At 35.3% G+C, this 116,160-nt stretch overlaps 3 protein-coding genes and 1 long non-coding RNA gene across 10 annotated transcripts; 2 read left to right on the forward strand and 2 right to left on the reverse strand.

Annotated features, from left to right (window-relative positions):
• The first annotated feature begins 10,889 nt into the window (after positions 1-10,889).
• LOC124353497 (protein prune homolog 2) lies at positions 10,890-24,761 on the forward strand. Of its 5 annotated transcripts, none has more exons than XM_046803356.1 (3): positions 10,890-11,023; positions 15,901-16,047; positions 21,938-24,761. In XM_046803356.1, exons 2-3 carry the CDS (start codon positions 15,910-15,912, stop codon positions 23,105-23,107), a joined length of 1,308 nt encoding a protein of 435 aa, XP_046659312.1. In that variant the 5' UTR covers positions 10,890-11,023; positions 15,901-15,909; the 3' UTR covers positions 23,108-24,761. The 5 variants fall into 5 exon arrangements, with proteins under 5 accessions (XP_046659312.1, XP_046659311.1, XP_046659314.1 ...); XM_046803355.1 differs by lacking the exon at positions 10,890-11,023 and adding an exon at positions 11,146-11,261; XM_046803358.1 differs by lacking the exons at positions 10,890-11,023; positions 15,901-16,047 and adding an exon at positions 16,193-16,291.
• Positions 24,762-40,633: 15,872 nt separating this feature from the next.
• LOC124356191 lies at positions 40,634-46,767 on the reverse strand. Its single transcript, XM_046807376.1, has 2 exons — positions 46,482-46,767; positions 40,634-40,935 (listed from the first exon to the last, which is right to left on the reverse strand). Exons 1-2 carry the CDS (start codon positions 46,638-46,640, stop codon positions 40,726-40,728), a joined length of 369 nt encoding a protein of 122 aa, XP_046663332.1. The 5' UTR covers positions 46,641-46,767; the 3' UTR covers positions 40,634-40,725.
• Positions 46,768-52,363: 5,596 nt separating this feature from the next.
• On the forward strand, positions 52,364-95,511 carry LOC124353498. 3 transcript variants are annotated; one of them, XM_046803361.1, is made up of 6 exons: positions 52,364-52,575; positions 82,903-82,996; positions 85,320-85,536; positions 89,502-89,592; positions 90,490-90,656; positions 92,902-95,511. In XM_046803361.1, exons 2-6 carry the CDS (start codon positions 82,909-82,911, stop codon positions 93,104-93,106), a joined length of 768 nt encoding a protein of 255 aa, XP_046659317.1. In that variant the 5' UTR covers positions 52,364-52,575; positions 82,903-82,908; the 3' UTR covers positions 93,107-95,511. The 3 variants fall into 3 exon arrangements, with proteins under 3 accessions (XP_046659317.1, XP_046659316.1, XP_046659318.1); XM_046803360.1 differs by lacking the exons at positions 52,364-52,575; positions 82,903-82,996 and adding an exon at positions 83,023-83,129; XM_046803362.1 differs by lacking the exons at positions 52,364-52,575; positions 82,903-82,996 and adding an exon at positions 83,080-83,206.
• Positions 80,444-95,581, reverse strand: LOC124353499. Its single transcript, XR_006921603.1, has 3 exons — positions 95,569-95,581; positions 92,217-92,220; positions 80,444-81,503 (listed from the first exon to the last, which is right to left on the reverse strand). It is a non-coding gene; the product is annotated as an uncharacterized LOC124353499 (long non-coding RNA).
• Between the last annotated feature and the right edge of the window lie 20,579 nt (positions 95,582-116,160).

Genomic DNA, 116,160 nt, shown 5'->3' on the forward strand with positions numbered 1-116,160 from the left:
GTAAAAGATACTGGGCCAACCCCATGGACCTGCAGTCAGATACCCGGCTACGAACAGCGTGACCACGGTACCAAACTGGGTGCCTACACAGAAAACAGTTTAAAAGTTACATTTAGTATTGACAATGTCTCCAGTAGACAGAATTGTATAGCCTGTAAACATTATGATTAATTTCATAGTATATGTACTTTCATAAAATAAGTTCTATAGTTATCCACCAAATATTGGAGGATCAAGAATACTTCATTAGGAAGCTAGAAAATGACAATTCACCAGTATGCTATTCAACTTTAATTGTATCCAAAACTCAAAAGTCACAGCTAGTTTAAAAACTTTCTTTCAGGGTGTCACATTTTAAAGAAACTACACACTCTACACTCAATTATACACAGTAGAGAGATATATAGAAGGATATGACTAATAACATTTACAAACACATATAAAATTACATAAAAATACAACATGCAAATAACCAACAAACCAAGGGGAACCAGTATCACAACATACAGCATAAGCCAAAGAGCAAGCCAAAGTTGAAAAAAGTTCTTTTTTGAAAATATTCCATCAAAATATCCAGAATTTACCAACTAGAATTGAAGCATTAGAAGTGACACTCCAAGAAATTAACCCTGATATAGTTGTCCTTTGAGAACACAAAATGACAAGTATTGAATTAGAACGGCTCAATATTTCTAGATACTATTTAAGATAATTTTTTTCACAAAAGGATTATAGTAGTAGTGGAGTTATCATATTATCAAAGTACAATGTAACGGTTGAAGGATTAAATACACTTTCAATTAATAGTCTTAATACTGAAAAAGAATTTGAATGTTGTCTGGCTGAATGTAAATTGGACTCTTTCCAGTTTGTACTTGCTGGTGTCTACCGTTCACCTTATTCCAATGCAAATAATTTTCGGACAAAATTAAATGCTGTCTTATTAAATGTGTAGTATATTTAGTTCTTTTAGATTAGCATTTGACATATGATATCATTCTTTGTATTGATGTACAATCTATAAATAAAGATTATTTTGAATTTTAATACCATCTTAACTAGAGTGTGGCTAGACTACAGATAATTTTATATATGCATATCGTCAGCTGGAATCAATGTTTCTTATGGGAGTCACTCTTTACGCAAGTTATTTTTTTTGGTGTTAAAGATTTTTAGCTTTTTAAATCATGAAAATATACCTAAATATACCAATGATTCTTTTTGGTTGCTATAAAACTCATCTGTTAAAATAATTGTTCAAATATGCCAGAGTTTTAGGAAAAGCAAACAACACACTTTTTTTATCCTGTTTTTTGCTAAAAACTAATGACCAAGTTGTATGTATTTTTTTATCTGTAATAAATTTGTCTTTATTCTGTAATTTTATTTGAGTGAGTTTAGTAAAGGCTATACTAAATGTAAAAGATATTAACAAAAAATTAAAACCGTTAACTTTTCAACAGGCAACAATTAGTAATTGTAATTATTATTTCCTTATTCTGTAGCATTTGCTGAAAAATATGTATATTATAATGCACTTTACTTATAATAAAGTGTATAATAATATATAATATATTAATTTTTATTTACTTTCAATACATGCTAGTAAAACTCCTAAAAAGCTTGTAGCACTGCAGTTGAATATAATCAGCACTTACTGGGATAAATAATCCATTTGGTAACAAAACACTCTTGATTTATTTTTATTTACTTTCAATACATGCTTGTAAAACTCCTAAAAAGCTTGTAGCACTGCAGTTGAATATAATCAGCACTTACTGAGATAAATAATCCATTTAGTAACAAAACACTCTTGATTTATTTTTATTTACTTTCAATACATGCTTGTAAAACTCCTAAAAAGCTTGTAGCACTGCAGTTGAATATAATCAGCACTTACTGAGATAAATAATCCATTTAGTAACAAAACACTCTTGATTTATTTTTATTTACTTTCAATACATGCTTGTAAAACTCCTAAAAAGCTTGTAGCACTGCAGTTGAATATAATCAGCACTTACTGAGATAAATAATCCATTTAGTAACAAAACACTCTTGATTTATTTTTATTTACTTTCAATACATGCTTGTAAAACTCCTAAAAAGCTTGTAGCACTGCAGTTGAATATAATCAGCACTAACTGAGATAAATAATCCATTTAGTAACAAAACACACTTGATTTATTTTTATTTACTTTCAATACGAGAACGCCCGTCCAACGGTGCATTTAATTAAGACGATAGGACCTCTGACGGCCGACACCACCTTTTTGACGTTGGTATATTAAAGTTCAGCTTACAGAGCACCTGTGTACAAATTTTCATTGCGGGCACTTGTTTGGTTAAGTTTTAGGAGTGACTTTTATATGAGAACGCCCGTCCAACGGTGCATTTAATTTAGAAGATAGGACCTCTGACGGCCGACACCACCACCTTTTTGACGTTGGAATATTAAAGGTCAGCATACAGGGCACCTGTGTACAAATTTTCATTGCGAGCACTTGTTTGGTTTAGTCTCAGGAAACACTTTTATACCAGAACGCCCGTCCAACGGTGCATTTAATTTAGACGATAGGACCTCTGACGGCCGACACCACCTTTTTGACGTTTGTATATTAAAGTACACCATAAAGGGCACCTGTGTACAAATTTTCATTGCGGGCACTTGTTTGGTTTAGTCTCAGGAGTGACTTTTATACGAGAACGCCCGTCCAACGGTGCATTTAATTTAGACGATAGGACCTCTGACGGCCGACACCACCTTTTTGACGTTGGTATATTAAAGTTCAGCATACAGAGCACCTGTGTACAAATTTTCTTTACGGGCACTTGTTTGGTTTAGTCTCAGGAGTGGCTTTTATACGAGAACGCCCGTCCAACGGTGCATTTAATTTAGACGATAGGACCTCTGACGGCCGACACCACCTTTTTGACGTTGGTATATTAAAGTTCAGCATACAGGGCACCTGTGTACAAATTTTCATTGCGGGCACTTGTTTGGTTTAGTCTCAGGAGTAACTGTTATACGAGAACGCCCGTCCAACGGTGCATTTAATTTAGACGATAGGACCTCTGACGGCCGACACCACCTTTTTGACGTTGGTATATTAAAGTTCAGAATACAGGGCACCTGTGTACAAATTTTCATTACGGGCACTTGTTTGGTTAAGTTTTAGGAGTGACTTTTATATGAGAACGCCCGTCCAACGATGCATTTAATTTAGACGATAGGACCTCTGACGGCCGACACACCACCTTTTTGACGTTGGTATATTAAAGTTCAGCATACAGGGCACCTGTGTACAAATTTTCATTGCGAGCACTTGTTTGGTTTAGTCTCAGGAAACACTTTTATACCAGAACGCCCGTCCAACGGTGCATTTAATTTAGACGATAGGACCTCTGACGGCCGACACCACCTTTTTGACGTTGGTATATTAAAGTTCAGCATACAGGGCACCTGTGTACAAATTTTCATTGCGGGCACTTGTTTGGTTAAGTCTCAGGAGTGACTTTTATACGAGAACGCCCGTCCAACGGTGCATTTAATTTAGACGATAGGACCTCTGACGGCCAACACCACCTTTTTGACGTTGGTATATTAAAGTTCAGCTTACAGAGCACCTGTGTACAAATTTTCGTTACGGGCACTTGTTTGGTTTAGTCTCAGGAGTGGCTTTTATACGAGAACGCCCGTCCAACGGTGCATTTAATTTAGACGATAGGACCTCTGACGGCCGACACCACCTTTTTGACCTTGGTATATTAAAGTTCAGCATACAGGGCACCTGTGTACAAATTTTCATTGCGGGCACTTGTTTGGTTTAGTCTCAGGAGTAACTTTTATACGAGAACGCCCGTCCAACGGTGCATTTAATTTAGACGATAGGACCTCTGACGGCCGACACCACCTTTTTGACGTTGGTATATTAAAGTTCAGCATACAGGGCACCTGTGTACAAATTTTCATTACGGGCACTTGTTTGGTTAAGTTTTAGGAGTGACTTTTATATGAGAACGCCCGTCCAACGGTGCATTTAATTTAGACGATAGGACCTCTGACGGCCGACACCACCTTTTTGACGTTGGTATATTAAAGTTCAGCATACAGGGCACCTGTGTACAAATTTTCATTGCGAGCACTTGTTTGGTTTAGTCTCAGGAAACACTTTTATACCAGAACGCCCGTCCAACGGTGCATTTAATTTAGACGATAGGACCTCTGACGGCCGACACCACCTTTTTGACGTTTGTATATTAAAGTTCACCATACAGGGCACCTGTGTACAAATTTTCATTGCGGGCACTTGTTTGGTTTAGTCTCAGGAGTGACTTTTATACGAGAACGCCCGTCCAACGGTGCATTTAATTTAGACGATAGGACCTCTGACGGCCGACACCACCTTTTTGACGTTGGTATATTAAAGTTCAGCATACAGGGCACCTGTGTACAAATTTTCTTTACGGGCACTTGTTTGGTTTAGTCTCAGGAGTGGCTTTTATACGAGAACGCCCGTCCAACGGTGCATTTAATTTAGACGATAGGACCTCTGACGGCCGACACCACCTTTTTGACGTTGGTATATTAAAGTTCAGCATACAGGGCACCTGTGTACAAATTTTCATTGCGGGCACTTGTTTGGTTTAGTCTCAGGAGTAACTGTTATACGAGAACGCCCGTCCAACGGTGCATTTAATTTAGACGATAGGACCTCTGACGGCCGACACCACCTTTTTGACGTTGGTATATTAAAGTTCAGAATACAGGGCACCTGTGTACAAATTTTCATTACGGGCACTTGTTTGGTTAAGTTTTAGTGGTGACTTTTATATGAGAACGCCCGTCCAACGATGCATTTAATTTAGACGATAGGACCTCTGACGGCCGACACCACCTTTTTGACGTTGGTATATTAAAGTTCAGCATACAGGGCACCTGTGTACAAATTTTCATTGCGAGCACTTGTTTGGTTTAGTCTCAGGAAACACTTTTATACCAGAACGCCCGTCCAACGGTGCATTTAATTTAGACGATAGGACCTCTGACGGCCGACACCACCTTTTTGACGTTGGTATATTAAAGTTCAGCATACAGGGCACCTGTGTACAAATTTTCATTGCGGCACTTGTTTGGTTTAGTTTTAAGTCTCAGGAGTGACTTTTATACGAGAACGCCCGTCCAACGGTGCATTTAATTTAGACGATAGGACCTCTGACGGCCGACACCACCTTTTTGACGTTGGTATATTAAAGTTCAGCATACAGGGCACCTGTGTACAAATTTTCATTGCGGGCACTTGTTTGGTTTAGTCTCAGGAGTGACTTTTATACGAGAACGCCCGTCCAACGGTGCATTTAATTTAGACGATAGGACCTCTGACGGCCGACACCACCTTTTTGACGTTGGTATATTAAAGTTCAGCATACAGGGCACCTGTGTACAAATTTTCATTGCGGGCACTTGTTTGGTTTAGTCTCAGGAGTGACTTTTATACGAGAACGCCCGTCCAACGGTGCATTTAATTTAGACGATAGGACCTCTGACGGCCGACACCACCTTTTTGACGTTGGTATATTAAAGTTCAGCATACAGGGCACCTGTGTACAAATTTTCATTGCGGGCACTTGTTTGGTTTAGTCTCAGGAGTGACTTTTATACGAGAACGCCCGTCCAACGGTGCATTTAATTTAGACGATAGGACCTCTGACGGCCGACACCACCTTTTTGACGTTGGTATATTAAAGTTCAGCATACAGGGCACCTGTGTACAAATTTTCATTGCGGGCACTTGTTTGGTTTTAGTCTCAGGAGTGACACTTTTATACGAGAACGCCCGTCCAACGGTGCATTTAATTTAGACGATAGGACCTCTGACGGCCGACACCACCTTTTTGACGTTGGTATATTAAAGTTCAGCATACAGGGCACCTGTGTACAAATTTTCATTGCGGGCACTTGTTTGGTTTAGTCTCAGGAGTGACTTTTATACGAGAACGCCCGTCCAACGGTGCATTTAATTTAGACGATAGGACCTCTGACGGCCGACACCACCTTTTTGACGTTGGTATATTAAAGTTCAGCATACAGGGCACCTGTGTACAAATTTTCATTGCGGGCACTTGTTTGGTTTAGTCTCAGGAGTGGACTTTTATACGAGAACGCCCGTCCAACGGTGCATTTAATTTAGACGATAGGACCTCTGACGGCCGACACCACCTTTTTGACGTTGGTATATTAAAGTTCAGCATACAGGGCACCTGTGTACAAATTTTCATTGCGGGCACTTGTTTGGTTTAGTCTCAGGAGTAACTTTTATACGAGAACGCCCGTCCAACGGTGCATTTAATTTAGACGATAGGACCTCTGACGGCCGACACCACCTTTTTGACGTTGGTATATTAAAGTTCAGAATACAGGGCACCTGTGTACAAATTTTCATTACGGGCACTTGTTTGGTTAAGTTTTAGGAGTGACTTTTATATGAGAACGCCCGTCCAACGGTGCATTTAATTTAGACGATAGGACCTCTGACGGCCGACACCACCTTTTTGACGTTGGTATATTAAAGTTCAGCATACAGGGCACCTGTGTACAAATTTTCATTGCGAGCACTTGTTTGGTTTAGTCTCAGGAAACACTTTTATACCAGAACGCCCGTCCAACGGTGCATTTAATTTAGACGATAGGACCTCTGACGGCCGACACCACCTTTTTGACGTTGGTATATTAAAGTTCAGCATACAGGGCACCTGTGTACAAATTTTCATTGCGGGCACTTGTTTGGTTTAGTCTCAGGAGTGACTTTTATACGAGAACGCCCGTCCAACGGTGCATTTAATTTAGACGATAGGACCTCTGACGGCCGACACCACCTTTTTGACGTTGGTATATTAAAGTTCAGCATACAGGGCACCTGTGTACAAATTTTCATTGCGGGCACTTGTTTGGTTTAGTCTCAGGAGTGACTTTTATACGAGAACGCCCGTCCAACGGTGCATTTAATTTAGACGATAGGACCTCTGACGGCCGACACCACCTTTTTGACGTTGGTATATTAAAGTTCAGCATACAGGGCACCTGTGTACAAATTTTCATTGCGGGCACTTGTTTGGTTTAGTCTCAGGAGTGACTTTTATACGAGAACGCCCGTCCAACGGTGCATTTAATTTAGACGATAGGACCTCTGACGGCCGACACCACCTTTTTGACGTTGGTATATTAAAGTTCAGCATACAGGGCACCTGTGTACAAATTTTCATTGCGGGCACTTGTTTGGTTTAGTCTCAGGAGTGACTTTTATACGAGAACGCCCGTCCAACGGTGCATTTAATTTAGACGATAGGACCTCTGACGGCCGACACCACCTTTTTGACGTTGGTATATTAAAGTTCAGCATACAGGGCACCTGTGTACAAATTTTCATTGCGGGCACTTGTTTGGTTTAGTCTCAGGAGTAACTGTTATACGAGAACGCCCGTCCAACGGTGCATTTAATTTAGACGATAGGACCTCTGACGGCCGACACCACCTTTTTGACGTTGGTATATTAAAGTTCAGCATACAGGGCACCTGTGTACAAATTTTCATTGCGAGCACTTGTTTGGTTTAGTCTCAGGAAACACTTTTATACCAGAACGCCCGTCCAACGGTGCATTTAATTTAGACGATAGGACCTCTGACGGCCGACACCACCTTTTTGACGTTTGTATATTAAAGTACACCATAAAGGGCACCTGTGTACAAATTTTCATTGCGGGCACTTGTTTGGTTTAGTCTCAGGAGTGACTTTTATACGAGAACGCCCGTCCAACGGTGCATTTAATTTAGACGATAGGACCTCTGACGGCCGACACCACCTTTTTGACCTTGGTATATTAAAGTTCAGCATACAGGGCACCTGTGTACAAATTTTCATTGCGGGCACTTGTTTGGTTAAGTCTCAGGAGTGACTTTTATACGAGAACGCCCGTCCAACGGTGCATTTAATTTAGACGATAGGACCTCTGACGGCCGACACCACCTTTTTGACCTTGGTATATTAAAGTTCAGCATACAGGGCACCTGTGTACAAATTTTCATTGCGGGCACTTGTTTGGTTTAGTCTCAGGAGTGACTTTTATACGAGAACGCCCGTCCAACGGTGCATTTAATTTAGACGATAGGACATCTGACGGCCGACACCACCTTTTTGACGGTGGTATATTAAATTTCAGCATACAGAGCACCTGTTTACAAATTTTCATTACGGGCACTTGTTTGGTTTAGTCTCAGGAGTGGCTTTTATACGAGAACGACCGTCCAACGGTGCATTTAATTTAGACGATAGGACCTCTGACGGCCGACACCACCTTTTTGACGTTGGTATATTAAAGTTCAGAATACAGGGCACCTGTGTACAAATTTTCATTACGGGCACTTGTTTGGTTAAGTTTTAGGAGTGACTTTTATATGAGAACGCCCGTCCAACGGTGCATTTAATTTAGACGATAGGACCTCTGACGGCCGACACCACCTTTTTGACGTTGGTATATTAAAGTTCAGCATACAGGGCACCGGTGTACAAATTTTCATTGCGAGCACTTGTTTGGTTTAGTCTCAGGAGTGACTTTTATACGAGAACGCCCGTCCAACGGTGCATTTAATTTAGACGATAGGACCTCTGACGGCCGACACCACCTTTTTGACCTTGGTATATTAAAGGACACCATAAAGGGCACCTGTGTACAAATTTTCATTGCGGGCACTTGTTTGGTTTAGTCTCAGGAGTGACTTTTATACGAGAACGCCCGTCCAACGGTGCATTTAATTTAGACGATAGGACGTCTGACGGCCGATACCACCTTTTTGACCTTGGTATATTAAAGTTCAGCATACAGGGCACCTGTGTACAAATTTTCATTGCGGGCACTTCTTTGGTTTAGTCTCAGGAGTGACTTTTATACGAGAACGCCCGTCCAACGGTGCATTTAATTTAGACGATAGGACCTCTGACGGCCGACACCACCTTTTTGACGTTGGTATATTAAAGTTCAGAATACAGGGCACCTGTGTACAAATTTTCATTACGGGCACTTGTTTGGTTAAGTGTTAGGAGTGACTTTTATATGAGAACGCCCGTCCAACGGTGCATTTAATTTAGACGATAGGACCTCTGACGGCCGACACCACCTTTTTGACGTTGGTATATTAAAGTTCAGAATACAGGGCACCTGTGTACAAGTTTTCATTACGGGCACTTGTTTGGTTAAGTTTTAGGAGTGACTTTTATATGAGAACGCCCGTCCAACGGTGCATTTAATTTAGACGATAGGACCTCTGACGGCCGACACCACCTTTTTGACGTTGGTATATTAAAGTTCAGCATACAGGGCACCTGTGTACAAATTTTCATTGCGAGCACTTGTTTGGTTTAGTCTCAGGAAACACTTTTATACCAGAACGCCCGTCCAACGGTGCATTTAATTTAGACGATAGGACCTCTGACGGCCGACACCACCTTTTTGACGTTTGTATATTAAAGTACACCATAAAGGGCACCTGTGTACAAATTTTCATTGCGGGCACTTGTTTGGTTTAGTCTCAGGAGTGACTTTTATACGAGAACGCCCGTCCAACGGTGCATTTAATTTAGACGATAGGACCTCTGACGGCCGACACCACCTTTTTGACGTTGGTATATTAAAGTTCAGCATACAGGGCACCTGTGTACAAATTTTCATTACGGGCACTTGTTTGGTTAAGTCTCAGGAGTGACTTTTATACGAGAACGCCCGTCCAACGGTGCATTTAATTTAGACGATAGGACCTCTGACGGCCGATACCACCTTTTTGACCTTGGTATATTAAAGTTCAGCATACAGGGCACCTGTGTACAAATTTTCATTGCGGGCACTTCTTTGGTTTAGTCTCAGGAGTGACTTTTATACGAGAACGCCCGTCCAACGGTGCATTTAATTTAGACGATAGGACCTCTGACGGCCGACACCACCTTTTTGACGTTGGTGTATTAAATTTTCAGCATACAGGGCACCTGTGTACAAATTTTCATTGCGGGCACTTGTTTGGTTAAGTCTCAGGAGTGACTTTTATACGAGAACGCCCGTCCAACGGTGCATTTAATTTAGACGATAGGACCTCTGGCGGCCGACACCACCTTTTTGACGTTGGTATATTAAAGTTCAGCTTACAGAGCACCTGTGTACAAAGTTTCATTACGGGCACTTGTTTGGTTTAGTCTCAGGAGTGGCTTTTATACGAGAACGCCCGTCCAACGGTGCATTTAATTTAGACGATAGGACCTCTGACGGCCGACACCATCTTTTTGACGTTGGTATATTTAATTTCAGCTTACAGAGCATCTTTGTACAAAGTTTCATTGCGGGCACTTGTTTGGTTTAGTCTCAGGAGTGGTTTTTAAGTTGAGAACGCCCTTTTAAGGATACATTTTTACATTTTAGTTATTATATTTGGGTTTTTATTTATTATAAATTTATCGGGAATTCTTTGTGGTAAATAATAAATACGAAAAACTGTGTAGATTTTGTGAAAAGTCGTATTTTACTAATTCGTTTTACACTATTATTTTAGATTTTGAATGTTTGTTAGCGCCTTCAGATTGTTGACTGCAACATTGTTGCACGGAATACAAACGGACGATAAAGTGACGCTAACTTCACGGTGGTATAAAATATTATGTATATTATACGCCTAGGTCATAAGCAAAGAAAAATCAAGGAGCTTAAGTGATTTAATGATGAGTAGGTTTACATGTATGCTTGAGTAAGACTATAACTCATATATATTTTAAAATCATTTTCAATCTATTAAGTCCTTACTCTATGGTTGATTTTACTTTTTTTTATATATACATCAGCTGCTGCGACAATAGCTTTTTGCGTTCCGCCTTATAAAGGCTTGTTCGTTTTGTTGTTGACTAAGGAGTATAAACGTCATTTTGATAGTTTAGTTTCTGTTATGTATTGTTTTCTCGCCGATTTACATCATTACAATTTTATGTCATAGGTGTGTATATTTTTAAATTATCTCTGTATTTTGCTAACCATTATGCATAGTACTATAAATTGGGTGTTGCCTGCATATTCTTTAAAATGATTGGTGGATTGTTTTACTGCAGTGAATTTGTTAGGTCAGGTCCAGGTAGGCTAAACCAAACTGTTCTTGTAATTAAAATTTGTCATTTCATAAAAGTTATGTACTGTCATAGGAGTGTTTACTAAATCAACTAAAAATGCTTGAAAAGGTTAAGTCTATTATTAATCATACTAAATTAGTTAGCCTAAACATCTAGGGTTATTTACTTTGTTATGAATGTTATGAACAAGAAACATACTAGTATGAAATGTTATTTGTTTACAAATCCAACTGCTTCTCATTTCTGTTGGTTTTGAAAATGGAAATTCTTTTAAAATAAAATAGGCTAAGTAAACTAATTTAAAATTCTGAAATAGCCCAATGTTCCAAAGTTAACTTAATAGTTTTAGAAAATGTAGTTTTGTATTGGTTATGTGATAAATAATTTAGTTTTAGTGAATAAACCGGAAGTAGTACATAAAATCAGTTTTAATAACCACAGTTTCACAAAATTAAAAAACACTAATACAATTCATCAGACTATTCAAAATAGTTATTTGACATTGTTAATCGCCTATAATAGATTTTTGATAAGTATTTCACTTAATAAGCGGCCTACACTCGTTAAGTGATTATTATTATCGAACAATTCTATATATCATCCAAATTTAATATTTATATATACCGGTTATGTATATCGTTTGTAATAAGAATTATAATACATTAACAACAACAACAATAATACATTACAATTTTTAATAAAATAAATGTAATATTAACATTAAAAAATTACAAAACCAACTTTTGCCTAGACCTACATATCATAGAAACTTTACAGTATTTATAGCTTGCCCGAATAGCAGTGTGTAAACGCTTTTCTGAACTGGAGGTGATTCTCCCCAGACAGCCGCTCTACCCTGCAGTACATCAAATCTCACACAATATTTATTGTAATGTACAAATTCTCTAAAAATTTATTACTATATATTTATTATTTCTTGTTTATATTAAACACTACTATAATTGATAGCCTAAGTTGAAATCATGTGTTAAGTTAAATAAATTGTAATATCAAGCTTTTTATTTGATAAAAAACAATTGAAACATTCAATAAAACAATTCAATAATGAGTGTAGGCCACTTATTAAAGTCTACCCAATGTACTAATATTAGGCCTAACCTATACCTACATAGTTGACTAGCTTATAAAAACTAATGTAAATATTGATCAAAACTAGCCTATGTTATTCCACAAAACATTGCTTAGTAATCACTACTCATTTCAACACACAATAACCACTATTTCAAACAATTATCTATCTTAAAAGTACAAGACCTTCGAGACTATCACTCACTTATTCTGTTGCACGCTCTTTTAAATACAAATTGTCCCAGTTATCTTTCAAACTGGGACAACTTTCGATTTATGTCTGAAATAAGTGAACGAAGTACAAGGAGGGGTACATCCGTATTATCTATCCCAATTCATTGAACAACTACCTTTAGTAAGTCGTTTACAGTTTCTGCCTGTCGATTGTGGAATGCTTTACCTGTGAACATCAGAGCCATCGATAAGCACGCTCGCTTCGGGACGGAGGTCAGGGCCTTGATGCTGGGGGCTCAGGGGGCATAACGATTAGTGGCTTTGTAGTGCGGTACTTAGGACTATTGCATGCAAGTTGAATGAATGCGAATGTGTGTCTTGCGATAGTATTGTAAATTTGTATAAAGTTACATTAATTATTGATGCTTGTTTTTATGTTAAGGTTCGTTTAATATGTAATGTAAATAAATAGACTTATTTTTAGTTATAAATGTATACATATACAAGGTGTTTGAAAAGTATGGGTACAGCTTAATATTTTACAAACCATACCAGATAAAATCTATAAACTTTGCACAGTGTCATATGGCTATGTAAACTATTTTTCCTTGCTATTACCATAACATGCCAACCATAGGGGGACGGCCCACAGAGGAAAACATGGAAATCTTAAATGAAAGCATGAGATAAAATAGAGCTTAAGTCAGTATTTGCGTTAAATCAATCCTTCCCACTATAGCTGTCACTTTTCATTACTATGTTTGGCCTTCCTTACTAGTAATTGACAAATTACTATACAGGAAAATGTTCAATTTCTTAAGTAGAGTCTATTAAATTAAGTTAATGTCTGGGTATCTGGGTGGTTCAGCAACGTAGTTTCTGGGCGTACTCTTGGTGTGATCAAGAATATGTAACATACTACTTATTTTTGAGTAATGGTTTAGTTACAATTCTTCTACACTTAATTGGTTTGGAATGCTATCGCACAATACATGTAACTATCAGAGGTTCCATACTTCTTACATCTCAATCCGTGGTTTCTAGATAGTGCCATAGATAGTGCAATTTGTGCTCTGCTATGTGTGTTCATTCAATAGTATTAATTATTGTCCAACCTAGAAAATATATGCACCTAGTTGATTTCAGATTGAACATGAACGATCTAGTCAGGTACTTATACTACACTAAAAAAAAAACTAATGAATGAAGATATAGTGTTTAGATACCTTACAGAAAGTAACAGATGTTTTTGAATGGTGCAGCAGTGGGCGGGCGGGGCTACAGCCACAATCGTGGTGGCACTACATTTAGTACGCATCGAGCTGTAGTCACACGTGGCCTGTATCTAGAATGGTATAACTTTACACATAGAAAGACGGGTAGCGAAAGAGAGCTTTCTGAACCCTCGTATTTCGGCAAAGAACAGATTATCATGTCCACAAACAACCATAGAGGGATGCTTAATGTCACAATCCCTAAGTCTAGTTATAACCCCATGAGACAAGCCCAATGTTTCCTATCATTCCATTACACTTTTATCATTAATCCTTTTCTTCTGTATTATAGTTTATGTTGATGTCAATATAGATGACCGCAGATCTCAATCTCAAATCTCATACTGACTGAAGTTTAAGTGATAACCTTAATAGTACAATAGTGTTGTCAGATTTTTCTCATTTGTATTTATATAGACCAAGAATGATACAAAGATATATAACTACTCTAGGGAAGTTATAGCATGACCGGTGGGATGCGCGTGAGGAGTGGAGCGCGTGGGGGCACAATCTAAAGTAGGGGAGGGAATACGGTGCTACTAACCCTACTGAGAGTTTTCGGCTCCCGCCTCATAGTGGTGGCGGGAGCCGAATTTTTTAGTGTTTGCCAACATTTCTAGACCCTTATGTTCTTACCACGGTGGTCTTTTATGATGAGCAATTTAGTATAGGAGACCTTGAGAATATTTGAACATTTCTAGACTCTTTTGAAGTTACGGCAACGGACTTTTATGATGGAAAATTCAATACAGGAAATCTTGGAAATATTGGGACCGGATGTACGTGATCTTAACAATGACTATGTTCTGCCGAAATTGTGTTCATAGCTCACCCTTCTTAAAGAGTTCGCAGTAGAGATACCTGGTGGTAAGAAAGGGTTCTCATAAATTGGGAAAGGGTAGGAATTTATATTATTCTTGATCTGCAACGACAACAACAGTTCAGAATTGTAATTGTTACGCTTTGTTAGCCATTAAAATTCAATTTATCATATACTAACCGTGTAAGCTTCAGGATTTACGATAGTAGATACAATTATACACTACAAAATTTTCAACTGACATAGCCTAGCTGCTAAATTAAAAATTAAGATAAAACTGGTTAAACTAATTTGTCAATATACACAGTAGATTAAGAAAAAACTCAGTTTTATCTACCAACTTGTATCAAGTTAATTTAATGATGTATACTTAAAATAACAATAACGCCAACGATCCACACGCAATAGTTAACATAACAAAACCCCGTTGTCGATGAAAATTATTTATTGTTCTTCGAACTACACCCAAATCAAAATTGTCCAGATTACTTTTAGTATGTTTGCGTTTTCTTACTTTGTTGGGCGTACTAAAAGAATTGCCAATTGGACTTATTTTTTTTCCTCCTTCAAAATTCGTCTCAGCGTACTTTCAGAAATTCCAGTTGCCTCTACGACACGCTGTTGAACTTTCTTCAAATTTATAAGTGTGTTGGTTTCCGCTTCCCGTTTCATAAAATGGGAAGCACTTCTCTTGCTTGGCCGTGTATAACCTTTCTACCTCCAATTTTACTTTTTACATTATGATCCATCTCAAACTCTTTACTTAAAACGTAATGAGCACAACGCAATTAATTCACAAATTGTATTACAACTCGTGAATTGGCACAAGCGAATGTTTTTTGGGCGGCATGTATAGAAGACTGGAGACCGAAGTTCACAAGACTAAATACGGCAACACACTGAGCCGCTCCACCCCCCACCACTTTAGTGCCGTCGTTGCCTACGGCGCATCTCGAAGTCACCGGTCATGCTATAAATTCTCTACTATACCTGGTCAACAACTACCCTCAGAAACGTCTCAAATATCCAAGTAGCTAGATTGCTTTATGAAATTGTACATATAGCATAATGAATCATTGCTGTCAGTGTATCTAAATGATATATTTACTCTTATGTTACGCTGTTGCCTTCAGCATCATTCCCACTTTTTCACCTATGTAATTGTGATAGCCTCTCTCTTGAAATGTATCTCATCCATTCTCACTTAATTATAACATGTGTTTTCGAAATAAAAATATATGTTTTTAAATATGTTGCGTTTAAATTATAAATAAATTATTAAAAAATACCTGTTAACAAAGTTCAAGCCTACACTAAATCTAATTTATTACGTTTTTCAAACTGTAACATTAATTTATAGTATTATAATATTAGAATGGGGATTTTACAGGCTGTACAAATGAACACCTCAAGTGATCTTTCAAAACACGAAAGTTCACCGGAATGTGACAGAATGGACATCAGTGAGACCTCAGAGATGTCTACACCCAGCGAGCACGGACATGTTCTACTGGACAACCAAATCTCACTAGCCCAGGTGATTAGTGAAAAATAGTTTACAATAGAATATAAGTAATGGACATCAGTGAGACCTCGGAGATGTCTACACCCAGCGAGCACAGACATGTTCTACTGGACAACCAAATCTCACTAGCCCAGGTGATTAGTGAAAAATAGTTTACAATAGAATGTAAGTAATGGACATCAGTGAGACCTCGGAGATGTCAACCCCCAGCGAGCACGGACATGTTCTACTGGACAACCAAATCTCACTAGCCCAGGTGATTAGTGAAAATAGTTTACAATAGAATATAAGTAATGGACATCAGTGAGACCTCGGAGATGTCTACACCCAGCGAGCACGGACATGTTCTACTGGACAACCAAATCTCACTAGCCCAGGTGATTAGTGAAAATAGTTTACAATAGAATGTAAATAATGGACATCAGTGAGACCTCGGAGATGTCAACCCCCAGCGAGCACGGACATGTTCTACTGGACAACCAAATCTTACTAGCCCAGGTGATTGGTGAAAATAGTTTACAATAGAATGTAAGTACTGTAATGGACATCAGTGAGACCTCGGAGATGTCAACCCCCATTGAGCACGGACATGTTCTACTGGACAACCAAATCTTACTAGCCCAGGTGATTAGTGAAAATAGTTTACAATAGAATATAAGTAATGGACATCAGTGAGACCTCGGAGATGTCTACACCCAGCGAGCACGGACATGTTCTCCTGGACAACCAAATCTTACTAGCCCAGGTGATTAGTGAAAATAGTTTACAATAGAATATAAGTAATGGACATCAGTGAGACCTCGGAGATGTCAACCCCATGCGAGCACGGACATGTTCTACTGGACAACCAAATTTTACTAGCCCAGGTGATTAGTGAAAATAGTTTACAATAGAATATAAGTAATGGACATCAGTGAGACCTCGGAGATGTCAACCCCCATGCGAGCACGGACATGTTCTCCTGGACAACCAAATCTTACTAGCCCAGGTGATTAGTGAAAATAGTTTACAATAGAATATAAGTAATGGACATCAGTGAGACCTCGGAGATGTCAACCCCATGCGAGCACGGACATGTTCTCCTGGACAACCAAATTTTACTAGCCCAGGTGATTAGTGAAAATAGTTTACAATAGAATATAAGTAATGGACATCAGTGAGACCTCTGAGATGTCAACCCCATGCGAGCACGGACATGTTCTCCTGGACAACCAAATTTTACTAGCCCAGGTGATTAGTGAAAATAGTTTACAATAGAATATAAGTAATGGACATCAGTGAGACCTCGGAGATGTCAACCCCATGCGAGCACGGACATGTTCTCCTGGACAACCAAATCTTACTAGCCCAGGTGATTAGTGAAAATAGTTTACAATAGAATATAAGTAATGGACATCAGTGAGACCTCGGAGATGTCAACCCCATGCGAGCACGGACATGTTCTACTGGACAACCAAATTTTACTAGCCCAGGTGATTAGTGAAAATAGTTTACAATACGTAATGGACATCAGTGAGACCTCGGAGATGTCAACCCCCAGCGAGCACGGACATGTTCTACTGGACAACCAAATCTCAATAGCTAAGGTGATTAGTGAAAATAGTTTACAATAGAATATAAGTAATGGACATCAGTGAGACCTCGGAGATGTCAACCCCCAGCGAGCACGGACATGTTCTACTGGACAACCAAATCTCAATAGCCCAGGTGATTAGTGAAAATAGTTTACAATACGTAATGGACATCAGTGAGACCTCGGAGATGTCTACTCTCAAAGAACCCTTATAATTTTAGTCAGGAAATGCTTTACTTCCATGATATAGGCACATTTAGGTATTGTCAATATTTAGCAAAAGACAACAGGTTCTCTTAGTAATCAACTTGTGCTTTTTTTAACTATGCATAGGTTTAACATTAATTTCAACTCAACCAAAAATAGGGGTGTGTTTTTGTTGCCTTAGAAATACAGGATTATATAGAAAAATAATAAATTATCTTGTATTGTGGGAAATTCTCTGAGTTCAAAATAACAACTTTAGAATTTAACTATGTAGAATGTCTCTAAAATTCAGTTTTCACAGTATGGTGTGTATTTCTTATTATATTTATTTAAAAAAAATATGTAACAAAATTAATGTATCAAGAATTAAAAACGGCAAAGTTAGCCTTTTGGCACCAATCTGTTTTCAACATCTTTTCAACTCCAAGCTTGATATTGTGTTATTTCCAAACTCACAGACTGGTATTTCATACATTGCAGAAATCTAAAACTATATTTTTATTTTAGTACAGAAAATCATTTTGTCCATTCATATGTTGTATGTTTATTTGGAGATTCATAAATAAATCAATACAATAACAATATATAAAAGGAACATTTCCCACGGAAAACTTGCATTAAAAACTGTAACATGTTTTCCCTGCAGTCCATTTATTTATTTTTATTTATTTATTTTCCACGGCAAAACTTAATTGCTTTTAACCAAATACTCTTTTAATCTTAATATGTGTGTCTTAATAGTTGCATACACTGTGATCATATTAAAATTGATGGGTGAACAACAACTTTGACTATTGAATATGTGATGCACAATATTTAAATTAAAAATTGGGTTTAAAATAGTTTGTTCAATTATCTTCTTCTATTGAGTACGTGACCCACTCTCTCTAAGGTCAACCACCTCTAACTGCTGATCGATGACAGCGACACAGTGCTTAGGTTGCTATTAGTAAAGTGACCTGGATATCTGAATTTTTATTGAAAGCAGGGCATTTCAAGAATAAGCTTGTAGGGTCAAGGTTTAGAGAAGGCAGTTGATTTTTGTATTTTATTGGCTGTCCAGGCTTAAATATTGCATAGAAAATAATTTATGAAATGTAAGTGTATAAATTATTGTTTACATTGAATTATACAAAAATGAGTAAAACTACACAAACCAATAAGCCTCTACCGGTGTGAAACTGCCAACGGATTCCACCAAGGAGTTTCCCCTCCCTACCCCCACCCTACTTCATAACCAGTTCCCACCAATTATCGAAGCGAGAGATGAAAATGGTGGTTTACTGTCATTGAAATAAACTTACTCTATAAACTTACACATTAAATCTGTTTGCTAAATAAAAAATCTATGTTATGGAGCTTTACACAACTAAGTATAAATTTATCGTTATAATTAAACTGTCAGCAGCTGGAAAAAAATAAACCATAAAAGTCCCAACATCATAACTGGCTATTATTGACAGCAAATCATAACAAAGATTTACAGACGGTCCGAACTTAAATTTTTCCACAGAAGTACAAAACGGCTCCAGGATGATACATATATCACGTGAAAGTACACAATATACACTACATTATGATATGTAACAGACATGAAATTATCGTAAATTGACACTACATATTTCTCAAAGACATTGTAATAAAGAATTTCTGATTTCTAATACATCTGATTTCATGTGCTGAAACATTTTTTATTGGGTGAGTAATAAGTTTATATTTTTAGATTTGCATGTAGACAGAAGTTTTCCACAAAAATACAAAATGGCTTCAGGATGACACATATTCCACGTGAAAGTAAACAATATACACCGCTTATTGATACAAAATACATGTGGTTTTATGAGCAGAGAAATGTTTTATTAGCCTACCAATGAGTTTGAATTCTTAGTTTTTGCAGAAAGGTGCTAAAAACTGTATTTTGTTCTCAAACATGCAAAATGGCTTCAGGATGACACATACACCACGAGAAAGAACACTATATACACTACATTATGACATATAATACATCTGGTTTTATACTCTGAGAAACTTTTACTGTGCTGGTTAAAAAAAAAAAAAAACTCACTTGGTATGTGTAACATCTTGGAGCTGTTTTTATTTCAAGAGTGTGTTGCAAATGTAAGATCAGTGCAAAAACCAGATGTATTGTATCATTATGTAGTGTTTATTGTGTACTTTCTCGTGGAATATGTGTCATCTTAGAGCTGTTTTTATTTCAAGAGTGTGTTGCAAATCTAAGATCAGTGCAAAAACCAGATGTATTGTATCATTATGTAGTGTTTATTGTGTACTTTCTCGTGGAATATGTGTCATCTTGGAGCTGTTTTTATTTCAAGAGTGTGTTGCAAATCTAAGATCAGTGCAAAAACCAGATGTATTGTATCATTATGTAGTGTTTATTGTGTACTTTCTCGTGGAATATGTGTCATCTTGGAGCTGTTTTGTATTTTTGTGGGAAATTTATCGCCTATGTGTTAATCTAAAAATAAGAACTTATTAGTAGCCCAATAAAAAATTTCTCAGTGCATGAAACCAGATGTATTACGTTACATATCATAATGTAGTGTATATTGCGTTCATCACGTGGTACATATGATATCCTAGAGCCTTTTTGTATTTTTGTGGAAAACTTGGTCTACTTAAAAATCTAAGAATATTAACTCATTGGTAGCTCAATAACATCTTTCTCAGCTCACAAAACTACATGTATTTTATCTAATTTTGTAGTGTATTTACGTACTTTCATGTGATATATGTATCTTGTTGCAGCCATTTTGTATTTTTGAGGGAAAAGCAATGTTCGGACCATCTACATGCAAATCTTTGAATCTTTGTTATATATTGCAAATCTGCAGCAGGAAATAGCCCGCTATGTTGTTGGGACTTTTATGGTTTATTTTTGTTTCAGCTGCTGCTATTTTAATTATAAACAATAAATTTATATTTAGTATGTAATGTTCCATGCTTTATATTGTTTTATTTAGTGAACAGATTTCATTTGTAAGTTTATATATTAGGTATCAAAGACTGTCATCCACCATCTCTTGTTTCTATAAGAAGTGGAAACTGGCTATGAACTATGGTGAGGGGAAACTCCTTGGTGGAATCTATTGGCAGTTTCATAGCGGTTAAGCCCATTTATAACAGTATATTGACTAGTAATTTTTCTCTTCCGAACACTGAGCAAATTTGTTTTTAGAGGATTTTGAAGTGACTTGGTAAAATGCCATCAATTTCATTTTTTTTTTCAATACATTATTGAAAGTTTAAGAAAGTATATACAGATTACATTCATAAGCAAGTTTCAAGTATCTTATAAAGTAACCAATGGTTAATTATTAATTAATATTTGAATAATCCTAGTTAACATTCTTTATTATTTTCTATTATTATTTTTACTGATTATTTTGTTTACTGTAAGTTACTGACCTTGTAACTTTTGTACTATTATTTGTGTAAATATTTATGAAAATAATATCTCTTACAGCAAATTTACTCAAAATTAGATGGTTCACATCATTAATGCTTATCAATAGGCCGGTTTATCCATGACCAATTATTTTCTTATTTTTATCTAAACAATAAGAATAGCGAACTATTACATTAAAATATAGCTCGAATATAGCTTACAGAGAAAAGATTACATAGGCTTTTTACTACCATTTTTTTATGTTTTATTACAGAGTTATGGTCAGCCAAATAAAATCTATGTAATTGGGTAAAACCTATCTGTAACAATGTACGTAATTTGTTGGTCTCTAGATTATTATAGAATTTTCTTTTTATTATATACAGAGAGTGTAAAATGTCTGGAAATGCCTTAATATTTTTTAAACTTTAGCAGATAAAATCTAATGTTTAACAAATGGTAAGTGTAGAAAAATGTTCAAGGATCTCATTTCTACACAAAACAAGTACTGATTGCGTATAAAATTATCAAAATCAGTATATTGGTAATTATTTGCAGGTCCGATATAGATCCACTTATACAGAATTACCAATATTGTAAAACTAGTTTGATACATATCTCTAGAAATATGTAATTCATCCAGACTTGGCTGGTTGCCAACTTTTACCTTAATAATGTCATAGAGAAGATGCTCATATTGTTGCTGGTTGCAGGAGAACACCCCGGTACCAGCCAAACGACTCAGCCTTACAGCTTCTAAAGTGCAGAACGGCATCACCAGAGTCTGTCAGCCGGTGGATAGCCATCCTCTGGACAATCTGGACAACGCCTTGGTCAAGGATATTTCTGTCAGCCTAGAAAGTCTCAATCTGGACCTTCCAACATTAGAGAATTACATTGACGAACCTATAGACTTCCCAAGCAGCCCTAAGGCACTGAGGCAGACTTTGGAAGCGTCAGGAATAAGCTTACCTCAAGAGCTGGATTCTGGAGCAACCGGATTCAGTGATGAAGAGGAAGAAGACCATTCCATCTTCCAAGCAGTTCTGTCACCAGATTGCCAAGACGTCCGGTTGAAGCGAGAACCACCGTCAAGGTTAAGTGTGAAAAAGAGAAGAATACCACTTCCCAAGGAGATTCTAAACGGTTTGGATGACGATCAGATTTCCAGCGTCATCTCGGATGAGGACATCGACGAGTTGTTAAGTCCGGGAATGGACTCACCAGACGAGTTGGAAGATTCTATTCTGGAGCAGCTCGATAACTCTCCGACAGTGGAACCAATTCCAGAGCTCACAGCCGAGGAGGAACGGGTCGAATCGCGGAACTGGCAAAGATGTAATGTCGCCGGGGTTGAACGTAGAATAGACATGAAAGTCATCGAACCATATAAATGTGTTTTGTCTCACGGAGGCTACCTGAATGCAGGATCGCACAATGCCATAATCGTCTTTAGTGCTTGTTTTCTTCCACACCACGGTCGAGTCGATTACAGCTACGTAATGGACAATCTGTTCCTCTATGTTCTGTCAACTCTCGACCAGCTCATCACGGAAGACTACGTCCTGGTCTATTTGCATGGTGGGACGGCCAAGGACTGCATGCCGACTTTCTCCTGGCTGAAACGCTGCTACCAGATGATCGATCGGAGACTCCGCAAGAACCTGAAGCGGCTTTATCTCGTCCACCCGACGTTCTGGCTGAAGACTATTGTTCTAATGACCAAACCTTTCATCAGCACAAAGTTCAGCAAGAAACTGCACTTCATCAACAGCCTGGCAGAACTGCTGGAACTGTTACCTCTGGAGCAGGCGAGCATCCCGGACCGCGTCAAGAAGTACGACCAGATAAAACAGTCGTTGGTGGAACCTGTCGCACAATGAAGTCAACGGAGTTGAATTTGTCGTACCTGCCTTTGTCGCCGTGATAGCGCTGCGCTGAATGACTTTGAACATTCCGGAACCAAAGTAATCTCATTAATGAAAATAATAATAGTCTAGTAATAAGCCAAAACATTCCACTCATTTTGTTGGTCTTTCAAAACCGCTGAATCTCAAACTATTTAGTCTGTTGTGTTTCGTCCAAACAGAAACAGTACTGTAGGAACTGCTCACTGGAGGTCTGATAACACGTAATTGCTGAATCAAACCGAACTAGTCATTCAATATTTTTGTATATAAATCAGAGATTCAAATAATGTAGGAGTGGGGCTGTAGGTTTATTGTTACCATAGGATTTGTGACCATTAGGCAATTTTTTAATCACAGCTTTTTCAATGAATTTATATTTTTAATGGTAAAAATATTACGGTTCTGCAATAAAGTTTTAGTTTAGGATTTAGTACTTATTGTCGTTTGTATTTTGGTTTGATGTAATAATTTGTCTATTTAAGTTAGTTATCTTGATCTCACTTGGTGATTATTTATTTGTACATGTTTTAGTCGTTTAATTTCTGTTGAATCTCATTTTACAACATTTGTGTATGTGAAGATTGTGTGTTTTTTAACTTATTTTAAGTCATACTTCTTTGCATCATAGAGGAAATCATCAGTTTATATTTACAGCTATTATATTTTGAATTGTGAGGTATTTTTTCAAATGTTCAGCAATTAAGATCAATATTAAACATAATTTCTCCACCTAATTTGAATCAGTTACATGAATGTATATATCCTGAACACCAATACAGTTGTTCCAATAATTTCAGCTACCTGTCTCATTAGGTATTTTCAAAAATTCATGTTCCTAATTTGTATTGTGAAAGAGTAAGATATCTTAATCATATATGTTTATGGATATTTAACAGTATTTTCATATTTATATTTTCAACATTTCACTTTTGTGTTGAGGGTTTCTCTAGTTTTTATACATGTTTTATTATCATTTTGTTTTTATTCATTTTCAATTGTCACTGCTGGTAATTGAAATACAGTTTAATGTTTTAAAAGTAAAACTTCCATATTTATTTATTTCTTGTGTTTTAATATTTTGTTTAAAAACAAACACTTTGCTGCACAAAATCATATAAGCTTGCTTTCTAATAATTTAATTATTCTGAAATGAAAGTTGGTTTAAGGCAATATTATAAGGTGCATAAAATATCTGAAGTAACATCCAATACTTTACATTTTGGAGGATTTTCAGTCGTGTAAAAACAAAAATTGTTTGTTCTCGGTTAATCCCCAAATGAATTCGACTTGTTATTTTCATCTTATACCAAACTGTTCTAGAGTATGTTTTTAAATGGCACACACGCTTATGTAGATAATATTAGCCATAGGCAATGAGCTGCAACCACTTAGTTATGTGCCATTAGTCAACCCATTGCCTTGCCGTGCAAACTACTTTGTCTCAAAATGTATAGTCAGTTACATGTCATAATAGACTATATTTTTACTGTCTTGTATTTTATTACAGTATTTTTTCTCATGAGAGTGTAATATAATACATAGAGCAATATTTATTTATGGTTGTTAAAACCTGTCTGGTAATGAAGGGTTTGTAAACTTATAGATTAATAAAATAATATCAATCTTGCACTGGTTCTTGTTTATCCTTTATTTAGTTGTTCGATTCTTATTTGTTAAAAATGAAATAGGTATTTAATGACAAGGTGGTAACGAGGTATTATATTGAAAGTTACGCCTTTAGCTAGCAATTTCAAATTTTTGTCTTTGTTGGAAATACTTTTTTCTATCTTTTCCCCCTTGAGATTAAACCAAAGAGATCATAAAACAAACCTTATATTAATTCTTGAATTCCCTTTACTCTTTAACCCTTTTGATCCCAGCGTCCGATTTTACGGACGTTTTGTAAGATCGTGTTCGATCCCAACGTCCGAATTTTCGGACGTTTTAAAAAATCACGTTCGATCCCAACGTCCGATTTTCCGGACGTTCACAAAGATGTTTTTTTTAATACAATATAATCGGTTGAATACTTTTTATGTTATATTAAACCATTTGTAATGAACACCTTTACAAAGTTATAGTATGTAAAGGAACTTTTAGTTCAATTTGGCAACGATGTTTTCGTTCAAACTAGAAGGCTGTGGCTGCTCGGTGCCATGTGCTGTCTGCTCTCATCGTCGTCAGTCGTGAGTGTATCGTCTGTTTGTTATGAGCTGTAGTTAACCTTATTGTTTGGAAGTTTATTGGTTACGTTATTTACAATGAGTTTATGATTCTTTATAGTTATTTACAATGAAACGGGCAAATTCACCTCTTAGTGACAATACGATTAGTCGAGTGATAAATGATGAAGAAAACTTTTCTAGTGATGAGAGTTTCTTGAATAATTTTGGCAGTGAAGTTGACAGTAGTTTCTCTGAAGTGGATGACACGGATAATGATCCCACATATGATCCAGATCAACCAGGACCATCATCAAACATTCTTCCAATTGTAAGTAGGCCTAGGATTTTATCGGAAAGTGAATCCGAGAGTAGTATTGATGGTGAAAATGTAAGGAGTAGGCTTACTACTATACATCAGCAACCTAGACAACCTTCTAGGCCTAGGCCTAGACATACTAATGGTAATTCAACTGATGATTCCAGTGGAGAAAATAATGAAGGATGGATTGATGTTACTGCAGAAAATGATCCAGGTTATAGTCATTCATTTTCATTTTTAGAATTGCCCGGCTTGAAACATTGTCCTCCCATGAATACACCATCAATTGCTTACTTTAGGCTGTTTTTCACAGTTACATTGATGGAAATGTTTGTAAAATATACAAATATGTACGCTGAAGAAGTTGTGAGAAAGTACAATTCTAATTTGGGACCGAATAATAGTTTGAGAACATGGGTCAAAGTTACAACTGCAGAAATTCAGGCTTTTATTTGTATCCTAATAAATATGGGTCTAAATCACAAACCTACCTATGCAAGTTACTGGTGGAAATCTAACAGTCAGAATTGTAGTTGGTTCGGGAGAATGATGAGTAGGAATAGATTTCAAGAAATTTTGGCATATTTCCATATGGTTGATACACGGAACCTTCCTAAACCTAAGGAGCCAAATTATGACCCTTGTGCCCGTGTGCAACCCCTAATAGATCATATGAATAGGATATCTAAGCACCATTATAGTCCCAATATGTGCCTTTCTATTGATGAAAGTATTATACCGACTAAATGCCAAAACCCCTTGATGCAGTATCTCCCTAAAAAGCACCATAGATTTGGAATCAAGTTGTGGGTACTGTGTGATGCAGTAACCCACTACTGTGTGCATTTTTTTGTCTATAAAGGAGCAAAAAATACCGATAGACAACATGTAAGGGAAACAGGCCTGGCCTACAATGTAGTTATGAAACTTCTTGATGTAGCTGGATGTTTATACAAAGGTTTTCATATATTTGTTGATAATTTTTTTACTTCTGTTAGATTGGCCAAAGCTTTGTACACTAAGTGTACCCATTTGACTGGAACAATTAGAATGAACAGGAAGGGTGTGCCTCAAGAAATAAAAACAAATTACACAATTGGGGAAAGAAAATACAAAAGGAAAAATTCAATGCTGTTACTTGGTTTTAGACAAAGGAAAACACAAAAAAAACCTGTAATGTTGTTATCAACTGTGTATAAAGCTGGAGAACAACAAAAATCAAAAAAACGAGGAAATAAAATATACATTACTACTAAACCTAAAATAATAAGAGAGTACAATAACTTTATGGGCGGTGTGGATGGCCATGACCAAATGTTACACCAATACATGGGTGATCGCAGGTCGGCCAAATTTTGGAAAAAATTAACTTTCAATTTGTTATCCAGGATGATTTTGAATTCATATATTTTGTATAAACAAAATACCACCAATCCTATGACTAGACTAAAATTTTTAGTGACTCTAGTTGACAGTTTATCTGCTGAATGGTTTGATTTCAAAGAACAGAGACACCCGATTCCAGACACCGATGTCAGTGATGATGAAAATCAAGGTGGAGGCGATGCTGGAATACTACCCCGTTTTTTTGAAAAACTTCCTAATAAAAAGGAAAGAAATTGCTGTGTTTGCAGTGCAGCCAGCACCAGACTGGGTGGCAAGAGGAAGAAATCGAGCTACATTTGTAAAAAATGTAAAAAAGGACTACACACAAAGTGTTTTCCACTGCACAAGTGTTAGTGAACACACCAGAAAAACATTTTTTGTAACAATAAGATCATCATAAAAGCAATTGATGAAAGCTAAAATATAACTATTCATGTTCTTTTGTTATAATTTGTAACTTAGCAAGTGACAATACTTAATTTTATCTGTACATACATTTTTCATGTGTTTTTCGTAATGTTGTGCCTGTGGAACTAAATGTGCATTATTTAGTTGTAAACCTGTATCTCAGTTATTTGTGAATATAACTAAGTCAAAATTTAGAATACAACTCATGTTTATATGTACAAGGACATAATGCTTTCATTTTTGAGCAGAAATTTCATTTTATGCCTTCTATATCAAATGGAAACAGAAAATTTAGAAAAAACATTTTTTGGTAAGTATCATTTTTTTTCAAAAAATTGTGTGTGCATTTTTATTATAATTCTAGGTGGGCTTATGTTGTAGTAGAGTCTTAGAGAAGTATATTAAAAAAAGAATCAATAAAATCCATTGATTAATAAAAAGTTTGTGTAACTTTTGCCGAAGCACTACATTTTCAATAAATCTTGGCCGGGACTGGGGCAGATACCCGAGCGCCAGACGCCGGGACGTGGGCAGACGCCCATGCGAAAACTCCCGGGATCAAAAGGGTTAAAATGTTTGTTAGCAAACTGAAATCCCTACATACAATAGAATGTGTTGTGGTATATCAAAATCATCTCCTAAAAGTATATTTAAAAGCATTTAGATAGCAATTGAAAACGTATTTCATAGATAAGCCACACATGTTTAGTAGAACTGAATAAGATCTATGGCTAAGCTTATCTCTCTACAGACTGAAAACATTGAAATTTTTCATGAGGTTCATTTCTATATAGGCAACATTAAGTTCGATGAGGGTGTATGTCACTCTATGAGATTTGGCTGAGCATTAGTGAACACATGTATATTGTTTTTTGGGTAACCGTGATGGCAGTGAGAAAGTCAGAGAATAAGTAAATTTATAAACAGAGTACAGTCGTATGACATAGTAACGCACGTAGTGATAGAGTCAGCAAAGCCTGTTATCTGACATGTGTATTTACCTTGTATTATTTTTATCACATAGTAGCAGGTCACAACCATGCTGGAGTGTGGCCTAGAAGGAATTTCATTCCAAGGAGTATATTCGTGAGGGAAGCTAAAACAACAAAATCATTAAGGTTACACTTTTGATTAATAAAGGTAATAATGTAAAGTTGTGTTGGTTTTTTTTATTACTCAATGCATCATTTAAGCTATCAGTTTGCAATTTGCTATTCCTGTTGAGAATATATGACGTGAGGGCATTTAAAAGATACAATGTTTTTTATGATCTTCTTAAGACAACAACAAACACATTCACAATTAACGCATTAATATGGTATAATTAAGTACAAAGAATATGGATTAGTCATGCCAAACTGTGTGGTCTAGCATCATAAGTGTATATAAGGAGGCTCAAGCCTCTCCCCCCAAAAATTTGGAAAAACAAAGATTAAAATTGTGTACAGTAATTTATAACACTGTGCTCTTAAAGCTCAATAATTTCCCGGTGGTATATTCTTGAGCCCCTATTTTTTGGGATATTATACTTGCTAAACCTCTCAGTGTGTCAGCCCCCACCCCCAAAATAATTTTCTATATACGCCACAGTCTAGCATTACACTCCTAGAATATCTGTGTGTGGAATTAGCTTGGTGTAGACAAGAACATCTATGGTGACAGGTTGTCTCATCGCTGCATTTGATAATAGACTTGTGGGAGATTGCTAATCACAGTAAAAAGCAACTTAAATTTGTCTTCAAAATCTTGACAAATTCCCAGCAGTAAATTCTAAGTTTCTTAAATTTTAGATATTTAATTGTGGTATGTAAACTCGGCCGATTAGTGACAACAGAATGAAGTTTTTTACACTATTTTATTTTGTAAGTTGAAATGAAGTTTAAATTTTTTCAATTTAATAACCTTTGATGTGCCACAATGATCTTTTAGGCACAGGGCAGAAGATTTTTAATTTAACATTTTTGGGAAAAATGATCATACGACTCGGGACACTGCCTCGACATCTGTTTACAAATATCTGTGGGACAAATATATACATATCTCCATAAACCAAAACTTACTTTTTTGACAAAGCTTTTTCCAAATTCCCAACTAAAGTGTGCAATGCAGTTATTGTGGATATTTATATTATGTATTCATGCTGATGGTCATGTAAAGGTGACTCTCCAAATATCTCATCCTTCACATACCTACTGAAAACTTTCTCCATTGTTTAATAATGGAGATAAACTCATCGGTCCAGGGGATTTTTACAAATAGGTGCTCTATTTCCATTTTTCAAAGAACACAACTAAGACTCTTCTTTCCAAAACTTTGCGATATATCCTAAATAGAAACTTAGACAGTTGAAATTAAAAGAGTAAGCACTATATCTGCCCATCTTTGTAGCTGTGCAGTTAAAATTGCATCTGTTCAAGGAAATGAAATTGTTTTTAGAGACTTAATGGCTCACTCCACTTTTTTTGTCAAAAAAATCCCTGCTTCCCTTTTGGTGTAAACTATTAAATTGGTCAGTACGCCTCCTCAAGAATTGCCACACAAGGAAGATGGATCTCCAATAGAAGGTAATTTATGTTACATAATATATTTCTGTGCCATCATCTCAATGATCCTATTAGGTTTAATATGTACTCTATGAATTTGTTGTACTATTGAATGATTTGTGTAACATTCTTCAATTATTGGCAGCTCTTAACTTACTGGAGTCTTCTTAGAATCTTACTGGATTTTTAAAAAGCTTTCTTATACGCTTCCAAGTTATTATGCCTTAACTTTGTCTAGGCTTGCTATAGTCCTAAGTTACCAGAATCTCCTATACCTTTTAACCGTAATAGGGCGGGTTTTTTCAACGACCCCTATGATATCTTTCTCCAGTTTCTGAATCTACAAGTTCTATCTCACAACCTACAGCCATATAGTATATGTACAGTGGCAATAATAGATGCCCTTCATTGAGTGAACTCCTAAGATTTCCTACCTCCCGCAGCATCTGTTGCCTGGAAATGTTCAAACCACCTAACTATGATTATATCTACAACTTACCTCCATTGACTATATTTTAACTCAAATTTAGGAAGTCTCTTACCTTTCACATTGGTGTTGGTGATCAATCAGGCAGTATGGCGTTTGACACTCTGACAGGTCCACACTCCCTTTTAGGATTTTGTATGATCAGGTGGAAATTACCTCCTGATTTCCCTTAAGACTAATGTCTTTGATTATTCTAATTAGTCATAAAACTAATAGGATGGTAATACTTATATCTACAAGCTCCTACTTTATTAATCCTGTAATAGAAAATTCAAAGAAGAAACCAATAGATATAGTTAAGGGTTAAAGTGTGAACAATCATAAATCGTTACCCCATCTTCGTTAACATGCATTTTATGATTCTCTCCAAACTGAGGGCTTCTTGATCCTGTTTATGCTAACAGCCTTATATAACAAACCTCCAGCGCAGTGTATTTGAAACTCCCGTTATATATTGATATTCAGATATAGTCCTATCTAAATTTTCTTTTTTATCACTCCTGAATATGAATCTTTGCTGATTCACGAATTCCCTTGATGCATCATCCACTTTATTTTTACCTCCATTGATTTATTGGTGTATTGTCGTTGTGAGAGGTCTCTTGATCCTGGGTTTTATCGTGTGTTACTTCCATGAGATTTCCACAAGAAGCTAGAGGAATGGTTTTCCACACCAGGCAGAGCTCTGGTTGCCTACGTAGGGGTAAATGATCCAGGAGGTTACCCGGAGACTTCATTCATGATACCCTATGCCTGGAGCTACCAATCCTCTTGGTTTAATCGTCTCACATTTTAGTTGGGCTGTGACAGGGAAGTGAAAGCAGTGTTAGAACTATTTTGTCTAAGAGCAGTATTATTTCTTATTTCCTGACCGACAAAATTAACAACACTAATGTAATAAGTAAGTTAGGTGTGTTGGCTGTTGTCGACTTTAATATAAAGTCAGGATCAGAGAAGATGAATGGGGCACTTTCTATCTTGATCAGGTATCAAATGCTAATTTGAAACCAAGTAGTGCTTGTAAAAACTGTGTTCTTTCCAGTAAACCTACCTTCATTGCTGTTTGGTGCTTGGAAAAGTTGAGTCCAATGGGTCACTCAGGTAATGCTTTGACTCCACATTATGCTGATTTGATGTTAAGAAGGCTGCTAAGCTTGTAGTATAAGTCATATCCAGTTGTTAACAGCTATTTGACGTTCGATGTTGGGAAGAAGTTTGTTTCAACTCAAAATTCCCTTACTCACATAATGGAAAACAGCTATTTACTATAAGAATTGATAAGAGAAGTTATGGTCAGAAATCAACTATCTCTTTCTCTTGATCACAGGACAGGATTATACGTGTATTATCACAGCAGATTTAGGTATATTATGTGGATGTCCAAATGCCATCTTCACTTTGTTCTAACCATTTTTATAGACTGGTAGTTGATTTAGAATGTGGACGAACTGATATTTACATTCTTTGAATGGCAATATAATTGTAAAAATCTTCTCCATGTAATACAACAAAACTGTCATAGATATCAGCAATTAATTGTGGATGAATTCAATAAGTATTTTTATTAACGGTCCTACTGATTTGGCTACCTTGCTTGAGCAACCTTATAAAAACCAAAGACTTGATCACACGAGGTTGATCAGGACCTGCTCGCCTCCTCATTCCATTTTTGGATTCCTTTGGCTGAAAATGTAGTCAAATTAATATTAACTTGTTTGGAAATAAGGCACATGGGGCTGATTCTATGTCTAGTTTCATAGTAAAAATATCTCATCATATACAGTAACAGTTTTAACACATATTTTTAATAAGAGTTTAACTAAGGGAGTGTTTCCTACAAAAATAAAAATTACAAAATAGCGCCTGTATTTTAAAAAAAGGCAAGGTACACTCGTGGAAAATTACAGGCCAATATCATACTTTAAATTTCCTAAAAATTTTATTAAAACCTATACTTATGGAATTTTTAGATCATTATACCTTTATAGTTCCAACAAAATTTTGCATTAGAGAAGGAGCGAACACAGAAAAGTCTCTTCAGAATTTTATACTACAAGTTCAATCAAATTTTAATAATCCAAAAAGTTCAAAAACATCAGTTTCTTTTGGATATCAGGAAGGCCTTTGACACAGTCACAGGACGGGGTATGTGGTTCAGATCATCTCTCATTGAATGTAAACATTTTATATTGATAGTTTTGAAAGCTCGATTAGCACAATTTTGTGTAGTGTGTTACAGAATCAGTTTTGGGTCCCATTAAATTGTATTAATGATCTGTATATAGGTCCTTTTAATGGTAAACTAACTGGGTTCACTGATGCTTTATCATATAGCACCCCAACTTATGTGAAATCATATAAAACAAATTATTTACAAGTATATTCTGTACTATCTACGATAGCGGTTTAGTAACAATGAACTTGTGTTAAATGCTCAAAAATCACTATATATAAATGTTTCATTGATTCAAACACTGTTATGGAGCTTTCAAGTATCATAGTTTGAGTTGTCAAGAGAATCAATGTGATTGATCACTCTCACATAAAAACAATAAGTACTTCTTAGAAAACTTTATTTTTCTCAGACAACCTTGTCATGACGATGTATTAATTATTTTACAGCTTAACATAAATCATGTTGCGCTATATATTTCCATCTCATTATTAGATGTTTTCATTAACATACATGCGTACATTTGACACTGTACTTTATAGTGAAGAAAACAGGATTTTTTCGGACATTTGCCATCGTTCAGTGAAACAAGAAACCGTAACACTACGTTTCGAGATCTGCAATCTGATCTCTTCTTCAGGTAAAGAACTAACCTAATACATAATTACAAACTAGGTTAAAATAAACAAATCTTACTAAAGCGTTGTGGCACGCCTAAGTCAGGAATCACAACCTACATGTTGTTTGTCAACTTCACTAACTCTATAGACATGCACTTAATACAAAACTATACAAAACACTAATCATTAAAACTAAACTACGGAATACAGGTCACAATACGTCTTCACTCGTCTACTAACCACCTACGACTGACCAGAGGGACTAGCCAATGGTAATCGTGACGGCTGGCTAAAACAAGATGGCGGAAATACAAGGGAAGGGGGACAGGAATGGGCCCTTTCGTTATTATTGGTTCATGCGAGATGAACTTCTTAAAACCATATTGTGACTCCGCATTGGTTTATTACAAATATCCGATCCGTTTGATACTTTTGGTTTTCTCTTTAGTTCATTTTTTAGAATTGGCAACCAAAGCGGCCTAATCTCGACTGATGGTTGACTGATTGGTTGGTCTGCCAATTTAATGTATGTTGCCTCAATTAATTTCCTTTTGAAGAAATGTGGTTCCCGATGTATTATGTGGGCTTCATCCCAATTCATATGATGGTCTTCGGACCAACAATGGTGTGCAATTTTTGACTTTTCTGTGAGACCCTTTCTCGTGTTTTCTTTGTGTGTGTTTCTTTTTTTTTTACGAAACGTAGTGTTACTGTTTTCTTGTTTCACTGAACGATGGCAAATGTCCGAAAAAATCCTGTTTCCTTCACAATCCTTCCATGTACTTTATAGTTATAACATTCAGGACATCTTCCAGGCAGACGTGTTATGGTACATGTTTACCATCAACCAATTGAAAAGGCATAACAAATTTTGTAAAATTCAATCATTCCATCACAGATAGGCCAAGAACATTGGGATTTTCCTTAGAGCCCATATCCCTTGGTGTTTCCCATGTTTAAATGAACTTCGTGAAAGTATTAACTTTGGAAGAAAGAACAGTAGTTTAAAACTTTATTGGAAAATGTATTGGATTTAAGTGTACAAACACACAAAATGATAGGAAAACCAGAAATGAGTGATAGAAGAATTGCTTATTTCTTTAGCCTACATTAAGTGAAATTAAACTAATTAACCGTTTTCTGAACGAAGGCCGACCTATATTATCTTTGTATGTAGACACAAAGCACATTCATTCCACCCATCTTAACACCCAATCGTGGTCTGAAGACTCAAATATAGGAGCCCGTGTTCCCATATCAAGGCTATCATCATGGAGGGGGAATAGGTTTGTTCCTAATGCTCTGACAATGTGGAAGGTAAAAAATGTTTGTGAGACTTCCACGACAATGTGAACACCGAAATGAGTAATTGCAAAACTCTTACCTAATTTAGAACCTAGAAGTGTGATTGTAATAGATAACTAACTCTCCATATCATAATTTCAAGTGGGAAAAGCACCATCTTCGAAGGCAAAAACAAGATTTTGTTTGGAAAAAATAACATCCGTAATATCAATGGCACGATTGTTCCATAACATTACAGATAGCTAAAATACAAGCGTTGCAGTATGTACTGCGTGTATTGTCTATATTGTATTATGTTTATAAGGAATAACAAAATCATCCTTATTTTACATACACTGAAAGGGTTAATGGTTTAAGAATGAATAATTCCATGGGTTGGGATTTTAAAATTAATTAGTTACTGTTTTACTTATTGTTTTAAAACACTTTCAGGACTTCATTTACACTGTAAGCTTTTTCTATAAGAAAGTTTTTAATACTATTTTGAAAACTATTATTTCAAGCTTTTTCAGTGATAAAGGTAAACAATTATGCAGGGTGTAAATTAAGGCCGGATACGCGTGGGTATGTACCAAATGGAATGAGATATCAATATAAAACCTTCACCATACTTATTAAATTACTATTTTGGAGGGTAAAAAAAAATTCACCCCCCTTTTAATAGGAGGGTAGAAGAGGAAAACTTTATATTTTTAAATTGCAACCACTATCTTTTGACATGTCATTTTAACGGTCTATTCAATAGAAACATAATCACACTAAGGAAACAACTCTATATTATTTCTAGCACAGTTATGGGCAAATAACACAAGAGAATAATAATCTGTAGGGATAATGGCAAAGTCTTGCGCACACCAACACAAGCATGCGTGATATCTTATAGTAAGTCTAGAGGGACCCAACTTATCTCTTTAGGTAGCATCTGTTATATTTTTATCTTTTTTGCTTTATTTATTTATTTAACCAGTACTTTGCCCTTGCTTTACTAGCTATTGATATAAATAAATAAACGTTTGATTTACAATAATTGCTATTGAGTTTATTTGTCACATACAGGGTTTCATGGATTATACTGCCATGGGCACATAAAACAAATTATATCCAACTGAGCAAAAATTGTGGTACATAGGCTATTAAATTTGAATTTATACAAAAATAGGTTTAAATTGTGAAAGATTTTGAATTATAAATGGGGTAGATCTTACTTGAGTTCAAATCCAATTTTACTTTATATGTTCCATTGACAATTATTCATCTTCCAATCATCCTTGTCTGTTTAGTGTAGATTTAATATTGGTAGTGTAGGATTACCCTTGCAGATCTGGGAGTTCTGGTTGTCATCCAATATTCAAGTGTTCATCATCTAGTACATGTCTTTTCTGTTCTTGGATTCAAAAATCGAGATTCACCAATTTAATACAAATAATAAAAGTATTACTGTATTTAATAACTCAAATGTTTATTAACTTTGATGAGAAAAGCCTCTTCTCAATCTTCTCTTAAGCCAACTTTCAAAAGAATAAAATTCCATTATTGTAAAGTCACCAGCTGATCTAAATTCACTTTATAACTCCAGGTGTTGTAAACTTACTTTGCACAACAATCTCCTTGATATTAAGATTTAATCTATTCTGTGGTATTTGGTCTAAAGAAATTATATTTTTTATCTGATGATTCAATTTTACAATATTTTATGTATTTCTATCTTATATGTATGATAATTTGTTTTATGTTAATTTTAACTCTAAAATATGTTGCTAGTTTTTCTTAATTTTAAAATCTATTAATTTATATATGTTTATTGTAAGTTATCAAAATTTTATGGGTGTATGTTCTTCTTCTTGTATGGATTCCTGTGTATGTGTGTACTTATGTGGTATAAACTCCTAAGTTATCTATTAATCTTTTATAAACAAACATAAAATAATATGAACTATTAACGTTTCAAAACAAAACTGTAACACATCTAATGTTTCTGGTGTGCATAAATTTGGTAAAAGGGGTCTTTTTCTAAGTGGCATTACAATATAAGGGATTATTTGCCCATAACTTTTGCTAGGGTCATTGTAGAGTTGCTTTCTTCATGCCACTTTGTTTCTTTTGAATTTACCTTTCACGTAACGTGTCACAAGATAGGGGTTGCAATTTGAAAATTTAAAGTGACCCCACTTTGAAAAAGGGGAAATATTTTACCCTCCAAAATGTATTTTAATAGATATGGTGATGGTTGTTCATTTATATCTCAATCCGTTTTGGAATATATCCAGGCGTATGAGGACTTAATTTACACCCTGTATAAGCGAATTCCGATATATAATGGGCTTTTTCCAAACAAAGAAGTTTTATGAATTGGAAAGGCAAGAAGATTTTTGTGCCTAGTATTATGATTATGCTGATTTTTGTATTGGTCAAATGTTTGGAGTTTTATGGACAAAGGGAACAAATGCGATTTGTGCTCGGGACTTGCATCCTGTGCAGTGACAACGCCTAGACAGGACTCCAAGCAACTTTTGGGTATGTTGAACCCTTTTCTTTCTCTTCTTTCCTTCTTTCTGTTCGTTATATTTGTATGTATTAGTACCTCCCCACCTGACGAAGAGGATAGATTCCAATCCTCGAAACGTTGTTATACCTTTTATAACCTATAACGATGGCAAATGTCCGAAATCCTGTTATCCTTTCAAACCTTCCATTGTTAATAACAAACTTTGAACAAAGAATGTTACAATAGTTTGTTTTTCTAAAGAATATTCCTGACGGAGCGGGGTCCCGACGACTTCTCTCACATCTAAACATCTCACTTCAAACCTCTACGACATTAAAATATACTCCTATATTACATCGGAAACAATTTTTACTGTTTTAATAGTATACACCCATGTATTAGAGCGAAATAAATTGTTTGTGTTTTTGTGGATTGTTATAATAGAAAAAATAGAAAAACAGTTTTCTGTTTAAAATTAAAACTTACTCCTCTTTATTAAAAAAGTAATTACAGTAAAAAATATTTGTATACTGAATTTTGCTGTATGTCTCTTAAAGAACGACATACTAAAAATTGAGAGTTCTAAGTCAATGATTAAAGGCTTAATTAATGTTTTTGTAAATACTTACGAAATGGATTATTAGTTATCATTTTGAGATTTTTTAAAAACTTCATGTTCTGGGTGAGATTCCTACTGATTCAATTTTACACCATCCCATTAGTAGAGGATATTTCAAAATAGTTTTTGGTGATTAAAAACGGGTTGAGCAGTGGCTGCTTCCTGTGCTGGGAGTACAGTCTGTGTCTTCAGGTGACAGTTTTGGTCGAGCGTCATCGTCCCCTAGAAATTTGCTCGTAAGCATTCGAGATATGTAGAATGTAGTGCCTTCGCACTGTACAGGATACAGGACTCGGTCGATGAACTGTTTAAAGAAACATGTAACACAGCGGTTAGGCTGCCAACTACACGTCAAAAATAACAAGTAATTCACTATTACTTAGTAGAAGAAGCTTTGGAAAATACTACACCTGAGTGTTGGATAACAAAATTGTAGACCCATCTGAGAAAATTATTGATAACGCTTGAAGCAACGAAGGATCGCTGGGGGAGGATGTAGAGAGACTAATAATTCGACTTTGAGACAGCAGGACGGAAGACTGACAGTGAATATGAGGTACACTAGACAGTGAAATGTAAACACTGATAACGAAGACGATAGCAGGGTTATTGGCCGCTTCTCTGAATACTAACTTCCTCCAATTATCCGTAAGTGAATTTATACATTTAGGTTTACAATGTGTGTATTTGGGAAAATAACGAACCATTTTATGCCTTTTCTTGATTTAAATATACTATTTTATTACAATATATATAATTTAGAGCATGCAAGCCTAATTTAAACATTTCATTGTTTTGGTTTGTGTTAAAACAAAACTGTCAATATGTTATCTTATGTTTGTTTTGCCACACGGGTTGGGTTGGTTCGTAGGTTTAATTACTGTTATAAAGCCATAATGTAGCACAGTCCCGGTACAGCAGGTCCACAATGCAGTCACGTGACTGTACCTCGCTTGATCTCCAACCCTCACTCACAAGTAAAGACAGTTAGTAATAAATATTGCGTGATTTATAAATAAATAAATACAAGTATAATGAGAATAAATCCAAATCAGTATTCAAATCCAGTACGTAAAGTATCATACAGTTTTTTAAAAATCTCAAAATGATGGCTAGTAACAGATTTTGTAAGGGTTTACAAAAAAAAAATTATGGTTGCCTGTAAAGTCGGTTTTACGGGCGAAGATTTTACGTGACAACGTCTTTTTCTCGGTAGAAATATTTATTGATATGAATATTATTTAATTGCACAATAGGAACAAGGAATTGAATGAAAATAAGAATTGCACAAATTTTAACTATAGACATATATTTTGTTTACTAAAACATTGTACATAATTTGAAATTAATTAAAATTTGTTATTGTAAATGGTAAAGTTGAATAAAACATTTACTAAAATTGGAATTTGAAATTCTTGCTAAACACAGTTAAATTCTAACTCCGCGCGTGGTGATTGGTCGGTTTAGTTCGTTTGTTTGGTCGCACTGTTATGACAGGTTAGAGGTTATAATTTGTTATTTTAAATGTTTGACTAGCAATACGCGCTGTTTCTTCTCAATCGACTGAATTACGATTGATTGCAGAGTGATTTAAACTATTAATTTACACTTAACACTATCAACATTTGTCAATAGTATGACATAACCTATAAACTCAGTTTCTCTCAACTTTTGTGTCAATCTAACAATTAATCAATCAATCATAGTTTACGATAATGAAATATCAGTGTACAATTATTTACCTTTATTGTTGTAGTTGTTGTAAATGACGAATCTAAGCACTCCACATTTTCACGAATAAACATAGTTATCTGCTTTATCCCGTGCGGCGGACCCACAGTTATCTGCTTTATCCCGTGCGGATCCCGTGCGGCGGACCCACTGGACGGGCATCGTAACGTTACCGGGCGTTACACTTTTTCATGAGTGACTCCGAGCCGCAACCTAATTTAAGACGTTGTCACGTCAATAAATTACGTCTTTAATCATTAACTTGGAACTCTCAATTTGTATTATGCCGTTCTTTAAGATAAGTACAAAAATGCTGTATACTTTTACATTATCTTTTGAATAATGAGGAGTTAAAGTGGATAAAGCTTAAATTTTAATCAGAAAAAGTGTGTTTTTCTCCATAACTCCTGTTATCACAATCCATAAATACACAAAAAAAATATTTTCTTTCTCCTCTAATACATGAGTAAATACCACCCACACAGTAAAACATCGTTTTCGAAGTAATATCGGCGTATAGGGTAATATGGCAGACGTTTGAAGTGAGATGTGATTCAGCCCCCTGTCGATCTCCTAAATACATGGATATCACGAGAGTATAGTAAAGAGTGTAGAAAGCATTGAAATGCTTTTTACACCTTTTACATTTGTTTGCGTTTTCGATCACGTTTGAAAGTTAATTGTAGATTTTAGAAGCAAAATAAAACATTTCTGAAAAGTTTCGAGTGTCAATCGATCTGAAATTAGGCCATTCCTGTGCCATCTGATGTAAGCATAATTTTTGTTTGGAAACAGATTTTTATTTTGAAAGAAACAAACACTGAGGCCGATAAGTGTAGTAGGAATAGTAACTGTTGTTATAGTAATTTTACAAACTTTTACAAGATTATATTCTGTTTTATATTTACATTGTATGGTCTACTGTAAACAGGTCTGTTCTATTACTTTCGTATAATTACTTTTTTACTGATGTTTTGGCTTGCACAGGAAACCTTTGTGTTCTCTTGTGTAAATAAATCATTCTCATTTTTATTCCTAATATTTCTAAAATTTCCCGGGGGAGGGCCCTCGAACCCCCCCTTTGATTTCTAGATGCGCCACTGGCGACGGTGTTGCCCTCCGTGTGCCTCCTACTCTGATTGCAGTGTAGCGAGTGTTTACCCTCACATTTGTTAATACAACGCACATTACGGCACTGCTGTAATCTGTAGAATACTGAAAGAGAAATATTCTCTACACTAAACATATTACAACACTATGATGGAATATAATTCATTGACAGATTTTTAAACATTTCGCGCGTTACACTGGGTAGGTAATTTCCATTCCAAGACACACGCCTCCGTACCGTCAGTTCCTTGGTCGTCTTGTAGGTCTTGTAGGTCTTGTAGGTTTTGCAATTTCTTTCTGTGTGCCTGACGGCACGCAGTGGAAGTCCGGCCCCATGTGGTTTCTTTTGACTGTTTTATCATCGGGATAACAGTAGTAGCCTGGGCAGCAGTAGACCCAAAAACCGCCCTGTTGGTTCTTGAAGAAGCCTGCCTTGTCACTGGGACCACACTGAAAACAGAAACCCGGACGATGTTAGTTTTTTGTTTAAATATATTATTGACTATGGGTGCTTTTGAAGGTCAGCATGATTCTGGAAATTTATCACCATTTTCTGCTTTGTATGCTTGATGGAAGTCCAGGTTTTAATAAAAATGACATTTTTATTTTTTACTTTTAAAGACAATTTAATTTATTATTAACTTGTGGAAGAAATAAAAGTGTCTTTCGTATTAAATTTGTCATTATTGTTAAAAAAAAAGACACGACATCACGTTTCGAAAATTGGAGTCCATCCTCTTTTTCCGGTATTCTAAACTTGAAGTATTAGGTTAAACAAGCGCCATTCAATTTAGGGCTGTGAAATCGGGCATTTATAATGAGGAACAGTAGCTTAGAAATGAGACGAGAACAAGCTTTAAGGACGTTATAGTATGAGTCCCATCCCGACCAGAAGAAGTCATTTACACAGAAAAGTACTAGAAGAACTTTGTTGGAATCTATTAGACGTAGCCAAATGCCAAAAATATCACCTGCCTCCATGCTCTTAATCGCATAAAGATAATGTAAAGAAATTGTTTACATCGTGTTTTAATTGATTCTCAAAAGTAATAAAACACTCATTGAGATTAATTATGGTTAATCATTAATATTTTTATTCCTTTCTCTGTCGATGCTGAGAAATGACGTTATTTTCTATATGTATATATATATATATATATATACATACATTAAATTGTATAAATGGCAATAGCCTTATTTAATTTCAATAAACATTGAATCACAAAAAGTACTTGCTCCGCCGGGAGTTGAACCCGGATCTCTCACTTGCCGGGTGAATGTGCTACCATTACACCACAGAGCGCTTACTTTTATATATATTAAATATATTATAATTTCAATAAATATTGAATCACAAAAAGTACTTGCTCCGCCGGGAGTCGAACCCGGATCTCTCACTTGCCGTGTGAATGTGCTACCATTACACCACAGAGCGCTTACTTTTTCCGATTCAATTATTTTGTATTTGGCCGTATCTGTCACATATGCGTTTAAATAAGCAAACTAACATATGATCGGAAGACCAAATACCTGTCAAACGACTTTTATTTATATTAAATTGTATAAATGGCAATAGCCTTAATTAAATAAGGCTATTGCCATTTATACAATTAAATATATTATATATATATATATATATATATATATATATAAAAAGGACAGGAGGAAGGAGGTGTATGTAGTTCCTTAAAAGGACATACGTTGACATTGCATTTTATTGATTTAAGTATACACGTTATGTATATAGTACCGGTATATAATGTTCAAAAACCTAACATTATCAGCATCTGCTTTTGCAATGTTCTTGCTACAAGTGCTAGTGAGATATTATTAGTTCTGTGCATAGAAAACTCGGTTGCTTCCCCGTGTTTTTGGATTGTGTCCGAAACATCGTCGTACACTCAACTGTACACCTTACATAACACTTCTTCATCTACATCACACTAGACGGTCGCTAGGCCAGAAAATCAGACAGAATTCTATTGTATTGTACGTGTCTCTACTGTAGGTAGCTAAATGTGACGGTTTTAACTTCTTGGCCACTACTACAAAACAAAACAAGAACAACGAAACTATAATATTTATAAACAAAAGATTATAAACTACTTCTATACAGATGATCTTGGGAGACGTGCACGCCATCGCTTTGGACTTTACATACGGCAATAAACGCCTCTATTTTCTAGCATTATACAGGACTTCTAACAGTAATACTGCACAATTTTTAACGGACTTACAAGAATATTATGTCAACATACCTAAAAACGTAACGTGTATTTTTATTGGAGATAGAAATATTGACTTGCTAAAAAATGACTTCATAACTGACAGCTATTTAAATATTCTAATCGGTGCAGGACTGGTGCAGTGTATCGACAATCCAACACGAGTGACAAACAGATCAAGTCAGCAGTGTTCCAGACAAGTATTACTGACGACTACAGTGTACTGGTCTAACTGTTACTGCCACTGTTGCAATCACTGACAACACGAGTGACAGACAGATCAAGTCAGCAGTGTTCCAGACAAGTATTACTGACGACTACAGTACTGGTCTAACTGTTACTGCCACTGTTGCAATCACTGACAACACGAGTGACAGACAGATCAAGTCAGCAGTGTTCCAGACAAGTATTACTGACGACTACAGTACTGGTCTAACTGTTACTGCCACTGTTGCAATCACTGACAACACGAGTGACAGACAGATCAAGTCAGCAGTGTTCCAGACAAGTATTACTGACGACTACAGTACTGGTCTAACTGTTACTGCCACTGTTGCAATCACTGACAACACGAGTGACAGACAGATCAAGTCAGCAGTGTTCCAGACAAGTATTACTGACGACTACAGTACTGGTCTAACTGTTACTGCCACTGTTGCAGTCACTGACAACACCGCCGCTATCCTATCTTGCGTTAATCGTACTCTACTTACTGACAATCTTATTCACTCGGACTGGAGTTGTGTCGATGTCAACTCTTGCGCACAAACACTTTCCCCACTTATCCAAAGATCAATCGAAAAATCCAATACACCTATCAAGCATATTTCATCCCGATCAAAAAAAAAATAAAATAAAACCATGGATAACGCCCAGTCTGCTACGCTCGATTTGAATTCGGGACAAACTAAGCAAATCAGTAAAAAAGCAACCTTTTAATGTAAATTTAAGAAATCACTACCGAAAATATAGATTAACGTTAAACGCAACTTTGAAAATTGTAAAAAGACAATAGAACAAATATGAGTGAAATTGGAAGGAAATGCTAAATTGTTTTGGAGTATAATAAGTGAATTATCTGGGAAGGCAAATAAAACAGATCCTTTTCTTATTGATAAATACTTTCCGGGTATTCCTTCCACCCATGGTTTATGTAAACGGGCGGCTAACGAATTTAATAATTTTTTGCCGCAGTAGGCCACAACTTGGCGAGTGCTATTGACGCCGGTGGGAGCCGCTGGTGTTAAGATTTAACACTGACTTCGTCTTTCACACTATTATTGAACTGGATCTCGCACGTTATGTGACTGGAATGCGCGGCGGATCCGCTCCGGGTCGTGACGGGTCTCGGTTCCAGCAGCGGCGTTAGGGCGCGGTTGGGCGACCGTCCAGGGGCGCCGGACGAAAAGGGGCGCCATTGCCTTTTTTTCGTATGTAATTGAATTGCAGTTAAGGGACGCCGAAGAAATCTCGCCCAGGGCGCTAGTAATGCTAAAACCGGCACTGCTCGGTTCCTATGCATAAAGAAAACCTAACATTATTTTACAGCCTTTTTTACACTTAATAAATCTGTTGACGTACTAAGTAAGAAACTTAGCCCTGGAGTCTATGTGGTTCGTAGAATGAAATGGATAGGAGGGTCGGTGGCAGCAGAGACAGCGTATCATACCTTGGTGGAACCCCACATCACATTCGGCATGATTGTCTGGGAAGGAACCTCCGAGTACGACCATAAAAGAATACTTGTCTAACTTCTCCTTTAGAAAAAACCATAACAGCAATTGGGAGCCTCACCCCAATGGAAAGCGTACGAGACTCTCAATATCTTGAAAGTCATGGCTCTGTATATTAATGCAGTGGTTATGCATATTGGTCGACTGGAATTGCCAAGAGGTAAGGACAACCATGCTTACAACACTCGAAGAGCTGCTGGCAAACAACTTCATTTTCATCATACTACTGAATACACACACAACATTCCTTATACATGACGGACAATTTACAACTCAATACCATACAACCTGAAACTCCTAAAAAGAACAACGCTTCGAAGACAACTGTACGACTGGTTCGTGGAACGAACTGTCTACACGATTCAAGTGTTTTCCCGCTAATACTGCCAATCAAGAGCTGAATCTATTTTATTGTAATCTTGACGTCATTAGATGTCTTGACGATTTTGTGTACAAAATGTTCTGATTCTGATATTTTGGTATTTCCCGGAGGCCACTCTGTCCCTATCTACTACTTGTTATTAGGCGATATGCGTCAGGTTTAGATTAGGTTATTATGGATAAGTTACTAGTAGTACTAAAGTCAACGTTAACCTTTACCAGTTCTCACGTCATCTGGGTACTATCTCGAGGGACGTTTTTCTTCTGCCAGAAGCGCTAGATAGCGCGGAGGGCGCCACCGAGATCTGCATTGGTGATTCGTGGAATTTCCGATCGGTACTTTCCCAGCCTCAGATCACGTGCCACAGTCGAACGTGATCTGACATCGGAAAAGTTGGACTATCTGGAACGCGATCTGAGGTAGGGATAGGACCGATCAGAAAAGCTCCTGCCCACCAGTGCGGGCTTCGGCAACACCCTCACTTCCGGCGAAAAAAAAGAAAAAGGTCCCTCGAGATAGTAACCAAATTCAAAATCAGATGAAGTCAGCTCTCTTAAATCTAATCTTTTCTGTGTACAATACGTACGTATGTAATTACCTACTTATACATTGTAACACAGTGTAACACATTGATTACTGTAAATGGAACAAATATTATAGTAATATTTTTTTTTAGGTTATAATAATTGTTCAGTATTTTAATAAAGAACCTTAAAAAGTTTAATCGTAAAAATCCACTACATTGTTGTATGTACTTGCAATGCATGGATTTAACCTGTTTTTACGTTTGGTGCTGAAACTCAGTTATTTGTTATTCAATCTTTTTGAAACAAAAATTGTTGAATTGGTAATAAAATACGCTAAAAAAGTTATCCTGGTAAATTTGTTGTCAAAGTAGCCGTTTCAAAGCTAATACAATTTGAAAATTTTGAATGGCCGCCATTTTGAAATGCAATGAGATATTTGTTTTATTTTTTTCACTGAAAAGGACCAACACTAGGTTAACATAACTGTTAAGTTTGAATTCTGTATCTTAAGTGGTTTTTTAAAAGTAATTTTTTCCCCAAAAAACACAAACAGACAGACAGACAGTAAACGGTACGTTTCCGGACCCATGTGCAATGGAGTTTTTTCCTTGTTTTGATGACCTGTATCAAGTCCTGAAATATTGCACACCTTTTATGAATCACCCTTTATAGCATAATAAAGAATAGTTGATAGGGGCAGACAGGCCTCTAGTTAGTATCAAAGTGGTGTTCCGAGTATGTTTGGATTTGCTAAATAAAGGAAGTGCTGGCCCATAGCACGATACTACTCGCTACTCGCCTCTCCTTGTTGGTTACTGGAAGCCAACGTGAAGTTCGACTCTTGGAAGACGGTGGTGGTAAAAGGTAGAAAGGGACGGCAATCGTTCTCGTGAATTTAGTACTTAAATGTACAAACTGACTAACAGTTCCTCATTTGACCACTTTAGTTTTACAAATGTAACCATTTTGTTCCCTGTTTGTTAAAATTGTGTAACGTCGACCACAATGAATTTGATGATATCACACATCATTTTAAGGATAAAATTTAAAAACCGCCAGTCTAGTCGGATTTCACTCTAACAGAACATTGAAAACAGTGAAACTATAGTCGTTAGGTTTGAATACTTACCAGAGCATTATTTCCATACGCGCAAAATCCCATTGGTCCCCAGTTAAAGTCAGGGAGCAAAGGGTTGGGGGCCTTAGGTGGCGGTGCGGCAAGAGCGAAGTGTGCCGTAAAATATATTGCAAGAGTGGCGAATGTTGTAAAACTCCAGAGAACAGCCATGTGGCTTTAATTACAAAAGTCAAATCTGGTAATAAATACACTGGAACAAAATGCGGATGTGTCACGTTAAGAACGAAAAACTTGGAAATGTCAACATTTGAGATTTTGTAATATGTATTATTGAAAACATGTGTTTTAACTAAAATATGTGTAGCATATAAGATATCAAACAACCAAGCACGGATCACTTTTGGCTGATTTGTATTTCTCGTATAGTTCATAGATTTTGGAACACGTAACATTCAATCTGCAGTAAAAAAAATTATGGTTGCCTGTAAAGTCGGTTTTACGGGCGAAGATTTTACGTGACAACGTCTTTTTCTCGGTAGAATATTTATTGATATGAATATTATTAAATTGCACAATAGGAACAAGGAATTGAATGAAAATAAGAATTGCACAAATTTTAACTATAGAAATATATTTTGTTTACTAAAACATTGTACATAATTTGAAATTAATTAAAATTTGTTATTGTAAATGGTAAAGTTGAATAAAACATTTACTAAAATTGGAATTTGAAATTCTTGCTAAACACAGTTAAATTCTAACTCCGCGCGTGGTGATTGGTCGGTTTAGTTCGTTTGTTTGGTCGCACTGTTATGACAGGTTAGAGGTTATAATTTGTTATTTTAAATGTTTGACTAGCAATACGCGCTGTTTCTTCTCAATCGACTGAATTACGATTGATTGCAGAGTGATTTAAACTAATAATTTACTTAACACTATCAACATTTGTCAATAGTATGACATAACCTATAAACTCAGTTTCTCAACTTTTGTGTCAATCTAACAATTAATCAATCAATCATAGTTTACGATAATGAAAATGTCAGTGTACAATTATTTACCTTTATTGTTGTAGTTGTTGTAAATGACGAATCTAAGCACTCCACATTTTCACGAATAAACATAGTTATCTGCTTTATCCCGTGCGGCGGACCCACAGTTATCTGCTTTATCCCGTGCGGATCCCGTGCGGCGGACTCACTGGACGGGCATCGTAACGTTACCGGGCGTTACACTTTTTCATGAGTGACTCCGAGCCGCAACCTAATTTAAGACGTTGTCACGTCAAAAATATTTTAAATCTTAAGTTTTCAAAATGGTGGCCAAAGAATGGTTATATCTCAGTTATTACACATAATAGAGAAAAACTCAGTTCTCAGATCGTTTAAATAAGGTTTATTCCTAAGGGTATTTTATATATATAAGGTTTCTGCACTTTTAGAAAAAAAGTAGTCACAATACAAAAGTAATGGTGACCACATTAATTACTGTAATGTCTTGCCGACTCAAACTAAATACATAGCTAGTACTTATACATCCGTTACATCTTTTCTTAGTCCGTTACAACCAGTAAAACGTTTAAAAATGGCGGCCTTTTGCATAGTTCCAGAATGTTTTAACTCAACCATTCCCCAATTCAGATCTAAAGTCACGCGTGTTTTTAAAATATCAGGCAACTTCAAACAACCTTATATATATTTTTTTTTTTTTTTATTTCTTAGGGTTTCAAGATGGGGTCCGTTCGAAGTTTGGAAAAGGAATGGTTATATATAAATTGTTATAATGCATTGTAGAGCAAAAAAAAGTGTTTTGGAATTCTCAGGTCATTTACAATAACGTTTGTTCGAATGGGTTTGTTGCATAGATCCTCCTTCCCCCCTCCCACCACATATATTTTCTGGTTCACTCCCGAAATTAGTATTCACATTCGATCGTAAAATTTCTTTTCTCGAGTGTCTTGTGTAAAGAAGGTCTTTGCCCCTTGCCTCGGGCAGCTGTCTACAACTCCGACCGGTAACTGGCCTTCTAAGAATGATTACCAATCACTTTAGAGTTCCTCCAAATTCGATTATTTTTTTCGTGTTTTCAGGTTGGTAATTGGTTATGACTCTCAGCATGATTTTTTCCGCATTTCAGGTTTTCAGCTGAAATGCATTTTTAAAATTTTCTTCTGTGTTGATTAACAATATAAACAAAGAAGACACGTCTTTTTAACCGCCAAGCAATTTCAGGCTATTTGTATTCCTAATAATCGGTCGTTCAAATTTTGGGAAAGGAATTGTTATATCTCAGCCATTATGCTTCGTAGAGAAAATCGAGAAAGTGCTTAAGAACGTTTAGGCCATTTGCAACACGATCTGTATTTACAAGATTTTTGGTTTAGAAACCAGGGCTGTATACAGCCGTATTATAAATATTAAAAGTGACAATTTTGAGGGGTCTGGAGAATAGGATAAGTCAGTTTGTTTGGGGAGGTGGAAAGTACCCCCTAGGGGTGACAATTCCTTTAGTGACTCAAGACCAATGGGGAGATCCGAGTCCAACCGACGGTTAGCCCTAGTTTCACAAAACCCCAAGGTCTAGACTAGTGCCCGGAAAGTGCACTCTGCGACCGTGGTTGTCTACAAGTTCAGTCATGGCCGGTCTTCACTGGTCTGTCCTGACTTGTCCCAAACACATATATATTTGTATTCGCTGGAGGCCTCCAATCCCACCGTGTGAACCGACCCGTGCCTGAGGGATGCATGGCGCAGGGGTAGTTTATCGCGAACGAAGCCCTTAAGAGACTCCTTCCAAAACGTAAACAGCCTTACCTGATCATGCAGGGCTCTGGCAAGATTATTTCCTCGGTTCTCGTGGGACTTTATATAGTATATAAACAATAAAACCATACGAAACCCAACAGATCTAGATCTGGAACAGCCTTACCTGATCATGCAGGGCTCTGGCAAGATTATTTCCTCGGTTCTCGTGGGACTTTATATAGTATATAAACAATAAAACCATACGAAACCCAACAGATCTAGATCTGGAACAGCCACAGCAAGCAGTTAGATCCGGTAATATCGCTTTGGATGTCTCTGTCTGTCCATCACACTCAATCACCATCGATGAAGACTCAGCAGACGGTTTGGTAGAGGCTCACCGTCGATACATGGATCTGAAGTATGTAAATTCGACTACAACCTTAAGCTCCAATTCAAATTGCATAAGCAGAATACGGCTGATGGCGCCAAGCTTCGAATGGAGGAGCTAAGGGGGAAGAAATAAGCTAATGTAAGAAAGAGAGTCAGCACCTGAAACTGTAAGAGCTGACTCTACTCCAAGCGAGAAGAGGGTGCTCTGGTGGTGGCCTTAGTGATATAGTAAACAAATGTAGACTAACGAAATGAGGTGCTGACTTGAAATTTTGTATGCAGCTTCAGGAAAACCTGCTTCTCGTAGTAACGAAGAACATTTATCTAGGTTGTTTCGCTACAATGAGTTAGTGTTACTGTTCCATGCATACCACTATTTCTTATCCAACAAAAAACGTATTACAAACGATAATTTGCACACGGATATTTGTTTTTCTTGAGGCGGTACACTTAAAACGTACCACCACACGCATAAATAGAAATTCCACATTTTAATTTTTATACTATGGCTCATTTAAATATGTATAATATACATTTAAGATTACATAATCCGAGACGACGCAATGCAAAAGACAACTCCTAAATTAGATATATAAACGTAAAACAATATATTTTTAAAACATTCTGAAGTATCATCTTTATATAATGCAATAAGTTTGAAATTTCTTCTTTGTTTTCGTTATAAACGTTATATCATTATTTAATCCTCCATAAAACCTGATTGTGTGTTAGTTCAGACCCGAGAGGTTGCAGGTTCGATTCCCAGAGAGGACAATGAAAATTTTGGGAATTGATTTACAGCATCACACATATATTATGCCATAAATTTAAAAAATCCCACTTGTCGTTGATAAAAGCTCCAAGAATAAAATTTGTGAATTTAATTCACAACTATCCAAAAATTTAATTTTTTTCTATCTGTTTTTTGCCAATTGTCCTTTGTCAGTGACCCATAAGGAAGAGCAGGATAAGGCTGAAAGAAGGATTGAATTATCCTTTCACTTAAAAAAAAACATAAATATGACTAAAATTTTTATTCAAGGTGTGTGGTACTAAACTTAGACTACTATTGGCACTACCACCCAAAATAAAATTGTCGTGTTCATGGAAAATAACAATTCCAGACGTGTAAAAAAGTGAAAGTTGGTACATAATTAATAGCTTGTTCTGATGAAAGTCTTAATCTGGTTCTCCATAATGTGGTTCTCTCACACGATACATATAATGCCAATTTCCAATCCAGATTGGATAGCTACGTGAATTGACCAAGACAGGATTTGCAACACTTTCTCTAATATCCTGTCATATTGTAGACTTATCAGGAGAACCACGGAGTACATAACAAGCTGCCTAGCCTTTCTGCAAAGAGAAACCAGCAGGTTTTTCATAGCATTTTGCAAATTGCGTGAAAGGTCCAAGATCTGTCATGAAATTGCTCTTAAAGAAGTACCTTTCATTAGGATCAAGAGATAAACCTTGCATCCACTATACAACATTGCTACCCTTATCATTACAAATGCCATGAAATCATTACACAGACAGACGACTCTACGTACAGACGGACGTACAACTCGAAACTAGAACTGTACGGGCCTATAACTTGAAAACTTGGTACATAGGCTCCTCTTGGTCCAAGGAGAACTTTATTGATTTTGGCATCAAAGGGAAAAGTTCTTGCTCTTTGTCTATCTGTCAGCCTTTGTATAAATATTTCGTTATTATTCTTTACTAATCTCTTTACGAATCTCTTTTACGCCGTGCACAATATTTTCATGCCTGGTTGTCTCAGAGTGCCTCAAATCTCTTGCTTATGGGGACCACAGCTATGTCCTCTGAGACAGTTGTATTAATCGGTCTTATTAGGAAACCATAGTTGGAGGAGCTGCGTGTTGTCAGTAATACGCATACCAGTTCTTCGTGAAGAAATATGGTACCAACCCTGTGTAGACTCTATACAACTCAGAAAAGATTATATGCAACTCTGTGTAGGCTCTATGCAACTCAGAGTAGATTCTATGCAACCCTGTGTAGACTATTTGCAACTCTGTGTAGGCTCTATGCAACTCAGAGTAGATTCTATGCAACCCTGTATAGAGTCTATGCAACTCTGTGTATACTCTATGCAACTCAGAGTAGATTCTATGCAACCCTGTATAGAGTCTATGCAACTCTGTGTAGACTCTATGCAACTCAGAGTAGACTCTATGCAACCCTGTGTAGACTATATGCAACCCTATGTAGACTATATGCAACCCTGTGTAGACTCTATGCAACCTGACTAGACTCTATGCAACCTGACTAGACTCTATGCAAAACTATGCAGACTCTATGTAACGTTCAATCATTACCTTCCTCTCGTATTCCCATCATGTGCATGCCTGTTCTTACTCATCTGCAAATTAAAGTTAAATTTTGTATTCGTTGGAGATCCCCAGGAGGGTTCAATTCTCGCTGGTTTATACCTTCTAGTTGAATCTACGGGATGGACCCTACCCCCAACATTACCCATCCAGATTATCCTGTCACTCCAGAAACAGCGCAAAGGTATTTTTATAACTAATATTTTTATTTTATAAGCTATTTCTCAGCTTCTTGTCCTCTTAAGTATTTGTGTGAGTGTTCATTGCATTATATAGTTTATTTTAAGTGGTAACTCATTTATTGGTCGATCGACTTTAAATGCAGCCATGACCGAGTGCTCTCGCCCATTGACCTCAGCACGTCCTATGGCGTTGTCGAGAGCCACGGTGAATTCAGCGGCAGTCGGAACCACGGAGGAGTCGGTACAAGGCCGGGCGGGCAGCGCTCTAGCGGGAAGCAGTGAAAGCTTCAGTCTGCAATCCACCGCAAGTCATTTCAGTCGTACTCGCAGCCAGTCGCGGGCTCTACGAGCAGTCCTGTTCGTGTAGAATTGTGACAGTTGTAATTCCGTTGTGAATGCAGTGGTATGTGACGTAAAATGGATTCATGGAACTAACTGAACCATCCTGCAAACTTCAGAAATCGCGGTGAGTAGAGATTGTCGTCGTTTAATCAGCTGTTTCGTTACGTGAATGTACCCAGCCATGATGTCACTCGGGTATCTGGTGTCCCCCAGGGTTCATGACTAGACACACTGTTATTTCACTGTTTTAGTCAAAATAAAGAAACTATCACCTTACAGGATCTCTTCTTAAGGCGTGTTCGCGAGGGACGTTCCTGTGACGTATCCATCCTTGACCGCCCACGGCTCCCAACCTCCTCAGGTGAGGTGACGCTAACTTCCACCTTGAGTCCTCCACATGGAGCAACAGTCGTAAATGTTTTGTTTATAGTCGCTTAAACTTTTATGTAAATGTTGCAATGATATTTGCAGTATTTCAGAAACGCCCTGAATAATTTGCAGACGTCTCCAACTGAAACCTTCTCATATCACGTTTTTAAACTTTAATATATACTTTCGTGACTTTTTGAAGCTAATATAATAGCTAGTGAAACTGTTAATTAGTATTTCGTGTAGCATAAAATAATAAAAATTATATAAAAAATACGTACTTTTGGGTTTATTCCTTCATATTCATTTTGAGAAACATGTTTAACCTTCGCGTATTATATATTTTTAGTTTATTAATCCTGTGGTTATGCATGATTTCATATTAATTTCAAATATTCATATTGAAAAGACGTACCATACCATTCATATCTATCAAGATATATGGCAAAGCGTTAAACTACTTTTTAATCGGATAGAGTATACGTATATGGTGTTCATTTGAATACTTCAAACTCGTGTTAAAAGACTTATAGCCCAAGTATCAAAATTCTGTAAACGGAAGTATATAGTACTAATTAGGGGAACAAAAGTTTAAAAAAAACTCAAAATGGGGGTGCTCACCCCCATGCCCCCTCGTACCTAAAGTCAAAATTATGAAATGGCAACTAATAATACCTTGGACACCTCAAATTGATGATCATAAAAATGCTGTATTTTGGTAAAACAAAATTCAAATCGGCCAAGACGTTTGGTATCAGCAGCCAATAATGTAATTTATTACACAACACTTATTAGTCTACAAACTACTGTACTACTGCAATAACAACAGAATTACTCACTGAATACTGTTGTAAATCCTTTGTAAACTTCAAATAAAATGTTCAAATTGATAGTCATTGTTTTTCAAGCAAAAATAACCTATTTTAAAATTCTTGCCTAACCTTTCTAAAAGTTTCTCTGGTTAAGCGTCTGCACTCATCAGTGATCCTGATTTTCAAGTCTTGGACATCAGTGGGATGTGTTTTAAAGACTATTGATTTCTAGTGACCTCACAAAAAAAAGTCTAAGGGTGTTAAGTCTGGAGATCTTGCTGGCCACTCAATTGATCCTCTTCTGCCGATCCAGTGATCCGGGTAGTTCGCATCTAGCCTTTGTCGCACAGGAAGAGTATAATGTGAAGGAGCTCCATGTTGTTGAAAATAAAACATATGATTCTTTGTTGATGTAAATATTTCCAAATTTTAAAAATTGTGGTCCGGACTCCTTGGACCTCCTCGCTGGCTACGTCCTTCCTTCGTGGTTGAGCATTGCTTGTTCGGAATTAGTTTGGAGGAGTGAGCTCTAACCGGTTCATCGATAGAAAGGTCAATTATAGAAGAATTATAGGGTTTATCTTAGCAAAATACGTTTATCATTGCAGATTTATTGTATCTTAAAGATTTCCCTGCTGTTTTTGTTTTATCTCTATAAATTTGACTATTCCACCTATGTTGTTACATATGCTTCATTATCTTTAAAGGTAATATGGTGTTCGTTAAAATTTGTCAACATTTACAAATATATTTTTATTAAGACAAAACTAGAAATTCTCGAGTCAATAACAACAACTATTGTTTTTTTGCGGGTTTTCGGCTTTTGTAAGGTTTCAAGATGGTCATTTATGCAGATTGGTAACGCGTAAGATAACATATCACCGTAACAAGTGAACACAATAACTAAGGTTGTATAAACACCTTACTGATTCCAGCTAAACTTCATTACTGTACCAACAGTAAGCTGAGAAATTTGATCTAATGAAAGACCTTGTGTCAGGAGCGTTAGCGCCACACTATTTTTCTCTCTCAAATATTGACACTGTTTTGAAAATTTAAAACTAAATTTACAGTCGCGGTATTCAAGAGAAAATAAAATGATATTTACTGTACTGACCAAACAACATAAAACGTTGTTTTAAAATCTCAGGTACTGAGCGATGAAAGTTAAGAATTTAAGTAACCGTGTTTATCCCTCTGGACTTATGTGGTAGTAGTCATGGTTTTGCATTTGAAAATTTTCAAGTTGGGAGGCGTTCCCTCAAGATGTATGTGTCAAAAAATAGATTCCTTGAATTACAAATGTTCTACTTCTATCGGTATTTCTGAACATTTTGGATTTTACTATTTAAGTAGGATTTAATCCGACATATGTGTTTCCTATTATTTGAGCATTAGCGAAGCCAGTTACTCGAGATGCTGGAAAGATTTCCAATTCTGTCTGTCTGTCTGTCTGTCCGCACGATATCTCGATAACGAACTAACCTTTAGATTTTAAGTTTTACACGAGACTTCATTTCTACATAGATAAGACTGGGTTTTATAGTACTGCCTATACATGGTATTGGCTGAGCTGGATTGAACACTATCATTTGTGGCGGATTGAATACAAATTTCATTTCTGTACGATTGTCTGTCTGTCTGTCCGCAAAATATCTCAAAAATGACATTATCTACAGACTTCAAATTTGACATACAACCTCAGCACGGCCTGTTAAGCGACACATGTATGTCGGACTCCTACCCTGATAAAATTGTATTGTGGTTGTTGAAAATATTGTTAAATATAAAACACATTTAAATGTCACCCGACAAAAACAACCGGTGCTATTTTCGTCACATTAGCCAATCTTACGTCCACTCGTTCTAAAGCGCCGAACCGGTCAGGTCCGCTCCCAGTAGGAGAAAGGAAAAGTAGGGGTCACTTAGATCGATGACGTCACGCGAGCAACTGGTTGTTGGCGATGGAGGCGGGCACGCCCGAAAGACTTGCACGCGCTAAAAATAAATCACACGGCTCCGTTCTTCTTGTCAACGAGTTGGTAACATTTTACCTTGGCCATTCACCTGTCATGGCTGTTCTATTTGGTTAGTGCAAGAAAGGTCCTAACTCTGTCTAGTACGATGAAGAACTGGTTCTTTCGTTCCATCAAATGGGCTACAGAATTGTACAAGAAATTATTCAATAACAAAATTAAAGGGGGTGTCATTTTGCACGTGTCTCCTAAAAACTACTAAACATCTCTGAAAGTTATGGTGATTTATTTCGAAAAAATGCTTTACAGACAGGCATTTACCCAATCACATGCAAGTATTAATAACACCATTACATATAATATGTCAATACAGTGTATATTTTCATGTACATGCATTCACAATAATAAGTCACCGACACAATTAATTATGATGGAATTTTACAAATATTAATAAAACAATAGCAAATTAAAACAAATTACAGCAACAATTACGAGAGAACATACTTTTAAACATTTATAATACAGAAAGTACAAATACATCATAGATATAATCCAAATTAATTCATATACTTTTTAATGCTTTGCTTCGAAAACTATCTATGGAATCTTTAAAAACTTTCAAATTGTCGAGAGCTGTATTTATTAGTCTAAACATTACATTTAACGGGGAATTCAATCCTATGTGTTCTGGAGTAGCGGGGAGAGAACAGAAAGGGAGAACGAGAAATACATATTTCTGCACTCTATCCTTCCTCATTGCTTCAGGAGGACATTATTGTACATGAACTCCAACAATGGTGTCAACTCCAACAATTGTGTCAATTCCAACAATCGTGTCAACTCCAATAATGGTGTCAACTCCAACAAATATGTCAACGCCAACAAGTTTGTCAACTCCAACAATCGTGTCAACTCCAATAATGGTGTCAACTCCAACAAATATGTCAACGCCAACAAGTTTGTCAACTCCAACAATCGTGTCAACTCCAATAATGGTGTCAACTCCAACAAATATGTCAACGCCAACAAGTTTGTCAACTCCAACAATCGTGTCAACTCCACTAATGGTGTCAACTCCAACAAATATGTCAACGCCAACAAGTTTGTCAACTCCAACAATCGTGTCAACTCCAATAATGGTTTCAACTCTAACAATCGTGTCACTCCAACAATAATTGTGTCAACTCCAACAATCATGTCAACTCCAACAATCGTGTCAACTCCAACAATGGTGTCAACTCTAACAATGGTGTCGACTCTAACCACGGTTTCAACTCAACATTCTTATATCACATTATCCTCATAAATCGGTAACCTGTGGTTTTATCATTTCTCATCGTACGTTCAGTACTTCATTGGTCTTATACCAAAACCTGATTGGAGTCATGGATTGGAAAATGTGCGTCTTATGACAAACGTTTTAGTTCAGTAATTTTAGGACTGATTCCGACTATTGTACATATTGCTGGAAGGCAAGCTGTACTTTTCCCAGCAAGTGTCAGTACAAGGTCTGACAACGTGTGTAAGCTTGTATGGCGTCCTTGATAGAGATATACCAGAATTGGACATAGTTCAAGTCACGAAATCACTACGGAGAAAGTACCGCCACGGGTTCTATTTCTAAATTCTCACTTTGAACAGTGTTTGTGTAGCAATGCACTCTGCAAGTTTAAACCCCCTCAGTACTGGCCCACACGTACTTTCTCTCGTGGAGCGGGAAAGTAGGTGAAGGCATGTGCCGTTCTGCAGGTTAGGCACTGCAAGTAGAGCCTTTCACGTCCTGGCCCATTAACTCTTCCTGTACGTCTCCCACACTAAGTCTTAGGGAGGCCGAAATGTTACTCCACATCCACACATCCGGACATTCGTGAGAAACATTTCCGGACTTGTAGTTTCTCACTTATATGAATAGTTTACTATGACTTAGTTATGAACTAAAGCGTAAACATTTTTATTTGGAATATCCGTGTGTGAAAAGTACTTTTCATTCAGAAGAAGTAGATATGAAGTGACTAAGTAGATAGAGAATTTATAAAAGCGAAATGTTTAAAAACTGTGATTTAAATTTTCTTGTTCATACTGAGTCGAAATACACAGATAATATAAATAACATCTTGAGATATTTCAGTCTCGCTGTAGACAGCCATCTTCAGTCAAGAGAAGTTAATGCAAAACTGGCAGAGTTAGTAATGCACATCCGTTTGTAAACTTGAATGGAGGGGGTGGAGCTGTATCGTGGTTAGCAGAAGTTCAAACCAATCAGCAATCACTATGGAATGTGAACAGGCAAAAACCCCTATCCAATCAGCAATCAATACGGCCAATCATGGATCAATATGGAGATTTTATCTCAATCAATCAGCAATCACTATGAAAAGTGAACAGACAAAACCCCAATCCAACGAGCAATCAATATGACCAGTCAGCGATCAATATGGCGTTTTTATCTCAACCAACCAACGATCACTAAGAAATTAACAGGCAAAAATCCCATGCAATCAGCTAACAATATGACCTTCAAGCGATCATATTGATCCTGAATGGTTATAGCAATCAACTGTTAGTTATTTGCAAGTCACATGTTACATGTTTAGTCATTTTAAGCCTTTAAACATGAATTATTGGTACTTTCACTGGTTCGAAGTTAGTTATCAATAAATTGTAAACTTCATACCTTGAATTGTTGGCCTTCACACAGAGATTCCTGGACAATGTGAAGAGCATTCCACAACGTTCGTCACAAATGTAGACTTTAAAGAATGATCTACTTCTTACGGATTACTTGATGGTTTTTTCCTCGTTTGCAAGTCACAGATCAGACTCCGAAGAAGACACGCCGTCCACGCCGTCACGCTCGACTTCCATAGATCACGATGTCAGCTAATACTCTTCAAATGAGGTTTACATCATTCACGTTGCAGACCTTCAACAAATTCAACTCAAAAAGTGATTAGTAATGTTATATTATTTCACTCATTCCGCGAAACTGCTACAGCTCCTGGAGTAAAAATGTCGTCCATTGCCGGTCATTTATATAAATGATGATTTACCAAAGGGTTTGCACTTCTTCTACGGCTATGGCCGCTAGTATAGGATAAAACAGTCTACTAATCAAAGTGCGTAGTCTTTTACAAACTGGAGTTTTATGCTATGAATTTCAAAATTTCAAGAAACGTGTCTTCTCTCCGTCTGACTATCCATCGTGTGATAACTCTTATTAGATAAATCATAGAAACTTGAAATTTGCTACATACATTCTTCCTGCTCCAAGGAAGAGCCTTATTTATTTTGGAGTCAAAAGGTAAAAATTACAGTTAAAATAAAATTCACTCAATGGGATTTGGCTGAGCGTTTGTAAATATTTTTACATTACATTACAGATCCATTAATAGTACAAAATCAAAACTACACATAACATAGCTATGGTGGGAAGGGTCAATTCAATATGAATGAAGAGTTCAGCTCCAGTTCACCTTCCTCGTAGTGCAGAGTCTGTCTATTCAGACGATCATGACTCCAGATTCCAAGAGTCACAGCGTCGCATTCCAGAAGCTGCGCAAAGAGGAAGGTGAACTCGACCTGAACCGAACATTCGCATGAGGAACTAGACCTTTATTTACGACCCGGTTTGTCAGAACCCTATATTAACCCGGGAGCCCTGTGTTTACAGGACTAGGACACCCTATATTCACCCTTGTGAGCTATACCTACTGGAATGTCCCTTATTTATTAGGGCCTTGCACATTTTAGAGCACTCAGTTTTTACTGAACTAACATGTATATTACGATCTCTTTGTGTACTGGACTATGATTATGTAAAGATGTATCTGTAAATTCATTATACTTATTATTCCCTCTTGCTACAGTTTTAGTATTGAATAGTCTTGTTACATTCTCCAACTGAGACCATTTTAAGTGATTTGTAAGTAATTTTCTAATGTATTTTAAAATGTGCAAACTTTGTGCAAAGGTACACTATTTTATATATGTATATAAAATATATAAACAAATATTAAACATTGTGTGAAAATGTACAAGATGTAAACATTACACTATAAAACACAACAAAAGTAGCAAATTGGCCAAATGCAATGGGGGTTTTATAGGTAAATACAAACTATGCTGTAATTAAAAACATAACTAATGTTATATCACAGTAATCCCAATTTTATGTTCTATTATGTAACTACAAATTAAAATGTCTTATATTAGAAAGAAATGTTGAATTTGAAAAATATAAAAGGTTCGGTAAAACTTTGGAATGGTAAATTCATTTTTTAAAAGCAATAATTTCATCAAATGGTGTAGAATACAAGATTGTTATTGATGTGTAATACAAAAAGAAATTTCAATAACGTTTGGTACTTAAACATATAGGTAGCCCTTAACCCTTCTCGCATCTTTGCGGCTGGCCCTAACTGTACGATTACTGTATAAACTGTAGTCGAATGATGAGGTTTATCAAAAATTCAGATAAAAAAAGAAGTGGAGATGACATTGCGACCCTGAGTCGCTGGTCAGTAGGAGGGTTAAAGAATCCACTAAACATTTTGAACAAACTTCCAAAAAGTACTCAACTTATTGTTTCGACTTGTTATATCGTTCGGTAGTGTATACAAGTCGGAACTTGCACGTAACAATGCGTCGTCGAGTCTTCCCAGGCTGCGAGACTCCCGCTCCGGTTACGTGTGTCTGTCGGTGGTGTTATGCTAATTATTATGTCCTCGTCACTCTCGTGTTGTCGCAATATTACCCAATCCTCTGCGGTTTAATTACTCTTTCTCCCGCGTTTTCACCTTCTGTGCCCTCAATTCCGTCTTCTTGTGCAGGACGGTTTCTGGATCTCTGTAACACGTTTCATGTTTGTTAAGCTAATTTCAGATACGTTTGGATTTTTAATTAAGTTCTTCTTAAAGACGCATAACGGAATATCGAAGGATCCGAAGAATGTAACAAATTGTTAGGGCACAAACGGACAGCCATTTACGGCTGAAATTTAACTTCTTGACCAAAAATCAATACCATTCTTCCTTCAACTAAGAGGAACCTATTTGCCAAGGTTCATGTCCTTATAACCTGTCTATCAAGAGCTATTCCATGTCCTTATAACCTGTCTATCAAGAGCTATTCCACATCTGGATAACGCTTTTATAATGTTGGGTCATTAATACTTTTGGATCCATCGATTTCAAATGGTGTACCTTGCGACTGGAAAGAAATTACAAATAACGCTTCAGGAGACTTGAATCAATTTATATGTACATAAATCACAACCATCATAATAAAAGTATATGTCGATTAGGAAGTTCTTTATTACTTTGAGGACTGTAATTCTTCAGCCAATCTTGTGAGATCCAATTTGCAGTTAAATATTCTGCCAACCAAGACGACTTTTTAAATGAGGTTCAACTAAAATGGCTGCCTACATACATCTAATGATTGCTTCAGTGAGTAGTTTTCTTGATTTCGAAATAAAATTACCTATTTTATTATTGTAGGCTCTCAAATTATAGCAATATTTGATCATACTGGTCTTTTAAGACACGCTATATTGATCCTGCGATGAGTCCTACAGAATCTGCAACTCTGCTATGTCGTTCTGGCATCACTTTAATGGTTCTTGAATATTTCTCTACCAGGCATATCTGCTTGTCGTAAGGTTTTCTTCATCAAAGAAAACTACGTGAAATAATTCACACATAATTTCTGACTTCGACAGCCACCAAACCAGAACAATGCCCCAACATCGCAGTGTTCAGATCAAACACCACCCGATACTTTCCAGAGCACACCGTTAGTGCTGCTCCGTTTTCCGGCGTCGCGCTCTTTCAACAGCCGGCGGCTGTTCACGAGCTCCAGGCTTCACACGACCCAGATCCGGTAATCGGTAAAGACGGAACCATATCGTTCCGGGTGCGATTTGTAATTGGACCCTGTCAAGATCAGGTGTCACCCAGAACTACGCCTTCAAAGCCGCATGACAGAATTTGCTGTCCGATACCGTAAAAGTCCACGTCATTTAGTTTTAATGATATTCTCCATTACATTTCCTACAGTATCCAGAGTCATGTTAACAATAATCTTCTCCCAAGGTATTCGTAAAGGATTTTATGATATTATGCCATTGATGTACTCTCGTCTCTTTGTCATGGCAAGCACTCATAGGTAGGTCTGAACAATTCAAAGCATCAAGGACCTCAACGACTTCAGTATTTGAGTAAGAAATACATAAATTCTAATTGAGTGAACATTAAAAATCCTCTAATTTTCTGCCTGTGTTAAGAATTACCAAAGAAATCGTTTTCATGTTTTGCCTCAGCATTTACTACAATTTGATATTCTTCTAGGAAAGTTCACATTCGAATATAATCAAGAGCAACACCCTTGCTTTACTGTGTCGAGAGTGTTTAGTTTAGAGTTGTGATTAATACCTAACAAATTCTGTGTTTAAATTTAATTATTGAAGATGGAAGATTGGAAAGATATTTGACTTTAATTGTTACAACGGCAGAAACGTGATGTCTTAAAGGCTGGAATCTTCACTCTTTTACAGGTCTCAAATTCTAAACATTAGGTTGAGAATAAAAATGATAACTTATGGCCCGTAATCAAATAATATAATTATTTCTTTAAGTTCTCACATAATTAACCTTAAGATGAAATTGCTTATGTTTAGGATTTTACACCTAAAGAAGCGAGCTGATTCTATCTTTTGAAGTGTAATTTATTAATTATTGTTACACATAAATTTGGCAAATATCGTAATCCTATTATCCTTACATAATAAATATTCCAATTTGTATTTTGACCTTAAGGTATGAAAACCGTGATATATCTAGTATTTATACTAATGTATTGTAATTGCGTGAAGGCCGAGTATAACATTTATAGCTTTTTCTACAAGGCCCATAAGTAGAATATAATTCAAGTTATAAGTAGCATTATTAGTAGGTTTTATTTAATGTCAGATTGAATGTACCAAAGTTTTAGGGTCATATGCGCTTAGAAAGAAAAATTTGGAAGTGCCAATTAATTAGCCATCACGATCACGTTAAGTTGTAAAAGAACTGTTATATCTTTTAAAGATATGAGGGAATATTTATTCCACAGCTGTCACATTATAACTGGATAGAGCGATGGCATGTAGTATCGATGAATATTCTATAAGAGCTCGGCATGCCTCGGCGTGCCAAACCTCAACAATAGCTGACGTCATGAGTTGTTGAGCAAAGTGATGACATCAAGATCCTTGGGCCGAGGCCACGCGCCTACAGGCTTCCACTCAAATGGATGATTATCGACCAATAGAGTTCTTACTTCTATTTTCTTATTTTTCTGAAATTCAAATCTCTAATAATTTTTACGATAATCTATACAAATTAGCATGCGAAGTAAAGTTAATTAGAACATAGGAACACATTTGAACAGCTTTTATGTGTTCAACCAGGCTTCCACTCAAATGGATGATTATCGACCGATAGAGTTCTTACTTCTATTTTCTTATTTTTCTGAAATTCAAATCTCTAATAATTTTTACGATAACCTATACAAATTAGCATGCGAAGTAAAGTTAATTATAACATAGGAACACATTTGAACAGCTTTTAAAGCTATAGTGGTCACCTGTTCATCTAGAATTTTTGCCAATTCAAAGGAGACGATGACGTGTGAAAGTAGCACATCAGAGAAAGTGCAATAATCGTCTCCACTCTACTTCATCCCTGACCTAGCTGCACTGTAACAACAGAGTTTGTAATTTAATTTAATGGTAAAATCGTGGGGGAAGAACTAAGTGCAGTACAGCCGCTATCAATTTGATGAATGTCAACTTCAGACATTTTTGAAAATTGTTTTATATAACCAAATATCGTGCTAGGTATTTGTACGCAAGAGCATACGTTTGATGTAAGTACCAGTTCATGAAGGCGTCATGTGGAATAGTTGAAGAACTTCTTGGGGTTTAAAGTTTACCTCTTCCAAATTTTCATTTTCATGTCCCTGTTCTTCCTACAATTCAATCTAAAGAGGTAGGAGGGAATAATGACCTTAATGTGGTTGAACACTTCAGTTTAACATGGTCGACGTCGATTATAGATCTGCCTAAAGAAAACTGTATCCTACTGTCTTTGTAATTACAAGAACAAGTTTCCATTTTTGATAGGTAAACTAACATGCCGCGTATTGAAATTTATTAGAATATAGGACTAAAACAGTAAACAGAGCCTCTGGTTTTGATAAAATAATAGTGTAATAATAGAAATTAATCTCTCTCATAAGAAAAACAATACTTACAATTGCAACAAAAAACAACTCTGCAAATGTCAAAAGTAAATCAATGCAATTTGCTTAGACTCGCACAAAGTTGCTTATAACTTCATTTCCATTATATTTAATACAAGCCACCACCACCGTTGATTTATGATAACCGTAATTTATTTAATATGATTTACACTGCCTCTAAATTTTGGACTCGTTGATCTAGGAGTCCAGTTCGTACGCCAATAGGCTATAAACAGTCCAAATGTCATTCATTATCAGGAAATCTTTTAATAAATCTAACACCGACGCTTGAAAAATCGCACGAAAACGAGTTCATATTTGTGTTACTGAATATTCTGAACCATCCTCCCACTCGTCTTGTAACGGCGAATATTCCTGTTCTAAACGAAGACATGCTTATTTATAAAAGGGTACTGCCTTAAAGGTGCAGAAACAATGCAATTTTAGGTGTTATATTTATATTTAAGTGTTAATTGACGACTATATGATTTGGAAGTCTAAATATTTTATCAGTATTGTTCATAGCCACATATTCCCAAAGTGTTATTCCTTGAGATAAATGTAGGTAGGCCTACATCATATTAAATTAGGCACTCTTAAAATTTGGTAGGAAAGCTACGTAACCTAATATATATTCACCTGAAGTAACTTTAGAACATCTAGAAATGCCAATTTCCTTCAAGAAATAGTTTATCATGGAAGTTGCACAAATAAGGTCAAAGATAGCCCTGCTAATACAATACGCTCAATGCTGTATCGGTTCAGTTGTCTTTGTGGCATCCTAGAAGTAGTCTTGGAGATTAAGATGCGACCTTGCATGTCGGTCACTTTGGTCTTTGTGTTGGCTGGCACGTTAACCGGACACTTTCACTTGGTCGCGGCAGACTCGCTTTCTTCCGGCCGTTCAAGTCTCTTGACCGCTCGCCTCTCGGTTAGTGATATTATTTGTTTTTATCTCGAATCTCTCTAAGCTCTTTTTAGGACGATGGCGTGAAGACATTTTTGAATATCCAATATTAGTGAAATCCACCTATTAAGTAAAGCTAAAAGAAAGTATTGTGCACTGAAAGATAAAGTCTGATTTGGTGACATTTGGGTATTACATAATCTTATGTGGTCTTAAATTATACAGCCCGATCTATAGTTTTCAATAAAAAGGGGTTTTCCAGAAAAATAGGGAGAAAGGAGATAACATGCTTTCCTTGTAATTAAAATTTTAGGCTATTTGGAAGTTCGGGATGTAGCATTAAAATAGTGTCTGAGGGGATGTTGTGTTGCAAATTGCCCAGCTGATAGGTCAGACTTAGTTGAAACGTTTTAGGATATCTACATCTTGGTTATGATCTTATCTTATCTGGTCTGCTACTAATTCTTCAATAATTCAAACACATCCACTCTTATCCCCTTACATTAGGTTGTAGACGGAATTTGAGTATCTTGATCTTTTTTTATCGCCATCATTAATGGAATCGATGGAAAACCATATAAATTCTTGGAGATGGATCATACTAACCCCACACAGCAAGCTGGTGGTTATCTTACCCAAACTACCAAAATTCATTAGGACTCCTTGGAATTACTACTCGTGTTTTTTACCAGCTGAAGTGTATGGTTCAACTCTCCATTTACGTTTTAAGACTATCAGATCCATGACCAAGTGGTTTTTCCATGACGTTGATGGTTTCTAAGTTGTATTTTTAAGAAAGAGAGCCAGGCTCATTGGTTGAAATTATTTCTTAGGTAGTCTTAGATGTACGTCACAAACTCTCCATAAGCGTTTTGAAATGACCAGCTCCCGTGCCAATTGATCTTGCATGTCTTAATGACATCTACGTTGATTTTTAAGAGGAAGTGGCTGAAGTAATTTCCTAAGCAACCAAGATGTATAACCCAAACTCTCCATCAGCGTTTTGACGATCGGATCTGAGACGAAATCTTTTTTTTTTTTTTTTTTTTTTTTTGAGGTAGCCAGCCTCAATGAATGGCATAATTTTTTGAGTAGCCGAGAGATGTGTGGTCTAAACTCTTCATCAGCGTTATGAGAGGACCAGATCCAATGTCAATTGATCTTGTTCGAGGATGACAGCCTCTACAGTGTATTTTAACCCTTTTAGTGCCAAGCATAATTTGTTACAGTTATACTGAAAGTGCCAGGCCTTCACACACCTGTCTGTACCAAGATTGCCAGCCACTTTTGGCCAAAAATTACTCATTTTCTTTAAAAAAAACTCTAACTGGACCATTTTTTAAGATAAATTCCTATTTCTTTTTTTATATTACTCCTAGATAATTGTATTTTTCAAAAATATAATTAATTATACAACCAAATTTGTTTATTTATTTTTTAAAGGTAAAAATACTCAGTAAAAAATAAAAAAAAATATATTTTTTGAGTTTGACTTGAAATACAGTACAGAAAAAATCACATTAGCACAACATTAGGTACATGACTCAATTCCTCATTTAATTCTGAACAAAATCTCAAAATTTGAAAATGCTAACTTAAAAAAACATGTAAAATTTTACTTACCAGGAAAACATTCCATTTTGTGAATTAAATGTCAACTAATGTTTCTGGTTACTATAACAATATTAGTTAGTCAACCTTGCAAATATTTTCACTTTTCATTATCGTATCTTGTTTTTGAAAGAATAAAAATTAATTGTTCACTTATAAACACTAAAAATAACAAGTAACTCTTTACATATATGTACACATAGAAAAATCATAAACAAAAAACTCAGCAGAAGTGTGAAGGGTAACACTTTGTGTGTGTGCACCCCTCTCTTGCACTTAACACACACATACAAGGATTTTTTTCTTTTTCCTCCTCCTTTAGGGCTCTCAACACTACAAACACAACAGTTTTTTTGCTTGTTTTTTTACTTTTTAAAAAAATTAAAAATTAAAGTAAATTAAAAAAAATTAAATTAAACAAAGTAATACTTGGAAAGATTGTTTTATTGTGATTCCAAAACACTACTGATATGTTTATTTTAATTACTAAATATATTTTTAATCTTTTTTTTACAAAACGTCCTAAAAATAGGACGCTGGTAATCTATGCATAAACTGCCGACGTCCTAAAAATAGGACGCTGGCAATCTTCATACAATTATCCAACGTCCTAATTTTAGGACGTTGGCACTAAAAGGGTTAAAGAGAAAAGTGTTGGTTTATGTATTACTCACCAGTATTGAGTAACTAGACATATGACTTATAATAAGCATTGCTGTGTTATTGCTGTGTCCAGCGTGTCACACAGAGCATTGTAACATATGATCCCACAACAATGAGTTACGTATCCGCTCTAGGTCACATAGCATCCGTCCCGGCATTGTACATATAGATGTTGATTCTTTGTTGTGTGTATTGTCACTGGAATGCAGTTTATTTGAATGAGAAAACTAAATATTATTCCGACCCAGATAAAAGATTCCCGTGGAACTGAGATCAACCCTGTCGAGGCAGTGCCTTTTTAGACTTTACCTTGCTTCAGAACATTAAAGTCGGCTGACTTATGAAGTTGTCCACGACAAAGTAAATACATTAGCTTAGATATGTGAAGTTTGGTATGAACGTTATTATGACATTGTTTTCAAATTCTCATGAGATATTGCGAACAATATCATACCTCACCATTATTAGATACACGTAGGCTATATGCAATATAAATACTATGTGTTTGGAATAAATTGAATAAATGGATTTTAAATACCCACCACTTTTAAATGGCCTATACGCGTTTTGGAAGTTTTATTCCATAATTATGTCAAAGTTAAGCTAATATACACTTAGTAAACCCGTTTTAAATTATTTATCATTTTTTTAAAGCTTTGAAAATGTAGGAAATTGTGGGAAAAGGAGATTAGCACCTCTTCAAAGTCCAGAACCTCATCGAAGTTCTAATGAAAGTTATGTCGGAAACTGTAGAAAATAATTGTTATTTCTTTATTTAATGTGACATCCTTGGCAGTGACATAGCCTTAAAGCAAACTCTTCCCTTACATTTCTCAAGCTAATTTATTTGTCCTGGCTCAAATTATTGTATTTTATCAATCTTCATAATTTTCTTATACTATTTCGGACTTTACATAACTCCAAAAACGCCAGTGATGTAAGGTCCAGAGACCGCTGCCCATTCTACCAGACCATGTCTAACTACGTAGCTCAGTGCCTAAAAAATGTAGACCGCGGTGAAAGTCTGGTGCACCACCATCCACCTTCCTGCTGGCACCACCATCCTAAGCTTCCATTAGAACTATTTTTGCTCACCATCCACCTTAAGGAAGAGGTGGTAACGTCAAATTCTTTAAAATAAAGGGTAAATTAAGGGGAGTTTCACTTGAAAATGTTGAATTGTCCCCAAATCTCCACCAGTTTCAATGCAGACATTTTTTTTTTTAATTTTCAAAAACGTCGAATAATATATCTCTTTATCGTAATACCTCTATCTGAAAGATGTTGCTTTATTAAAGTCCCAACAGATGATTCTGATAATCGTGTCGTTCACCGTCCGTCTGTGTGATAACTTCTGATAAAATGGTCCTACAGACTTGAAACTTGGTACATACTATTTTGAAAATACGTTCCTCTTGGGTTTAAGAACCCTATTGATGTGGAGTCAAAAAGTCAAAGGCCAGTTCGTCGGCCTGTCTGACTGCTCGTCTATGTGATTTGATAGAAAAGAGCTCCGATAAACTTACACTTTTATTTGGGTTCCCCTTACTTCAATGAAGAATTAATTGATTTTGGGGTCAAAATTTAAAAGGGCAGTCCATCCATCTGTTACGTTCTCTCAGGTCCTTCGATACTTTGCTGGATAGGTTTATTTTAACATAACAAAATATTGCAGGAAAAAGAAATACAGGGATACTATTCACACTCATCATTGCTAGAAATGTGGAGACATTTTCTACTAATACATCGTCATCTGAATCACACGAAATAATGATATTTTGTTTAGAACTCATTAATAACGATGTAGGACTATAACCAAAAAAACATTTCAGACATTTATATGTAACAAAAGCTGAAACGTTTCGAGAATTGATGTCCGCCCTCTTCTTCAGGTGTCAAACCACGTCCACTTCTCGAAACGTTGTATTTTAGTTGATGCCACACATAAGTATGCCATATGTTCCAAACGCCGTTATGAGATTAATTAATATTGGTTTTCAGTTTTTTGATAAGATTAGATTCCCATATTTTAGAAACAGTACCAGCACTATGACGTAAATTTTGTCATCAGACAAATGGCAATAATAGTGGTACCTTTGAATATCACAGAACATGGAGACCTATATTTTGTAAATACACCAGTAATGCAGGTGTAGTTTCCTTTGAGTTCTTTTAGTTTAGTTATTTTTTAATGCCACTCACACCCCAGCCCAGAAAATGCTGCTTAAAAATCTAGGCTGATCTTGTTCGTCAGCCCTCCTCATCCTGCCGAATAGGTCAAAGGACTAGAGACTCTCAGTGGCATGCTATCTACCAAAAGGCAAGTCAGATTGTCAAAAGCTGCCGTGCCATTTGGAGCGAGGCATCCATCCTCCCATTGAAGACTCGAGACCACTGGGTACATCCGCCAAGTACGTCGAAGCATCCAAGACGCATTGGGGAGGAAGTAATGGTTAAGCAAAATCTGTTTACTGTAACCAGTGTTATTCATTTTTATGTGATAACAAACCAGACAGGATTCTTTTGGAAATTATCTCAGTAATTTTGGTTTTGAGTTAATTTCAGCGCTGACATGCCCATTATCAACTATAAATTTTTTATTGGCTCATTCAAAGGTACCTTTAAAATTTCTAACATCGGCCTTAATGGTGGATTCAAGATGGTCACACCCAAGTTAGTTAAACAATTTCACACATAGAAATATAAATACACGTAAAAAATAAACTTAACTTAATTTTATCGAAAATTTTAAAGCTAACAATCTCGACTCGTGGGTTTACATTTAATCACAGCACAATCCATTTTGGTGCGACCTCTCCCCCCTCCCCCCTCAACTAACAAGCATAGCATCATGTTACACCCTATAAATATACACTGAAATAAAACTTCCTACCATTGCTCAATCAGAAGTTTAATTGAGCTTTGTGATCACTTGGTATATAGTTTTCTATCAATGTCATGTCCACTTTCAAAGTACAAAAGACCGGCCATTGCACGTCAGTAAGCAATATCTTTTTTGATCCGAGCGCCGAATAAGGTGAGGAGTGAGCATACCAAATCATATTTTTTATTTCAAATTATTTTCTTTATGGTATATGTACATAACAATAAAAATAATAATATTCTTTATTGCAGGAAAAAATTAACAACAATTATACTGCGAGCGTCATATAATAATAAAAGCCCTAATCTAATAACTAACACAATTTAATCACATGTAAAATAATTGATAAATATCAAATTAAAATTACTTTTTAGGTACGTGACACCTGTCGCCGGATATCAGAAGGGGAGTTAGAAAAAATATTTTTTAAATGTTACTGAAGACTATCCCAGCGGCCCATCGCAAACTCGTCAACTGAGTAAAATGCCCTAGACACTAGGAAGTGTTTTAGACGAGATTTAAATTGTTTGTGGTTATTGACGCGTTTGATCTCTTCAGGGAGCCTATTGATTAGCCTTACACCAACCTGAGATGGCACGTATTCAAAAACAGTAGTTCTGTGCTGTGCCATACGAAAGTTGTCCCGGCCTCTAGTTCCGTATTGGTGTACGTCGCTACCCCGAAGTGAGACGCACTTGAATCGGCAGTATAGCACGACGTCGAGAATGTAGAGGCTAGGCAAAGTCAGCAATCCAACCTTTCCGAAGGCCACTTTACACGACTCTCTTTGATTTAATTTGTAAATGATTCTGACAGCTTTCTTTTGCATTCTAATCATTCTATTAAATTTGTATCTAGAACAGCCACCCCACAAGCTCAGACCATAAGCTAAATGTGGGTGTATTAGGCCAAAGTAAGCTGTCTTCAGAATGTCCAATAAACAGAATTTTGCCAAATTGCATATTACGTCATAAATGCCTGAAGCATCCTTTGAACAGACATGTGATCATTCCATGTCAGCCCTCGATGAAGGTGCATCCCAAGAAACTTGGTGGATTCTTCTTCTTCTATTACGGTTGCATCCACCATCACAATTGGTCGGATTTCGTTTTCATTTTGCCGCAAACAGAAATTAATCACGCTTGTTTCCAAATTTATTTTGGAAAAATGTTCAATGCATGAGTTGAGTTCTTCAAACGCTTTCATTTCAAGATCTGGTTTAGTTTTTGATCTAATACAGAGTCGTATCGTCAGCATCAATTCTAAGGATCTACAATATGTGTAGCCGTCCACTACGCAAATTCATGTTTAACATTGATTTCCCGGAAGAGAACCTCAGATGTTTGATGGACATATCCCCTCTTCAATCACAAAGTCAGCTGACTGCGAATGCCATACCCAAGGTCTAGCGGTAACGGCACGGCGATGCGCGGCGACGCGATGTCGTGCGTGCGTGTGCGCTATTGTCAGGATAACGGAGATGTCTTCACTCTACAGATCCTTGGACCGTAACCGGAGGCGAGCATGATCTTCATTGATCTGCGTGGAAAATGGCGGGCCTGTGAAATCCTGCTGTGAAGTTATAACGCTTCTCCTCGTGTGATGTCTTCATGCCTATATCTATCTACATGGGTGAATCGAATATTTGCATATAGTAGCTGAACCTATACAACACTATATACTTTTATCGCCAGAAACAATTTTAACATAGCATAGCATGCGTCACATAATAATAATGTTATATCCGTTAAAATAATAAAATGTCTTCTGCTAACAATTTCATTTTTAAAATATCGTAGTTAGTTAACAAAAGTCGAGCAGTAAAATTAATACATAAAATAATAAAAAATAACTTTGGATATCAACGCTCCTGTACTACCGCACATTGAAGCTAGTGAGATGGTCCATGAATTCACCAACTGTATAAAATGAATGAGACACTAAAAAGTGTCGCAATGCACTTTTGAACCGATTTACATCATTTATTGGATTTTATTTCTTCAGGGAGCCCATTTAGAAACTTTATGCCGGCTTGAGAATGAAGATGCTCGTATCTTCTCAATCTATGCTGAGCAGGTCTGAGATTTTCTCGATACCTTGTATCGTAGTTGTGAATGTCACGACCTCGAACCATTGCTCTTAATCCGACAATGTACAGTAGTCTCCAGTATATACAAACATGGCAATGTTAGTATTTTGAGCTCCCTAAATGAATTCCTACACGACTCTCTAAACTTTACTTTAGCAATAATTCTGATAGCTCTCTTCTGCAAAACAAAAACAGTCTGTGGAAGTCGCTATTTGAACAGCCACCCCACAATATAATACCGTAGGATTTAATGTGGGTGGACCAAACCGTAATATGCAGGCTTCTTTATTTGATCTGAAGTCTTCGGCAATACCTCTCAAGACATAAATATTACTTGATAGCCTCGCACAAACACTGTCCACATGGTTCCTCCAAGTCAACCCTCTATCGAGGTGTGTTCCCAGGAACCTCTCAAGACCAGACTTCTGAAATATCTTCTGTGGGTTCGACTAGCAGAAGCGTCGCACAAATAAATATAGTTGTTAGATAATTCCTTAGCGATTGGTGATTTTGGAGAGGGAAAACAATTTGAAAACTCTCCGCTATGGATAGTTTAAATAATAACTTTGCTATTAAATGAAATGTTATATTTCATACTCATTGAATAAATAGTAATTCAAATAATAGTATTTCAATAGTAGTAGTTCTAAGAAACTGGGCCACTTCTCTTTTCCTGTTCATTTCACAATTAAAAACTACAAGAAGAAACAATACATAAGACATAACAATATCTTCCGATTCAGGTTTATGACCCATCAGCTAATTCCCATTACTGTGGATATATCATTACAGTTAAACAACCCAGTACTGATAACCCCATATGCAACTTTCTTTTTCAAAGTACAGGCAGGCAAAGGTCACTCACAATGGTTTTGAGAACCGATTTCCACTTTATTAAATATAAAATGTTCAATTATGTTTCAAATAATTTTATGGTTTTTTTTCTTAATATTCAATCTACGACTCCAGTTTTTTTTTCTTATTTTCAAGCAAAAAGAATTTCTGTATTTTTATTGTAAGAGGAAATATATTTAATATATATATATACATTATTTTAACTTTTTTGTTATTATAAGAATTATTTATTGCTGAATTAATGTAATTAACATTAATGTAGATGTATTTATGTAAAACAATACGCATGTAAAGTATGTTAAATATAATCAAAACACGGTTTTAATCAAATTTTCTCCCTCGATTAGCAATGCTAGTGGGTTAGGTACAGTTATATGCATACAGCAATGTAATCAATGTTTTTCTTAAAATAAATTAATTTTGAATTTGAATTAACACTCTCAGTCCCACGTGAAGATTTACGCTAATCATATTAACACTTACTGTAGAGTAACATTGACGCCTGAGAATGAAAGTGTTATGGACTGTGTAGTGCATCTTCGCACTAAACTTAACACTGAAACCCGCAGAGAAGTTGTAAGACATTCACTGGACGTGGAGGGCAGATGGTACTTCGAATTATGATCCTTAATTCAATCTGAATTTTGGTTTATTTATTGCAAATTAACATTATTTTCACTGCTTATTGCGAATACAAATGTAAATCTAGGTACAGTAAAATTTAGTTTATTCAGTCACCCATTTGCACATACAACATCAGATCCAACTAATTTCCATTTTCCGAACAGTTTTCTCCAACGACTCATTGTGAAGTCATGACTAAGTAGAATGCTCTAGGTCGTGCTCACGATCTTTCAATCGACTTTCATCGTTCAGTGAAACTACTTTCAGAAATCCGATTGATTAGTCTGACACCAATTAGTTTGGGCAAGTGTTCTGAGGCCATCACTCGATGACCTTGAATTGTAGTCTTCAATGCCTCTTGTTTCATAGAGAACAATATTCCCGATCTGAACCATACCACTGTCTGAATGACAGTACAGGATCACTTTTAGAACATAGGTACATGGCCAAGCCAGCAATCCGAACTTCTTGAGTCACCAGTGAAAGACTATCTAAAATTCAAGTTGTTCTCATAGCTTACGAGTTTGAAAACTTGTTTAGTTGTGTGCTTCGCAGAACCATTCTAAGATTTTATTTCGTACGTAAAATGGTGATAGATAAGGCAGCAATGTGCTATCTTCAAAATTTATCGGGTGCCGAAAGTGATTCATTTACCTAAGACATGAATGTCTAAGGTATCTAGAACAAAAATATGTTAACATGACTAATGACTATATCAAGTCACTACTCGATCAAAGCCATCTTTAGAAACTGTTGACACTCTACGGATCGAAAGAATTTCGAATGGCTTGTATAAAATTCATGTCAATAAAATTTCGAATTCATGCCTTTATTTATAGTCTAGTATAGATCATTGAGGAATCCCATTCTTGCTCTAGTGTAAATCATTGAGGAACCCCATTCTTGCTCTAGTGTAAATCATTGAGGAACCCCATTCTTGCTCTAGTGTAAATCATTGAGGAACCCCATTCTTGCTCTAGTGTAAATCATTGAGGAACCCCATTCTTGCTCTAGTGTAAATCATTGAGGAACCCCATTCTTGCTCTAGTGTAAATCATTGAGGAACCCCATTCTTGCTCTAGTGTAAATCATTGAGGAACCCCATTCTTGCTCTAGTGTAAATCATTGAGGAACTCCATTCTTGCTCTAGTGTAAATCATTGAGAGGAACCCCATTCTTGCTCTAGTGTAAATCATTGAGGAACCCCATTCTTGCTCTAGTGTAAATCATTGAGGAACCCCATTCTTGCTCTAGTGTAAATCATTGAGGAACCCCATTCTTGCTCTAGTGTAAATCATTGAGGAACTCCATTCTTGCTCTAGTGTAAATCATTGAGGAACCCCATTCTTGCTCTAGTGTAAATCATTGAGGAACCCCATTCGTGCTCTAGTGTAGATCATTGAGGAACTCAATTTGTCATTTTAAAATTTACTGACATTTACTGAAAGAGGCATTTCCGCTATGCACGTTCTACTTTCTAAAGGCCAATACATGGAAGCAGGGACCAGTATTAGGCGTAATTTAGACTTATGCATTTAATAATTCAATCAGAAGCTGTCTATTCATTATAAGCATGTTAATACGAATGTATATCATAGACGTTTATGTCCAATCTAATCATTTTAACCAATGCTGGAAGACTCAACCCACATTTTCCACTCTGTATATTTAATAGTACATAAGATTTAGAGATGAGGAGTTCGTTTTTCCATTGATCTAAAATATAAGATTATGGGTTTGGGTCCTTCCAAGAGGACCCTAACCCATAGGAAGAGGAAGATATTTTAAATATGCAATTGGACAAATGAACAAATCAATAGTTGCTTTAGTCACAAAAGTTCATGGGAGGGTTAACCTTAAAACAACTCTATGTACAACAAACAATCGCTTTTTCCATTTCAACAAGTCCTATTTGAATAAAAACTTATTTATTCTTTGTATTGATTTTATTGAAGCATATAGACACTTGTATTACCATCCATTCAAGTTCATTTTCGTACAAAATATTATCAATCATTATTCATCAAATCTTGATAAAATCTAGCATAAGTCAAATCAAAGAGTAGCAAGGTGAGATTATGAGATATTTCAGTCTCCTATGGGGAGTGAGCTACGGTTGTATTAAGTTTGGGCATCATTATGAAACTATTCTATCTTTACCTCACGACGCGATGTCTTTTATGGTGGTTGTTGAAAAACTATTTCTTTCCCACGTTATACAAGGAACAGTTGGCTCAGGCCGAAAGATCCAGTGTTGTTTTGCCTCACCAGAAACCAAAAGCCCTACCGAGACCTATTGTCGTGTAGACGAAGCCGACGGTCCGTGAAATAGATGCGACTCCCGGCCCTGGCCGATGATGTGAAAAGAGTAATGATGAAAGAGACCGGGGGGGGGGGTTGGGGGAGTAATCATCGTACACGAAATGCCACTATTTTACTGCCATTCACAGGCATTTGAACTTCCGCCACGTTCAATCCAAGATGAAGGTTAAAAGTTGTATATTGGATTAAGTTTTTTTAATCAAAACTGGATTGTCTTACTGAAGTACTAACGTAAGGACTTCTTCAGAACTAATTATTGTTGTGAATGTAGAGATTGACTACCCTGCACCTCCCTCTTCGTGCAGCGCCTGCAATGTTTAATAAATTGAGGTGAAGAGGTATTCTCGTTGTCTGGACAGTTGCACAACTGAGTACACTACGATGTTTTAGACACGATATCAAAGCACGGTGGAGTTTTCTACTCATAATATGGATATGGTTAGAAGGGTTGATTCAATGTGAACGTTGAGTTTAGCAAGTGTTAATGCTTTGGAATCCTGTCAAAACATCGTAGTGCACTCAATTGTGCACCTGATGAGACAATGAGAATACATCTTCACTTAGATTAGACTATTTTTTGTGGTGTAGGTGTCTCTGACTCGAAACGATGCAGAGTTCGTTGTGAGCTCCTTCGTTGTCGACTTTTGTTGATCTCTTCAAACTAACATGACTCCAGATTCCAGGAGGCAAGTCTGTGACAGCGTCAGATTTCAGACATGGAAGCTAAACTGGAGCTAAATATTCATGTTGAATCATCCTTTCCCACCATATCTAAGTTATTATTATTATTCTTATGAATGTTCCAATCTACAACAATGTATCTATACGACAGATTATAACAATTTATCGTATCTCTCAAAATTGGAATCCTTTCAAGAAAATGCCGTGTTTTAAGTTCAACCACAGCCATTGTTTTGGCGCCTTAAAGGATTAGGTCTAGTATGATTTATCATTCGGAAATGTGACATTTATTTTTGTTATTCCAACTTAACCATTTAATTTGTTATGATAGAATTATATTATCTCTTATTACTGAAAAATGTGTGATCAAAGAAAAAATATATTCCCTTTTTAAGCCCTGGTCCTCCAATTTCTATGTGGCTCGGCAACCTTTCAAGGACCGGAATTTTACTCAATGTGTCACAGTCATACTGTAAATCTTTGTCGAAAAATAGAGACTTCTACTACAGTTAGTATAGCTTTAAGTAAAAATGAAATATAGGCCTACAGCAAAATACATATTTATAGGTCATACTTCTGGTATGAAACGTAAGCTGAAGCTGACTAGTTAGAACTTCTCTGCGTGGCTTTCCTTATTCGCGAGATCTTGAGGCGTAGTCGTAGTGATTCAGAATGCAGATTCGTAATGGTCATATAAATGGTACTCATTTTCCTAAGTGTCAATAAAGTTCAACTTTCACTGTGGCTTTTGAAGTGGTCCTGACTTCCATCCTTGATTATGAATCCTTCCTTGATTGCATCCATAATCAAGGCTTCCCCTGACTTGGAGGTAAGATTTTGAGGTTGGTTTGAGGTCTAATACTCCTTAGTCACACTTACCAGACCCTATATCGACTTGAATGTTATAACTGAAAACGACGATCTCATCTTCAACTTCAACCAAGCCATATGCCCCATACTTTCATCATTAACATTTGGTTAGTCTTCAAATATAATAACAGTGTAGGTTAGAGATATACTTCGTACAATCCATTGGATTGTAGTAATCTCATAATGGACCAGAAGACGGTTTAAATCATTTTAATTTTTAGTTTAAATTAACATTTTTGATCTAAAATAAGTAGATATTGTAATGAGAGTGAAGAAGGCCTTAGAGTCTGGTTCATTCTGCACTAATGGACTAATGCCGTGAGAAAAAGTATTTGGATTCGCTAGAGTCCTTTAGCAATACTTTATTTAATCTTTAATATCACACAAGCAGTTTGATTGAACGACTAGGTCTGGTTTAGCCAGTAGGGCCAACCAGTTAGAGTATCTTTGTTGCAAAAGTTAGGGCTCTCCAATATTGCATAGGGCTCTCCAATATTGCATAGGGCCGTTTTGCTATATCGGAACTTTCAGTTTGTATTAGTTATTAAGTCCTTTTGACTTGTTTAACTCACATTCAGAATCCAGTAAGTTCCAAAAAATCCTAACCCAGAAACCTCTTAGGGTCGCACACGTAAGCTTTCTTATGAAATTGAACCTTTCAAGCAAATTCGATCCACGGCGGTAAACAACCTGATACGACTGATACGCAGACCCTCAGCCCGCCTTAACCTCACTTTATCCAGTTTTTGCCTCCAGCTCCAGTACAAGATGGCGGGCTGCCCGATGACCCGCGAAGAACCGTCTTGCCACAGCTGGATGCCCTACACTGCCTTTGCTCTGCTATTGTTCGTTTCACCGCTCGCTTACATCCGGATCTGGAGATAAAAAAACGTTTTTGTGTTACTTTTTTGTTTGTTTGAACGGGAAATCTGTCGTCAAGGTTTATTTTTCTACTTCAGGATTCTCACACTGAAGTCAAGAGTATCATCTCTGATCATTGTATTTAAATTAACGACGCTATAGCCTAATGGTCTGATAAGAGTGGTAATCAGACATCGGAGTATCCTTTATTTTATTGTTGACTCAAATAGCCTGCTGAGAGGATATTATCCTCTCAAGTTAATTCCTGAACATGAGTGCTTGTCGCCGCCACATATAATACAAAAATAAAATACCAAGCCTAAAATAAAGTATTGTGTCACGTTTTCAATGCAAACATACTAATGTGTCCTCGTCTATGCATATCACAGAAGCGTAAAAAATTGTTTTAATGCTATTTTAAATATGGTCGTACCCAATGTATACTACCCAATGTATAATATGTATATGTATTGTATATGTATGTAGTGTTTCAATTGGGGCAATGTGCGGATATAATTCGAGGAGTAATTTTAAAATGTTAAGCTGAAATAAGTCAAAAACGTTCATAAAAGTGATAAATTGGTCTAGTCAATTATCGTGGTTCGATTTATTTTTTCAGTTGTGCCACTGCCATTTTCCCCTTTTACCCTTGATACGAGCTTGAGACTAAGCTCTTGAAACCGAATCCTGAATCCGCTACCCATTCTCCATTTCGTCATCCTAAACTAGATAACATTTGGATGTCTTCATTAATTTATGTTGGTTATTTAGCAAATTCTTCGTTTTCTGTTATGTAATAAATATCTTGAGTTGATGAACTAATCATCGCAAGCTCTGATAATTGATATGTCATCAATACATTGACGTTGAGGATTAATTTATCTCCATTCTTAGTTTTGGAATTTATACGTGACGACAGTACCTACCATGAAAATGTTGAGTTTAGCTCCAGTTCGTCCTCCTCTTGGTCCAGCGTCTGGAATCTGACGCTGTCACAGACTTGACTCTGGAATCTGGTGTCATGTACGTCATGTTCACTAAGAGGAAGATGAACTGGAGCTAAACTCAAAATTTGCATAAAATCAATCCTTCCCACCATGGCTACGCTACCTACCATGTTATGCAAACTTTAGAATTAAAGAAAATATGGGTATTTTTAACAGTGAAGAATTTTAGAAGGATAAACATTTGGTTTTGTCAAGAACTATTTGAATCCAAACTGATAACGCATTTAATATTCGCAGGTTTGACTCTTCAATCGTATTCTTTTTTTATTCTGGCCCCTCCCTTGTTATCTACCTACCTTGTTTCAAGATTAGCATTTAAATTGCTTGTTGTCTTATATTCTATCAATTTATCATATGTACTTACTTATCTTACTTATACGAATCCTGATAATATCGTTATCAGTTCGTGATAATATAAGACGTCAGTTGGTAAACTAACAGCCATCAACACTACCGAAATAGCTCTGAGAAGTTTGCGTGAAGTTTACAATGAAATTTGTGTGAGCTACGACAAAACTTTCAAAAGAAGATTAATTTATTTATTAATTACAAATACAGCTTTTGTAATTGCCTGCTAATATTTAAATACACAGGGTGGTTCCGAAATAGGGTGCAAAACTTCGTGAAATAGTTACATAACTTACATAATAATAAAGAAAGTGTCCCTTTAAATAAAAATTATAAAATTATTAGTTTTCTGTCCATATGTCTCTGTTTTTTACGTTGAGTACCTTTATATGTAGCTACAAGCTATACAGTTACACTTATAAATACCTTTCTCTAAAAACACCATAACATTTTTCACGACAAAATCCAAAATAGAACCTTATTAAATTTGATAGTTCCACAAAACTTCACTGTGAACAAAAAACTATTTACAAATATGACAAAAGCTTTTAAATTTTATACTACTTCTTAATTATTAATCACAAAATAAATGTAAAAAAAAGCTACGACATTTTTCTCCAACCAGTTATTAATGATAACTAATCTTAGATATGTTAATAATTTTTATATTATATCTATACTTTATATTATATCTATATTTTTATATTATATTATATACATTTTATTATATTATGTTTTATATTGTAAAATAATCATTTTATAGTGAGAGTCTCTTCAATTCAGAGTATTAGTGGGTACATCCTTTTATAACCACAATAAAATTGTTCCAATTAACACATTCGCTACCGAAATGTAAAAACTTTTTCGTTAATATGGACCGGCTGGCACACATATGTGCCGGCTAGTTGATTCTTATAGACCGATGGCACATATTTGTGCCGCTCGGTACAGTTCCAGTGGACCGACGGCACATATTTGTGCCAGTGTAGTATTATTAAATAAAAGGCTGTGGTAACGATCGGTCTATTCTTTCGACTTCATTCTTTCATATCGGTCTACAGGGATGTCTGGCACATATTTGTGCCGCTTGGTCTCTCGGTATGTTCACTTTTTCTTCCTTGGTGCAGTTCAAGGTCTCAGGTCAAAAAAGCCATGACCCAGTCAAATTGAACAAGAGGCTACGGTGTCATGTTTGTAGAATAAGACAGAAAAAGCGGAAAACAACTTTCTTCACATGTTCCAGCTGCACAGATGAAAAGGACAATAAATTCGGACTCTGCATGCCAGAGTGTTTCAATGAATTTCACAAGTGAAAAACTAAAACAAAATGTGTGTTACCTAAGACATTTTTATTTCCTAACTGTTTTATGTCAAAGATAAAATGTAGCTCATTACATAAATGGAGTTATAAATAAGAGATATTTGTGTGAGTTTTTTTAATAACATATTCTGCTATTTCCAAAGTGTTTATCCAAAGATCTTGTTTTAGTTTGTACAATACACATAACTACCATGTCAACACTAGTTTTTATTATTTTCCCAATGTGTCCTAACACAGTTATGGCAATTTTTACTTGACTTTCAACTAGAAAAAGTTTATATTTGAGGTTTAGCCTAAGCCTAATTTTTTGCTACAGACCGACCGGCACATATATGTGCCACTAGCCAAAATGTATACAACGTAAAAAAAAGGGATGTGGAATCAAGTTATACGTTTGCCTAAGGCTATAAAATGATATATAAATTGATTTGAACAAAGTTGTACTCTTGGGCTACGGTAATGACCACACTACTTTGAGCTGGTCTGTGAGAAGTGCCCAACTCACACAATGGTGGTCTATCTTGATGGACCTACCGGCACATATATGTGCCGGTTGGTAGCGAACGTGTTAACTTGTTTTATTTGTTAGCAAAACACTTTGTATTTAAAAACAAAAATAGGTTTAGCTAATTATGTATGTCTTACGAATGTTGAGTTCAGCTACAATTTACCTTCCGCTTAGTGCAGCGTCTGAAATCTAATCTGACATTGTCACGACGACTCCTGGAATCTGGAAGTTATTTTGTCTTTAAGAATATTGCAATCTTTGGAATATGTGGAACCCCGGTTGGTAAAATAATTTTACCTGAGATTACGGTTGAACCTTATAATTCTGAGAATATATGTTAAAACCTCATACCCGTTCAGGTTTCGACCAAAGTACGAGAGGTAACAAGACTGTATAGGTTACTCAGATTTTAATCTGGACATTGTTATACACTCTCTGGTTATTGCGTAATTTTCTATAAGCCAGCAAGAGTAGCCTAGTTTGAAAGCAAAACTGGTTGATGACTTGTTGGATTGTGGTTATATCACCTGGTTAGAGCTGATGGAATTGTTTGTGGTTGGATTCTCGTCTAGGCCGAAGGTCACAAGCTGAACTCGATTGCAGCGTTTACTGTCTCAGAAGATTTTGAAAATGCCCTCAATTATTATTCTTTCATAGAGAAAATTTATACTTTAATAATAATTTAATATTGAATGTCTATATTGAGCTACTCACATTAAAAAAAAACTTCGTGTAAACGTTTTGTTACTTGTTACTTGTACTCGTTATAGCATTGTTTACATGGTTACAAGTTAAATTAGAAGACTACTATTTGACAAAGACTGGCGAGGTCAGTCTGTTTATACAGAGTTGTCTAACGTCAGTATAACTATAATTGTGTGTCTTACTATCTGCTTTAAATGTGTCAAGCTAAAATATAGGCTTTGCCAAATAATTATCGTTTAATATTTGTAACCCTTCGATACCACCAAACCTAGCGTAGGCGACGATCGCTGTTTCCGTAGAAATTTTTTTTTATAGATTTCAAGAAAAACAGGTTGTGTATAGCGCAAATTGTTTTCGCCCCATGTACTATAATATTACTAATAACTTTACTATCAGCTGATATATTTTGAGCTGAACACGTAGTGGTAAAATGTAACTGGTATAATATTTGTATCTTTTTGGGCTTGGTATTGATAAAACTTTGATCTTAACATTTAATTATAGATTTTAATTATTTTAACACATTTTTCACCTAACTTTTAGTCCATAAGTTATTTGTTAAGGAACATTTTATTTTCAGGCCATTTCAAATTATATATTATTTAATCATTTCATATGTTTATTTTTGTGTCTATTAGGAATTTCGAGATTTGTTCCCAAAAATAATAATGATCCGTTTGAAGAAGGGTTGGTAATCCATAGAGGATACTCTACAGATGGTACTGTCTCTTTGCCTAACCTTCTCTCTTGTGTTGCAGGATGAGATGGTGAAGAAGCTCGGGAAGCACCACTACCTGGCGACCCAGACCCCACAGTATCCAGAGTCTCTCCATAGAGGATATTCTACAGATGGTACTGTCTCTTAGCCTAACCTTCTCTCTTGTGTTGCAGGATGAGATGGTGAAGAAGCTCGGGAAGCACCACTACCTGGCGACCCAGACCCCACAGTATCCAGAGTCTCTCCATAGAGGATATTCTACAGATGGTACTGTCTCTTAGCCTAGCCTTGCTCTTGTGTTAGGCTCTGCACAGTCTCTGTATCTGCCTCCATCCGTTCTCACTGTAGGTGTCTCTGTTATTGCTACCACTAACCCCAACCTCGCTACGCTCACAGGACTAATATTCAATAAGATGTCTCGTTTTTAGACTTTTTCGTTCAAATTGGCCTCCCATTATGACATTTCACCTGTAACTTTTCCTATCAGCAAAACAAATCTTCTGTCGCAACAGCGGTCCACAAAATTTGGGGTTTATTTGAAAATACTGGCAATAGCAACATCGGGCGAAAATAATTTAACTACTACTAATTGCCTTCACATAAGAGACTATAAGTTTCAAAATTGTAACCTTATTACTTACTACTACCTGTTCTAACTACGAGTGTCCATCCTAATCTAAATTATTTCTAATTAATATGGTAGCAACAGTTCAATCAACATAGGATATTGCCCATGCAGGCTAAACTTCTTACAGCTGGATCTTACAGTGCCTGTAGTACTCTTCTGGATATGAAACCTTCTGTTTTAGAAAGATCAATGATCGAGAGTACTGTTTACCAATGAAATCTTTTCATTAACAACGTTGTTTCTCGTTTCAAACTGAAAACAACATGTAATGGTTCATGGTCTCGATATACAAATCTCCGATATCTTTACTCTTCCCGAAGAGCGTTGACTCCTGAGGATTACGGACTCTCTTTGGTCCAAGCGCTCTCGCAGGCGCATTAACAGACCTTAAGGTCGGGCTGGACTATCAAGCATCGACTGATTAAACCGCAAATGATTAAAGTCTAAGTTTTCCGGTAAATACCTTACCGGGAGAGAGAGACATTTCTGAAACAATTAAAATTTTGAAATATTTTAGCCTCGATTTGTAGAGCCATCTTCAGTCGACAATATTAAACCACACTGGCAGAGCCAGGCGATTTTCTAAAATCCTTCTGAAGGCTTTATGGATGGATGGGAATGTACGAAAGGTGAAGTCTACTAGAAGTTTGAATTTCCCGCTTCTGTCTCGTCCCTCTTCACTGCTTCCATGTGTAGCCAAATGATAATCAGCTGCTTTGGATTTGTCTCATCCCTCTTCACTGCTTCCATGTGTAGCCAAATGATAATCAGCTGCTTTGGATTTGTCTCATCCCTCTTCACTGCTTCCATATGTAGCCAAATGATAGTCAGCTGCTTAGGATTTTTACGAATTTGGTTACTGTTGTCAAAAAGTAAAGACTTACTAGACGATGGAAAGAATTACTTGACAGTTCTCTTCTTCAAACTTCTACTGCATGGGTATGATAAATCCTTCCATTTTCAAACCAAGGACTTTCTATTTTCTTGTCTTATCCACTTGCCAAAATTGTGTAATATGATTAGTATAATAATGTATATAAATAGATCCCGGCAGAATACACAAATACCGTAACAAACTGCTTGTCTTGTAATAGTAGATCTTATCGTGTAACATAATTTAATGTCAAAACTAATATTACTTATCCAACGACGTAACAAATAAGTAATTTTATACTTTGTTACTTTCATAACAATAGTTCTGTTTGTATTATAACTTGTGAACCATCACATATTTCCATTCACTTTGGACCCAAAATGTATAGCCTACATTTCAAGAATTCTTACCTTTGGAATGGGATAATGAAATGGATCGAGACAGTTTGAAACATGTACTCTGAGCCTGAATAAATTAGTATACAGGCTCTTCCAAGTAGTTCAAAGTTAAAATAAAACAGAAAAACCAATGTTCGTGTTTTAATTTTCGAGTTCCCAAAACCCAACAAGTATACCATAAACAACCAGATTTAAATTAGCTGTATGTAGAATATTTGTAAATGTTTACATAGAACTAAAAAATTATATAACTATATATATATATATATATATATATATATATATATATATATATATATTCCGATTTTGCAGAATAACTTTATAATTTGCAGGAACCAATTCAACTTTCTTATTACCCAATTTTATTGCCTTATTAACGGTAAAATAAATAATAATGAATCTACTTTATCTCGTATTTATGAACATGACGATTATAAACTTGTTCACTTTGGGCAGAGTTGGGTATTTATTTCTTTTGCTTGTTAAGTGAAAGGGGTATAATTTACTAACTATTGGATAAATCTTGAGTACACTATGACGGAACTACCGCTGTGCAGGAGAAGACAGCCAGCGTGCCGCTTCGGATAGGACGATGTCGGAGTACACAGTTACCAATGAGCGCGCCAGGGTGATGCCGCCACCGCGCAGACATCGCAGCAAGTCGCGAGAGAGGGAGCGGCGATCTAGGAGTGAAGAACGGCAACAATACACGGACCAGGAGGGTTCTGATATCTATGTAACCAGCGCTGCCTACCGTGCCCCCTCTGAGATCAGGTAGGCCACTCCGAATTTGTACAAATAGAAATTACAATAAACTCTCGATTATCCGCGGGTTACGGATAATCGAGAGTTTACTTATAGTCAATAATTGTCAAGTATCTCATTTCGAGAGTAAGTCTTCTGATTGTGCAGTCTCCCAGTTATAAACGCCATAAACTCGTTCACGCTATAAAACGTGTTCGACACTTAACAGAGTTTAAACGAGTTGTAAATGCTTTATGCGTAGGCGAGTTTTAAATTTCATTTGGCAAGCTGTTGATAAGATGAACCCTTGACTGTGAGAGCAAACGATCATGAACTACCGTCCTGTGTCTCCTGGTTCGGTAGTTTTCTCTGCCTCTTGTCTCGTACGAGTGAACGTCCGTTGATCAAGGTACATTTAAGCATATAATATGACATTGTTTCTAAAATGTAGAGACTTGGCAAAGTCAACAGTTGCAATCTTTTGAAAACTGGCCTGCACGACTCTCTTAATTTTAATTTTGCAATGATGCGTATCGCTCGTTTTTGAAGCTTGAACGCTCTCAAAAATTGGTTACTTGCACATGCACCCCACAGCACTAGTCCGTAGGTGAGATGTAGATAGATCAAGCCATAATAAGCCGTTATCATAACCTGAATAGGGATATACTAATAAGTATACTATTTTAAAAGATTATATTTTTATTTTGGTTCTTTTCCCAAAATGGGGGAGTCATTAAAAACTTTTCCAAAGCCACAAAATAGTATCTGTTTTCTAATTAAAAAATAGTGGTATATTCAAAACTAGTATTCATTACTACATTTAGTAATTCAAATTAACACATTCTTTTTCATTAATATTAGTTATTAAGTTTCCATTTGGTTACTATTATTCTAAATTATTGTCTGTGTAAGTTATGTATTATCGAATCGTTATATTGGTTTAAGCAGTGTATTCTGTTACTTAATATCAATAGAAATTCATCGCTTAGTTTAGCCACCAGAAACATTGAAGTGAGAATTTTCACTCTAGAAATCTTAGTATTGAAGTATGGGTTTCTACTTAAATGCACTTTTGACAGGTAAATGTCAGGTGTTGTTACCAATATCCAACTTTTTTGAGCAAATATTCATTTGTTGTCTTAATGAAGACTGTGTTCGAATGTATATTGTCACTTACTTCAATAGTTCTTAAAAGCCCTTCTTCAGATTTCATCAGTGTAAAACAAATACAATGTTTTATGCCCTTTCTATAAACACAGTTCTAGGCTTATATGAGTTGCACATTGATGAACGTATGAAGAAGAATGGTGTGTACGTATATCTTACCAGCTTGATGATAACGATGGATAATAACCAATGCAATATACAGGGTGTTTAAAAAGTATGGGTACGGCTTAATATTTTAAAAACCATAGGAGATAACATCTATAAACTTTGCACAGTGTTATATGGCTATGTAAACTAAAAAACATCGGTATTTATTGTGTTTTATTTATTGTGCAATTTATGACATAATTTGCTAATTAAAAAAAGTTAGTGAAAACACATTGGTTAGTAGAGTGAAACGCTGCCTACCGCATCAGAATACGACGATCCAGTCAGAAATGGCAGCGCATAATGTACTTCACAATGTGTACCTAAAACAACCCGCCATTTCTGATTGGATAAACCTTTTGAGATGCGGTTTGCGGCATTCAACTCTACTAAGTGAGCTCTTTCAAATGAGGTATCACTCGACCCATGCTTCAATTTAAGATTTCCATGTTTTCCTCTGTGGGCCGTCCCCCATGGTTGGCATGTCATGGTAATAGCAAGAAAAAATAATTTACATAGTCATATGACACTCTGCAAAGTTTATAGATGTTATCTCCTATGGTTTTTTAAAATATTAAGCCGTACCCATACTTTTCAAACACCCTGTATATAGAACATTCCTAAATCAATTCCTGTTGGATATACATATTATTATATTTGTAAAATGCAAAATGCTGTAATGTTTATATACCGTTCACTCTGTACAAGATATTTTGGAAGTTTTTTGTTTTTTGTTTCATTGTAAGGTGCTTTATTTGATTTTATTGCAGTAATGTTTGATAAAATTTCATAACTCCAATGAGGATGGAAAATAAATTCAAGGTTTTCTCTTACTCTACTTAGGGTTAAGAAAATCTGTATGAAACTGTTAATATTTATAACATGTTTTGTACCCACACTACTGGGGATTTGAAGTAACACGTACAAGTTGGAAATTGCAGCTCCCAAATCAACCCTTGAGGAATACCTCTTGTGCATATATTTTACTGAATTCTAATTGGTCGTTATAAACCAACATTTAAATCTACCAGTACTCATGTTACTTTCTCAATTTTCTGCTCTATCTGTAACATTCTCCACCAAGGCCACTACAACAGTTAGAAGCACATCTGGAGAAGAAACCCCTGAGAAATGAATTGTTTTATGTCCAAATACGTTATGTTTATAATAGTATTAGTATTGCTGCAGTCATAGTTTCCTATCTGAATCAATGACTTTAAACAAAATCAAATGTAATTAATTTGTATCTTAGTGTTTGTAGTACTGTCCAAAACAAAGATAATTTATGTCAGGTTTTTTAGATATCTTTTCCAGATTATAAATAATCAGTGTATAGTGCTGATTACAACAGCTATTCTCAAACTTTTTAGACCATGGCTTTCTCAATTACTACAGATTATTTCCAGTGGCAGCTATTTCCAGTTATATCTAGTATAAATCTAGATCTTACAACATGATTTATAAAACTGTCTAACTTATAATTTATCCTGAATAAATCATAAATTATATATCATTAGTTGGTATCAGTGATAAAATGTAATTTGATTAAACAATTTTATAAAGCGTATTATTTTTTTCTCTTTTGGCAAGATTGTCACTAAAACTTTGATATGCCTTACCTTAAGAGTATTAATACTCTTACCTTTCTTCGTCTTGATTCTTGTATGTTTTTAATCATATTACATCTAGAATTAGTTCAGCGGACAGAATTACTCTGTATAAATTAACTGTCAAAACAAAACAAATTTGTGTACAACCTTGAAACATGCCTGCTAGGGCTCTAATAGAAAGTTCTCTGTTTGAAGGTTATTTTTGATCAGATTGCAGATCTCGAAACGTAGTGTTACTGATTTCTTGTTTCACTGAACGATGGCAAATGTCCGGAAATATCCTGTTTAAATAAGTTGTTATTTTCGTTCACATATATTTATGTTGGTTTTTTGTTAGTTTTTAACAATTTTGTATATTCAAAATGATTTCATATTATGTACCCTTTTATTATTTTTTGGTACCGTTACAACTATTACAACTAAAATATAACATATTAACTTTAATGTCTGAGTTACAATTAATAAACAGAGAATGTTCAATTTAGCTCCAGTTCACCTCCCTTTAGTGCAGCATCTAGAATCTGATATTGTAGAAAACTCTGTGCTTAGAGATTGTGTCTAGAACATCGTAATGTACTCAATTCTACACCTGAACGGACAATGAGAATACCTCTTCCCTTAGATTACACTATATTTTGTAGTGTAGGTTCTCTGATGTAAAGAGTTAATTTTGAACTCATTCTTCGTTGCCGACTTTTTCTACTCTCTTCAGAGAACATGACTCCAGATTCCAGGAGTCAAGTCTGTGACAGTGTCAGATTCCAAACACTGCATTAAGAGGAAGGTGAACTTAACATTCACATTGAATAAACCCTACCCACTGTAGCTCTGATATGTGTATTAATGAACTGTTTGAACATTATAAAAGAACTGTTTCTGAGAAGTGAGAAGTAACGATTCTGCTCTGAATTGTGAATGATTTTGGTGCATTCATTAGTAATAAAAGTGTTTTCATCCAGTTTGGCAAAACCTTTTCTTTCAAAACGATGTTTTTGTGAGACAATAACAACAGTGATTTCCTGGAAGTTTGATGTGATTGTGATGGTTTTGTGATGTCAGTATGTCTTTCAGCCGAGGGTCTCGTTACAGCCGCCACAGTCGGAACACGCCAAGTCACTACTCGTACCGAGCCCCAAGCGAGGTCTCCACCATAAAAACTAAGGTAAGATGGTCTAACTTTCATTAGAAATTAGAAATCCTGATTTTTCAATTATAATTGATACAAAGAGACAATAAAAATGTACATAGACTGCAAAACATCCTAGTTTTAACAATATTCAATTGGCAGAGTGTTGATTTGTTTACTTATCAATATGACCTTACTTACAAATTTTTATTGTTTCAGACAGTATTTTAGGTAAGATTATAAAACATTATTGAGGCCGGAATTTGGCTCAGAAGAAGAGATCAATGAGCTAAATACGGTAGATCATATGATTATGGATTTGCACTATTTGTATTTGTTTTATACGTATAATTTCATTTGTGTACTTACTAATGTGTAACTAATCTGATTACACTTTTATACAATTGTATTACTACTAATTAAACTACATTAGTGGCCATCTTGATTGTAGACCCAAGAGAACAATGCTAGCCTAAACACTTGGTATCTGTTATTTTTATTGTCATAGAATCATGGGCAATGTTGGATTTTAAAACTATTGTTAATACCGATCCATGCGCTTTTTAGTTTGTTCTGTATTTTTATCAGTTATTCAAAATAATCAGAAACTATTTTTACTTTATTAAATTTCCAAAAAAGTACATATTTGAATGTGTATAAATCCTATTTTTAGAATGAGAAATATGCCATAATCCTACTGCCAAAAATTGGGGTGTAAAGTTTTTTAGATTTAACATTGTTGTAAAGGAGTAAAACTCAAGACCATTTCACTTCCCAACTCTTAAGAATTAAAAGTTGCTGATTTTACAATTCTATTGGCTTCTGCCCTTATATTCTCATAATTGAATTTCCTCGCCCATGTTTTCACTACCAAAACATTAAGTTTGGACCAAATAGTTTTTCTCTGTGAGGTGATTATCTCTCTTCTTGCAGGTGGATCACAAACGAGGGCTTGTCATCGAGACCATGTCCGCCCCCAACCCTTTCTGCCCCCACACGAGGGGGATGTGTTGTCTCATGCTGTTACTCAACTTGGGTCTCATCCTCGTCACCCTGGGTATCGTCATTGTTGTCCAGTTCTTCCAGCCAGTGTTTGTCTGGTAAGCAACAATCAAAGGTACAGATTTATACAATGTCAACACACTGTCCATGCAATAGTGTAGGAACCAAGAGCAAATAAACACACAACCTGGATTTTCTTAAAATTTGTAAAGCAATGTCCCCCAAGAAAGAAATTGATTGTGAGCCATACAAGATTTGGTGGAGGTTGCAATTGGAAGGTATCATAAGGGTTAAAAGTATCAAACTGTAATTTTTCCACAGATCATGTTCTTCTTTGCTTAACCAAGGCCAGACTATAATATAGGCCAGAGTGGTGGCACCATCACCAGTTGCTACGTCACACTATCTATCGTGCCGGCTGTATATCCCTCACGTATTTATCACAGCTGATTGAATATAATCACACGAATCATTTGTTATTAGTTCACGAATCATATGTTATTAGTTTTCAACAACAAACTCTTTTGTTGTATAACAGTTTACAAAGTAAATGTCACTCTAACATTTTGTATTAAAAGAAAATATAACGATTTTAATCATCCGCGTCATCAGCAACTTTGGGGCGGGACAAATGAGGGATCCAGGGGTACTCCCCCAGAACATGTGAGGGGTCCTTCCTCGGAAACTTTCTGAAAAATTGTGACCTTGAAATGATGTTTTAACACTAATTTAAACCCAAAATCTTACATCTTTTAGTTTGGTTTGCCGGGTATGGTTCAGAGGCAAACGAAAGAGCAACAATAACAATTTAAATTAAACAATCCGACAAAAAAACTTCAACCACTTACCAAACATCAGAGGTTACTACATACAATCATTATCATATGTTTATGAGAAACGTTGGTGAATTTCAATTCTAAGCAAATTATAAATATATTATTAATTATGATATTTTGAATTGTTTTTTACCATACTTTAATACGGGTACCAATGTAAAATATTTGTGGTGGATGGATCCAGATCGTATCAGTGGGCATTAAATCCGAATAAACTGAATAATAACTCGATTAATGCTGTATAATTAAACAATAGCATGAAATTTTAGAGCATTACTGAGAAATATCTTTAATTTCACTGAAAACTACTTAACAGAAACCAATTTTTGTGACGAGGTAAAATGAGTAATACTGAAGTAAGATTTTGTAAAAAATTTATAAATATTTATAAAAATAATTTATAAAAATGTATATAATTTAAAAAACATTTGTAAATAGTAAATTCTTTTCTTTCTGATTTTATTTGTGTAATTTACTAAGCTGTATAGTAAATTTGTGTTAGTATTTATGCAAGAAAAACTGTTCTATGATTGAATGAAGTAGTCATGATATCAAAGTTGTAATAATATATCTTAAAATACATATCAATTTGTAATTTAATGAAATTATTGTGGATTGTTAAAAAAATGTCTGTGCTTATTCACTTATTTGAAACAAATCAAAGGTTCAATACTAAAAATCATTTAAACAGACTATGGCTTTATGCAGTGACTCAGAGATCTAATCTAACATAGCCTGATTAAGCCATAATCTTTTCGTAGTCACAGAAAAGAAAATTATTCTTGCTACATTTATTCTCAAAAGAACGAAAGAATAAATTACAAAACTTTGTTTGTATTCACTGCATTTTATGTTTAATTTTTTACATACAAAGAATGTGAAATAAGTCTTTAACTCGTGTTGCCAGTGTTTTGTAAATAAAATACAAGAGCAAGTTTCACATTCCGCACCCACAAAATATACACAAGTTCATCTTTCTGAAAATGCTTGCTATTTGTATGTGAAACAAACATACTATTTGATGTGTTCAAAAGATTAAGGAAATGCTTAGAAAGGGCCACTTGACATTTTTAAATGGCAGTTTGATTTTCATGCAGGTGTTAGTAATTTTTTGAAAGTTTGTGTTAAAATTATATCTGAAAAATGCTAAAAGCAATATTCAAAGATATTTCATTTTTTTATTGATGTTTGAATAAAAAATTAAATGTTCAAATGTGTCCAATTGAAGATTTAACCTTGAATATAAAATAGCAACAACAAACAAATAAAGCCATTGTATCACACACTCTTGGGTTTTGTTTCCTTTCCCAGTAATGTATTAAGAAGATGAGGTTGACATTTTAGTGAGGGGTGAGCTTATATAAATATATCAAAACTTGAGTTACACTCCTTGAGACATATCTTTATGGAAATCTCTGGAGTTTTAGCTACCAAGAAACTACAAATTACTTTTAAAATTAAATCTTACAGGAATAGTTTCCTTCATCAGCCGATGTGATTGTTACAGGATCCTAGGGATTGTGTTCCTGATATTCGGGTTCCTCACACTTGTCGGCAGTCTGATATACTGTGTGGCTATCTGTCGCGACGCCAAGACTCCAGCACAGGTCGCTGCCGAGGACCATCACTGGACGCGGCACTGGTCAGGCAACATCGGGTCTCCTCCAGAGATACACTACCGAGCAGACGACAAGTACAGCGATCGTTACTGAGACACTCTGCGCCGACACTGGACCTTCGGGGAGTTGTACAAGGAATATATTTATAGTGTTAAAGTTGACGAGGTCGATTTGAAAATATCCCACAAGAAATAAAAGTCTACTGGAAGGAAACTGATAAATTTCCAATAAACTATAAAAATCAGTTATTTGAGAAAAAAATTCATCATAAAATAAAATCTCCAAAAATGCAGGTTTTCTTCTATTTCTAACTCAAAAATTTAGTAAATCCCTTTACTTGCACAATCTCAGCATGATTGACGCAAATTTTTGACAGGAAATAGCTTTGTTAACATTGTTATACTAGTTAAGATGGTACACTGGTCAGTGACCTGTTACTGAATTGTCAAAAATATGATTATATGCCAATAATATTAATTTATAATTATTTATATTTATTATATATTTTTCCACAAGAAACTCTATTTAGAATATAAGTTATAAACCATGGGTATTAACAGATAATCATATTTTTAATAATTCGATAGCATTGAGATACTAAAATCGTAGTTTTTAAAGAAAAACCTTTATGAATTTGAGATGAGTTTCTATTCGCAACACAGTTTGATACTTTATTCCCATATTAAAAGCGTAGCCTCAGATGCGTGGCCGGCAGCTAACTTGCGTGCCCTTTTAAACCTGTCTTATATAACAAATCTACTTGTATAAATATTTTCTATTCTATAAAAGTTCAAACAAAAATAGTTCGTTAACACGTTCACGGATTATTTCCAGATTTTGTTATTTGCAGTAGAATTTTTAAATAATAATGGAAAAAAAAAAAACCGTAATATATTTTTACGTTAAACGTTTAAGTATAACAAGCAAAGTACAGTATGTAGGCTTCGCAATTTTGCACAAAATAATATTTTATTATTTTATTTTAATGTTTATATACCTTAAGGGGTTCCTACAAAATTAATTTACCTCAAAAATTAAGAAATGGGTGTGTCACACGATAGTCTGAGATATTTATTTAAGTGCAAGATCAAATTTAACAAACCATCAAGACAGGCAAGCCATAAAAACGCAATAAGGAAATGAATAGCAACGTGTACCCCATTGGGCACATGACATGCTTTACGAATGCTTGATATGTACCCGATCTGGTACACGACAAAAGTTGTGAAAGTTCGCGGGTACCCGATGGGGTACAAATTGTCGTGAATGTGTTAAGAACATCCTGACATATAATTTCTTTTTCTCTAATTTTGGTTTTGTTATATTTTAAGAAGTATGATTTAATTCCAGATGGTTAAGCATATTACTAGTAACATTAACTCACTTCTAAGTCATATCCGCAAAGAACATTTCCTACACAGTAGATATTGGGCTAATGGGAAAGCTGTACAAATTTCCACAAGCTGCTTTGGTTTGAATTCCAGCACATTTCAGCAATGCAGACTCAGCAGTTGCTTAGTGGGTTCATATTAAAAATCTAAAAGTATCGCTTATTACTAAATTTACAAATTACTAATTTTTTCGCTGTCATCACTCTTCCATTGCATCTTTTACTCATAACAGTACGACTGCATTCAAAATTTAGTTGACATTCCTGAACTCATATAAATGGTTTATGTGGTTTACCTACTTTTAAAAGCAATTTGACTTTTCATCGCAATGTTCAAAAGTTGCAGAAGTAATCTGTATTCATTTTGTAAATCAAGAGTTAGTTTTAAGATACGGAAGTGTACTTAAATGTGAATTGTTGTGTTATCGTTTCACCTCGCTGGATTTTGGTGCTTTGAAAACTCTGTGATCTTATTTTATTAATTAGAAAAACATGTCACTAGTTTTGAAAATGTGTAGATATTTATAAAGAAATTATTTTGTATATAATAGACTACTAGAGTTATATTTAACTTTAACTGCTCTAATATCCTATTTTTAGCCTAATTGTTTATTTTCTTGTTTATTCACTTTCTAACTTTTTAAACCAGGGTCTATCTGCCAGTTAGCAGCTTACTTGACCCAAATTCACTGTAATAATAGTTACAAAAATTACTTGACCTCTCTACCAACAAAAATCTCTTTTCTCTTCTATATGAGCAAAACGTTTTAGGCTGCGTTGAAGTTTGAGGTTTCTGCAGATTTATTATTTATTACTTATATTTATGCAACAATATAAATATATGTTTTCACTGGAACTAACTAAAATTAAAAATTGTTACATTTATCTCACATGAAGAAAAAATAATATAATGTACTTTTTGTGTGTTACTAATTTCTAACTAATTTAAATACCAACTGTTTTTGTTTCAGAATTGTGTATAACTGAACATAATAAACTGTAATTAATAATTAGCACGTTAAAATTCATCTTTATGATTGTAAATACAGTAATAAATTATGTATTATGTAATATTTATAAAGATCATTAAAATACATTTATAACTCAACTCTCAGTTTTATTTATGTTCCCCTAAATTCTATTACTGGGTGATTTTGTTATAAACGAAAATTAATAAAGTTAAAAAGTGTTTTGTTTACATATTTTGCAGTGGAGATACACAATTCGGGAGAGATTTCATAGAGGGAAAAATATATACAATTGAACCATTATAAGTGAAAGTGTTTACAAACATAATTTCAGATTAATTGCAACTAAAACAAGTCCACGTTTTTACAAATAAATTTATATGGTTGTAAAAGATCTTGTCTGGTAAGGTTTCAAGATTATGGACATTTTTAATGTTTAATGTGTGCACAATTAAATACAGTTTTTTCAAACAAAAAAGATATATTTGTTTCCGTACAACAGACCTAAAAAATATTCAAATATATTTATAAACACTTTATTCTGTTACTTGAGTTTTTCCTTTCATTTATATTAGACTAAAATAAAATTAGATGTTCCTTTTAACTTGCTTTAACAAATGTCTTATGTGTCTGTGACAATATCATTTGACACATAGTAGGGCATAGGATATTCCCAAATTTCTTTTAAGCTTTTAATGATAACTGAATCCATCAAACTTGTATTACTTACATACCAATCAAAAAAACTTTCCTGTTTCAAATTTTTGTCCCCAAGAAGAGTAAACTTTGATCTGACGTTTCTCAACGGTTTCTTGCCTCTCATCCAATTTATTTCCGTACTTTGTGATGTATAATTGTCATTTTCTATTGAAACCTTTTTAGAAAGCACATGATTTGCTATAAATGGATTTTCGTTGAAAAAGAAGTGAATTTTCAATTTAAACTCGTCACTTTCAATTTCTTCCACCTGAAATTCACTTAAGTAGAGGAAACATTCGGTCACATCTTTGTTGAACAAGTACGAAATGTCCGGGTGGTTTATAAACGTTTTCATCCAAAAATTTGGAATTCGTGTTATCACATCACTCCTCTGTTTGTAAAGGAAATTTTTGAGGTTTTTATAAGCTGCCAAGTAATTTTCCAATTCTTCAATTGAAGAGTTAACAATGTTTTTATTGTTTAACACTATTGAAAAAAGAGTTTGGATTTTCCTTTTCTGTTCTATTTTAACTAGGTCATAATTTGTATTGTCTAGGTCACATTTTCTTGGTTCCACACCTCTCAATGGCATTTTGCAACTTTTTGAATATTTAGAACAGAAATATCACAATGTCGAAGTAAGTTGAAACGTTTTATTAAATTTATAATAGACTACAATTTTGTAGATACAATTTGTTAAAAAAATACATTGATTTGACCTAAATTTGAATTGATCTAACCTTATCTGAATTTTATGTTGTATTTGTTTAATAACAAAAACTGTTTCAAAGTCATTAGCTATTTATAATCAATCATCTGTTTCTTTTTTAGAATCAATCAAATTAGAGACATAATTTGCATTGTATTTAAAATATACTATTTTATGTAAATAATTTAGTTATAATTTCATTATGTCGCAATATAAATTCAATTCAACCTTAAAAATAGGAATAAGTGAAAAATATTTTTAGTTTTACAAATATCTATTGTTATTATATTTTCTATTTCCTTTCATTTAATCACTAATTAAGTATCAAGGTAAAAAAGTAATGTAAGAATTAGCATTTCTATTTAATTCTGAGCATAACAAAAACACAATTACAGTAGATATAATCAGAAAGTATGGAGGACTCTGTATAATAAATTTGGAAAATACGCAAATATTCAAATAAAAAACTAATATGGTAAAGTACTGTACCAGAATAACAGTATTATATGCTTTTCTAGACTCAAAGGCTTTTTTTAAGTGGCCAGATTAGATTTGTTGTATTACTGACAGGAGGAATAGAATTCAGGAGGGGAAATCGGGATATTTTCAGGAGGGTACATGCAAATATAAATGTTGGATTGACTAGCCAGAGAGAAAATGAGTTCAAAAGATGGGCTTAAAAACTGTTACAGATAAGAGGCAGAGAGAGTTGGAAAAGAACATTCTTCAAATTAATACTGCCTGAGATTGCATTACAGGAAGCCTTGGATTGTGTAAGTAATTTGTCTTGTGAAGGAAACAGGATTTATCCGGACATTTGCCATAGTTCAGTGAAACAAGAAATCAGTAACACTACGTTTCGAGATCTGCAATCTGATCTCTTCTTCAGGTAAAGAACTAACCTAATACATAATTACAAACTAGGTTAAAATAAACAAATCTTACCAAAGCGTTGTGGCACGCCTAAGTCAGGAATCACAACCTACATGTTGTTTGTCAACTTCACTAACTCTATAAACATGCACTTAATAAAAAAACTATACAAAACACTAATCATTCAAACTTAACTACGGAATACAGGTCACAATACGTCTTCACTCGTCTACTAACCACCTACGACTGAGTAATTTGTCTTGTAGTCGTACCACAGTTGTGGCAATCTAATGGGATCTAATAATTTCTCAGATAATCTCTAATGATATATTTAGATTAAGTAAATCTAAAGAACTAGTCTGGTTAATAAGGTACTTTATTCCTTTTAAGAATGCAAGACTGGAAGATATCAGGCCTGTGTTCTTACAGAGGGACTTGGAGATATTTATATGTTAGCTAATTTGAATGTTTTGCAGTATCTTGGTCCTAAAGACTTGGAGAAGCATTAAAAGTGGTACGTTTCATTTCAAATTCCAAAACATTGTTCAATTATTCTCATATCATTTCTCTTGAAGAAGTTGGAGAGATTTATCTGCAGATATTTGTGACCGCTAGACAATGCTCAACATCCCTATTGAGTTGTTTTCGTTACAAGTTGAAGGATGTTAGAGCATAAATACGTGCAGGAACTGTGTTCTTAGACAAAGAGAACAATGATAATGCTTCTTTCCAAATTGTGAGTGAAGGAATTTTCTGGAGAGGCGTCTATGAATCTTTAGTCAAGTGTATTTGTGTATATAATACGGACTTCAGCTTAACCTGGACAAAACCCAACCCATGATTGTCTGTCATCAATGACTTTCCAACTCCATTGACCTACAAAATACACCAAAAATAACTGTAGATGGGAAACTTTTGCCATACGTTGAAAGAGTGAAAAGTCTAGGACTGATCATAAGCAACACACTTGGATGGACCGATGCAGTGGTGTACACCTGTAACAGGGTGTTCGCTGCTGTGCACACACTGAAACAAATGCAAGGGCTTCTACCATTTCACATTAAAACTTCTGTTGATCAAATTACCTGTGTTTCCCTACTTTAACTATTACAATTCTGTAATCAATAACATGACTGGAGCCCTTAGCACTAAACTGCAAGAGCACAATATTACTGCATTCGCTTTCTGTTTGATTTATGTCCAAGGGATCATGTTACATCATATTTTATTCACTCATCAAATCTAAAATTAGTTGATTCAAGATCGATTCGAAATTTGTCCTTGTTGTATTCTATTATTAATACGGATTCACCAAAATATTTATCTGAAAACTTTCAGTTTTTGGCGGAGAGTGACGTGAGAAAAACTCAGTCTGGTGCACTAAGTCTTAGAATTCCAATCCACAGAACCACAACATATAACTGATCCTTCACCGTCACTGCCTGTAGATTGTGGAACTCCTTACCAGATTCTGTCAAACAAATTGAGAGCCGGGAGAACGGTTTGTGGCAGAGCTGAGACGAAGATACCTGGACCGGATGATAGAGGCGGGCGGCGGGGCTACTCTTTGAATTGTGAATGGAAGAGTGAATGTAATATTGTGTTAGTAAGTTTTAGTTAGATAAGCCTTAGTTTGCACTATTAAGATTGATTTTGTTTAAGAGGTGAAATGTAAGAAGGGACCATATGGTTATAATTTCATCTCAATAAAGAATTGTCTATTCTACTCTATTCTTTATCATCTCAAGGGGAAAAGTATTATCACATTGGGCACTAATACTTCCATATAGGGCTTTGAGAATGGGCATCCATCTTTTCACCTTCTTCAGATTCTGTGGTCTTGGTAGTTGACATTCTGCTGAGAGGTCTGTATTAAATAGAAGCATTTGCTCAGTTAATATAATTCCTTCTCCTTTCCACCCCGTCACACTTCCATTAGCAACTTCCCTAAAAACATTAGTCGTGAGTTTTTAATTAATGTGTTCTTTTCACAAGATATTTGTTTGTGGAAATAATTGAGCTTATGTAATTTTACTGTAGTTTTAGGTTTTAAAAACGATGGACACTACGAGTGGGCAAGAGGACAAAAACAATACACAGTGAAGCGTGAATAGCTAAATATGACGAGGAATCTAAAAGCAATGAAAAGTTACTGAAAGTGCTGCATTTTGTATATCTAAATCCCTAAAGCAGAACTTATAAAATTAAAAGTGAGTGTAAAATTCATTCCTGTCAACAACAGGAAAGAAAAGGACACATAGATAGTTTTGACCAATATGTAATCAAATGATTAGGTCTACTATATTCACAACAACAAAAACCAATCCTTACGAGATCTGCTTCCTATTGTGAAGGACAAAATGGATTTCCCTTGGAAGAAAGAGATGCTGAGTAAAATTCTACTCAAAGTTAGTTACAAGTGGAAGAAACATGCTAATAAACCCAAAATATTCATCGAATGACCAAACTGTTATTTGGAGAGTTAAGTGTCTTCAAGATATCAAAAAGCTGAGAAGTGACAACAGGAAAATATTTTATATGGACGAAAGTTGGGTAGATTCAAATCTAACTTTCCAGAAATGTTGGAAACACTTTGTCAGGTGAAGATGTAACTGATGTCCTGACTACTACACCGAGATAACAGACTTATCATCATACAATTTGACTCTAGTGATGGGTTTCTGGATGGAGCAGAACTTGTATTTCAAGCAGATTTGTGAACAGGTGACTACCATAGACTAATGAATAAAATAAATTTTGATAAATGGGTAACAAAAACACTTGCCTTTGCTTCCTCCTGAATCAGTTATCGTAATCGAAAACACTCCTTCCAACGAAAAGTTCAGTTAAGTATGGGATGATACAGTGGCTTTAGACTAGAGGCAGGGATATAATGTGGCATGAACATGAAAAAGGCCAACTTGTTGGATCTAACTAATAAACATAAACTAGTTGAAAAAGTGGTAATTTGATAGGTACTGCGAGAGATGGTTGTTGGAGTAGGTGGGGTTCATTTCCTAACTATCAGAGGTTCTTGCTAGCCTCAACAAGGGTGTGCCACTCCCTGCCTGCTTTGACTGGAGAGGCTGATGCAGAGCTGGCCTTCCCTTCTTTCGTGGGACATGAATTTGGGATTAGTGCCCTAATTCTTCCTCATGGATCTCGATAGGAGGCGGTTCCTACCCCCAACCTTACCCATCCTGAATATCCTGTCACTCCAGAAGCAGCGCTAGGATTCTTTTAGGACTGAGTGCAATTTATAAGCTTCTTGTCCTAAGAGACCAAAAAAAACCCATAGAACTTGTGTGGAGTAAGATCAAAACAAAAATAAGGGAAGTAAATGTTATGAATTCTCTAAGTTTAACTCGGTTGAGGGAAATTTATCACTAATACCATTAAAACAGTTGCAAAGGAAGATTGGGCTGGATACATTAAACATGTAACAAAAGTTGAACAAAAGTACTGGAAAAAAGATGGTGTTCTGGAGGATACTATTGACACTATCATTGTGCAGTTGGGTGTGGACAGTGATGAAGATTCCGATCTGTGTGAAACTGATGAACTAGCCAGGCCATTACCAGAATATGATTAATAATAACATCAATAGCATAAAACACTCTTTAAATCAAAATGATTGATTTCAATATAAATCAAAGTAAAGTAAATGTTTTAATTATAACTGTCTTGTTTATCTTTAACTATTGCATTTTAATGTACAGTATTAAAAAAGTTATTATTAATCATACTTAAACTTTTAAGTTTTTGAATGGTTGTATTCCTTTTGTTTTTCCTACAATTATTTGTCATAGATAGCGCGAGTTGACGTTTTCACATTTAGCAAAGGGTAGTCCAAAAGCACCAGCCAAATAGGTTCACCTCCACGGATGATTTAACGTCTCATATGAACCTACCCCTGCAGACCCTCCACTGTATTCCTGCCACCTTCTTCTGTTGGACAATAGTTCATCGGTTGTAAACTTAGTTTCATAAGGCCATCGCTTGTCTTTGCAACTCTTGTCCGGTGGATGGTCTCCATTATGCAAGAGTAAGGCTGATCCTTAGCCAAGGACGTAGCCAGCAAAGGGGTCCAAGGGATCCGGATTTCCCCCAAATTTTAAATTTTTTTAATTACTTTTTTAGTAAACGATTATTATTATTATTTAAACAATTTAGTATTATTGACATGACGTACTGCTGAATGATCGTTCTCAACAAAGCAAAAGGACCAAGAACTTTTTAAGGAACAAAATGGGGCCTTACTTTCTGTTCACTACGGGAAAATATCAGTTGTCTGGCCCCCCAAAATTATTTTTTGGCTACGTTCTTAGCAAGGTATCTAATGCATGATCATATAATGAAATATATGCTATTGAAGAATTGAATTTATTTCCAACACCAAATATGTACAGTCATTAACAAAATACAATCTTTGGAAAGACTGACCACTTTTACAAGTAGTGTGGCCAGTGCGAGTACTTAAATTACAAGTATCTTATCTGCGTCCAGATAAAAGTTCAATTGTTTCAGCCGGGCTGCTCTCTGTGGCGTCCACATAAGTCTTATCTCTACTATTGATCTAAAACACTACCAACTTAAACTCAGAACCAAATCTAAAACTGAACTAAAATCTTCCTGAAGTACAACTTGTACCTTTTACTCTAAAATAGTTTTATTTATTTACACATAACTACTTTTCCTTTATATATCATAAAAATAAGTTTCTCTGTTGAAAATGAACTACATGAAATAAAAATAAAACTTGGCTAGCAGTTTAAATGAAATTAAAATAAACTTTGTACACAAAAATAATTCAAATTCAATAATAAAATAATAATAATAATATATTTTAAACGTAAGAGCCAGTTTGAAATTCTCTCTATTCATATCCTCATCCAAAGCATATTTGGGAATTGAGATTGGTCAGCCTCGCACTGGAAGGGCAATGCTCAATTTATGAATAGGTTATGGAGATAACTATGAGCTGTCTTCGTTCACAGGTGTTATAGCACTGAAATATTGGTTTAAGCAAAAAGTTCATTCCTTAAGATAGAGGGAGAGAAGAGAGAGTAGCTTCAAGCTATTGGAGGGAAGGGAATGTCTAATTAACAGAGATACAAAACTGAATAAAAGAAGTAGGCTTGGTATTCTTCCCAGAATTGGAGGATATTCTGTTTTCTGCTCCTTTGGACAGTATTCTTGACTTCCAGACAGAATGTCTGAATTCAGTGGCAAATGTTTTAGATGGATGACTAGCAGGGAGGGAGGTGGTCCCTTCCACTCAGATGAATAGACTGCCACAAGAGCCATCTTTGCACCTTGTTTTATTTCTTAACTGATGTGAGAATTTTAGGAAAGTGCTTGATCAGATTTGGGAAGTATTTAATTATAATCATGACAATGTTCACTACACAAAACATTTTAGGAAGTTCTTCATTCTTATGCTAAGGGATAATGCTAAGGGAACTTGTATTCTAGATGCTTTTCGCTGTATCAAATTAGCAATATATTTATATTTTGAATTGAGTTGATGACTCATTACAATGAATCCATATTTTATATAGGGATTTTCGCCTCTTTCCACTTAAGAAAATTGTGACTAAAATCTCAGAATAAAGGTGTCCCGAAACATTCACAGAATTCCAGGACTTTTCTTTTCTCCATCTCAATCTTTATTTTAGATATCTTAGCATATCTCTATGTAACAGAAGACTTCCCAGTCTTGCAACAAACCTGACCTGGTTTCATTCCATACCAGAACCCCCGGAAACCTCCCCAAGGGGGGGGGAGAGGTTCCTCCTGGTTTGGTTTCCAGAACCTCTCAGTACTCATTGTGTTAAGTGCAACCCATTTAAAACACTCTTTGAACTGTACACAGAAATTATGGACTAACCTGAATTAAGAGAATCATTCAAACTCAACCCTAATTCTCCTACAGTTGTAATCAAACTGTTCACATCTGTTCATATCTTTTTTTGTTTTTTGTTATCTCTTTAAAGCCTCAGCTCTTGGCTATGATGGCTCGTTTAAATCACATGATTGGACCTCTCCGGCACTTGAAGCCGTGATCTCTCAGTTAGAGAGCCAAGACTGTATCCACAAGTCTATGGAGGAGGACTGCTCAAATCTATTAGATGCTTGCAGCCCAATTTGATGGCATAGGGTAATCTGATTGAATCGTACAATAATGTGACTGTATAATCTTCTATTTGAAAACATTTTGAAATAAAAAAGTTACCTTCATATAATATAATTATTTTATCACTTTAAACCAATCAATTTTGTAGTTAAAGAGAGCTTGATGCCTAATATTGATATTGGTAATTCCTTTATTGATTATTGATGGTATTTTGTAAATCATTGTGAGTGTGTGAATTAATGATTTCACAATAAAGCGTCCACGGATAAGAAGCCAACGTATGTTGGAGCAAAGCTGTGGAACGCCTTCCCACTAGAACTGAAGAGGAGAGACCGACTGCAGTTTGGACACAAACTAAAACTCTGGCTTCAAGACCATCCATTTTATACAATAAATGAATTTTTAAACAGAACTTTCTAACCTGCTGTAACAAAATAAAATCTGACGATTGTACTGTTCTCTAAGAATATGTTCACTAAAGAATAATTGACTAATTAGCCCTAACATAACCACAAATATCGTTTATTACATCTGTAGGATATAAAACACATACATAATACTTCAGTATGTTAGCAGTACTGTCCAAAAGGAACCATTAAATACATAACCATTTCATATTTTGTAGTTTTTCCTATAGCCTCCCCTAAATTTCAACTCTGATTTTTTACTTAAATGCTTTTGAAAAGTTCAACTTTGAAAGCAAGTACACAAAGTTTTTTAGTAAACAGTGTTTAAATATAACTGAATATTCATCTATTCAGGACCCAATGGTCAAGTAATGAGACTTCTTGCATACTGTGGAGGTCATCAGGTTTTCTTCCAAAGATGCTGTTGATTGATGTTTCACCATCAGCACAGAACAGTATATGTCTTAGGCTAGCGTTGGGCTACAACAGAAATCAGAAAGGAAAGAGAAAAGGAGGAAGGAGAATTCTTGAATAGGAAAAGAAGAGCAAGCAAGTCAGTATCGTTTTGACCACGAGAAAAAGACAAAATACGGAAAAGAAAGAATTGCTAGTAACGTAGGAATTGACACTCCTGTCAACTTTTAAGCAAGTTATTCGTTTTCCTCCTAGATCTGCTGGGATCAAGAAAATCAGAGGCATCAAATAAAGGATTCAGATTAAGTAAAATATGCAGTGAGATGATGTATGCTTGACAAAGCCAGTTTATTTTTCCACCAAGCCAGCCCTGTATCTCTTCCTGACAGTCCTGATTAGATTGCACCTCTGAGGATGAAGGGTCCCTCAGGTCTTACTCTAATCTAACAATACCTTCACTCCTTCACTTACTGGATCCCCATGAGAGTTCATATAGGGGTCCGTGGTGTATTCATGAAATATTTCATTTTAAGAAATTATTCTGACCTATTTTTGTTTAAGCTTACTTGTTTATTTAAACATAGGCTTTCATTAGAAGTTTTCTGTACACACTTAAGCTCATAATGAGATAAATTCCGGAAATTAAATTAATTTTATATGACAATCCAGCCCATGTCTGTTCAGCTGTCAAAACCTGCTGCTCAAATTGAGTACTTGTTATTTGGAATTAATGAATTAATTAGCAATTTTGTGTTGTTCTTAAATTTGACAATTTCTGTTTTTGTGAACATTGTAAGAGTGGGTGTTTAGATGACATCTTGTGCACTGGGGACCACAAAGCTTGGAATAAATTGCAATGAATTTCTTTAAAATTACACGACTAAATTTAAAAATTTTCAAAATATTTATTTTTTGGTGTTGGCAAATTGTAGTAAATATGTTCATGCGACATATCATTATGAAAAGTATTTATTACAAATTAAGAATTCGTAATACAAATAATGAAAACAAACTTCACTATAATGTTTCTGTCAAATAAAGCTTTAAATTGAGCCATATATCATGGCTTTACATTTAAATATTTTCGGAATAGAAACCAGGACAAGTTTTGACACATCCTGTTCCTTAAATTGGATGAAATGATTTTAAAAGATACCTTGTATGTGTCAGAGGGGGGTTACATTTTGCTTCTTTGTTACAGCTCTAAACATACATACATACTCTTAATATACATTTAGGACACCTTATCTGACTCACCCTGTACATGAACACGACTAAACAAACATCTACGTATCGTATAATATTTACGTATCGTATAATATTTTCAATTTTATCTTTAAGCAATATTAATTTAACCCTAAATATATTTAATGCTCCACAAAACACATTTTTAAATACAGGCATATTTTTATTGACAAGCAATAAATAAACTAAGGTCACCAAATCAACTGATGCTCCTAAAAAATTAAAAGAGTTTTCTTCCATCTCTACTATCATAAGAATCTGCATCATTCTTCAATTGTTCTCTGAAGATATCATCATTCTCGTTGTAACCATCATGACTATTATCATCACTGAAATAACCATCATCATTATCAATGTTGACTTCTTCTATTCCTTGGGTCATAAATCCAATTTCAAAGTAAGGAATTGGATTCTGCCAAATCTCAGATTTAATTATTTCTGCTATAATTTGACAACAGATACCATTATCTTCGAACCATTCGAAAAAGTTTATTTCCTCAAATTTTCTCTTCTGTCCCAGTGTTTTAGCCTTTTTTCCTTCTGAAGGAATCTTTCTCTTCCATATGATTTGAGTGCTTGTCACGATACGGACTGTGTTGTCTTTATGATAAAACTCTTTTGTGAGCCATTCATTCTCTATAAAAGGATTCTCTTTGAAGAAAAAATGAATTTTAAAGTTTGCCATTGTACTTTTTGCTTCTTCCACCTCTATGTTTGTCAAATATTTAAGACAATCCTCCATGTTTTCGCCGATCAGAGAAGAAATAACAGTGTGATTACTAAGTACTATTGCCCAAAAATTCGGGATATTCTTAATGCAGACGTTTCTTTCTTGAAAAAGTGGTCTCTTCAAATCACTGTACTTTGTCAAAATCGCTTGTTTTTCATTGCACGCCTTTTCATATAAAGTAAATATCTTTGTTTGAATTAATTTCAACTCGTTGATATAGCCTTTAATATTTTCATCTTCGATATTTTGTGTGTTTTCCAAATCCATTTTCTTCAGTTTTCTACTTGTGGGTCCGTTTTTTTCTTCAGACATGCTCAAAAATTTTGGATAAGCAACTTAAAGTGAAAATGAAACAAACTGTAACGTCAAGAAAACAACAAATTTTCTAATTTATACCAAAAGTAACAATACAAGTACACTAAAGTTTTGAAGATTACACAAGAGATTTTATTTTCTTAAATATTGTTTACAACTGTTAGGTAATTGAAAAGTGACCAGATGTTTTAATTATTCATTTTTGTATTCAAGTTATTTATTGTAACTCAGCAACTACCTATCCATTGTGGATCAAAGTGTTTAGCCAACTAATTTAATGTAACATAATATTCCAACTATTGCAACGGACACAACTGTTTTTATATGTTTTATATCACTGTTGTTACTGTTTTGGATACATTTTGCAAACAGTTTTGAAATAAAATAAAATCATTTAATTAAGTATTCAATGTTGATAATAGTAGTTAGGTCTGCATTGGTCTTCTCTGGATTGGATTGGATAGAAATCCTTTACAGTTCAAGCTGTACTGTACTATTTATAATGACTTTAATATTGTCCTTCTATCTGGGTTTAATTCATACTTAAAATTAAAGACGAGACAAAATTATAATGCAGACGATATACGTGTAGGTACATAATAACCCTCGGTTTTCAGTTTGCCTTTATCATTTTTGTCCAATCATAGAGCTTGATAATTCACCAAGATGTAGCCTTAAGTGGTTGATACCTGTTATGACAAGGATAATAATTGTAGGATATTATCCAAGATGTATATTATTATCAAGATATGATCCAGCCCATATTCTATTGAGAAACAATCTCATAATACATTTAATTTAGTAGCTTGTGGATCAAAGCCAAGTTGCATCCACCTTATTAGAAGATCAGTAATGAATTCAATGCTGAAATAGTACCTTAGGAGTAATTCTTTCTACTAAATTTAAAATCTAAACATTATCATATCCAAAAGTAGGAAGTCTACACTAGTAGAGTGAAACGCCGCCTACCGCATCAGAATACGACGATCCAGTCAGAAATAGCAGCGCATAATGTACTTTACAATGTGTACCTAAAACAACCCGCCATTTTGGATTGGATAAACCTTTTGAGATGCGGTTTGCGGCATTCAACTCTACTAAGTAAGCTTTTTCAAATGAGGTATCACTCGACCCATGCTTTCATTTAAGTTAAGATTTCCATGTTTTCCTCTGTGGGCCGTCCCCCCATGGTTGGCATGTCATGGTAATAGCAAGGAAAAATAGTTTACATAGCCATATGACACTGTGCAAAGTTTATAGATGTTATCTGCTATGGTTTGTAAAATACCCAGACTTTTCAAATACCTTGTATAGTGTTAACTACAAAAAAAATAACAACTATGGAACCCTAAAGATAACTTCTTGATTAGAAAGACATCCTGTGTTATAAAAAGAATGGAAACCTGGATTCAAATCTGTTAATCTTTTAATTTATAGGAAGATCAAAAAGGCGGTTTCACTTAAACTTGCAGGATAAATATTGATTTTACAGATTACACTTTAGAATGGTCTGAATAACAAAAACAAAAATTGTAAAATTGCTTGTGTTGACTCTTTTTAAAAACTGAAAATACAAGGAAGCGTTTCTTTAAATTTTAATCCGCACCTAAACATGCCTCTTGCAATACTCCAATGCCTAAAATAAGGAAATAAGATAATTTAATTAATTACCCCTAAACGTAATTGTCGATAATTAAGATGGTGTCATCATTGTTAAGTACCGGAACTGCCGAGTGTGTACTAAGACCTGCTTAGAAAATGGATTTTAAATTAATCCTGTGATTAGAAATTAATCACAGTTCTCATTTTCTGCACTGCCCGTGACCGTTTATAGTAGGTATATTTTCATAACAAACAGTCTACACTTCAGCGAATGTGACATTCTAACCTCACTTTCTTACACAGATCATTCCTTGCTCTTGCACACTCGCTGAGCACTCGTTTTCCCGCGATTGTGCGGCAGGCACTGAGAGGTCAGGGAGAGTGATGTAGCCAATTAGACTGGAACTCTGGAACACTCGCTCCTGGACACTTTCTTCTTACATTGGGGTCGCAGAAGTCATTGTGCTCATCAACAATGTTATTCCTACCTCCCAATTTGTACCGTGCCATGGAACTAGCGTCTATTATATGATATATTTTACCAATAAAAAAGGATCTACTAGGGAGTTCAAAAGATTACTGAAGGATATTGCGCTTTACAGGATAATTTGTTGTAGAACTTATTAATGCTTGCAAGATATTTCTATATTTTATCAACAACGTTTTAGGACTACAAAACACTACCATCTGACGTGGGCGTTACGTACAAACATTAATAACTAGCTACACCCCCTGTTAGCTTCACATGAAAACAAATTTAATATTTATACTGATAGAATAAAAATGTGAAAAATGTAATTAATCATTATAATATATTCGAAGTATAAAACCCCTGTTCTGGATCAAAAAGGAAAACAAACGTTTTATAAAAGATTGTAACTTGGAAAATTAACATCCAACCTGTTTTGGAGTTATCGAATTCTCCTTTAAAATTATATTTAATATGTCGGATTTTAATCTAGTACTGAAAACTCTTGCTCAGATTAGACTTTACTATTAACAAAAATTAGGCTAAATTTCACGCCAATGTGTCATAGTACAAATGGTATATTTTATGAGTCAAGAATTTAACAAAATGTTTATCGCAAATACTGACAAAGATTTCTTTTCTTACTTATTTAATTAAATTTTTACATTTCTGCTTTTAAAAATTACTGTCTAAAAGGTCATGTACTATCCGGTATCATTAAAAACCAATATAAACATTGGTGTGGTTCTTAAACCTGTACTGGACTATAGAATAATATTACTCATATTATAAATTGCAATACAAATTTCAAACCTTTTTTAAAATTTTTATCACCCCTTACATTTTGCTTTTACTGCTCAGTAGGGCATCGTTTATAGCATTTTCATCATAAGCAAAACGTTTAATCCCTTCAAGGATCGAATCGTGACGTAAATTTAGTTTTAGTAAATTTATGACTTTAGTTTTGACGTATACATTCACGTAAATCCAACTTGTAAGATAAACATATGAATATTCATTGTATGTTCGTTATATTGCATGAATATTTGTGGGAAAAGATAGCATCACTTTCTCTGTTGCTAGAGAACCAAGGGGGTCGAGATCTTGTATCTGAGATCACAGTCTGTGAGCACAGTGTGAAATCACTATAACACGCCATCTCTTGGATACCTCAGGAACTAGTACCACACCACTCCTGCTCTCAGTCTGTCTTGTTCAGTGCTACTGTAAACAGCTGATCGTTGACGTTGTTTTTGTTCCTCACGATAAAGGTAGGTGTGAGCTTCTTTGTTTTCCTTATCTTACTAACAATACTCTAAAACATACATGTTTATATCTAACAAAAGCCAATATCAACCTTTAATAAAACCCTAAGTATAAAAATTACCAAAAACCTTTAAATACAACCACGAAATGGAAGAAGCCACAGTGAAGATTGCGGCTAAATAACAATGAACGTCGTAGCATAAAAAACTCTTTATCCTAATTTAGTCAGACTCGCGAATGTGGGAGACGGCGGCAAGAGCGAAAGTCTATATAAAATAATATGTGAAAATGTTTGAATGTTCATAATATCGGCTATTTATTCTTTATGAATTTTAGTTGAGAAATCATGAATTAACTGAGAACCAACAAACTAGATAAAGCTCCACACAATATACGCACAAAAATCGAAGCTTTAATAAATTTAAATGTTTTTGTTAGTTTGGAACTAGTTGTTATGAAAATTGTTTAAGGATATTTAATTCAAAAATAAATCTTCAAATTAGAGCTTTTATAATACACAGTAGATAAAGAATAAGTTTAATATAGTTCTTGTAGTTCGTGATCGACATACTGTTTTTCATCCACACAATATCATATTTTTAGATTTTCTTAATTAAGTATTGTAATAATTAATACAAGAAGAGTACGTGAAATTGGAGTGCAATCGTTCGTTTGTAAGTGCATAAGACTTGTGCACTTGTCTTGACCGTGTACTAAATAAGCAACCTTCCTCCGAACGCGTGAGTTCAGAGTCCGGGTTGCTTATTCTAGGGGATTCTAAGGAATATTCCCCGATTTTGTTACCTACTGCAAATGGAAACGCAAAAGCTGGTTTGCACTTTGAAAATTTTCGTAATGTCCTCTAAAACATTTTCATTTTCCAACAACTTAACGTAACTTTTATAGCTGAAGATTAATGATTTAAGGTGCTTTGATGTATGTTACTCCTTTTATGTCTCAACATCCTTTTATTTTGCCCTCCTGATAGTTAAAAGAAATTTTAAAATCTGACAAAAATGCAGTTCTGGACCTTCAGTAATGATTTTGTAGATTATTTTAGACGGTCACAGTTGTTAAAGTCATATACATGGACGTAGCCAGCAAGGGGTCCAAGGGATCCGGACCCTCCCCAAATTTTTAATTTTCCAATTACTTTTTTAGTAAACGATTATTATTATTTAAATAATTCAGTATTTCTGACATGTACTTCTGAAAGATCGTTCTCAACGGCTCAAGAAATTTTTAAAGAACAAAATGGGCCTTGCTCTTTGTTCACTACGGAAAAATATCAGTTTTCTGGACCCCCCCCTTAAAATTTTCCTAGCTACGTTCTTGGTCATATAGCCCGGAAATGTTCACTAATGTACGGGAATTATTGATGAGTGTACTTAAAATTGGCCGATTTAAAAAATTAACAATTCATATTAAAAGATTTAAAAAAATAAAAACTACTACAGTAATATCGGTATTATATTCTCTATCCTCTTGGCGGCGTGCGCGTGTACTGTGAGCGCGAGTGCGGACACTATTTGTTCATGTAGTATCTCGCGCCTATTTCTACTCAAGGATCAAACAGTAAGATGACCGAATTTGAAAGTCAACCTCAGACCTACCAGTAGTGCTACAATAACGGGAGTTAAATTAAAATCTCGTTTATGTCTGCGTTTATGATATGTGATATGTCGTCAAGCAAATAATTTACCAACAACTTCCAGTTTTATGTCGGTGATGACAAAAAATGGTACCAGTTTTGGCGCTTTTCAAGCAAACTGCACTTTTGAACAATATTAGTACTGGAACAAAATTCACTACTCACAATTGCAAGCAGATTTCACTTTTATTTTTATTTTATTTTTTTTTTTTTTTTGCTTTACAACATTCCAAAGATAATCATATCTTTCGTTCTTTGGTTGGGTTTTATTCTAACTGTAATACGTATTTTTTATGGTTGCTAAATTTAAAATATAAGCCTTTTACCGTTGTTTATACTTTACAGAAACTTTCCTTGAAAATTATATTTATGTGGTTGAAACAGATGATTGAGCAAGGTACCAAAAAACGTACACTCAATAAACATTTGAGCATGTCCAGGATACGAAAAAATTTTCAATTCGATTTTTAGTATGAGGAAGGCAAATCATACTTTGGTAAAAGAAATGAAGTCTTGTTGGTGATCAGACATCCTTAATTAGCGCTTATGTTGGCTCAGCACAGAAATACGCCAGACAATGCCCCAGTACCGTGTCCTGCTGATTGCCATCCTTTTGTTTGTTCCTTGCGTAATAGAAGGACAACGCCAACATTGACACCGGGTGTTACGATACAAACAGGAAGTTCCTTTTCGCAGGAAGCGGAACCCGAGCTACGTAAGTTTACGCTTGACTTATTGTGAAGTGTTTAAAAAAATTACATTTGGAAATAAATAATAATTTTATTCAGACTCATTGTGATGTCTCATATTCGGTAAATTTATTGTTTTGGTACAAATAATGTGTCTGTATCAAATTTGATACGGAAATTAATTTTTACAATTTACATAAATGACTTGTTAGATCCGATGTACAACCTCTACGGCTCGTATATTCTGCAATGTAGCAAATATTGAGTCAAAAATGTTAAATTACTCACCTTTACTTCTCTTTTTCACAACTTTGTTCTTTGAAGTCTCTCAATTGAGAATTACAAAAATGGCGTTCCCTGTCTACTGCGGGTATGTCTTTGCTTCCTTTCCCGAAAAACATTGCTTCAGATTTTGAGTTTAAGAATATAATTTTACTGCAATTAATCATGCAACTCAGATATTATTAACAACTGATAAAAGAGCTGAATCTTATCTTTCGTAATAAAAATAATATATCAAACTTCTGATATATTTGAAGAGTTTATTTTATTAAAACGTTGAAAATTCTTAAAACTATAAAAACTAATTCTTCAATGATGGAAATTATAAAAAACGGAAATTCTTAAAAAAGGCATGTTCCTAAATACTTAGTTAACATATGCCGTTCTGTAAGAGGCAGCTCTTTTCAGTATATCAGTTAGCAATGACACAGGCTTTAAAAGTCTCTCCACTCCGGTTCAAAATACGTTAAATCTTGTTTAAACTGTACAATGTATAAGGAGGAGACTATACAAATGTGTAATTGGAATTTAAAAAATACAGCTATGCTAGACAACACGGTTTTAAATTGATAAAACTGCTATTTCCTAGCTTTCCAAAACCACTCTAATTGGTTTGCTGACTAAAAGTAATATTGATGTATTCAATGTAATAAACAAATTTTTATCTAACATTAAAAGACCTATGTGAAGTTTTTAAAGAATATTATAAGTAGGCTATATTGTAAAACTGTCTAATGAATTAACAACAACAAAGTACTAATAAATAGTGTACTATGAGGCTGCATAGATAGTTTCCAAAGCCGGCCACTTAGCAAATAAAAAAAAAGAAGAAACGTTCCAGTTCTACAGTTTCCACAACAGAGGCCGGCAGTGACCTTGGTTTTATACCACCTTCGGACACACGATCGCGGAAGTCACGTCATTCACGATTTGCCATGGTTTTGAACCGGAACGGGATCTGGACCGTTTGACATCAAAGACACATAAAATAATTTCAAAAGTATCGCTGTATATTACAATAACAACAGTAGTATATTAAAATAAGAACTTTACCAACCACAGATACTGTCTCTCGCGCAGGAAACGACTAAGAACAGAAAACTCAACATTTAGTTTTATTTCCTTATATTAAATATATTTGGTTAACTTCTTTATAGTGGCATTTTCAGTTTGTTATAAGTGCTACATGTTGATAAAATAAAAAAAATAAATAAAATAAAAAAGTAAATAAAATAAATAAATAAATAATGGAATAATGTATAATGTAATGTTGAAATTAAATGTACAACGAATAACGTGTTTATTCCCTTTGTTTTTTTAATATTATAAATCAGTTTAGTATTAGTGAATAAAGGTTACAAATAGTGACTTTGCGATTAACATTTTATAATTTATGCAAGTACAATTTCTATTTCTCATCATGTTTATGTTTTGAAAAAGCAGTTTCTTCACTAGATATTTAAATCTTTTACATTATCAAAGAACGTCTCTCTTATGTAACCTACATGCAATAAGAAAAGAGAACCACTTCTATTATGTATCGCTTGAGAATTAAATAGTTCTGTAACAAGTACTGTTGTTTCATCTGACTCGTGTTTGTTGTTAAATATTTCACATTTCTGAAGTAAATTATTTGGAGAAATTGCTTATTGTAATCAATAGATTTTCAGTAACAAACTCTTTAATAATGAATTGCATAAACAAAATATATGTATGTACATTTTTAAAGTATTCTTACATTTTCTGTATCATAATATCATACGACAACTTTCGTCCTTTAAGGACATTTTAATTGGCAATCTCACATCTACAACGTCTATAAGCACCTATTTTTTTCGTAATTTTATGGAAGGTGTCCTATTGTCTGTACTGAGTTTATATAGACTCGAAAGTTTTCAATCGTTTTGCAAAATATATACTTTCTTAATATTGAAACGATAAGTTTAAAAAAGTCTGGGTTTTTTTAATAACCTATAATAATACAAAAAGTTGTTTGGATGTTTACATCTTTAAACTGAAATATATCCCATATATCTACAGTCAGATATTAAGGCCTTAAAATTATTTGAAATTTAATACTATTCTTATGGGTAAAAGCCAAGATTGCCGCCATTACACTTTGCTCGTCAAGTTGGGATCATGATCGCCAATTGTTGATATAACAAACATAAGTTTATATAAGGTTTGATATGAAGGTTTCTGTTAATATCGTGTTTTTGCACGCAACATCGAATAAAAACGTTTATGTGATGGTCTGTATCTCGAAAACTGATGTTTCAATGATTTTTAGAGAGTTTCCACCAAAACAGGTTTGTAGAGAAGTGTACAAAACTATAAAAGTTACCAATAAAGTTATTTTGAGTCGTAATAGTTTTGTACTGCTTTTTTAAAATGTCTTTCTCCAAAACGATTACTCAATTTTATTTTCGACATTTCATAAATGCCAAACCTCATTATAATAAATAGTTTTATCTGTGAGAATCCTTATGACCCTATTGTATGAATGGATCCCACTTATCAATGTAAATGGTTAAATTTTTGCTTTAAAATTAGTTTCAAACCTTCATTAAGATTATAAAAAATATGTACCGGCAGCCCAAAAAAGATGATCGTGAGGATGGCATATAAATAATACCTTACTCATGAAACTCTCTACTACCAACTACTGTTATGTCAATTTAGATTTAAAAGTTCTATACTTTCTGCAAAATCTTCCCCTTTCGCAAAGTGTAACGGTAAGCCTATTACGTCTTATCACTACGTAGTTAGGCCATCTACCCTCGATGGACTGAATCACGTCTTCTAGTTCTGCGAGACTCAGAAGGATGTGAGTAAAATGGGTCACTTTCCCGAGCGTTCCCAGCCGCTGCACACACACAATGGACTCTCTCTAGGAAGACAAGGCTGTTGTTAAAATATTACATAATTTATTTCCAGGGGTATAGTTCCATTGACCGTTTATAATTGTATAGAAAGAATTGAAGTGACAGAATTTCAGTATAATATGTAAGGTTTCAAGGTGGTCTAAGGGGTAATGATTGCGGTTGGAAGCTATTATGGTTTCAAAAAATACTTATATGAACATCTCTATTTAATGAATTAAACCGACGTTTGTAGCGTACATACAAAACTTGGCTACTGTAAGAATACGAGATGGTTTTAATTGTTTCCTTATTATCGGTAATACATTTTTCCTCTTCGGTAAATTGAAAACGTTCGTAAGGGTCTTCAGTTGTAGCACTGTCACGTTGGTTTCACGGTTCATACCGCGTCGAAAAATTGCTAAAGCAAATAAAGTTTTA

This window comes from Homalodisca vitripennis, chromosome 2 (assembly GCF_021130785.1).
Source record: "Homalodisca vitripennis isolate AUS2020 chromosome 2, UT_GWSS_2.1, whole genome shotgun sequence".
NCBI lineage: Eukaryota > Metazoa > Arthropoda > Insecta > Hemiptera > Cicadellidae > Homalodisca > Homalodisca vitripennis.

Excerpts from the sequence above, each read along its gene's own strand:
- LOC124353497 (XM_046803355.1), top strand. Across the intron at positions 16,048-21,937 it reads ACCAAATCTCACTAGCCCAG|GAGAACACCCCGGTACCAGC; the intron begins GTGATTAGTGAA and ends TGCTGGTTGCAG.
- LOC124356191 (XM_046807376.1), bottom strand. The coding sequence starts at position 46,640 with ATGGCTGTTCTCTGGAGTTTTACAACATTCGCCACTCTTGCAATATAT. Across the intron at positions 40,936-46,481 it reads CGTATGGAAATAATGCTCTG|TGTGGTCCCAGTGACAAGGC; the intron begins GTAAGTATTCAA and ends TTCTGTTTTCAG.
- LOC124353498 (XM_046803361.1), top strand. The coding sequence starts at position 82,909 with ATGGTGAAGAAGCTCGGGAAGCACCACTACCTGGCGACCCAGACCCCA. Across the intron at positions 82,997-85,319 it reads TAGAGGATATTCTACAGATG|GAGAAGACAGCCAGCGTGCC; the intron begins GTACTGTCTCTT and ends ACCGCTGTGCAG. Across the intron at positions 89,593-90,489 it reads TCTCCACCATAAAAACTAAG|GTGGATCACAAACGAGGGCT; the intron begins GTAAGATGGTCT and ends CTCTTCTTGCAG.